Source organism: Calliphora vicina, chromosome 1 (assembly GCF_958450345.1).
Source record: "Calliphora vicina chromosome 1, idCalVici1.1, whole genome shotgun sequence".
Taxonomy (NCBI): domain Eukaryota; kingdom Metazoa; phylum Arthropoda; class Insecta; order Diptera; family Calliphoridae; genus Calliphora; species Calliphora vicina.
In genome coordinates this window covers 162193967-162338145 of record NC_088780.1, presented here as the reverse complement: position 1 = coordinate 162338145, position 144179 = coordinate 162193967, and the positions used below count along the sequence as shown (strand labels likewise).

Sequence of the window (144179 nt, the reverse complement as noted above, 5' to 3'; positions counted from 1 at the left end):
TGTTTATAGGGAAGCTGAAATAATGTTTCCAGCTAAAATTATATAGCTGGGAAACATCCTATTGACTTTAATTAGATATTTTTATGGCATAACCTCAATTTTCACACACCCTTTGCCGAAATTATATTAAAACACTAGCGGATACCCAGCGTGTGCTACAATGCTAAAAATTCTTTATTAATAGAGGGGTTTTATAATAAACATTTGTATTAATGTATATAAAATATATTTTTGTAAAAAAAGTACCAAAAAGGGGGATTAATTTTACTCCTTATACGTTCAAATTTCAAAAAAGTGACAAAATTCATTTGATTTTTTTTTTAGAATTTAAATTTAATTTTATGAATATGGGATAGAATAAAGTACTAAAACTTGGGTTTCACCCGTTTTATTCCCTTAAAAGTACAAAAATCAAAAAGTACCACATTTTTTTTTTTGCATAAATTTAGATTAAGTTCGACTTTTAGTGCTAGCTTTATTAGTTCCGGAGATATATAGATGCTGATTTTACCAGGATTTACCCATTTTTACCCCCTTAAAATTCGAATTTCAAAAATCCCTTTTTAGTGGATTTTAATAGCTATATCAATCGCATTCCACTAAGCGACCAATAGCCTCTTAAAGCAATGGACCTAAGCTTTCTTTTGAGCAAAAAAAATTCAAAAAAGTTTTTGATTTCGAAGAAAAATGTAAATTTTTTTTTATTTTTTTTAATTTTTTTTAAAGTATTGAAGAAATAGCTACAGGTAATAAGTTACATGGATGAGGAAAAACACCTGCTTGGTCAACATTTTAAAGAACCTTCGTTCAAATTTCATCCCGATCGGAAGGCATCGATTTCAAAAATTGATTCACTTGACATGAAATTTCCCATTTAATAAAGCCAATTCGGTGCTTTTATCGACTGCTTGTAATGAAAGTGCTGATTGTTTGGTGAATAGGGATGTCCGACGCTCGTTCATAAGCCCAGAACCGTTGAATCGGAATTTTCTCGTTTTTGGAGTAATTTACAAGGACTTACACGGTTCATAACTCTGTCCAAACGTAGATCTCAATTGCTGCTATCGTTCGGAATGGGTGACTTGAGAATACTTACTGGATTATTCAACGGACACTGTAGTTTTTTTGGTATCACCAAATTATTTTGGGTAATGTTGAGAATGAACAGTGTAGGTTTTGTGAACTTCATGCTGAAACCTCTCAACATATTCAATGCTTTCCTGGTCCCGGGGGATATAATTAATCTCTCATCAAATAGAATTATTGGCTATTTGATGAAACTTTAAGGTTATACAAAAGATCCTATGGGTCGCAGTGCTAATAATAAAATGTTTGGTATATTTTTATACCCTTCACCATGAGTTACAAGTGTCATTCAGTTTGTAATTTCTAAATTTTTCATTTGCGACCCCACAAAGTATATATATTCTGGATAGTTATAGATAGCGAAGTCGATATAGCCATGTCCGTCTATATCGGGAATTCATCCGGCTCGATTGCTATTTAAAATCAACACAATCGGCTATAAGGAAAAAACCAGGACAAACCTCGATTTTTTTCCTATTTCTGGATTACTATTTCATTAATATAGACAATATGGATATCCAATAATATATATTTATGACCTTTGCAACGACGTATATAAGGCCAAAGTATGTCAGACTTATAATTGGTCAAAATCGGGTAAAATATTTTTTACCCCGAAATTATTTTTCACCAAAAACTAAATTTTATAAATATTTTTTATAACATTTTCCCTACTTCATCGATTTTGCTAATTTTCAATACCAAGCAACTTTGAAGAATGACAAAGATTTTGAAAAACAAATTGTTTATATCAGTGTGGTAACTTGCATGGGAGCGTGTTTTCCACACACATGCAGTAAGACATAGGTAGATTGAACTAGAATTTAAAAAGGACCCATAATATTTATAAGCTCAATAAAGATCCATTGGATTTATGATGAATATTTCTAGGGATTACATAAGGGCTGCAGGAATTGAATTAGAGTATTTAATTATTGGAACAAACTTTTTTAAAGAGCCCCCCTAATACCCCTAGGACTCAGAGTGAGTTTACTGCTGCAATAAAAATTGCCATGCACATATGTATGTTTGTATGTTTGTGTCCCATTTAGTTGTAATCCATTGAAATGTGTATGTCTGATCACGAGCATGCATTGTTTTATTATTATTTCAAGTTATTAAATTAAAAAGTTATCAAAAAGTAATATGGCTGCCAAACGGTTATTGTTATTTGCGAATTTCTATGTACATATCTACTATGTATTTACTCGTGCTAATATCCTTTTATTTTTATTTTCATTTTTTATATGTAAACTGCAGAAAAAACTTTACTATTTTTGTGAAAATAGTATTTTTGGTGAGCCAGAGTGCGAATGTGTCGAATTTGGTTGCCATTTATGTTTTGGTGGGTCAATTAAAATCATTTTTATTTGGCAGGTTTTTTTTTTTTTTTTGGCTATTGATAATGGTGAAAGAATTTACACAACATTTCTGGAAAATGTCAGGGGAATTTGTGTGGTTTTTAGTTTAATGTAAAAATAAAAATTGTTTATTTTGATATATTTTATTGTTTTTTAGAGATTTAAGAAATTTAAGAGCTTATTACAGCAAAACCTTGATCGATATCTTCGAATTAAAATACTGTTTAAATAACGAGCGTTTATTGAAAATTTAGATCAACACAAATTAAGTGTTCAACAATGTTGTCTGTCATATTGCCCTATTCCTCTAAGTTGAAAGAAAAATGTGGCGATGAAATTCGTATAAAAACGTTCCGTTAGATTCGAATGGTTGCTATGCAAATTTGTTTGACTTAGATATTAGAGAAACTGTCAGAAATACGATAAGAGATTTATTTATTATTTCAAAATAAATTTTCATGAGTATTTCTGAATCTGGGGGTATATATCTACTAATACTAACTTCCAGTTTCTCTAATATATAAAGAAAATTGAATCAAACAAATCAGCATAGAAATCATTCGAATCAAACTGTAGGATTATAAAAGAACTTAGAGCTAGAGGAATAACTAGAATCAGTTATGTAGATTCTTATTATGCAATAAAAAAATAATGGTGTATATTGTTTTATTGAGGGGACGATATATTAATCCAAATTGCCACTAAACACCCGTTATTTACACAAAAATCTATAACAATTTAATGACATTAAACTAAACTATTGTAATAAAAATGATTTTAATTTATAAATTTGTATTAAATATGTAATTAGTATGTATACAGCAAAATAATAAAACTAATTTCTCTTTAAATTAAAGTCAAAATTTGTATTGTTTTGTTTTGTTGCCCTCATAAATTTCATTATTTCAATATGTAACGGTATTTTTCCATGATTTTATTCTGCTTTTGTGTTTGTGTCATAAAACGCACGTTGCGTGTAATTTCTTTTGATATTAATCTCGGAAATTTAGTGGTATTTAAGGTTTTTTTAGACAATTTTAACCAACAATTAAAACAAAACAAAATAAATGAACTTCTATTTGTACGAGTACAGACAGTCAGATGGAAGGACGGACGAACAGACGGTGAACTAAACAGACATGTATGTTTTTTATTTAAAATATTTAATCTTTCGTTTTGCTATGTATTGTGCTTTTTTTGTACAAAACTATTTTAATAAAGTTCTTTTATTAAAATTAAAACACACTACAGAAACATATCATGCACTTGTTAAACAAATATAAAAAAAAATCAAACAGACATCTTCACAATTTTGTTTTATTTTTTAGTTTTGTTCAAGTATTAAGCGCAAAAACACATGAAACCAACAATTAAATTTTTAGTACAAAATGTTGGTTTGTACATGTTTGTTAGTGTATTTTGGCTTTTAGATGAAAGATCATACATGAATATGTATGAACATCATACAAGTACATTTATGCCATGACCCACCTGACCAAACCATAGACAACAGCGAAAAATTAAAAAAAAAAATAATTAAAATCGAGAATTTTTAAAAATATGTTTGTCAGAATCCCGAGTAATTCTTGATCATTTTTCAAAAATTAATCTTAGAAATTGTAAAAAAAAATTAAATAAGGAATATTTCGCTTTTGCTAATGATTGGTTTACGATTTTGTTCTCGAACTTTAAAGAATTATTTTGCCGGCACAAATTGAGCGTCAGTGGAATATTTTGTTATAAAATGGTCAGTTGGTTAGTATTCTGTTGTATGAACCTATCTGCACTACACTACATCTACTTTTTACTATTATTTTGATAGATATGTATCAAAAAACAACAAAATGTTTAGTATTTTATTTTTATATTTTTTTTTTACAGCATTTAAACAAAAACTATAATTAACATGCGTACTTCTCTGTTTTTTTTTTAGTTTTTAAACACATATACTACGAGATATTTAAATTTAGTATTTAATTCTAGACAAAGATGAGTGGGGAAGGAATGCCAGGGTTAAAAGTAAATAATTACTGTCAATAGGCTTTGAAATTTTTACTAAATTATTAATATAATTAAAAAATTTGTAGAGATAGTTTTTACTGTACTACCAATTTACGAAATAATTAAAGACTCTAACTTTTGTGCCCATAACTGAATTGAAATGGCCGAACTGTTGGCTTCCTTATGTAAAATTTTATCTACAACAAGGTGCTTCAAAAACACCCATCCAATAATCTTTTGATTTATATTTAAAATGAATCGACATAATACCTTTTTATGTTTAGTTGAACCTTTAAGTTGTTGATGCCATTGTTGATGACCATTTAGGTTAGTGGTTGTATTTGGTTGCGAAGTAGGAACAAGTTTTACCAAGGCGCTAGACGGCCACACTTGAGGTATGGATAGAGCCAACTATGATCATTATGGACCGATCCTCACAAAAATTGGTAGAAAGATTTAGGTTCATATAAAAGAACTTGTTAATAACCAATTTCATCGCGATTAGAGTGTCCAAAAAACCGGAAAATTTAAAAAAAAACAGTTTCCGGTTCACCCGAAAGAGTGTGTTTTTGAAAAAATCGGTTTCGATTATTGTCTTTTAAAGAAAACCGGTTAAACGGTTTCGGTTTTTGTCTTCAAAAACAAGTAAGAGTGCTATATTCGGCTATGCCGAATCTTATATACCCTTCACCTTTGTTGTGGATGCATTATTATTTTTTATAATTAGTATATAGGTATGTATGAACATTGCCCACTTTCAGCTTACAGCATCCTAAATTTATCAAGAACACAAAAAACAACGCCAAACGAAACAGAACACCAAAAGAAAAACAAAAACAAAATACGCAAGGCAATGAAACCAACACACATCCAAACATACGTTTAATTGTATAAAAAACAACAACAACGCCAAAAGAAACAAAACACAAAAGAAAAGAAAAACAAAATACGCAAAGCATGCACATCCAAACATACGATTTGTTGATTTTTTGTCAAAAAAACCAACACACAACCAAACAAACGTTTAGTTGTATAAAAAACAACAACAACGCCAAAAGAAACAAAACACAAAAAAAAAAACAAAATACGCAAAGCTTGCACATCCAAACATACGTTTTGTTGTTTTTTTGTCAAAGCATGCAATACATTGTGTTTTTTGATGAAATTTTCAGAGGTTGTCTCGGATTTTTGCTCATATCTCCGTTATTTATGGACGGATTTTGCTGATTTTAAATAGCAAAATTCTCGAAAGTATGTCTGACAGAATTGTTGAAGATTTGGATCCCGGAGATATCTGGGGCCTTCAGAAAATTGATTTCAACAGACAGACGGACAGACAGACAGACAGACGGACATGGCTTAATCGACTCCGCTATCTATAAGGATCCAGAATATATATACTTTATAGGGTCGGAAACGAAAAATGTAGAAATTACAAACGGAATGACAAACTTATATATACCCTTCTCACGATGCTGAAGGGTATAAAAACCGGAAATTTAGCATTTTTGAATTCTTCTGCTACAATTTTCTATAAAATAAATCAATATTTTTAAAAATGGCATCAATGTTTTTCAGGTTAACCGTCATACAAAAACCGGTTTGTCAAAAAACCGAAATCGGTGGAGTTTACAAAGATGAAAAAACCGGTTGACCGGTTTTCGGTTTTGGATACTCTAATTATCTAAATTATTATAAGACAATTATGAATGTTGAAAACATTTTCTGAGGTGGACCTTGTATGGGGACTACGGACAAATGTTGTCCGATTTTCGTCATACTTTACCGTATAATCTCAGAGCACTTAGAACTAATTTGTACAAACTTTTATCAGGATTGCCGTATAATCAACATATTTATGACTGCTCAAACAGTATTCAGGGGGGACATTTGCATGGGAGCTAGGTAAAATTATGGACTGATATTGTTTTCATTCAATATCAAACAAACAGATTATTTGTGGAACATTTCTGATAGCTAGCTCCTTTGGTTTGGACCCTATCGTGTTTTTAACAGACAGACGGACGGACGGACATAGCTAGATCCTATTAAAATCTTATGAGGATCCAGAATATATTTTATTTTTCAACATAGTCTCCTTTGAGCTGTATACATGTTGTCCTATGTTTTCCAATTTTGTTTATCCTTTCCAAAAAATTAAATTTGTCATGGTCATCAAAATAGGCATTTTTTGTGAGATGATTTCATCGTTGGAGTCAAATCTCTTTCCGCCCAGCTATTTATTCAGGTTTGGAAACAACAAATAGTCACACGGGTCCAAATCCGGAGAATATGGCGGATGAGTGATCAATTTGTAGCATAATTCTCGATATTTGAGATGTAAACTGCACATGTGTGATCATTGAAAATTGAAAAAAAAACTGAGCCATGGCTTCCACAATCGCTCGCAATTTCAATCTCCTAACAGCCAACACCATATCGTGATTTTTTTCAATTGTTTCGGTTGTAGAGACCTCAACTGGACGTCCAGTATGTGCTGCACCTTCCGTGCTTGTACGGCCTCAACGAAATTTTTACCATTGATATTGATGGTCTAATGTTCCCATAGGATTTGAGTGATGATTTTTGTTCCATTTTCTCCTCTAATTACAAGGTAGTCTGCTATCAATGGCAGACAAACTAAATGACGCAGCTTGTTCAAATTTTGACAGATGCCTGTTGTCAGGAGCAATGTTGCCCTTTCAGTTACGAGGCGGGTGATTCAAAAAAGTCACGGACTTATTGACTTATTTTGATTTGTTACAAACGTTATGACAATATCAATATACCCGCCATTTTTTTTCGATGGTGGATATAAAAACTGTGTTCTCTACTTAATTTAATTCTTACGTATATTTGGTGTACCCTTTAAAAACTTCAAGTAAAACTTTCTACAAATTCAAAATATTTAAAATTATTGTGAAAAATGGAAAAAATTATACCAAAATTTAATTGAATTTCGTAAACAAGTATTTATATATCAGATTATATTGGGTGTGTTACTTAAAAATGCGGGATGTATTGAAATGTTTCTCTTTTATGTTGAAACCTTTGTACAGTTTAAATTTATTCAAAGTAGTCTGACGGGTAATGGCCTGGACTATTAATCGGGTGCCGCAAAACTTCCCAACCACTTCATTCTAAATACGTTTTAACAGGTATTGCAACATGTGGCCGAGCGTTGGCTCCGTCCTTTCTCCTACTCTATTTCTTATCTTTATAAACGACCTTCTGCTTCAAACTTCCAACCCTATCTACTCTTTTGCAGATGACAGCTACATTTGCCATTCATAAGCATTCAAGCAACCAAGCCTGTCGGTTCATCTTTTGAGACCAAGAACGAATTAAGCCAAATTTGGATACTCTGTTCTGCGTGAAGCGTACCCCAGAGAGAGCGTTCTGCATCGATCGAAACAAATAGTATTCATTCTTAATTGTTTTTGTGATGGTTTGGCCAGATTTCAGCAGCTCATAATATATAGAACCCTTTTGGTCCCACTATCCATATCCTTAGCGTCATGGATATTTGGCTTTGGTGTCGATTCGGCTGGTTGGCCGGGATTCAAATACGATATCTTATGCTTCGCGTGATTGTAATGGATCCATTTTTCATCGCAAGTAATGATTCGGTGCAAAAATTATTTTCAGACATTCAAAATCGTCTTTTAAGGTCTCTCAGCTTGAATTCGTATGGTATCCAATTTCGCTGCTTTTGTATGAATCCTGCTGCTTGCAAACGTTTCCAAATTGCTAGTTGAGTAGCTGTAGCTCCCTATGATTTTGCAAGCTCTTGTTCAGTTTTACAACAATCTTTATGAACTTTTTGGCTGGTCTGGGCGATCTATGTCTTCCGTGTTAAAATCACCACTTCTGGAACAGCAAAAACCATCTTTTCCACATTGAAACAGATGGAACATATTAACCATAAGCTTTACTGATCAATCCGTGTGCTTCAGCGGCACTTTTTTTCAAATTAAAGAAATAAAACAAAACTTTCCGCAGATGACCCTTTGTTGGCACAAAATTCGACATTTTCGAAACGAAAAAGAACTTTGTTATTTACCCTATAATATTTAATAACTACGTGAGAGTAAATTACAGATTTATTCCCTTCAGAATGACAAAAGATATGCCATCAAAAGTAAATCATGTATTTTTCAATAAGTTTAGAAAAATATCAAGACAAAAGTTGTCTCTCATTTTGGTCCATAACTCTAGTTCAACTCTACCGACTTAGCCCATTTTCAATACCAAACATTTCTGGTTAACAAAGAATATTTGAGAAAAAGTCCTATTGTGAAGGCCCAACCATGTCTGCAACGTCTTAGAATTTTATAGGAACGCAAAAATTTTTTGGCTCCCTTAAGTATTTGCTCATATACAAATGTTTCCGGTTTTCCGTATGACTTTGAGTTTAGCTTAATTTTTTCCATTTCTTTCTATAAGTTTTTCCAGTGGGTAACTTACCCAGGTCAATAGACATACATACATAAGTTTGTTTGAATTTTTTTTTAATTTTTGCGTTTTAGATTATTAAACATGTTTTAATAGTTGAGTTGATAATAGTAGTTAGAAGTTGACATATAAATATCTAGTTTTACACTAGAAATGAAACGATGATGATTCAAAACTCTGGGAGCTCTCTAGCAGAGAGGCAAACAATTGTAAAACAATTATCTAAGTGCTTTTTTGTAGAGTGGTATTTTTCTTTTAATCAAGGCGCCTGAACATGACGACAAACAACAGACAAACCAACATGTGGATAATAAATGCTCATATGTAGCTGTTTTAATATTATTTTAGTTTTGTATTCGCTTTATAAAAGTTATTTTTATTTTAATACAAAGGTAATAATAGCAGCAATTATTTGAATAATACAGCATATAATTGAGATGTTATTTTAAATGTTTAAACATTTTAATACAGCTATAAATTCAACTAACTATAGTAGATGTTGTACATGTCAGTTACAACAAATGTAATATTGAAATAAAATAAAATAAAATTTCCATTGAATAAGAATAAGAAAAATATTAAAATAAATAAAAAGATTTGAGAATTGATGCCATTGTATGTATGTATGAGTTTTGTATTCTAATTCCTTTGTATTTGACTGGTAGAAAGAAACAAGAAAATGTATTTTTTTGAATTAATTTCTTAAAAATTATTCTTTTTAAACACATTTTGACAATATTGATCAGTAATATCGATAAACGAAACAAATTCAAACAAACCTACAAATAAATAAATATAAAAGAGCTAAACGGCACGAACGAACGAACGAACATCTTTAAATTGTTCACAAGAACTTTACATACAGATACTCACAGATACATACAGACACAAACGCTTACACAGATTCAGGCATTTACATTTCTTTTGTGATACTTTTGCTTGTTTTTTTAAGGCAACCACCAAAATCTAATCAAGATTGTAAATTTCTATGTATGTAAGAGAGTGAGTGTAAATATCATATACATTTACACACCTATTGACATGTACATATTTACTATGTATTATATCTATACATTTATACTCTTAGTACTTTTATTTTATTCATACTCTCCTCTCTCTTTTATATGTATGATGATGATGATGATGATGATGATTTAAATCTTGATTGTCCTGATACGCGTTATTTTTTTTTCATGCATGTACTTATGTCCTCGTATCCTAGTATATTTGTCAGTATGTGTCTGTCTGTCTATATTTATATTCATCCTGCAAATACTATTCGTGAACATCTGCTTTTGTCAACATTTATTTAAAGAGCTGTATAGTTTTCTTTTGTTTTCTGCAAAAACTAAACAAAAAAATTTGTTAAAAATCATCATTGAAAAGTGTTTGTCCAAATAAATAACAATGCCAGGGGCATAGGCATTTTGAAAAATTTGTCACGAGTGTCATGATTCATATTTGATTTTGTCAGCTTTTTTTGCAACAATAACACAAAATAGAAATATCCTGCTTATATTCCAATTGGATTTTCTATTTAAATTTTGTTTAAACACCCGGCTACAGCCGCATGATATTTGTTTGCTTTAAGGAAGAAGTGTGGAAAGTGTAGCACGTTTATTTCAAAGAAGCCCAAAACAAGGTCATGTAAAGTTACACTTTTTTCAAATAAATATTTGCAGTTTGAAAATAAAAGAGAAGTCGTTTTAAAATTCTTTAAAGAAAATGTACAATAATTGCCACAATTTAAAACAAATTAAGCTTTTTTCAGTATAAAACTGATTTCACCTACTGGCTAGAGTTCCTAATCGCAAAAATTTTTTATAAATTCTTAGGAAATTTTGGATAATTTCTTTATAAAGTGACCTCTTAAAGACATGGTACTAAGGAGTGAGATCGAAAAAATCTTAACATACATAAATGTTAATAAAAAAGAAAGCACTAAACCTACAGTTTTGATTGAAATTATTAAAACAATTTACAAAAAATATTAAGTTTTTATAGAGCCTTCTGTCACTTTGTTCGAATACGTAGTTCATCTTTAAAAATCTAACACACTTTTTGAACCCTTTTTTTGTTCTCTTCAATTCCAATTGCCAAGATCATTTTAGGAATTTTTTTTTTGTTTTTGGATCCTAAATTTTTCTTCAACATTTCCTCGAGCATCAGCAACATAAAACAAGTAAGAAAGTATGGTCGGACAAGCCCGACCATATAATACCCTACACTAAGTAAAAGAGCAAAAACATTTTTCTTTTAAAATTTCAATAATTTATATTTTTGAATGATTTTCGGAAGTGGGCCTTATATGGGGGCTATGACCAATTATGGACCGATCACCATGAAATTAGGTCGTGTGATTTTTGTTTATATGAAAGTTAATTATGTTGAATTTTGGCAGTATACCAAAATTTTTAAGCGATTTATGCACGTTAAAGTGATTTTCGGAAGCGGGTCTATATGGGAGCTATGACTAATTATGGACCGATCGTAACAAAATTTGGTGACATGAATTTTGTGTATATAAAACTTATTTGGAGCGGAATTTGTGGAGATACATATATAAATTAAACATTTGTGACCGATAAAGTCCAATTTCGGAAGGACATTTGTATGGGGGCTAGGTGAAGTAATGCACCGATTTCAGCCAGTTTCAATATGCTTGGTCCTTAAGCCGAAAAAATAATATGTACCAAATTTCATCGAAATGTCTTCAAAAATGCGACCTGTACTCTGCGCACAAGGTTTACATGGGCAGCCAGCCGACCAGACGGATGGACGGACGGACGGACATCGTTTAATCGACTAAGAAAGTGATTCTAAGTCGATCGGTATACTTTAAGGTGGGTGTTATACTAATATTTTTGGGCGTTACAAACATCTGCACAAACGCATTATACCCTACCCACTATGGTGGTGTAGGGTATAAATATTGACCCAGAAGCTGTGAAAAATTTTCCATACGTACGTTTCGTCATCCATTATGCAGCAGGTATATTTTTTGTATAAAATTTGACTTAAATTTCCGTACTCTATCTTTGGCCTCTAAATTTTTAGCAGAGTTCCTGTTATGAACTTTCTGAGCCTTGTATGTTTTTAAACCTTGGCTTTAACTTTTCGTACTAAATATTCCGAGTACTGAGCTAACCGGACTGCATTCCTACCGGATGTGTTGGGAGCTCTTTTGAAAAAGGTTTCTATATATTGAATACAGAAACATCATGTGGACCATTCTTTCTGATTGTTTGACCAACTTTTTGTGGGACCAAGTTGGGTTTTGTTGTAAATATTTAATAATTTTAGTACGTTAAAAGTTTTTATGAAAAACATGTTTTCTTCTATCTCAGTCCTTATTTCTGCGCAGATAAAACAGATTCGTTATGATTTATTACCAAACGAATGAGTCGATTATGTTCATAGATATGTTCGATACTAAAGGATCTTTCAATAGGGACTTCCCAACTTTCACAGTTATTGGCGGGCATATTGTTGAAGCTACAACTATCGATTTAGCTGTCAAACATGATATTCAAATGGCGTTCTGTTCAGGCGACGTTCCGCATGCTTCGCCCATTTTATGCAATGAGGCCCATTTCTGGATGAATGGTTAAGTTAACAAACTAAATTGTTGAATTTGTGACGATACCAATCCACATGAGGTCCTAGAGCGTCCAATACATGAGATCCTAGAGCGAAAAAGTCATTGTTTGATGTGGATTTTGGGCACAGAGCACATTGGTCGATCCTATAGGTCAAAAATAAAAAAACAAAGTGAAAAGTTTGTCACCAAATGTGTCATCACTATTTCTTATAAAAACAAGGTTTTAATATTTATAGCTGTTTTTGGTTTATTCCAACTATACTCTCCAAGAATAGCTTCAAAAGTGAGAACATGTTGACAGTTGGTTTTTGCAGAGTGAAAGAGTGGAAAATTAAGCGCAACTTTAAATTAATTAAAACCATATAAAAAAATGTTTTTTTTTTAAATAAATCAAAATGAATATTGAATTGGAAGATATTAACTTAATTTTAAGATAATTACAATGTCTAGCTTCTTGTGTATTTTTTATAAAATTAATTTGCCCAGTGTCATTTTTAGTATTCGTTCGTCCATATATTTCAATTTCAACTAGAGTTTTAGTTGTGTTCCCCCCTGAAGTCTCCAATGGGATTTTTTCTGGTTTATTAGTTAATATTCCAAGATTCTAAAATTGGAAGTTTCAGCTGCATCCTTCTGCATCTCTTTGATTTATATCTCATACACCAAAGCGGCCTCGTTAAGAATTGTGTTTGTTTTTTCTTTTCCACGGACATTTAATATTTTTACTTTATGAATTTGGTCCTTATTATAAATTGTTTTTGCAATAGTCACATCTTATAATTGCAAACTTTCGCGATCACATATTTTTGATATTTGGTGCTTAGAAAAAGCTCGAAAAGTGAAGGATGTCATGAAAAACTATATTAAAAATGAGAGCTACACATTTGAAGAAAGTCATTTAGAAACACGCTTAAATTATAATTGGAAAAAAATTTAAAAATTTTGTCAAAAATGCAATCGTATAAAAACAAAAGTTCAAAATACATTTTCTGATTGGCTTGCCTAAAAGGAGTCGGTAAGGGGGTGGTTATGAGTCATCAACCACTCCCATTTTATCATTAAATAGTTCTGACATATTTATAAAGCCGTGACCGAAATTACAAGTTGATACCTACACTGGAAGTATTTTTGGCCGCCGACTCCATACAGCACCGACCACTGTGCAGTGGCGCCATTTGAGTTTTTTCGTTGCAAAAATCATAACTTTTGAGCCAAATAAGATAATCCAAAAATTTAAAAGGCATATGATAGATAATTGATCAGCCTATGAAATTAGTATTTCAAAAGAGTTTTACCCATTTTAGTAAATAAAATATTTTTGTAAAATTTTTTAATTTTTATGTTTCTTTTTATGATTTATAATTATTCCAGAAAAAAATAATTTTTTTTTCCATTTTTTGTAAAATATTCCAAAATTTTTTTTTTTAAATTTATTTTTAAATTTATTATGTTACGCACAAACCGTAAAAGAAGGTATATCTAATGGTATTTCACGGTTATATTCCATAAATTCCCAAAAAAATTCATGAAACTCATTTTTGGAACCATGTCTTTTTTCAAAATTTTACCTCTAGCAAAAAATGGGGCAAGGAGGGACAGCTGGAAATGTTTGCATTTGGTAAAGGAATAATCAAAGAACTTATTTTGAGAATATGGCAAATATAAAAAATTATAGTTTTTTTCTATTTTCCATCAAAGTTGAGAAATATTGAAAAAATGGATAGTGGGTAAATATCGATTAACCTGGACAAATACAAAACAAACAGACCTATATTTGTTTATTCTTTTCTTAATAAATAGATGTATCTATAAAATCAAAAAGAATGACGATACGTTACCTATCATACCATACCATACTTACCTAAAAATGGTATGTTTTTATGAACACTGAAAATCAGTTACATTTGAGGGGCTATATCTTTTGAACCAAAAATCTGATTGTAATAATAGTGGCATATTTGAAATCGTTGGACAGTTTCCTGTAAAATAGGTTTATTCAATATTTATTAGGGGCACGCAAAATTTGCCACTGAGCAACGTTGGCTAGGCCATCAGCGTGAACGGCGAGCGCTATAGGTAGATGATTTTAGCCTGAATTGTATGATATGGATACCAAAGACATGCGATTTCAACATGCCACACAGCTCATGACACATTGTACATTCTGCAGAAGCGATTTGAGGGCATTGTCATCTCACGTGAACGTGAATTGATAACAGGATCATGTGATTTAATCCTTTATACCCGGATAAAATGAATTATTTTAGTGGTTAAACATTTCAACTGGTTTTCTATTCAATGTCAAATGAAAAGTTTACAATGTGTGACATTAACATGCAATTGTCTTTAAAAAAATCTTCAAAAAAAACTAAATTCAAATGACTCTTTTATAATATTTCTCTACTTATTTCAACCACAAACACTGATTTCCTTAATACGATTGTCATTGGAGACGACACAAAAATAATAAAAAAAAAACATATTTTCTGTTTTAATAACTCAACTCAAAGGTCCTGTTTCAAGATGCCCACAACAAAAACAAAAAAAGAGATTATAAAAAACACAAAACCATGACAAAAAATAATAAAACATGCTAACAAACGAGAGAGAGACAGAAATAAAAAAAAAACTTGAAACCCGCAAAAATCCTTTACAAAAAAATTATGAATAAAAGTGTCAACACAAGAACAACAAAACAAAAGGACAAAGTACAAAAACAAAAAATAACTTAACAAATGGTCGTTGCCATTCTTAAACAGAACAACAACTACATCAACAGCTCGAAAATGACATCAATAGAGCAGTGGAGAAGCAACAAAAAAACGTGAAACGCCAAAAATATTCATTTTTTTTTTGTACATTTGCGATTTTGAACACACAAAAAAAATTTAACGGAAGAATTGCCCAGAACCGAACGGCCGGACGGACGGAAGGAAGGAAGAAATGTTTCACACATACAAAACAGAAACTGAAAGCCAGAAAAATACAAAAACATACGGAGAAAAAACTAACAAAAAAATAATACAATAAAAACGAAACTAGAAAAAAAGTTTTATTCAACAAGGATGCGCAAAAACAAATAAACGAACGAACCATGTTGCAGGACTTTTTGTACAGAGGTTCCTTTTTTAAGTGGGTAGTGCGATAATTGCAAGGGAAGTTTAAAAAATATTTACATTAATTTTAATTCATAATCTGAATTTGGACTCTTCACAACCGAATTTATTTCTAGTATTCGAATTTGAACTAAATTCGGGTTTCAACAAAACATTTCGTCTCTTATAGTTATAAGTTTTTGTTATTTTTATTATCTTCGGACTCTTGACTCTTGGCATGAGTGGTAAAGTTTTGTAATTTTTTCATTGCGACACCATTAAGTTTAGATAGCGGAGTCTGTATGTTGAAATCAACATTTCGAAGGCCCCTAATAACTTCTATACAGGATTGATACATCAATAATATATCCGCTGTAGTCCAAATTAGGTTGCTATTTTAAATCGAGAAAATTGGTCCAAATATGGCGGAGATATTAGTAAAATATTAACATATTTTTTCAAAAAGGTACTTTCAGAAAAATACCATTTCAGAAAAGTACTTTAATAACAATACTGTTTCAAAATAGTATTTTTTAAACAGCTTAATAAATTCCATTTTCAAAGTAAAACATTTGTGATAAATCAATCCACTGAAGTCCAACTTTTGTTACGTTTTTCACAAAAATTTTATTTCAAAAGGTACCTTTAGAAAAATATCCTTTCAAAAAGTACTTTAATAAAAAATATGCTTTTCAAATAGTATTTTCTAAAGAGCCAAATAAATAGTCCCTTTTCTATTTTGGAAAGTACCATTTTCAAATTAGTACTTTTATAATATTATTCAAATTAGTATTTCTCTAATAAAGTATTGGGTAAATGACTTAAAAATTCGATCTGCAAGGTCTGCACTATAAAGCGTGTGAGGTAAAACAATCCAACCACTTCATTCTAAATAGTTTTAACAGCTATTGCATAATGTGTCCAAGTGTTGTCATTATTGAATATTTTTCGGCCAATGCTCGCTTCACATGAATCAGTTGTGTTTAGTACAGGTTCCCTGTGATGGTCTGGTCAGATTTCAGCAGCTCATAATAGATAGAACACTTTTGCTACCACCATATACAGGGCATTACCTTAGCGCCCTGTATATTTGGCTTTGATATCAATTCGGCTGGTTGGCCGGGCTTCACATACGATCTCTTATGCTTCGGGTTATCGTAATGGATCCATTTTTCATTGCAAGTAATGAATCTGTGCAAAAATGATTTCCTTTTATAGCGTTGAAACATCATTCCGCACATACAAAATAGTCTTTCAAAGTCTCTTAGCTTCAGTTCGTATGGTACCCAATTTCCCCGCTTTTGGATGAATCCTGCTACTTGCAAACGTTTTGAACTTGCTGATTGCGTAGCTCTCAATGATTTTGAATGATCTTGTTGAGTTTGACAACATAACGGACCAGGGTGATATTTGTCTTCATAAGCTTTGGAGAGCAATTGGTTTGCTTAAGCCGCACTTTTTTTCAAATTTAAGAAGTAAAGCAAAACTTTTTGCTGGAACAAAATTCAACATTTTCGAAGAAAAAAAGATTTGTACCCCTCAATATGACAAGTAAAGTTATTAAAAACATAAGCCGAGTTCAAATGATACGCCATCTATTGCAAATCCAGCATTTTTAAGTCAGACATCCAATACAATTTTGAAATTAGTATTTTTCTAATAAAATACCCTTTTTACACTCTGTTTTTTTTACACTTTTTCAAAACAAAAACAAGAAAAATAATCAAAAAAAAGTTATATTTTTGTTGGGGAATTTTGTTCATGTTTTTGTTGTGTAAAAGTGTAAAAAATCAGAGTTTAATTTTCCATTTTTTTTAAAATGAATAACCATAGGGTAACATAGAGACGAGACGTAATTGTCAAAAACCTAACTCTTGCAATAACAAAATACATGTAAGTCAATGTATTTTGTTTTTGTATCATATGCATAAACCGTTTTTAAATTTGTCAAAGATTTATAAAAACAATTTTGAATGGAAAATTTGTTTTATAAACCTTGGATAAACTTAAAAATTGTTTATGCATATGGGAGTTATTGTTTTTCTAAATTAGTGCTTTTAATTTAATTTGAAATACCTATAGTTTTTTTAAATTTTTATTTTTCTAATGAATAGTGCATTTCCAATATCAAAAAATCCTTTAATAAATGCATAATAAATCCTTACAAACTTGTACTCAAATTATTTCACAATAAAATTACAACTGTTAAGTGTCTTCCAACCATAGAGAAAATATACATAGAGCGGAAACTAGTAAAAAACTCAAACAAAAAAAATAACACATACGAGTGTTGTTTTTATTATTACATAGTTTTTATTACTAATACATTCTCAAAACTTTAGGTTTTTGACAACTGAGTTAGGTCGATCTATGTGTATTTATCTATATTTAAAACTATCAAATTGTATTGTCTCTTTAACTTGTTTGTCCTTGTAACTATGTATTGAATTGTTTTTAATTTATGTTTGCAGCAAAAACTCATTACTCATAAAAAAGTATGTACTACGATATTTATTTCTAAAAATATAATATTATTCCATAAAATGTAGCAATATTATTAAGCAAACTTGTCCTCAAAATAATTGTCTTTTTGACTTGAGACCATTTCCGTTCCAAAAATATGGAATTTTGAAAATTAAAAAATAATAATTTCACAAAAATAACTTTTAAACCAGCCACAGAGCGATTTTTTAAATTTTCTTCACAGAGTAAACAGATTCGTGATAGCAACCGAATTTGTTGGCAATCAAATCATTCGGTTGCACACATAGAATTTTTCGGTTCTACCAACAGAAAGTAAGTTGATAAAGAAGAATTTCGGTTGAAGCAACCAAACATTTGTTACCTTTTCCAAAACTTTGTACCCACAACTGTAAAATTCGGTCACTAAAGTAGAATCATTCGATTGGCAACAAATTCGGTTGCTAACACGAATCTGTTTTCTCTGTGTTGTTATTTATTGACTCATACTTTTTGGATATTCACTGTAACCTAAATTATAAAAAAAATTGTTATTGCCAATGCAACATCCAACAAAAAGTATTCATCTGCCGAAGAAGCCAATTGGAAAATAACACAACTTATTTTCACAAAATAACTTATTTTCCCTAAAAACTCAAATATTTATTATTATGTATTTATGAAAAGAATATTAAGCAAAAATTAACATTTTTTAGTACCGTTTTCTCAAAAAAATATTATCTTTTTTCCCAACGAAAAACTGTAGATTAAAGAAATTTGGTTTTCTCAATGTCTCATTTGCTTCTATTCTGTCGCAAAGCTAGCCCGATTTTATCTGCCAATTATTTATTTATCGTACAGATAAATTCAATCAGCTGACTGCTGTTCATAGTTTTTATGTGTTTGTGTTTTTGTAAACAAAATTAAATACCTAGATTTTATAAAAAAAAAGTTTAATAGTGGAATTAACATTAACATTTTGATGGAGGATGAACTCGAAGAACATGAGTTACAAGTGAATGCTGAAAGAGTTTATCATGCCAGGCAGGATAGGATATTGAATGTTTCAAAAGATTCCGGCTGTCGATGGCCACATTAAACAGCTGATTTATGTAAACATGGTTTCACTTGAAGGCAACTTTCACATCTATTTTGAGAGGTATTGCCATCAGAAAATAATGTTTTTTGTCGGTATATTGAGAAAACCAAAATTGTTAACGGACAGTTAAATTTATGTTGACATTTAGTAACAGGCAGTTTGTCGATACATTGAGAAAACCAAAATTGTTAACGGACAGTTAAATTTATGTTGACATTTAGTAACAGGCAGTTTGTCGATACATTGAGAAAACGGGCCTTAGTGTTTTTTGGAAATCTTTTAATCCAGTTTCGAATTCTGATTTAAATAATGTTATTTCTTTGTACATACTTAGATGTATCTGCAACAAAACTCTTTTTTATTATAAACACTTGTAATTTAGCTAATTAATTTATTATTATCCTTAATCTTTTTCCCAAACTTATCAAACAAACCACCTAATTGCAAAAATATAACACCAACACAAAAAACACACACACTCACTCACACACAAATAAAACTTATAATGGCGTCGGTCGAAATGCTTTTTTGACCATTTCCGTTAGAATTGTGTTTTTGTTTTTAAGCTTTTTCTATTTACGTTTTTTTTTGTTTGTTTTGCATTACAACAATGATAATGGTGGAGGAGACACCAACAAAAAAGGAAGATGGCATACAAAATGTTGAACAACAACGAAAATAAATGAAAAAAACAAGCATAGAAAACACGCAATGTTGTTTTTAAGAAAATAAATTTTCAAATTATTTTTGTGCAGTTTCTCTACTTGTAGTTTTAACCATGAAATTTCTAACAAGAGAATATTTTGGGTTTTATTTTTTGTTTTTAAAAAATAAATAATAAAAAAGTTTATTTTAAAACCAAAGTGTTGGTGTGTAGATTTACATAAACATGCACATATGCTACTGATATTTTGCTTCCGCAATTCGATTTTTTTTCTTTGCTTTTTTGCATTTGCTTGATTTCAACAACAATTCTGTGGCGTGGTGTTTGTAGTAGTATGTTGTAGTAGAAATCAATATGAAAATATAATTTATTTATACAGCCCTCTCATTCACTCCTTTTGTTTATGTCGTTAAAATAACAACCATACTTTGCTAAGTAAAAGGAGCGTACATGTACATATTCCTTTTAGTTGGGTTGGATGTGTGTTGTTTGCTGCTGCCAGAGAATGTGTATTTGTTGTTTGTATGAACAAAAATCTAGACAAATCTGCAATTGTTAAAACCATAAATAAACCGCATAATCACAAACGGAACGATCGATGATTGTTGTCACTTTTTGACAGCAAACGTACGAGTAGCCAGCCAACAATAACAACAAAAACACACAGTCTAGGGTAGACGACTTGTTTTTGTTTTCATAACATTTCAAATCTCTTGTAACAAGAGAGGCCATACTTAACAAAATCCATGAATATCTACCAACAAACTGAATAATAAAATGTTTTCTAAAAGAAAACAGTTGTTTTATTATTAAAAAAAAGAGAGTTTTATTGGGAGAAAAATGTTTGGCAAAAGAGCGTAACAATTATGCAGGCGTGCATTAAATGAAATTGTACTTGTGTTTGTTGTTTTTGCTGTGATAAAATATGCAAGTAAGCTGTCCGTCCATCCGTCCGTCTGTCTGCCTGTCACTGTTAAACAATGCAATTTTTCATTGAGTTGTGTGTGGGTTTTTGTGCCAAGGTGTGAATGAATACAGACAATTATGATAAGAAAGAGATGGATATAGATTAAGATAAAATGCATTCAATAGTGAGACTCAGCAACAACAACAACAAAAGAGATTTTATAACTAAGAGAGCTAAAGGCATTGCCAGCTTGAAATATTTTCAAATTAACCGGTTTTAAGAGATAACAAAATACGCCCTTAACATGTAACTCACATAAGAGTGAGAGGGCCAGCTAGTGGTAGTTCAAAACACAACTCTCTTTTCTTCATTAACAAAGATAGGGGGACAACCATTTTTGTGTGTGTTTTTCGTTTGAGCTCTTGTGCCCAACCAACCCTCTTGCAAGATTGTTTTTGTTTGTTTTGTTTTCTTGTTGTTGTAGTTGTTGTTTAAAGAGCATGTTAACAGATAACCTGAGCTTTTGTATGCGATTGCTGCAGAGATAGTGTATCATGTTATCTCTTTTTTTCACTGCTTGATGGCCATTTATGCAGTATGTGTATGTTGTTGTTTTTTTTGTTTGAGGTGTTTTCATGTTATCAATCGTTATGAATTTAGTTGGTCTGCGACCGTTGACGTGTTTACTTGCGTGAGTGTAGGTTTTTGCGTTTGTGTTTTGTTTTCTTGCTTTATTGCGTTAAACAAAGAATTCTTCCGCTGAAACAAACAAAAAAAAGCGTATGATTAATAATAACCGAGTAATAAACGGAGTAAAAAATAATCACAACATCTACTAGCGTTAGATAGATAACTAGTGATGATAAATACAAAAAATATTTAAATCATTGATTGTAATTGATCATAAATATAAATGTCTAAACACCAGACAAAAGTTATTTAACATAAATATTGCAAAAAATTTAAAAAAGCAGAAAATTATGCAAAAAAATTTAATAAAAATGAAAATAAATTGAAAATTGTAAAACAAAATTAAACAAAAAAAGTGAAGTGTTAAAAAAAATAATTTTATACAAATAAAAAACAACTGTAAGGAATTGTTTATTACTTTACTAAACAACAAAGAAATCAACTTAAATGATAAATCTAAAAAAGCTTTATTTAAACAAAAAACCAAGACCGGCAGTTGGATTTAAAGTGTTCTTAACAGCCACACAATTTGGCGACGGCAGCAGCAAAATACTTAATATTAAAAAACAATTTTTTTTAACATAAAAAATCTGTTGTTTTGTTAAAAACCACATATCTACACACACACAGTTCTATTTATTGTTTTTATCAATTATTAATTTCCCCAGAATTGAAAATTTTGTTATCATTTTAATGAAAATTGTCGCATTGAAATTTTGTTATCAATCAAAAACAGTTTTTTATTTTCAACCGTAACAACTTTAGATAACAGTTTGGAAATCTAAGAACAACAAAAGTCTTGTTAGTCAAATGCCTTTTGGTTTTTTTTTTTTAAAAAATTTTGTTTAAATATTTGGTAAGAATGTATGTAGAACCTGCATACATTCTTATAGTCTATTGATCAATATCTCTTTAACAGCAGTAGTTATCAACAAAATTTGTCTTAGTTATTTTTTTCAAAATATTTTTTTTTTGTTAAAGAAAGGTGTCAGTCAATATTTGATTTCCTTCCAAAAAAAAAAAGTAATAATATTTTTGTTATCTAGTTTATATTTTTGAGGTGCTACCTGTCATTTGATTTATTTGCTTGATATGAAGAATATTTGTTTGTGTGCTTGTGTTTGTTTTTCTAAAATAAACAAATAGTGTTATCGATAACGGTGGAATATTTGTCAATATTTCTTAAAATTATTAGTGATCAATTGAAGTTGAATAATAATATTTGTAATATAAATAAAGTTATTATAATTAGAACTTGGAATTTCACTGCAAAACCTGGATTTTAAATATTATACACAATTTCCCATTGGTGTCATTAAACCTTTTATCGATTATTTAATTAATGATCGAAAAAGGCGCAAATTCAATTGCCCCGGTCAACATTCAAATTTTAGTTTAAAATTTGAACAATTATATTTGCTCAAGTTATTAAAAGACTTACAACAACAGTTTAGTGATCAATGTTCCAACGAAAAATTAAAATTTTAATAGTTTTTATTTCAAATTTAATAAATTTCTGCAATTCATGCCTTAAACTTGCTTAAACCAAGTTTAGTTAAACTTAAGTTAAAGCTTATTTTCAAGTTTAAGTTAAATATTTTAGTAAGTTAATTTAAATAAACTAAAAATATAATAATTTCATTAAAAATAACTAATAAATTCAAACGATTTTAAAAGATTTACAAGTTTGATTACAGTAGTTTAAAATCAAATAAAATTAAAATTTTTTATAGGAGGGTTTCTGTTTTAATTTTAATAAATTTCTACAAATCATGCCTTAACCAATCTTAATTCATGTTTAATTAAACTTATGTTTAAGCTTGGTTTCAGTATTAACTTAAAAATTTAAGTAAATGATCATTTAAGTAAACTAATTCAAAATAATATTCAAATTTACTGTTTTCAAATCCTAACATTCCTAACCAATTTAGTTAAACTAAAGTTTAAGCGTATTTCCAGGTTCAATTGAAAGAATTCTGTTAACTTTCATTAAAATATACAAAAATTAGTATTATTTCTATAAAATAAACGAATGAATTCAAATTAATTTTTGAAAGATTCACAATATTTAGTTTAGTGATAAATTTTTCCTAAAAAATTTCAATTTGTATAGTTTTTGTTTTAATTTCAGCAAATTTCTACAATTCGTGCCTTAAACTTCCTTAAACCAGGTTTAGTTTAACTTAAGTTTAAGCTTAATTTCAGGCTTAACTTAATAAGTTTAGTATTGTATAGTATTTGTTTTAATTTTAATAAATTTCTACAATTAGAGCCTTAAACTTACTTAAACCAGGTTTAGTTAAACTTAAGTTTAGGCTTATTTTCAGGATTAATTTGAAAAATTTATTAAATTTTCATTTTATTAAACTAAAACTAGCTTAATTTCATACAAAATTAAATAAATTAACCTAAATATAGGAAAAACTTGGGAATACAAGTTAAATAAAATGGAAAACTTCATGGAAACCTCTACTTTTTGTTTTAAATTTTAATCGTTATATAAAAAAGAAACCGATATCCGGGTATTTTGTATAGTTTTCCTGAAGAAAGTTCTCAAAGGCTTAAATTTAAGCTGAGCTTTCAACAAAACCTTAATTAAATCCAACAAAAACGATTAGTTTTTAGTTACTAAGGCATCTTTTAAAACTTAAAGTACAAATTTTCTCAATCGCAATTATACACTACAATCGTTAACCCATAATAAATCTCTTTTCTCCATATAAAGCAATTTATTAATAACAACTTTGTGGAAACCGGCGCTTATTGCGACAGTTAAATTGAAATAAATTTATTTAAATTACAATTAAATCATTCATTGCATTTTAAAAAGAAAACAAATTTATACACAAAACGCCCACACATTATTTATTGGAACAAAAGACACCACAAACAGACAGGTCTACTTTATGAAGGTTGGTTTCTTTCTCTCTACCTTAACCATTCTTACAGTTAGCGCCAGGTTTAGTTATGAAAAAGAAAGTATGTATACAGAAAAACAAAACAAAATCTTTTGTCTGAAATTTGTAAAAGCAAAAAACAATAGAAAATCAATTGCATTTGAAAAATATAAAACAATACAAACACACTTTAAAAAGGTTTTCAAAAAATTGCAGTTTTTTTTTGTAAACTGTGTCTGGAGTTTTTCATTGTTGGCTTTAACTGTTTTATGGACTTTATAAAGAATTTTGTCACTTTGTTGTCTGGAAAACAATCATTAATCTTAATTTTTGGTTTTAAACTAGAATCTTAACTCCCTGTTAAAACCGCAAACTCATTATGTGACTAAAATAAAATAAATCCAATTTTTTTTGTAAGCTGTTCCCACTCAATAATAATAACCAAATTATTTTAATTAAATTTTAGTTTATTTTTAAAAATTTGTTAGTGGACTTTTAACTTAACAAAGTTCTTTGAAAAAGAGTTCAAAATGCTTTTTTTTTACTATTTTTTATAACGTTGACATTGTTTGTCATAAATCAAAAGTCCATAAAAATTTATAAACAGTTTCAAATGAAATTTAATATGACTGAAGTCTAAACTTTTGCTGCCGTTTAAAAAAAAATAAATGTGTGTTGTATTTAATTAGCAAATGAAATTGATAAGAGCTATTTTTTTCTATGAGTTTGTTATCTAGCCACCAAAATGTGTACAATATGTTGGAAATTTATTGAGAAAAATAACTACAGCTTGTTTTAAATTTAATTAAAAGCCAAGAAGTTTTTGGTTCAAATTAGATAAAAAATATATAAATAGTTGTTTTCCTATTAATTTTATTTAAAGTTAACTAAAACTTTATATTGCAGGTGTTAAACATTGTTAAGTCTAGTTTAGTTAAACTTGAGTTTAAAGTTATTTTAGGTATTAAACTTGTCTATAGTGTTAATCTATTTCAAGTAAATTATTTAAGACATTTATTAAACCAATATATTTTTCTTTTATATTAAAATTTCTATTTTATTTATTCTCGAATATTTTTATGAACATCCTTTAAAATATTACTTTACATGGATAATTTATGTAGTTTATGATTTATCTTTCCAAAATTTCTGGAAATAATGTCTTAAACTTGGTTTAATCAGGTTTAGTTAAACTTAAGTTTAAGCTTTTATTTAGGTTTAACTTAGTTTAAGTAACTCAAGTTATAAAAATTATAATTTTTCCATCTATCTCGATTAAATATGGTTTAGTTAAACTTAAGTTTATGTTTATATTTAGGCTTAACTGAAAAATTTTAGGAGATATTTATTTTCATGAAATATAATTAAATTGTAAAATTCAAATTTGTCCTTCTGTCTATTCTTTTTTTGTGAAATCATCTAAAATAAATTTTTTATAAAGTATTTAGTTTGAATTTCAAAAATTTCGACAAATACTGGCTTAAACTTTGTTAACCCGAGTTTAGTTAAACTTGAGTTTAAGCTTATAAACTATCAGAACTAACAAATTATTAAACCTATTCAATTTCTTAAACTAAAACTAAAATTGTTTCATTAAAATTGTTAATTTTTTTGATCGATTTTTTAAAATTTCTTTAAGTGTTTGCTTAAACATTTATCTACATATTTAAGCATGTGTGTGTGTTTATACGTGATAATGAATTTTAATCTATTTTACGTCATAAAAAGCCATCAAATTGCTGCTGCTGTATATGATGGCATTATTAAAAATTAATAAAAAACCCCAAATAAATACAAACAAACAAGAACATTTTAAAACCCATAATTAAAAACATTAATGCATTTAAGTTGATTTCCTATAGTTGGCCCCCCTCTTTAACAACTACTCTTGAACTTGTTTATGTTTTTTATTAAATATTTGTTTTTGTTTTCTTTACTTTTAGTTGAAAATGAACTCAGTGTCCCAGCGATAACAATTTAAAATCTATACAAAAAAACATAAAAAATTCTTAACCTTAAAAACCCTTGAACATTTTTGCTCAAAACATTTAGTTAACTTTTTTTAATTTGCCCGGGTTTGTTATAAAAAATTTTTCAAAATTATACTTGATATGGATATGACTTCAACGGCGGAAGCTGCTGCCCGCAGCTGGTATGATAATCCGCGCCTGGTAGGAGGTGGCTCACCACAAACCAATGGTTTGGGCGCCTCAGCTACCGGTCTGGGTCATCACGGTTTAGGTGGTGGTCTCGGATCAACGGCCGGTGGTAGCACTGGTTTAGGCGGTGGTGGCGGTGCCGGAGCTGGCAGTGGTTTAGGTTTAGATACCAGCGATATGGGAGCATTTTATGCTTTAGAAAGTAATGGTCATCATAGAAGATATTATCCCAGCTATCATCAACACAGTAAGTTTAAATTTTATAATTTTATTTTTATTTTATATAAAAAAATATCCTCTTTTAAGCTTAAGCTTTACAAAACATGGCTGTGTTATTGCTATATGTGTTTAAGTTGCTGTTAAACATGACGTACCATATTTATGTTTTTCTTTTTCATATTTTACTTACTTCCCTCTATTTATTTACTATTCATTCAATTGTCAAAATGGTGCGTGAGTGATTGACGGGGCGTCTGTATATATGAAAAGCAAAAAAGAACGAATAAAGAGAAAAAAAAACAACACAAAAAACCAATACCAATTCTAAACAATAGACCACAATAAGAAAACCAAACAAACATTGAAGCCAACCATTAATAAATAAAAAACAACCTCCTAACCACATTGTTAACGGATAATGAAATTGTTAAAACTGAAAAAAAGACAAAATCGAAGAAAAATTTATTTTGTATTTATGCCACCCTCATAATAATATTAATAATTCCTGTACTAGACATGAATAAATTTTTATGTATTACAACATTTTCTTTTTTTTTATACAATTATTTATTTAAGTAGGTGCTTAGGTTTAAATAGAAATAAAGTGAGTTTATTTCGAAATTTATTAAGGTTTTATAGATTTTTTGTATTTTAATTACTTAAACTTACTGGGAAATGGTTTAGTTAAACTCCTAACAATATATAATTAGCCTTTTATAGCACTGGAGATTTTATTTTGTGAAGGATTTGTTACTTAAACTTGGTTAAAGCAAGTTTAGTTAAACTTGAGTTTAAGAAGATATTGGTTTAAAAACCACAAAATATTCTTTGTTACCTTAAGAGCATTATATTTCGGACATAAAAAGTGTAAAATTGGTACTTTTTAAGGCTGTTACAAAGAAATTTCTTAAATTTTAGAAGTTTAGAAAATATTTTTTTAGATTTTTAAAAATGTAGCTTTGTTTCTCTCTTACATTTTAATGTTGCTTAACTTTTTTTTGCACAAACATCAATTTAAATTAAAAATTTACGCTCCCACGCCTCTAAAAAGAACAAAAACATTGAAATTTTTCAAAGAATCAAATAATCCCAACAGAATGTAAAATTTCTTTAACACAGTTAAAAAACCCAAAACAAACCGTTTTATTTCTTAAATTATTTTCAACTGTCATTTTCGACAGTTAACTCCCCATTGACACTAAAACGGTGCGGTTAAAATTGTTTTTTTTTTGGTAACATTTATTCACTTACCGTTTTATTTAATATTGTTTGAACCTTACAGCTTTTTTTGCATGAACAATCATCATCATCATGAGAGCATTGTCAAATATATAAACCACTGACAATGGTTTTTTGAAAACTACTCATTTCATTTCTGGTCTCTGTGCCAGCCAGGCCTTCTTTGAGCTGGTCTCGTTAAAATAAACCAAAAATTTATGCATCAGTGCAAAAATTGTATGCATTATATTTGTTTATATATTTTACCTTCATCCAAACTCAACTTTTATTTATATTTATGTATGAATGAATGAATACAAAAAATGACTGACTGTATGAATGAATGAATGTAAAGTATGTATAGTATATTGGTGTGATTGATCAAATATGTGTATGATATTTGTGATATTTCCATTCACTTAATGTGGTTTTTCTTACAAAAATGTTTAATTCATATAAGAGTTATAAGCCAAGAAATGCTGCCCAACAAAAAAAAAGATGAAAGAAAGCTATATTGAATTTCATTTCAAACCATTATTGTAATTTATTCCCCGGTCATTCATTCATGCGTGCCGGCAGCCGCCGCAGCAGCAGCAACAGCTTCAGTTTAAATTTATAAAAAAAAACATCAATATCTACATACAATATTGTTTGATGGTTTGTTTGTTTGACTGTTTGTCATATTATAAAACGATCATTCATTCAAATTTATTGGCGAAAAAACTACATGAAACCTGTAACGTATTTTGACTCTGTGAAAGACATACAGTCTAGTCAATCTTTTTTTTGTTCAACTTGTTTTCATCTCTTGTTAGGTTTTTTAAAAGATTTGTTTCTGATGTTCGTTTAAACAAATTAAGATTTTAAAATTCATTAGTCTGCAAATGTCATTTGATGACTGTGAGCTTGATTGAAAGCTTAACAAATGTCAAAAATTCAAATAACTTTTTAACAAACAAACAAAAAAATATTGTTAATCATCATACATACATATGAAACCAACTAAAGAGGTTTGCAACAAAATAATCTAGAGTCTGAGTTGCGGGTTTTCATACATACATATGTCAATTTTGTGAATATTATTTACATTTTTATTGATGATGTTGTTTAAATTGAACAAAATGAAATGATGAAGAGTAATATATGTATATGAAACTTAAAACTTGAATTCAATTAAATTATTGCACTTGTATGTTTTATGGCAAGTACATTTTAACATTTGAAATTGATTTTAAAACACAATGAACTAATATTTAAAAAAAAAATTATATAAAACTTGTTTATTTCTTTTAAATTAATATAAAAATAATGAAATTTTAACTTAAACTTTCGAAAACCAAGTTTAGTTAAACTCGAGTTTAGTGATAAAATTCAGGTTTAAACTGTTGAAAAACAGTAAACCAACTACAGTATGCATTCCAAATACTTTAAAACAAATATTGTAATATCTGAAAGCAAAGTCAAATTAAATCTATTTCATTGTTGTATTTATGCAAAATATTCTTTTAGATCAATTTAAATGATTTTCAATTTAACAATATTTGTCTTATATTCTTTTAACTAATAACTTTAAATGGTTTTTACAACTTAAACTCCTTAAACTTAAGTTTAGTTAAACTTGAGTTTAAGCTATAATCTGATAATTAAGTTATGGTAATTATTAATTAAGCTCTTTTAAATGTAAAGCAAATATAATTTTAGTTTAAACTTGAGTTTAAAATAAGTTTTTCCATGAAAACTGAATTTTTCTTGAATTTTCCAAACCACTTTTAATTAATTTTATTTTGTAAGAATCTTATCGCTCTAATTGTAACTGATCCATTCATTTATCTTTAGCTCATATAACAAAAATTTCATTTCGGTAACTATTTTTCATATTTCGCTACCCAGAATTTCTTGGTTAAAATTAATTTTGAAAATCAAATTTCTTAAAAGAACCAATCAATAATTTTTTTTTCGTACAAAACAATGACACAGTTTGTGTGCTTTAACTGACTGAATCATATTCATTTGAGAGAGAGATATACATACAATGATATAAATGACAAACAAATTGTCTGCTGTTTTGGCTTTAGACTGTTTGGTTAAATCAATGCCAACAGTAAAAAAAAGAGATAAATAAACAAACAAACAAACAAATGAACAACAAAATATTGCAACTACAATAAAACTAACAGCAATAATAACAACATTTGTGGCTGGCTGTTTGCTGCTGTTGCCTCATTTGTATTAATGTCTAGATACGGGAGTGTGTGTATTCATACATATGTATGTATTGTGTTGTATGAGAAACATCTAACGCAGCAAGTGGCCAAGGATGACAATGAATGCAAATGTGACAATGTTCATTAATTTCACCAAACCAGTGACATTGTTTGGAGGCCAATATGAAATACTACCACCAGCACTAGCACTAGCAGCAACAGCAGTTGCAGTTAAACATTGAATATGGCCAACAACTAATAAATGGCTACTTGGCTAAACAGTAAACTTGTGGTAGAGTTTTTCACAATAAAATTTTTAGAATTGATGTTTTTCTCCAATGGTTATGGAATCTGTTTTTCAATTGAAAATAACACCCGCGATTTGTTACAAGGCACGCAGACAGCAATTCTCCTGCTTCTACTCCTTTTATTGAGTTTGTTGCATTTCTTGGTGGCACCATGTATGCGTCGGAATATTTACATGTGTGTAAGTGATAAATTATAGGTGATTATGATGCAACATGCATTCGCATTTGGAATATTTTCCAACGTTTTCAGTCTATTTTTTGGCGTATCTACATCATAGTGATACCAAGTTAACATGGCTGTTAGTATTGGAAGCGTATGTTTATTGTTTAGTTTATTAGTATTACAAAGTGTTGGTGCTGGTGGTCAGCAATGGTGTGGCAACTACAAATTGCTTTAATTGCCAACAATGACACTGGCAATATGCGTTAGTAATGTTCAATTAAAACTGCATTAAAAACTGATTTTGTTTTTAGTTTTTAGGGAAATTGAAATAGTAAATGAAATCAAAGCTCGTGAAATCAACACAGTTTAATTTTTAAAATTAAAAAAAAAAAATTTTATGTGTAGCTCTTTTTCCAAATTTTCAGACTTGTCTAACTGCTTAACTAAATAATTTTGAAACAAAATTTATGTTTATTTTTATATATTTCATTTAGTTTATTATAAATTTAATGAAATTTTAGCTTAAACTCTTAAAAATCCAGTTTAGCTAAACTCGAGTTTAAGGCTTAAAGTAAAGTTTAACCAAACAATATAATATATTGAAATAAGAGTACAAAATTGTTAATATTAAAAATAAGTTTTAATAATATTTATAATGAATTTGTTAAAAAAAAAAACATTATCTTAATGTGATACCAGCATGATTTAATTTTACTCTGTGGCGCTTTACTTCGTTTGATCAAAATTAAGTCTCATATTTTTTTTGTAGTAAAATATTAATTAATCATTTCATTATCATAAAGAATTCATTGTTTTAACACTTTGTTTAAAAATAACTTTTTTTAAGGCAAAATTAAAAAAAAAAATAATATTTGTAGGGGGAGTTTTTTTGCTGTTAATTTTTCTTGCAAATTCCCTGTTGTACAAGTAATATGTACGGTTTGATTAAAATGTCTTGAAATCATGCAACATTAATTATGACCCAAATTCTTGGAAAAACTACAATAATAACGACAACCACAACACAAGTAGTAGTTGTTCATACATATGTATATAAAAATATTAATGCAAAAATCATACGATCTTAGATTCAATGTTTTACAGTGTTTTGTCATTGTTTGTTAATGTTACATTCAATTTAGGAAAATGAAACTGAACAAAAACGCTTAATTTGTAAAGTGGGCTTGTCTTTTTCAGTTGTATTTTTTTCCTTTTTTTCTTTTTTAGTTTTACTCTTATAATTGACAAATATGCCAACAACAGGCTTTTCTTGTAGCAAAAATAAAATAAAAAAAATCGCACTGCATAAACTCGTAAATATTCATTTATTTTATATAGAAGCGGTCATTCATATAGTTTTTTGTTTTTTTTTCCTCTTTCTTTTCTTGCTTTTAATGTCTTACTAGTTGCCACCACTTTATTTCATAATTTCTTTTGCAAATATCAGCTGAAAAAAACAAGAGAAACAAATAATTTTAATTCATCTTCAGATATGGTTGAATGCAAGCAAGCTGACTGACTGGCTTGTGCCGTCAGATGTTGTGATCTGTAGTTGATTATGATGATGCTGCTACGATGTTGCATGCTTCTGAGTATGACACAAAAAACCCCCCATATTGTTGTTGATAATTTTGCATATGCGTAGTAGTGTAGTGGAGTGTAGCACGACCGCCCGCTTTGGTTGTGTTCCAGCCTTTCAAATGTGAGTGCGATATTTTAATTAGTTGGGGCAAACATTTATTCCCCTCTGCCTAGAGCTGCTAATAATTCGCAAGTGGCGGCTTTTTGTTCTTTAGTTAAAAGTTAGCAAGTTGCAAGTTTATAGGCAACATACCACATTTGTCCATATTCTTTACATTTGAACACATTTAATATAATCAAACAGCTAAACGAGCAAAAACCAAATGCAAGTAGTATGTATTTATTCTGTTGGCGGCAATAAGTTGTTGTGCGGATACAATAATTCCATATGTTGTTGCTTTGTGTGTCCGTCTGTATGTATGGCCAACAACATCGTCATCATCGTCGTCTATGTTGTATGCACGAGTACGATCAGCGTTGACAGCTTTACTGCCACAGTCTTCTTGATTTGCTGCTTTGTGGCCGCAGTTGTGTTAAGCTGTCTGCGTAATTAAATGACATAATTATTTCAATTTCAAAATGCTGGCCACAGCATTTATTTCAAATACAAAAAACGTATTTTTGTATATAAAATGCTTAGATTTCTATACAAATCGGCTTGGCAATATGGCTTGAAAAGAAATAATAGTCTGACACATCGGGTCTTTTATACTGTGGCTAACTCACTAGCTGGCTGGCTGACTGACTGACTGACGGACTGGCTGCTTGTTTGTTGAGGTATTCCTTATGTTAACGTTTGTTGTGGCAAACACGTGATTTCATGTTGTTTGACATTTTATGTAATTAAAAGACTTAAAACAACTTAAAGGTTGAAAAGAACACAAATTCAAAGTTTCTCTCTCTGTTTGTCTGTCTGTCTGAACATTTGCAATTGTAGCTCGAAGTTTTTTTTTTTTGAGTACGTGATATTTTGTTTAATTCCTTTATTTTTTCAATGTTTTTCTCGTTGCTGTTGTTGTTTTCTTTGATGATGATCCATACACAACTATTTTGCATTCCATGCAAAAAACAAAACTTAAAACAACTGTATACTCTATACGTTTGGGAATCGCTTAACTTGACAATATAATACAGAAAAAAAAACTAAACTTTATTATACTGAAAGGTGTCTTGTCATCTTTTTAAGTTTTACCGCCAAACTGTGTGTGTGCGAAAGTGTAGTTTTTTTCTTCTTCTTTCAATTTACATTAAATGTTGTTATTGTCGTTTTTCGTACATAAAAAAACAATCATTGCGTTTCTATATAATTGTACAGTTTTTGAATTCTAATTACAAATTTTTAGCTTTTTTTTGTTTTGTTAGTAACTTTGTTTGAAAATGTTATTTGATTTCATTGAATTGTTTTCTGTTTGGCTTGATAAAGATCGTCAGGAAAAAGTGTGAAAATTTTCAAGATAATTCATTAATAATAAATAAGAAGTTAGATATTTGTTTAAAAGAAGAAATAAAAAAAGGAAGATAGTGGTAAAAATCCGTCGCTTTATTAAAGTTTATGTTTGTAGTTATTAAATAATTTTTTTTTTTAAATTTTTTTTGTTCTAATTTTATAATTAGCCCTTAAATAATCTTGTTTGTATGTTAAAATTGCTAAATTATTGTAATTTTGTTTAAAAAACGAGTTAAGTTTAGTTAAACTCTTGATAACCAAGTTTAGTTAAACTCGAGTTTAAGGCTTAAAGTAAAGTTTAAATAGCTTAAAAGTTGCAGTAAATTGAAAGTATTATTAAACAATAGTTTTAAATAATATTTCTTAAGGTGTTGTTTATATTCTTCATAAAAACTTAATAAAAACTAATTTTTTTTTAGAAAAAATATTTTTTTCCGGTTTTTTTAAAAAAACGTTTAACGCTTGCATTGCGTTTTCTGTTAAAACATTTCATAGCTTTTAAAATAGTAAATTTTTTAAAACAAAATTCTTACCAAACAAACTGTAACACAATTAAACACACTATGTCCTCCACACAGCATTCAGCTTCTTAAAACAAAACTCCCAAGAGGTAAAGTTGACTAAAACTCAAACAAACAAAAAAACGCATTTCAAAAAATCTTTGACAATTTTTATGACAGCTTTTTAATATTGTGATGATTAATAGCAGTTGTAGTTGGTCAGTCAGTGGCTGTTCCGTATGGAGCTGTAAAAATATGATGTGTTTTTGACAACACAACCCAGCCAACAAAACAAATGTCTTACAGCTAACCAACACATTTGTGGCAAGTTCAAAAAAAAAAAAAAAATTTCAAATAAATTAGGAATTTTTTCTGAAGACAAAAAAACTGAAAAAAATATCTCTCAAATTAAACGTTGTATTTGTAAGTTGATGTTATCAATTGTTGAAGAAGGAAAAAAAAACAACAACAACCAACATGCTGCTTTTTTATCCCTATCGCGTTTTTTATACTTTTTGGTTTAACTATTTCTACGAAATTTAACTAGTTATTGAATTCCTAAGAAGAAAAACCAACCAAAATGTAAGAATCGAGTCAAAAGATTCTTAGAAGACAGCAGCAGTAAGCTGCAGCATCCAAACAACAACTTGCAACAACAACCACAGCAAGTTAAAATAGATGAGGTGGAACAAGCTAGAAGTGGAAACAAAAATTACTTGATTTTTAGTTTTATTTTTGTATTTTTCATTTTATTGCCTTGGAATAAGAGTGGAGTTCCTTTTCGTGGCAACCACCAGCACCAACAGTAGTCAATTGAAACTAGTGTGTGGCAGACTGAATGTCTATGCTGTGGTGGCACACATGCAACAATCATGCACCCAACTACCAACCAACCAATGGCAATTGGATTTAACAGAAACTTACAGGAAAGAAACCAAAAAAGAAAAAAAAAACTACGAAATTATAAACATGCATGCCTCACGTTTGCATTTATGATGTGATGCTGCAACAGCAAATGTAAACAGGATTTTATTTACAGTCTGGCAAGAGGATCTTTGCAACAATATATAAATATGTGTGTATGTTAAACCTGACTCTTCTGGTCCCCTCTTAAGGCCTCTTTGTATTAACTAAATTATGCGTCTCTGTATTGTGGCATGTTTTAAACAATATGCTGCTGCCTGTTTGCCATCATATAGTGTGTCGCAGAAGCCGCCGCTTGAAACAGTGTAATAATTTCGTTGGCTGCTTTGTCAATTTCCAAAGCGTGGTGGACCCCCAACATGAACCTTTTCAACGGTACCAACAAACATACCTTTTTCCCATTTTTTTTGTTTGTTTTGGGGAGCTCGTAAAAATATGACTTTAACAAACAGCAGCTATTTAGCATAATTTTGTGTTTTGTGTATTTGAGGCTACGAAAAAAACAATGGTCAAAAATCAAATGATAAATTCAAAACTATTTAATATTGGAAAAATTATAAAACAACTCATCTTTTTGTATGTCCGGCCACAATGATGTTGCTCTTATGGCTGGCTACATGTTGAACAAACATTGTCAAGAAAAACATAAAAACACACACAGCTAAAATTTATGCATAACATGTTGCAGACACAAAAACGAACAACAGCAAAACAAACAAAAAATAAAAGAATCCCTTAACAAAATAATATGTGATCACACAAATTGCAAACGTAGATTTAAAACGTTTTCCTGCAAATAAACTTTAAACGCACAACTTACACACATTCGTTTACTTTTTAGCAACTCTTGTTGCCCCCTTAAGGGTCTTTATTGGCGCATATTTTTGATCAGTTTTTTGTGCGTTTTTGGTTAACAGAGGCACAAGAATGGCAAATTCTTTGTTATGATCTTTTGTGTGATTTTTGCAGTTTTATCGATTGTGATAAATGTCACAGCATTGCTTATTTATTTTATGACATGTGATATCCATACAAATGATGCCACCACCACCATACCAGACATCCAAACCAACCAAGCATGTGGTCCTTTTTTATTTGTAAGCCACTTTAGCAAACAAGACACAAAAACGAAGCATCTTCTTTTTGTTTGATTTGATTTTTTAAGAAAAATTTTCACGTAGGCGTCAGAGTTTGTCAGTTTGTGTTTGATTTGAAAATTTTTATGTTTTATGTTGTGTCTGCAGCGATGTCAAATGACCAAATTTGGTAATTTTGCAGGCGTTTACTTTTGCGCCACAAAACTTCATAACAATATTTCTTTAAAACTTATTTTCTTTTTTGCAAGTATTTGCCACAAAAATCATCAACATCATCTAAACTTGTCAACAGTTCATCAATTCCTTAAAGCAATTATGATGGTTTTTACCTTTTTGTCCCTCTTCAATGCTTCAAAAACAAACAAACAAAAAAAAAAAAAAACTTAACTCCACAGTAGCATTCCTTGAATTTATTGTAGTCTGTAAATGGTTTTATGTTTCAACACTTTTATCGAAGTGGCATATTTAACGCCATGAAAAATTGTACTGATTGTCACCATTGATAAAATAGTTTAAATTAAAGCGTGTGCTTTTGCGTTTTTATTATTTTTTTTACTTTTTCTTTTCTTAGTTGCTCGCAAAAGTTTTTAATGCAAAAAAAATTCTTTAAATTAAAAATCCTTATAAAGTAAACACAAATTCAAAACTGATGATTTCAGAAAAAAAAACAAATTACACAAAAATTTTATTAAATAAATAAGTTTTGCAAAAGATTTGCCAAAAATAGTAGTGTTTCTTAAGAAATTATTTTGATTAAATTGTAAACAAAAATAACTGTGTAATAATTATTAAATTCTTTTTTACACTTAGTATTTTAGTTAAAGTTTTTTTAAAATATTTTCAAAAAAGAAACAAAATTCAGGGGAATATTGTAATTATTGTAATTATTTGTAATTATTGCTTGTAATCATTTATGTGTTGCTTGATTATTATACTAACTTAATGTAAAGTAAATTTTTTAAACAAAAATAACAAATTAAAAAAAATATTTTTTTATATTTAAATTTTTTTGCGGCATTTTTTTAATTTGAACAATAAAAAAATTATTTTAACATGCAGAATCGTTTAATTTAACTCAAATTTATTTAAAAATTAAAAAATTTTGACCTAAACTCTCGATAACCAAGTTTAGTTAAACTCGAGTTTAAGTCTTAAAGTCAAGTTTAAGTATAAAAAATGGTAGAATTAAATGAGAGTAATATTTATTTAAAAATAAAACATTAAATAAATGCCATTTAGACTTTATTTAAAGCTTTAAAAGAGGTAGAGCTAAAATTGCTTAATGCTTTTTATAATTAATTAAATTGTAAATATTTTCCAGTTATATTAAAAAGCCTATATTTAAAGGAAAAACTTTACAACTTAATAAAAATGTAATAATGTCTTATTTATGTAATTTATTATATTACTTTGCTATTGTAGTTTTCTATTTTGAGGGACATTTACAAAACATTAACATTATAAATATAAATATATTATACATAATTATTACCTTGTTTAGTTTTGCTTAGGTGGTGTATTGTGCATTTAAAATTTTATAAATAAGTATTCGATTTTGTTGCTGTTTGCCACAATTCCATTTGTCATAATTGTCATATTTGTTAAGTGTTAAATGTCCAACACATATTCCAGACGTGTTGCGTTGCTGCTGCTGTTGTTGATGTCCACTAAGAAAACAATGCAAACTTCTCAATACTTTCTCACACCATGGCCAATTTGTATGCAAAGAGTAAATCATTTTATTATACATAATAATGATGATGATAAGAGGCAATGAATGTTGTTATGGCTGTCCGTCTGTCTGTCTGTCCCTGCATACATGTAGTAGATGGCCAATATTATAAATAAGTTAAAGAAAACCTACAACATTTTGCTACAAATGTTTTGTAGAATGAAAAAAAAATATTTAAAAAAAAACTAAACTAAACAAAATGGCGTTTTTCATGAGAAGTACTTAAACACACACAGATATTTTTTACACTCACTCTTATACGGTTTAGTTTTAAAAAAAAAACATACTTTTTTTTAAAAAAAAAGTTGATTTTATTTTTGTATTTTTCCTAAGAATATGTTGCACATGCAAGTGTGTATGTGAGGGTATTAAGTACTTGTATCTTAAACTTTAAGTCTGCTAAAATTCAGCGTAAAACCCACATGTTGGCAAAAAATAATCATTGTTTTTTTTTCTGCTGTTTTCCTTTATTTCTTTTAACCAAATGTTGTTGACATTTTAACGTTGCATGTAGTATTTGCCACAACGTACCTGTGTTTAACACTAAACTAAAAAAACTCTTGAAAAAAAAACTAAAAATCCAACCACGTAAAAAATTTACTCCAAGTCTTTTTTTCGCGTTTTTGTTTTTATTTTTCCTGGTCTATGAACAGATGCTGGAGTTGGTTTTAAATGTTGCCATGATTGTAATTCACACCATTTTAATGTTGCATATTCTGTAGTTTTCTGCTCTAGTCTTTAGGTCTACTTGTTTAAGTTGTTTAAAATTATATTGTATATGTGGAGCATTTAAACAGCAGCAGCAACAGCAGGGCCTGTAAAGGACTTCTGTGTAGCTGTAGCTGTTTGCTGGTGTTGAAAATTTATTCTTTTTAGCTTTAAGATTTAGATAAAATTCAATAAATAAATATATTTGCAACATCATTAGCATCATCAAGTTATCATAGTTGCTATATATTAAAACAATACACTAAAAACAACTTAGTTTATGGCTTAAATCTTGGCTAGAATTATTGATTACATTGTTTAGCCAGATTTCTTTAGTCTTTTGTTCTAATAGAATAGAAATGTTGTTTTAAATGACATATTTAACAATTGTTTTAAATGTTTAAAACTTTGTTTTTGCCTATATTAATCAATTTTCTTGGGATTTATTTTAGAAGTTTAACCCGAGTTTTAGCTATTCCATTCAGCTGCTAAACAGACTAAATAGAGTTAATTTTTTTTAAATCAGGTCTTGATTTGTTTAATTTTCTCTTTCAAATGATTTTATAGTTGAAAAACTATCTTAAATTTAGGTGTTTTGCTTAAGAAACCCCTCCTACTTTTTTTAAATAATTTCAGAAACAATTTTCATTTTATGCGTGAAATTTTTTCTCATTTTCTTGTTGTTTTAATTGTCAATTTATGTAAATTCGTTTAGTAAGTGTTCAAATCTTAAATATTTAAACATACTTGACACATCACGCTATTGCAACTGCCAACACAACGCAGCAACAATTGCAACATGCAATAGGCAACATTTTAACGTTGTTGTTTAATACATTTTCTGTTCTATTTGATTTCATAATTTAAACCAAACCACTAGCAAATTGAAGTAATAAAAATGACATAATAATTGTTTAAAAATTATAAAGAAAATGAATTAATTATAATAAAATTTAAATATTTCAAACGATTTTTTCCCAAAATTTAAATTCTTTATATTCTACATACTTTTAACATGTAGAATCGTTTTATTTAACAGAAAATTATTTAAAAATTAAAAAATTTTGACCTAAACTCTAGATAACCAAGTTTAGTTAAACTCGAGTTTAAGGCTTAAAGTCGAGTTTAAGTATAACAAATGTTAGGTTTCAATTAGAGTAAAATTTATTTAAAAATAAAACATGAAACAAATACCAGCAAGTCTTAATTTAATGCTTTAAAAGAGGTTGAGCTTAAATTGCTTAATGTTTTTTATAATTAATTAAATTGTTAATGTATTGCAGTTATATTAAAATTTAAATTTTGAACAAATTTTCTAAAATTTATTTTTATACATTTTAATTTGAAACTGTAATGGTATTTTTATGTTATTTTGTTTTTTTTTCCTATAAAAATAAGCATATGACCTTTGACCTGTACTCCTACTAAAGTACTTAGCAAAAGAAAACTAACAACTTCACACGCAAATATAAAAATAGAATAATTAAAATAAAACCTTAATTAAAACAACAACAAAAAAAGAAGATAATACTTTGTTAAAATTCTATAGAAAAGGTCCAAAAGTTCCTTAGCAACTTTTGCTCTGGCAGTATTAAAATACAACAAGAGCTGGCTGGTTGCATGTCTGTGCTGTGTTGTGTGGTGAATGAGCCAACAAAACCAAGAAGCCGTTATATGTCTGACTGTTTCAAATTTCAAATTGGGACAGGCTAAAAAGTAGTGCTTGGAGCAGGTGTCATTAACGGGGGGATTAATAACGCTTGCTGCGCTGTTGGCTTAATACAGTAGTAAAGGCAGTTGTAAACAGACGTTAGCGGCGGTTTTTTGTTTAAAAAATAAAACTGATCATAAAGTATAAACAGGCACGTGTCTAAAAGTCAACACAAAGTACAAATACAACTTGCATATTGTTATTGTTTTTATTATTTAAACAAAAAAAAGAAAGAATGAAAAAACCACTTGCAGCTTGCCGTTAGCTAAACCAAACATTCATCTCCCCTCCACTAAATAAAAGTGTAAAACAGGACCTTTTTATTAAAAACGAACCAGCAAAATGTATAAAGTAAGACTTAAGGATCAAATAGGGATCACCTACAACACTAAAGGAAAAATGAAAAGCAGGTGTATAAAACAACTTGGCGCTTACCTTTTACACACATTTTCAATATGCAACATTCAACAATGTTGTAAGAAATGATGAGTTATGCGTATAGGTATTTAATACTTGAGAGTGCAACAAATGCACTTGCCTCGAAAGAAAACAATAATAATAATAAGATGTGTGTCCTGTATCTAATGAGGCCTATAAAAGGTGTATTTCTTTATTTGGTTAAGAAGCCAGGAAAACTGTAATTTTTTTTGAGTAAGATTGATTGATTTCTTTATTTTAAATTCAGTTTCAGTTTTCCTTAATACTATTGTAATAATATACAGCTGTATCCGTTTTCTTTTAATTTCTTAATAAAATATTGATGAAATTTATTTAAAATATGTAAAAGATTAATATCTAATATTGAGCAGTTTGGGGTCAACAGCAATCTCTTAAATATCCTGCAATCCTTTCATTTTAGTTTCTAAAAGAGATTTTCTAGTTATGATTACTAATGTCAGCAATATGTTGAAATACTCAAACAAAGTGAGAAATTTAATTTTCCGAAAAGCCTTTATTACAAAAATATCCTTTTTTGTTTGTTTCTGCTGCAAACACTCTCTTAACTCATTTCACCACATCACACCCTTTTGTTAAGCTATTGAGTGTGTGTGAACAATTTTTATTTTTATTTTTTTCATTTTAGATTTTGTTGCATGTCTCTGTGTGTATTTGCTACCACTACCCTACCGTACTGTACTGTAATGCTTTTGAAATGTTATCAAGATTTTTCTCGCTTTTTGGTTGCAATTTGTGTCAATCTCTCTCATCACATCTAGGTTTTCTTTTTTTTTTTTTTTGTTATTCTGTTTTTGTTTCAATTTTCCTAAAATCTGTTTGTTACAATTCAAATAGAGATTTTTTGTAATTGATAAAATTGTGGATTTTAATTCCATTTCAATCCTTACAAAGATTTCTGTTTCTTTTTGTAGCTGGGATTTTTGTCACCCATTAAGAGATTCTCTCTATGAGATAAGTTTAGCTTTAGCATCTGCCTTTCAATAAACATTTTCATCATTTCTAGTAATTATTTCCATAAAATATTGCTCTAAAATCATTAGCAAATTAAAATGTACTCGCTTTTTTTTTTTCCTTGTCCAACTCTCCCTTAAGCAGGTGTTATTTATGTTTAAGTATGATAATTATCACACTGTTTTTCATTACTTTTCAATTTCCCACAATTTGGTTAATGTTTTCGTTTTGTAATTAATATTCAATTTCAATGTGTAGTCTATGTGTATTTCGTTTTTCTATTCTAATTCATTAAATTAAGAGTGACTGATGGTGTCACTTAAATGGAAGTGTTTTCCTGTTGAAGTTAAGTTAAAGCCAAGATTTTAAAATGTTCAAGTTAAATTTAAAGTTTTTTTTTTCTTTCATAAAAGGCGGCAATTAAAAGGCGCTTGGACAACTTGTTTCTTTGTATAGTTTTTTTTGTGCAAAACTAAAATGTCATTCCCAACCCAGTAAGAAATTGAATGTGGTAAAAGAAATCTCATAATTTTTAATTTTTATTTTCAAAATTTTTAGAAGTAATGTTCAGCATCATTTAAATGTTAAATTTTTTTTTAAAATTTAAAAACAAAATTCATATTTTTATCCAAAAAACAGCAGATTAAAATTAAATAAATATGCTTGGAAACTTTGTTTAGCCACATTTAAATTTAAAATTTGTTCTCCAATTTTGTTTGAAAATTTTGAAATTTTGTATTTTTTAAGAGCAGATTGAAAGTTAAACAAATATGCTTAAAAACTTTGTTTAGCCACATTTAAATTTTAAAATTTTTTCCAATTTTGTTTGAAAATTTTGAAAAAATAATTTATAAACCTGTCCGAAATCTCCTTTTTTATAGTCTTAAACAAATGTTTAGAAACTATGTTTAGCAACATTTAAGTTTTTAACTTTATGTATATATTAAATCACCTCAAACTTAAATTACTTCTTTTGTTTTATTTTATTAGTCATCATGTTTATAAGCTTTGTAATAATAAGCAACATTTACCAAATTTTATTAAAAACATTGTTTAGCTACATTTTAATTTTTAGATATATTTAAAAACTAGTTTATTCTGATTTCATTTTAAAAAATATTTATAGACATTGTTTAGCAACATTTTGAAATTTTTGTTTTATTTTTCAACATAACTTTTCAAAATGTTTAGATACTTTGTTTAGAAACATTGGAACTTTTAAATTTATTTTGAATTCCAAACTGTTGCTAATTCCAATTAATGAATTCCATCAAATAGTTTTTTTCTGTTTTGATCTTTAAAATGTTTATAAACTAAACAATATTTGAATTCTTAAATTTATTTTGACTTCCAAAAAGTTGCTAATACCATCTAATAAATCCCATTAAATAGCTTTTTTCCGTTTTGATCATTAAATTGTTTATAAACATTGTTTAGCAACATTTGAAAACAATAATAAAAATAGATGTTTTTGTTTTATTAAAACTTAAAATTTAAAAAATTAATATTCGTTTGTTAAACAAATAATTTAGCAACATGTTGCTGGCAACATTTTGTTCAAATTGTATTACTTGCTCTTAAAACATTTAAAATAAAGAATGTTTTGTATTTCTCAGATTGTTTTTTATAAACTTTGTTGCTTAACTGATATTGTACAATTTTTAGCTTTCTATTTAATGTAAATGTTTATAAACATTTCTATTCACCTTTCTCGTGTTTCCCTTTATTATTTTTAAATTGTATACTGGGTTTTATTTTGGCATTTGAATTGAATTGAATCTCAGTTGGTTAAATGACGTTGTCAGTTTTGAATAGTAAACACCGCAATATTGTATATAAGCCTTGGAACCGGCTAATGGCAGTTTGGATGGCGGTTGGCTGCTTCAACAATCTCCAAACAATAAGTGAGAGAGAGCGAGAGTGAAGGGCGGTCTATACACATGACTGTTGATTGTCGCTGTCAAACGCTTTTAAAACGCCAAACTTCAATGTTTTATACAAACTTGCTTAGAGAATTGTCAGAGTCTTTTGTTTTAACACAACACAAGACAAAGAAATCGAAAATAAATAAATATACAATAAAAAAAAACTACTCTCAATTCCATTTACCAGCAACAATTTATGACCAAAGCTAAGAGTTTAAAGGCATTTGGTAGCCGTCGTTTTAAGCTTATACGAGTTTAAACAAAATAGAGTAGAGATTTTTTGTTAACCTCCTTAATTGCTAAAGTACTTACTTACTTGCTTGCTTTACGGCGGCATTTTTACTTTGAACTGTCATTTCAAAACTTTGATTGTTTTAAACGTAAACTTTTATGGATTTTGGAATTTTTATTTAAAAAAATAGAATAAGGAAAAGGGTATGAATTGTTTATATGTGAGTTTTAAATTGATTTGAATTTTTTATTATGCAAATCTGTTTAATGTAGTATTTTAATTACCTAAGATTCCCATAACAAATTATTAGTTACATTTGTTTCCCTCTAATTAAGACTTTCAACACTATACCATCATCATCAGCACCACGCACTTTGAATTAAATTATAATGTGCAGATTTCTTGTAGATTTTATGGTTTATAAAAAGCAATTTGTTAATGCAAACCCCATAATTTTGAGAACTACTGACAATTGTAGCAATTCACATGAACCTCCTTTATGAACTTTTCTTACGGTTTATAGGCCTGAATTATTTTTGTTTTTTTTTTTGCTTACAAGTTGATTTGTTATATTTTACTGTTACCTTTTTTTTTTGCTCTTACCTCTAAATAGTCATCAATAATAATTTTCTTGCAATATTTTTTTCTCTCGATATTTTTGTTCAATCTGTATGATGATGATGATCATCGTCATCATCACCTGCAGCTACTTTAGCTGGAGTAGATAGCAGCAGTATAGCTATATGGGTAGTGTAGAGAAGAGTGTAGCAGCCTTAACACCACATACCACATACGTTTCCTCAACTCAATTTCTTTTATCCATTGGAATAAGTTCGAGTATCATTGGAGCTCTTACTAAGATGTTGCATAGTTTGTGGCCGCTGTTGTTGTTTCATTTCAGTCATATAGTATTAAGCTTTGTCGATGCATCATCATCATCATAATAATAATATCTATAATCAGCAACACGTACATATAATATTGTCTAAACCACTGTTATTAGTATAATCAAATGGGAATTATCTTTGCAGCCAGATCGAACTTGTTACTTATTGTGGTCTTGTGGTCGCTGAAACTGAAAACAGCAAAACAAAAAAAAAACTATAAAAAAAATAGCAGTAGTAATTTTAGTAGTATTAGTAGTAGTCATCGTCAGCCAACCATTCAGTCAGTCAGTTGATTTAAGCTTGATATTAATATTGCTTGGCTTGTGTTTTTATACAAATGTCCAGTTTGTCTTTTTCCATATATCCTTTTGTAACACTGATGTCGATATAGATTATCTTGGCTTTGTAAGCCACTGTTTATGGAGAATTGTTGGCTGGTCACAATTGTATGGTTTGCTTAACATGTGTCATAATCTAAAGTAATCCATCTTTTAGTCGATTTTTTTGTTGCAGTGGAGTGTTCCTCAACAATTGTTTCTGCTTACTTAAGGCTATTTTATAAAATTTATTTTAATTATTTTGTTTTTCAAATAAAACAATACTTAAAATAATGATAAAATATGTTAACATTTATAAAATATAAAAAAAACTTTAATATAAAAAAATTACATTGAAATTATATTAATAATTTAAAAAAATACAACCGAAAAATAATCAAAACTGCACCCATTAAAGTAATAAAACAGGTAGTGGTCGAGTTGAAAAGGACAAACATAGAAATATTTAAATATTTTAAGATTTTAGCAAGATGTTGCTAACAACATGTATAGACACATTGTTTATAAACATTTGTCTATATGAAGTACTGGTCACAAATGTATATAAACATTAAGCAGCAAATGTTTATAAACATTTTGTCATGAAATTTTTATGAAAATATTGTCTTGAAATGTTTATAAGCATTTTGACTGAAAATGTTTATAAACATTTTGACTTGAATTATTTATAAGCATTTTGACTTTATAAAAATTGTTCACACAAATTTGGCTTGAAATGCTTATAAACATTTTGTATGTAATGTGAATGTGATAAACATGTTAACTTGAAATGTTTATAAACATTTTTAATTTGAAATCTTTAACATTTGTTTATATACATATATACTGGTCACTTATGTATATAAACATTGTACCGCAAATGTCTATAAACATTATTGAATTAAAATGATTATAAACGTCTTATAATAAACATGTTAACTTAAAATGTTTATAAACATTTTGAATTGGAATGTTTATAAACATTTTAACTTTAAATGTTTATAAACATTTCAATTTAAAATTTTTAAAATTTGTTTTTATACTCATCACTAATGTATATAAACAAATGTTTATAAACATTTAACTTGAAATTTTTATAAACATTTAGACTTGAAAGTTTAAGAACATTTATGTTATAAATGCTAAAACATTTCAAAGGTTTATATACTTAAACACAGTCCTCTTTAGGCTGTGGCTCTCCTGTTTTACTCACTCACTTACTTACGGCAAACTTTAAATCCAAAGGGGGGAGTCATAAAATGTTTATAACTTTAATCCACATACAATTCATAACAACGAACGGTTTTGTGCATACAACAATGCATGTGATCATGCAAATCTTTTTAGAACAGCTGCTGCTGCTGTTGTTGCCTGCTTGTTTTACTAGCTGGGTCTTAATGCTTTTTGGTTAGCTGAAGCAGCCACTGCCACATAAAATTGTCTTGGTCTGGGATTTAAATAAAATAAAATTGTTGATGCTTTAAGCAGTTTTAATGCAGCGGGATTTAAATGCACATAAATCTCACTTGGTGTCCGCCAAATTATAGTTTTCAAAACATTAGCTTTTACACTTTGTATTACACACAAAACAAACCAACCAAAAAAACGCGAACGCCACACAAGGACACCAAAGCAAGGCAGCCAAACAGTTAAGGAGTACTCACTCGGCTAGTACTTACTCAGTAAAGTGCGGTAAACTCTATAGTGCTCTGTTGTGTTGTATAGTGTTTGTATTCGTGTTATGATCAATGTGTTATGATCATTTATATGATCATCGATCGATCGATAGCTGACTGCTGTATGATGATCGATCTTTTTTGTCTTGCAGGTTTAACAGAAAACAGAACAAAAGCAAAAAGGTTTTTTAAACGCGCGATTGTTTATGATACAAATTAAACAATTTATGACGACAACCAAAATGCCAGCACAAAAACCCAAAGAAAACTTATGTAATACACAGCTTTTGAAAATATGAAGAAAACAAAAAAAATTAAAACATAAAGCACTACCGCTTAAGTATAGAATTTGTGTATTTTTTAAAGCTTTAAGCGTTAAACAGTTGTGTTTAATCTGTGTGGCAGTAATTCAATTTTTTGCAGCAATTGTTTTATGCACCTAAATAAAGAAAACTAGTGCTCAGTTTGGGATTTTGTGCGTTCGTACGTACGTACGTTCGTTAGCTATAAATTTTAATTTCACACTCTGTATTTTGTTTTATGATCTTTCTCTACTGCATACTGCTGCAACTCCTTTAAACTAAAATCTCAGTTTATTCTTTGTTTTTATGTATTTATATAAAAAACTGATCATTTATTATAAATCGTTATCGCTTCTGGTCTCAATCGCATGCAGAAATATGTATGTTTAAACAATATTTGGCCTTCTTTTTTATATCTGTAGCTTTAATATAAATATTTTCTGCAATACAAAGACATTGTATTTGTAGTTGCAGTTGCTGTTGTTTTTGTAATTGATTTAATGCTGCATTATATCGCACCTTTTAAAAGATTTATTTACTCATCTTTTTTTTCTCTCGTTTTCTTCTTATTTTTTTTAGCCTCCCGTATGCCATCCTCACATACATCACCGCAAATGTGTCGGCCTCACTTTCATACGCCCCTGAGTTCATGGCTTACCAGCGAACATAAATCATTTGCACCCGCCAGCCCTTGGGGCAGTCCGTTTGCCTGTCCCCAGGAACCACAGGTCGATCATAAATTGAGTCAGGTGGGTCAATCACATCAGACAACAACGATGGGCCAGCATTCATTTCCATTCCCGCCCACACCGCCAAAGGATTCAACGCCCGACTCAGTACAAACCGGTCCCTCGGAATATCAGGTAAATTATTGAATTAAAAACGTCATAAAGCTTTTAAATTTATTAAAATTTATCTTTAAACTAATTTTATAACTTTAGGGAATTTAAATTTTTATTAATTCTTGTGGTATACTTGTATATTTAAATATATGTATTGTATTCTTAAACAGCTTCTTTAATGTTCTTTCAAAAAGCTTTTTGAAATCTCTTTTAATGCTTAAATTTGATCTTTTCTTTTAAAAATCTTCAAATTTTTAAGTTTGTTAAGAAAAGATTTAAAATTATGTATAATCTCTTGTTAAAAGTGGCTTATAAAAAGATTTTTATTAAGGAAGCTTTAAGAAAAGCTTAAAATTATTAAGTTTTTTAAGGAAAGCTTTAAAAATATAACTTCTTCTTGCAAATGTCTTATAAAAAGCTTTTTATTAAGGAGCTGTTATTTAAGTTTTATTTTGGTTTTATTTATATGTTGACCTTAAATGTTTATAACAATTTTTCTTGTTTTTTTATTCCAGGCTGTGGTAAATGCTTTTATGCATCAAGCTCAAGCGACGGGTTCCACCTCCCTGCCCGATACAAGCTGTGCCCTCGACATTAAGCCCACCATACAAAATGGCTCTACCTCCTCCTCACACAATGGCAGTGGCCAGTCCTCTGTGCCCAAACAAAGAGAAGGTACTAATCAAGCGTCAAATAATAATAACAATAATAACAACAACAACAGTAATAACAATAATAGTACAACAAATAGTAATAATACAAATAATCAACATAGTAATCAAACACACAACAGCAACAACAATAGTAATAACCAATCATCGACATCAGGTTCAAGATCCGCCAATAATTCAAATACACAAAATGTCCAATCTGCCGCCAACCAAAATAACAATACCTCCTCCCTACACAACAATTCCAACGCCCTACTGAACAGCTCAAGTGCGGCGGGCCTCTTCGATGGCAGCGGCCAAGCGCACTACGGCAATCTAAGCCAATCCAGCGGCTTAGGCCTGAGTAATGGTGTTGCTGGCAACACATCCGCCAACAGTTACGATGGCTCTTATGCCTCCTATGCGGCGCATCATCATGCGGCCGCCCAACATCAAGTGGCCGCCGCAGCAGCCGCTGGCATGTTTCAAAGTCCTTCGATGGCAGCGGCGGCTGCTGCCCGACATCATCATCACCATCATCATCATGGTCATCATTCGATGTCGGCGTCTAGTGTGGGTTCGTCGGGTGGTATGTCGAGTAGTGTGGGTGGTGGTGGTGGCGGCAGTCACGGCATGTCCGGCAGTTTAAGTGGTAATGGCAGTAATAACGGTTCCAATATTGATGTTAAACCGGCTCGTACTAAACCTCGGACTAGCGCTGGTAAGCAAGACAAAACTTTCATACAACAAAAGCAAAAAAATAACATACACACACACGTATTTGCATTTGAAGTCTAAAAAAAAAACAAATGTTTCAAAATGGTGTGGGTGAATAAAAGTTTTTTGTAAAACAATTTCATTATTTTTTACTAACAACACTTTATTAAATTAAGTTTATTTATATTATTTTGTTACTAATGTTTTGTTTGATTATTTTTAAAATTTTGTTTTCACATTTTTCAGTATTTTTTTAAATGCATTATTTTTCTCTATTTAAGAGTCTGAATTGTGTGAGATTTTTTTTTTTTTTTTGGTTTGTAACTGTGTTTGGGAATATTGCGTTTTGTATGTTTTGCCTTCATTATACTTGACATGTTCGCAGTTTATTTTATTATAATTTGCTTTTTTCTTACACACTTTTTTTGTGCCCTTAAGACTTCTCCAAAAGAAATGGTATATTTAAAATTATACAAAAGTTTGTTTGTTTCTTTAAGAATTATCAAGAGCTTGCTTTAGCCTTCAATAGATAAAGCACACTGTAGCTTATTGAAAATTCGTTGCCAGCCTTTTCCTTTTCTTTTTGTTTTATTCAAAAAAAGTACTTTACAAACCAAGTAGGTACTCGTGAAATATAAAAGTGTAAGCAAAAATCAACCTAAATATAAAAATATACAGCAATAACAACAAGCACTTGAACATGTTCAAAAACTTTTTGCAGTTGTTATTGTATGTTGTTGGTAGTTTAACAACAACACAAAAAGAAATAAAACAAAAAAAAAACTCCAACTCCAACTCCATGCATTGTTTAGCAAGTGATTATACGTTGTTGGCGTGTGAACTTGGAAGGCCTGCCTGCCTGCCAGCCAGCTAGCAAGTACATTGTAACTACTACGCAGTGACAATAAACCTTTTTTTACACGACATTATTAATATATAAATATATTGTATGGAGTAGAATATTTTGCATTCCGTTACTCCTTTTACCCTTAATCAAGTGAGGGAAAAAACACTACTCATCAAAATCGCATAATTGTGGGTTAGCTGAGTATGTCCGTCTGTGCCTCCGTGTGTCTGTCCTTCCCCATATTTGCCATTGTCATCATCATCTTTACATGGTTGCGTTTGTTAATTACATTTTCATTATAAATGTGACACAATAAGAGTGTGTATTATATAGTAGCTATATATAATTTTCAGTCCCTATTGTCAATCTCATAAAGTCAGTTACCCTAAATTTTTTTTTGTTTTGAGTTTTTTCTTTTAATATCCCTCTTACTTTGTTGTTGAGGTTGTGGTAATTTTTATTTTTCCTACAGCTTTCAAGTGTATGCAATTTTTTTTTTCTTGTTGTTGTTGTTTCATTTTTGGTTTATAACATTTGCAAGTTCCTCATTTGGTTTGGTGTTTTCTCTGTGTTAAGTTAAAAATACAGTCTGATAAATTTTAAGACAAAAAAAAATAAAGAAAAAAAATTATGTGTAGCTTTGGATGAAAAATGCGCGGAAGTGCCTTGTGCAGTTTGTTTTGTCGTTGCTGTAGATTGTGGCCACATATAACACCTGCTACAAGCCGGTTTTAAATATTCTATTTCTTTAGTTGCTTTATTGTCGATGTTGTTTCATTTCAGCATTAACTTACAAAACACAATTCTCATAAGTTTTATGGTTGTTGTTTCTTTGTTAAAAAAAAACTTTAGGTTTTAGGGAAACTTATTAGGCAGAGTTTAGGGAAATGAAAAATAGTTTAAATTTGTATAAAATGTTTTTAGTCAATGAAAAATTTCTGGAAAATCTTGTTACTTTCCTTATTAAACGCTGAAATATTTACATATTTATAAAATTTTTAGAAATCATTTCAGTTTAATATAAATTTTAAAATTTTGTATTCATTTAAAACAAATTCATTGCAGAATTACTTCAATTTAATCAATTGTTAAAAGAAATTAGAACAAACATTTTTTTTCAAAACTTTTTTTATAAATATTTCATCAAAAATAGACATTTTTTTAAATCTGAAATCTGTAAACAAACAGGCCTGTCACACATTTTGTTCGGAATTCCGTTCAGATTCCGTTTGATTTTGTCAATTCCCAAAATAATTTATAAATCTGAACTTCAAAATTTAATTTGGAAATGATTTGTATATTAACAAAAGCCAAGTTTTTGATAAAGAAATTATTTAGAAAATCAATAACAAAGAAATTCTGCAGAACTCTAATTTTTGTATGTCCATTTAAAACAGTATATCAAATATTATTGCAATCAGAAGAATAAAGGTTAAAAAATTATTTTTATCGAAATATTTCACATTTGCGCCCTATAAGAAAATTTTTAAAAAATAGTTAAAATAAAAATTTGATAAATTTTTCATAAGAACTAGATAAAATTTGTATTCAAGTCGGAATTTTTTTTAAAAAAATCTATAATTTTAATACAAATTTCCCCCAAAAATTTTTATTTTTTTTATTTTATACCTTTATTTAACATTATCCTTCACAGATATTTTTTTGAAATTTTCCAATTAAAAAATGCAAAAAATTTAAAAAAATCTTTTTCAAATTAAAAAATAAAAATCAAAATTTTTAATTTTGTTTTAATTTACCCAAATGTGTCCAAACTTTTTCAAGATTTAATTAGATCTTTTAAATTTGTCTTGAAAACCCTTAATTGACTTAAATTTAACTTAAAAGTTTATTTCTTTCCCTTGCTCTCTCGTTCTCTTAGATAATTTCTCTAGCAAGTTTGTTACTTAACTCTTTCGTTATTTAACTTTTTTACTTTATTAACAACCATGTTTATGTCTTAAATCTTTTGTTTTTATCTCTCAAATTTCCTTAAGTTTTGCTTAATTTCATTTACTTTCTTAAAAAATCTATTCAGTTTGTTGAAATTTTATGAAAATTTTCTTTAAAAACTATGAAAAGTAATAAAAAAGACAGCACATGAATTTAATTTAATTTAACTGTTTTGTCCTTGTAACCACAATTAAATGTTGTTGTGCACTGTATATTTATTTCTAAAGCATTTTAAACACACAATTTTTTTAAGTTTTAAACACAATTTGAACAATTTTTATTTTTTTGTTTTATTCTCCGGCATTATTTTGTTTTGAGGGCGTAAGAACACATGTTAGTTTGTGTGTCACAAAAAAAAGCTTTAAAACATATGTGATCTTTAGCTGTAGTTATTGTTGCAATTCTTGTTTGAACATTTATAAATGAAAAAAAAAAACACAATTGCTTTTTTTGCTACTACTGCAAACAATACAATTTTCTTTTAACTTTAAAATTGATTGGCTTTATTTGTTGTTTTCAACTTTAAGGCTCTTCCTGCTCATCTTTACAGTTGAGCTTGGTTTTTTTTTGTTGGTTGGTTTTGTGTGTCAGGTGAAAAGAACAAACTACAAAATCCTGCATCCTAAATCGTTAACAATAAGACATATCATTGTATAAATACCTCCTATGTTTAAAACCAAGCAGCCAGCCAGCCAGTCAGTCTGTATTTAATGTAACTTAAGCTTTATTTTGTGGCCTTACACACACTTCTTTATACAGTTTTGCGCGCTGTCATGAATGGAGTTTAAGTAATTGATATGGGTGAACAACGCTTTTTTTCGTCATCCAAAATTTAAGAAAAAAAAAATCTGTTAACCATTGTTTAAAATAAAAATTTTATGCCACTGTTAAACAAAAAATCTTAAACCCTGGTGGTTTGACAGTTAAAAACAGAAGTTTTTTTGTTGTTTTTGCTCTAAAGAGGACTTGAAAAACAAACAAAATCAATTTCTTTTTCAAAATGACTTTTTGTTTAAAGGCGCTTGCAATTATTTTACAAGAATTTTATAAAGAAATCTTAGCTTTTTAAAAAAGGTTTTTAAAGTTATTTTTATTATTTAATAATGAAGCATGTTTTTTTGGTTTTTTAACAAACAGTTTTTTTTTACTTAAAATTTTCTTTTCTTTTTTCTTTTAATTTTCCAACTAAACCATTTTTTAATTTCTATTAATCTCTATATATTTACTCACTCACATCAATGTGTCTGTTGTTTTGTCTTGTTCACCAGCTAAATCTAAAACTAAAAAAAAAAACTATAATAAAAAACCAAAAAATCTACTTACTTACTATTTTGTGTAACGTTTAACTTATATAAAAAAAAACTCATTTAATTACCATATAATAACTAACTAACTTGTCTTACACTATTAAAGCACTTGCTGTTCTTTACACTTATATACACTCACACACTATCAAACCTATTACCAAAAAAAAAAACCAACCAGTAAAATGTTCTTTATTCTTTGTTGTGTTTTTGTTTTTATTAACTCTGAATTAGCTGGAATATGTCACATCTTTTAAGACATTTTATAAATTGTTCAACAAACAATGTTACCTAAAGACGCCTTACACACAAAATACCAAAAATACACATAACAAATTTAAGATATTTTCTAGCTGGTTGCTGTAATTCCTAAAAAACAATGTCATACAGCGTTTAAGACTAGATCACTGCAGTGTGTAGACAGACACACGCAGCATCTTTACAACAACAACAACAAAAAATTAAGAAAAAAAACTATCAACAGCTACAACTATGAAAAAATGTGCATAAAATTCCTAGAAAACTAAATGTCTATAAAATAAAATAAAAAACAAAATATAACCTTAGCAAGACCTTACCCAAAGTCTTACATTTAAAACCTATAAGATTTTTTGTGTGTATTTTAACCAAAAACAAACAAAAAAAAACTATAAAGGAGATACTAACCTTTTTATTTTCTGTTACAGCAGACAGTTACTAAAAAAAACCTTAAAACTACAGTTAGATATAAACACTAAATCATAAAGATCTGACATACAGCAGAAGAAAAAAACCTGCTACACTATGTGAAACAAATAGATAGATAGACAGACAGACCTACAGAATCACACACTCACGTAATACTATGTCTGTCTGCAAACAGCCAGTTAGTTTTTTTATTTTTATTTTACTTGTTTCTTAACCATAATAATAATCATAAAAGAAACAAAGCTATAGAAACAATAAACCCACAAGTTGAGAACTGTCACCATATGTTTAAAATATATGATACATGGCCTTAAACACAACAACATTTTATGGTTATAAACCCGGCCTTAATACAATTATTAAGGATTTGAAGACAAAGAAATCAAGAACAAACTAAAACAAATTGAAATCACAACATCAGTTTTAATGATCATGAAATGTTTATGTTTATTTACTTATTTTTTTCCCAACCGAAAATCATTTGATAATAATTAAGGAAAATCAAACATAGATTTAAAATAATTAAAACATTTAAAGCTTTTTGTTTTTATAGTCAGCTTTTCATTTGGCCAGAAACGCTTTTGAACAAAAATAGCCTTTGTTGCTTTTTCACAGATATGTACTTTTGACATTTTTCATAGAAAGCTGTTATCAAATAAGCTTTTTTATTGAAATGCTTATAAAGAAGCTTTTTTTACAGAAAATCCTTTTCACAAAAGCAAGCTATTTTTACAAAAATGTATTATATAAAATAGCTTTTTATAAAATAGCTTTTACATAGGAAGCTTTTCTATACAAATAGGCGTTTTCATATAAATAGGGTTTTTCACAAAAAGCTTCTTACAATTAAGAATTTTTTACAAAAAGCTTTTTACAAATGCTTAGGTGTAGCATTTTCATAGAAAGCTTTTTACAAATAAGCACTTTCTTAGAAAGCTTTTCTTCAAATCCGAGTTTTTCATAAAAAGCTTTTTACAAATATACATTTTCGTAGAAAGCTTTTTACAAATAAGAACTTTTCACAAAAAAGCTTTTTACAAATAAGCATTTTAACAGAAAGCTTCTTTACAAATAAGCTTTTTATTATAAAGGTTTTAACAAATAAGCTTTTAGTTATAAAGCTTTTAACAAATTCAGTTTTTTGATAAAAAGCTTTTTAAATTTAACTATTTCATAGAAAGATTTTAACAAAACTTGTGCTTTTTAATGAAAGTCTGTTTGGTTAGAAAGCTTTTTATAGAAAGATTTTACGTCGTTTAGAAATTCCTGAATTTTATAAACTGAGAAACAATTTATCTATGTATGTTTTGTGAAAAAAAAGCTTTTTCTATCATAAGATTTATAATGAAAAAAAGCTTTTTTATAGAATTATGATTTTGTTTCGCATAAACTTTTAATTCTTTTTAAACTCTGTTTAATATCAAGTACCCCCAAAAAGGTCAAATGTTTCGAACCAACCAACCAACAAGCGTGCTTCAAAATTATACACATAAAAATTCCTGTAGATCACCAAGCATCATCACATACACTTAAGCAGCCAACTAAACAGACGCACTCACGTACATTAACGAGAAAAAAACCGAAAATATATGTTACAGGAGACACTACCAAACCAATGAACAAAAACAAAACAAACCAAAAAATAGGGCCTAAACCAAAAACTACAACAACTTACCGAGTATAAACATCATTAACGCACTGATTTATTAGCCGAGTCTCATTTCATACCAAGAAAGGAAAAAAAGAACAAAACTCGTGATTTTATAACCATACGACAGAAACTAAACGTACTGCTAGATAAAGGTTATAAACGAAATATTATTCCACAAAACTTATTTAAGAGATCTGGGTTTTATTAACTAAATGTAAAAATTTCTTGGGGTACACACTTTATTTAACTAACCTTAACAATTGTGTGCGTTTCATATAATTTTTGGTTTGTTTTTTTGTTTATTTTCTAAGGAATTTGATGGGTTTTTTTGTTTAAAAGGTTGGCTTAAGATTCATTTTATTGTCGTTGGTATGTTAACAACTTATAAAACAAATAATGTTTTTGTTGAGTTATAAAAAAAAATTGCTTAATTTAAGGGCCAAACTATAATTTTACATACAAACTTTTAAGGATGGTTTAAATTATTACTCAAAATTAATCAAATAAACATCAACACATGTTAAAATTTACAAAAGCCGAATTAAACAAATCATTAAAACAATTTTTATTTCTATATATGTATATAATAACAATAATTTGTTTAGTTGTTTTTGTTACAATTAACAACCCTCCAAAGAAATTATTAAATGCCACCGCCCGCCTTGGAAAACACGCTGTAATTTTTTTTATTTACTTTCTAAACTAAACATGAAAAAATCCTTATTAATTTTGTTGAAAGCTTTAGAAAAACACCTCCCTATACTGCTACAAACACATACACACAATTGTCATTTAATATTTTTTCATATGTATGTAAGTAAGTTTGTATGTGTATAAAATAAATATTAAAACAAAACCCCATGAATTGTTTAATACTTGTCAAAATGTCGTAAAAAGTACACTGAAATTAAAACTAAAGTGTACAACCAGGATTGTCACAATATCTCTTCAGTTCTGTTGAGTTCTACCCCTCCCTACCTCCTCCATCTTTAGTTTAATTGCTTCTCTTATGGTTTGTTTAGTTTTTAGTGATTTTTTTTTTATATGGTCAAAATCATAAAAGTTCAAATATATAAAAAAAAGTGGATACCACTGTTTTAATGGTCATTAGTCAGCAATGGATGTGTGGAAGGGGGGAATGTGTGTATGTCTTACAACATGTAGTAAAATCAAAATTATATACATATTATAGGGTTGTTGTAACAATAAAATAAACAAGTTTGAATTAAAAATGAAATTAATAATCAAGACAGTGAAGTAAACAAATTTAGCAAGAATTTTAAAAATTTTAAAAATTTGATAAAAATTAAATAATTATTAAAATACAATTAAATTATTTTTTTAATTTTTTGCTAACAATTTCAGCTTAATTTTTTTTTATCGAAAATATTTTAGTAAAATTTCCTTGATTTTCAAAAAATTTTAAAAATTAAAGTTTCTTACAAAATTTAAATATTTTTGAATTGTATGAAAGCTCAAAGCTTAAGCTTTCAAAAATAAAAAAGTTAGCTTTATTCTTCATAATTTTTTTAAATATTTTTTATTGTTAAATATTTTGTAAAATTTCATTGATTTTCTATGATTTTCAAACAATTTTAAAAATAAAAGTTTCTTACAAAATTCAAATATTTTTAAATTGTGTGAAAGCTGAAAGCTTAAGCTACAAAACAAAAAAAAATCAGCTTTATATGCTAATATTTAAAAAAAATTTTGTGTAGCTAAAATGTTTGTAAAATTTTCTTGATTTTCTCTGATTTTCTAAAATATTTTAAAATTACAATTTCTTACCAAATTGAAATATTTTTAAATTATATGACAGCTGAAGGCTAAAGCTAACAATAGTAACAAATTCAGCTTTGTAGCTTTAATCATTACTATTTTATAAAATATTTTTGTGTAGCAACAAATTTTGTAAAATTTCCATGATTTTCTGTGATTTTCAAAAAATCTTTAAAATTAAAGTTTCCAACAAAATTCAAATATTTCTAAATTGTATAAAAGCTGAAAGCTTAAGCTACCAAAGGTATCAAATTCAGCTTTATAACTTTAATCTTTAATATTTTAAAAAATATTTTTCTATAGCTACAAATTTTGTAAAATTTTCTCTGATTTTCTAAAATATTTCAAAATTACAGTTTCTTAACAAATTCAAATATTTTTTAATTATATGACAGCCGAAGGCTAAAGCTAACAAAAGTAACAAATTCAGCTTTGTAGCTTTAATCGTTAGTATTTAAAAAAATATTTTTGTGTATCAAAAAATTTTGTAAAATTTTCTTGATTTCTCGGAGTTTCTAAAATAATTCTAAATTACAATTTCTTACAAAATTCAAATATTGTTAAATTGTCTGAAAGCTGTAACCTTTAGCTACCAAAAGTAACAAATTCAGCTTTATAGCTTTAACCGTTAATATTTTTAAAAATATTTTTGTATAGAAGCAAATTTTTCAAAATTATAATTTCTTTAAAAATCTAATTCAAATTATATGAAATTTCAAGGCATGAGCTTTTTAATAACAAAATTGTATTAAAAACTATTTATAAATTGTAACAATTATGAGTTGGCCACTCACTAAAATAAAAATATAATATGTATTTTATTCCTTTTTAAAGACTCATTTTACAGCAATTTTTAGTTCATAAAACTAAAAATAATCTTTATTACTTTGTTGTTTTCATGTTCAAAACAAAAGTTTTAATTTATACACTTTGTAAAAGAAATTAATTTAAATTTATTTTAAATTTACATATAAAGTGTGTGTGTGTACAAATAAAATTTCCTTATTTTGTTGTTTTATGACATTTTTTAAATAAAAATTCTAAAGATTTGTTTTTTTCTGCCATTAAGGTTTTGCCTTGGTAATTTTTGTAAAAAAAAAAACACAAATATTAACAAGGGGAAGTAAAAGTTAAAAAATGCAACATTTTAGTTACAAAAACACATTTTTAATGCAGAGAAAAAAAACTGCAGCAAAATGAACCTGTTCTAAAATGCAAATGCAGGAGGGGGGTTTTGTATTTATTACACACACATTCATATACTACTTCTTAAAAACCAGGTTAAATGTTTAAAATGTTGTACAAACGTTTGTAGGTGCTCATTTGTTCTTTTGCTCTTAAGTACCTCAAAATAAAAAGAAACCACTAAGAATTTTTAAAGCCGGCCACCAAAAAAAAAAAATAATTCAAGAACTCAGGGAAGCGGAAATGATGTATACGACTGCCATGCACATTTTTATTATACAGCAGTTTTTTATTTTGTTTTTGTTTTGTACATTTTCAGCTTTTGTTCAAGTCATGTTTTTCGTATTCAAACTGTTAATGTCTTTTACATTTTAATTAAACATCAGGCCTAATGTAAAAACCAAAAAAAAAAAAATACGAAAACACCACCACAATATTATTTATTAAATTTGAAAATATTTTTTGAAATATTTCAATTGTATTTAGTTTTCTAAACTGTGCCTAATTTGCTGTAATGTTTATGTGTGTGTTTCTGTGTGGATAATTAAAAAATAATAATGAAAATGTTTAAAAATATAGTTATGACATTTAAATGCCCAGTGTTTTAAGTTACTAATTGTTTTTTTTTTCTTTGGAGGGGGAGAGGGGTTTCTATATAATTTAATGTAGAATTATTTTGAAAAATACTAACTAGCCCTCCATTTATATATTTTGCTTTAGTAATTTTCAATTTTCTTTATGCATTTTTACGCAACGCTAAGTTTTTCTATATAAATCTGGAAAAATAGATGAAGATAGGAAGGAATGTTTATGACAAAATAATTGTTTGGGTCAATAACATAAAAATGCCAACAAAACGTTTTAACAAATGAAAGTTTTAAACGACTTCAATTATGATAAACAAATATGTATTAAATATGTTTAAATAACATTTATTATAAGACTGTAATCAGTTAAAACTAAAAACACAGAATTTTAGTTGCCTTAACAAAATGTTTGTAATTTCAACTAAATTTTTTTTAAAATTAAATGAAATATTAAGATTTTAACTTAAGTTTTATAGTATTTAAAAGTGAATTGTTTTCATACTGATTCCTTAAAAGAAAACTTTTGTAACAGCAAACATCAGCAAGAGAACTTGCTTTTGAAATTTGTTTGCTTTTGCAAAAGTTTTGTATTAACAAATAAATTCTTATCTATAATTCTACTATTTGATTAAAATTGTAATATTTTCAGCTTACAATTTCCTATATTAACAATAATTTTCAATTATTTTATTTTTGTTTTATGTAAAAATTTATTTTTATTTTGTTTTTTTTTTCTCTTTCTTTACAGAAGGCCGTGAGTGTGTAAATTGTGGTGCCACCTCAACGCCTTTGTGGCGACGTGATGGTACCGGTCACTATTTGTGCAATGCCTGTGGTTTATATTACAAAATGAATGGTCAAAATCGACCACTAATTAAGCCAAAACGAAGACTGGTAAGTTTACATTAACAACCCTTATTTCTTTCTAATTTAAGGTAAATAACCCTCAAACACCAAACAAAAATAAGAGAAAAAATTACACTAAACAAAAAATGAGACATAAATTAAACACCTTGCCTCATAAATTTTAAGCTATCAAACAATTATAGAGAATTTTATTAAAAAATTTAATAAAAAATTTTAAAGTTTTTTCCAAAGTAGTGTCTCCAAACAGCCCATAAAAACCACAGCATGATGGTGCTCAAATGTCATAATATTTCCTAGAAATTATAAAATTTAAATTTTAAGACAATTGATTACAATAAAACCATAGAGACATTAATAAGATGATCATCAAGATAATGATGATTATGAGATTTTTTTTTTGTTTCGTGTATATTCCACACTTTTGATTTTGTGTTAAGCAAAAAAAAAGAAAACCAAGATGATATCTGGCTAGAGAAATATGTGTGTTCCTCATTTGTTTTAGTATGGTTTTGTATGTGGGAATTAATAAAAGTGGCGCCTGTTGACTATAAGACAATCCAATCTTCTACAGAACAACAACTGATTATCACATTTACAAATCATCAGTTTACAGATGAAGAATACAGCCAACAGTAGATACATTTTATATGATGATAACAGCTTCTTGTTAAACAAAACACAAAAAGAGAGCGAGTGCAGGGGAGACAATTCTGAAAATTCAACATCATCACCTCTTTAACAACCCACCAACCAACCATCTACTGATCTAATCATAAAAATCTTAATGTTTAGCTACACTCAAAACAAACTCTTAAGTTTTGGTCTATTAGTGGAGACTTGAGGGAAAGAGAGAAAAACAACAAAAAAATGTTTAAGATTTGTTTATGGTTAATTTTTTAAAAAAAAATTTTAACTGGATTGTGATGATCATGAATGATCATTAGCATAAATATACGTTTAATATAAAACTTTTGCTTCATTATCATGTTGCTTTAGGTTTACAAACTGGCTAACTGGCTGTTTGCCACCTTCACTCTTTAAATATTTTTTACTGCTTTACAAAAATATTCTGGGCATCTCATATTCACAGTTGTAGTCAAAATCAGCAAACAGACTCAGGCTCAGGGGCTCATCGAACGTACAACAACCAGCCAACAACGATCGATCGATCTTATATCATTCATACATTCACTCACTCACTCACTGTCTTTTTTGGGGTCGTTGTTGTTGTTGCTGCTGCTGCAGTTTTTCTTGCTGTTGTTTTTGGTAGGCTGCTATGGTGTGTATTTTGATACTTGGATCTTCATGTCTTTTATGAGGGAATTCCCAAGAAATTCACAGCTGGACATTGAAAGTTTGTTGACAATTTTTATGTTGAAGTCAGTTTGTTGAATATTTTGTTTTGTTTGTTTCTTAAACGAGAAATTAAATATAAAACCACTGATACTTGTACCCCCACAGCTAAAAGTGAAGCGTGTGTGACTGTTGAAAGTTGTTGGTGTTATTGACAAAATATGCAACAAATTAAAATTGAAATGATTCTTTTTTTTTTATTTATTTTTTGTATAAGAAGTATAGTTTAGTATATAAGTATTGGGTATATTGAATGCAAAAAATGTGTTTATTGACACTAACAATTTCCATAAGCCATTGTTGATCCTTTATTTGGGTTTTTGTTTAGCTTTTTTGTTATTTTTTGTTCAAGACCCTAGAGAGTTGATGTTTAAGTATATTAAACGCTTTAAATTTAAATACAATTCAATTGTTTATTGATATTGTCTGTGGGTTTGCAAAAAGAGACTTTTCTTCTTTTGTTTGTCTTACAGAGAGATTGATTCATGAATTGTCCATTGAGTGTTTGTGTTTAAGGTTCGGGGTGGTCAAATGTTGATAATTTAAAAAAAATTGTTTTTAAAAATTTTCTTTTAAAAAAGGCCTTTTTATCCTTTAAAAATAATAGTTTCAGCTTAATTTCTTTAATTATTGTTTGCTACCTTCTTTGTTAACATTTTCAAAAATAAATTTTCCTAAGAATTTTTAATATTTTGAAACATTAGCTTTCAAATAAATAAATTTCAGCTCATTTTCTTTTTATTCACTTATTTTATCCAGTTTTAAGTGAAATTTGCAAAATTTACTTTTAATGCCCGCCCTTTTTTTTTGCAAAAATAATATTCAATTTTGTGTAATTTAAAGTATTTTTTATTAATGTATAAATGCATTTAATTATTTATTAAAAACAATGTTATAAAATTATTGCTGAATCCTCCCCTCTTAGTTTGTGTTTTTTCCTTAACTCCCTCAAATACTTGAACGGTGTTTGTATAAATGCTGATGAAGTATTGTTTTTTCGTTTGTGTTGTTCATTTTGTTTTAAGGCTAAAACACATAAATTCTCAAAATGTTTTCATTGTTTTGTTTAAAGTAGTTTTTTTTTTCATTTGTTTTAAGTTTTAGTTTTGCATATCCCTTACAGTTTTTAATGTGAATGCCAAGTCTCTTTTTTTTGTATACTGCAGCAGCTGCTGGCTGTTCAATAATTGCGTTTAATTATAAAGTAGTAAAAAAACACAAAACGCTTATATATACAGCCTTACAAACAAAGCTTTAAGATAATGTTACTTACTTACAAAACAAAAACAAATCACAGAGCAGAATTTGTTACAAACGTCCGGCTATGAAATGAAACCAAAAAAATAAAAAAAAATATAAAACTTTATACAGACTGACAAATATACAAATAAATCCATAAACAATTGATTTTTATAGAGGTGAATGAATACAAAAACAAAACAAAAAAACAGTTTAAGTTCAAACATTTTACCTTGACTTACATAATTTGTTGTCAAGGAATATGCAGTTTATATCAAACGGTTTGTTTGTTTTGTAATGTTTTCATTAACAAACAATTAACAAAAAAACAGTAAATTTTTTCCAAGTAAATATGTTCTATTATACTACAAAAAGTACCTTAAAAAAAAGTACCTTTTTAAGAAGGTACCATTTCAATTTATACATTTTTAAAGCTAACTTTTTAAAAATCTTCCATTTAAAGAAAGTATATTTTGATAATGGAACATTTAAAAAAAAAATCAATTTTTAAAATGTACTTTTTTTAAAAAAATGTAGTAGTTTTAAAAGGTACCTTTTAATAATATAGTATATTTAAAAAGTACTTTTTTTTAAAAATAAAGTACATATTTTTAAAAAGTACCTTTTTAAATAAGGGTACTTTAGTATTTTTAAAAAGTACTTTTTTAAATAAGGGTACTTTAGTATTTTTAAAAAGTACTTTTTTAAAAATAAATATTTTTAAAAGGTACTTTTTTAAAAATAAAGTATTTTTAAAAGGTACTTTTTTAAAAATAAAGTATTTTTAAAAGGTACCTTTTTAAAAATAAAGTATTTTTAAAAGGTACTTTTTTAAAAATAAAGTATTTTTAAAAGGTACTTTTTTAAAAATAAAGTATTTTTAAAAGGTACTTTTTTAAAAATAAAGTATTTTTAAAAAGTACTTTTTTAAAAATAAAGTATTTTTAAACAGCACTTTTTTAAAAATAAAGTATTTTTTAAAAAGTACATTTTTAGAATTTGAGTTAAATACTTTTTTTTTGGAAAATTTGTACTGTATGAAAAAGTACTTTTTTACAAAACTATAATATTGTTAAAAGGTACTTTTATATATAGTATTTTTAAAAGGTACTTTTTAAAGAAATAGTATTTTTAAAAAGTACTTACTCCAATATAAGCTATTTTTAAAAACGACTTTTTTAAAACTAAAGTTTTTTAAGGGTACTTTTTTTAAAAAATAAAGTATTTTTAAAAAGTACTTTTTCAATAAAGTAGTATTTTTAAAGGATAATTTTTTAAAAATATAGTACTTTTAAAGATACATTACGAATTCACTATTTTAAAAGGTACTTTTGGGTAAAAGTACTTTTTTAAAATTTTTAAATTTTTGTCTTATTTATTGAAATAAGTAGTATTCATTAATGTTTTTATATTTTTTTTTAATTAAAAACAAATACTTAACAACAAGACATATTAATTTGTCATTAACATCAATTAAAATCGTGACTTATTACAAAACGTTTCTTATTTTTTCTTAAAAAAAACTTCAACACAACACAAAACAATCGTTGCAATACAACAAATATGAAAATTTATGTAAATTATGCTTAAAGTCATAATAATAATAATAAATTTTACACACTCGTTAATGGCCACACTACAAAATATATATATTTTGTTAACGTGATTATTTTCGTATTATTAAACACAGCCATTACAATTAGTTTCAATTTAAACCAGCTTATGGAAAAAAAATCTTAATTTTAACTAAATTCAAATCTAACATATGTTAGACTAGACTTAAAGCTTGTTTTAAATTAAAAACCCAAAAAATCAAGTTTTAGTTTAAACTTTAAAACTCGATAAAAGCTATTAAAGCGTGGGAAAAATGTTAAAGCAAAAACACAAGTTAAACAAAAAGAAATGAAAAAAAAACGCGTCAATATTCACAAATTCAAACAGGCTCGTAAATTGTATTTAAAATTTGTTATCGACAGTACATCATCTAAAACAAAGGAGACGATTTTTTTTGTTTTGTTTTTATTGTTGGTACCCTAGAACCAAAAACCCCAACAACAGCAACAACAATATTAAGTTTAAGTATGTGGGCTGTGACGCCAAAAATTAAACGAACCGAATTTAAAAGATGCATAAGAATCATAAACCAAGAACTTTGAAAGTTTCTTTTGTTTTTTTCATAAACTTGATTCATCTAAAAAGGGTTTCCCCACCCAGTTTAATATAAAACATATAAATCATTTTATTTTCATATCCAAAAAAAAACAGCAGCCAAACACTTTATTGCTGCAAAATGATTACAAATTTTTGCCACTAGCTTTAGCTGTTAGCTAAATGTGTTTTTATATAAAATAAAAAAAGAAAACTTTTCAAATCAATACCAAATCAAATATTGTATTATATATTTCATAACATAGGTTCAATGAACGGATGATCATCACATTTTTGGGGCGTTTTTGCGCCAGTTTCTTAATATATATTTTTTTAAATACAAAAAAACACAAAATATTAAAATATTTTTATATTAAGCCTTTTGGTAAAGTTACACAACAAAAAAAAAACCTAGATCTTGTTAAGACAACATTTCGTCAAAAAGCAACACTTTTTTTCCAGCATGACGTTGCTGATCAGCATGTTCAATAACAAGCTTAAACATTATGATTAAAAATGCACTCACTCTCTGCTTGGCCAAGGTATAACAAAAAAAAAACACAAAAACTAAACAATTTTCTGATCCTTAGGGTATGAGCATTAAGTTCCTTTTATTTATCAAACTACATGATGTTCACATACTTAGTTTCAATACCAAACAAAAAAACAAAAAAAAGATCAATTAAAATTTAACGATATCAAGTAATGAAAGATTGCAAGGAGAGGAAGTAGTCAGAACTTTGCAGGAGAAAGAGGATTTAACAACATATGGATGCTATACTTTGTTTAAGGCCTTTACGCAAAGAAGGGCGTGTCATGATACTAATGAAACTTTAAAGATCATAATTCGTAAGAGAATGTTAAACTAAAAGCGAACAACAATTGTATTTTTTTAAGGAAAAATAAACAACAGCAAAAATATTTTATATATTAAAGCAGTGGTCGGCAGGCACTCATATCTAGCATTTCACTCTCAATAGGTGCTCAGAGTATAACTTATAATTAATGAGAATAACATGGTATTATAAGCCTTAATCAATGTTCTCTTTATGCCGACCACTGCTTTAAAGACAGCTTAGTTTAAGATCAGAGAAAGAAAAGTTGCCCAATTGGGTAACAACGAACGAGAATTTTTTTGAAGGAAAAATAAACAACAGGCAAAATACATTAAAGCAGTGGTCGGCACTCATAGCCAGCAGGGTCCGAACATGTACACAAAATTCATACAATTTATCAAATAATCTACAAAATTTACATTCAGAGCTGGTCAGAGTACAACTGTGTATAAATACCATGTTATTGTAAACCATATTCCATGTTCTCTCTATGCAGTTCACTGCTTTAAAAACAGCTAAGTTTCAAATCAGGGAAAGCAAAGTTGATATGCCAAATTGTGTAAGAAAAAATAAACAACAGCCAAAATTCATTAAAGCAGTGATCGGCACTCATAGCCAGGAGAGAGCGAACATGATCAACTGAATTTTCTATCAAAGATTTTGTGTATAACTGAATTTTTGAAAATTATTTCATATATTTTTCAACCTGGCAAATTTCCTTGCCTTTCGCCTGGTATTTCAAGGTTACAAAATGGTTAATATTTTTAAAATTTTAAGAATGAAACTTAAACTCGGGCTAGTTCCTCAGTTACCCTATATTCAAGGCGCCACAAAAGTAAAAAAAATATTAACTCAACCATATTCATTTCTATTTAATTTATTCAAATTTTTTTGCCTTTTTATATACAAAAGAAAACTTAATTTAATAAATATTAAATTAAAACAAAATCTATAACATCCAGTCAAATAAAAAAAAAGAAAATATAAATAAATAAATAAATACGAAACGTTATGCCATGGCGATATATCACTGTCAACACAGTAAAAATGACAAAATGTCAAATATTGACAAGAGATTAATTGAAATGCAAGCAAAAATCCCTGGCAAATCAAATGCACAGACATTTATACATACATTTTTATTTATTTATTTTTTATATTATTTTTTTTGCATTTTACTTTTGCTTACAAGATGGCGTTTAAAGATAAATTATAAATAAATAACAAACGCACATATTAATTTATGAAAGAATTATAAAGCTAAAGACAAATGGCCAGCAATACTTTGCTGTTCGCTAATTTATGAATATAAAAACCCCACCAAAAAAAAATAAAAGAAAAACATAACTTTTTTTTCAAAATTTTTTCGAAAAATTATAAATTCACACCTCAAAAGATTTATTTATGTGCTGACAGCTGCCATAAAATGCTCTGTGTTTGCTCTCTCAGGCTAAACCAGACAAAAAATTTAAAAAGGAAACAAAAAATAAGAAGAAAACAAAAACCAAACACATTTACACTTGGACACTTAAACGTATGAGTAATTTATGATGTCAAGAGGTCATTTTAAAATGCTATATAATGGACATATAAATAAACATATGAAAAAAAATGTCTCTTCAATTTAGTTTTTTATTTAAAACAAATATCAGTAATAAAGTCCAAAATTTATTTTTAGCTTTCTTTTAGCTCTAAAATGATAACAAAATCCCAGAAAACTGATATAATCAATAAGATAAGAACCCTAAGCTTATCATTAAGCATGTTATTCACCACAAACTGTCATGATTTTTCAATGATATCAAAAAAATTATAAATTTATAACTGCAAAAACAAAAATTTAAACAAATTTTAATTAATTTTTTATTTTTTTTAAAGCTAAAACAAAAAGCCGTCGGCTAACTTGGTGGCTTTAAAACAACATTTATTATAATGAAATTTTGAAAAGATATTTTTAAATTATTAAAGTCAAATATTTACTCATACACAAGCCAATGCCCTTTTAAATCTAAGATAGTGCGCAGCTACACAAAAACAACAAACAAAATACAATATCTGAGTGTATGAGTGCGTTTACAGATACATAGATAGTACAAAGAGATATATATACATAAAAATTTACTATCTACAATAAAAAATCTAGCTCCATGATGTTTCAGTACGTGCTGGTATGTAGAGTTCGGAGGGGGTTTGTAAACACAGACTCTGAGCCAACAACCCCTTGCAAGCAACACACACAAAAAAAAACCCCAAAGCTTTGCACACAAACACACAGATTCAAACCCATACACTTTCAAAAAATAAAACCCAGAAAAAAAGGAAACCAAAGATATTTTTTTTTGTTTAAGTATGTAAGATGACTTTTTTTTCTAATTTCTTATCTCTGCAACAATTTTTTATAGATATTAGCGACAGTCAGTTTCTGTTTTTGTCTCTTCATATTCTTTTCATTTTACATTTGTATAAATTTCTTTTGGTTTTTTTGTAAAACATAGATGGAGCAGACATTTAGAGCGATAAAAATTATTCCACTTTTCTATATAGCACATTGATGCTGCTGCTGTTTGCTGCTGTATAAGTAGCCAAAAAATATATAACACAGATACATAATTTGAAAGCTCTGTTACATATACATTCTTACGTTACATTGTATTGATGGAGGGGGGGGGTTAGAACTTGCCTCATAAACTACCCTTAGCTGGGGTTGCTGGGTTATGTGTGAAAATGAGACAAATCTAGTATAAAGATTCTTTGAAAAAGAATTTTATAAATAAAATTTATGGGGTCTTTTTTGTATCAGCTTCCTTTACCTCCCCAAATGATAACAGCTTTTCTGCCCCCTTAACTTTTGCATTTTATTTTATTGTGTAGATTCTAAAGATGAGATTTTATTTTGTTCACCAGCAACAAAAAAAAATCAGTTAAATTATAAATGTGTGTGTGAGTATAATACAAGATAAATATTTATTTTATGGCTCATTTAAATAAAAAAATTTTGAAGGAATGTAGAAAAAAGGAATAAAGTTGAACAACATTTAAGAAAAAAGAAAAGTTATTTATTGTGTACCATATTTCAAACAAAAATTTTATTTATTTAAACATAAATTTCAAAAAATTAAAGCAACATTTTGTTAAATACAGAAAAAAAGCAGCTTTAAATAAATTTTATTTAAAGTTATTTTGCAACATGTTGCTAAACATTTTATAAATATCAATTTGATTGAGCAACATTTAAGAAAAGTTATTTATTATGTACGATATTTGAAAAATTAAATAAAAATTTCGTTAAATAAGGAAAAAATTGTCAGCAACATGTTGCTAAGAAATAACTTGAAGTTTCATGTATCAAGTAAATAATATTACTTAAAATAAATAAATAAATGTTTCATCTTGTTCCATTTTTCAACATGTTGCTAAACAAAAAAAAATCGAAATAATTAATTATAAAAATTTAATAATAACAAAAAGTTTTTGTAAAAATTAGAAACGAAAAAATATTTTTGTTACATTTTCTCAATGTTTAGAACATTTTCTAGCAAAATGTTGCCAGCAACATGTCTTCCACTTCTTGGAATTTAATTTATTTATCAAATATGCAAAAAGTATTAATTTTTATAAAGAAACCTACTTTGTGTTAGAGGAAACATGTTATTGGAAAGGTTTGTTTAGCAACATTATGTAGAATTTCATACAATTTTTAAAGATTGTTTGATTTATAAAGTATAAATACAACAAAATGATGTTAGTTGTTGTTGCCAGACATATATTAGTCTTTTTCCAAATGAACAAGCGGCAAAATTGCCAAAATTTAAAGCATAAAAACAATATATACATTTTAAACGCAACATGTTGCCAGTAACATTTATTTAGCCACATTTTTCCAAATTCCAAAAAAAATATTAATTAAAAGAAATCCAAAAAAATATATGCATTTTTAAAGCAACATGTTGCCAGCAACATTTTTTTTGGCAACATTTAAGTAACATTCAAAATTCACAAACATTTGTATAAAAACTTCCAAAATTTAAAGCACATAAAAACAATATATAAATTTTAAATGCAACATGTTACCAGCAACATTTGTCCTAGCAACATTGTTTTGAATTCAAAATCAAATTTGCAAAATATTGTGTTAATTAAATATACATCATGTTTTTGTTAAGGCAACATGTTGCCAGCAACATTAATTGGTATTTCAGCTTTAAATGACTTGAAATTTAAGCAGATTTAAAAGCTTTAACTTTAATTTTCAAGTCTAACTATATTTCTTACATTTGATGTATAAAATATAACTAAGAAACACTTGTGATCAACATTTAAAGCACAAGAAACAATATATACATTTTAAATGCAACATGATGTCAGCAACATTTGCTTAGCAACATTATTTTTAATTAGAAAAAAATTCTTAAACAAACTAGCAAAACAAGTTTGTTAATACAGTCTTTGTTCACGCAACATGTTGCCAGCAACATTTATGTGTAGTTTTTCTTTAAATGTCTTGTTCACGCAACATGTTGCCAGCAACATTTATGTGTAGTTTTTCTTTAAATGTCTTTAAATTTAAGAGTATTTAACGATTTTTCTTAATTTTTCAAGTTAGCAAAAGTTTTCAGAATAAATTAATTTGCAGTGCAACATTTTTCTCCTTATAAAAGATTTTGAATCACTGTAACAGTTTTTTAAAACATACTTTTCATTTAAAATAATTAACAGCGTTTTTTCAGCAACATGTTGCCAGCAACATTTGTTCGTTTGTCCTTTTTAAAGAGACTTTTTTTATTATTATTTTCAAATTCAAAACTTTTCTCTTCTTTATATCATTCCATTTTAAACAAAATCAATAAATTCTATACATTATACTTACTTACAAACTGTTATGCCAAAAGGGTAACTTTAATTGCTGAAACCTAAGTTCAGTTGAGTTGAGGCTCACTCACTCGCTGGGCAAATAAAACATTGACAAAATTGAAGGCGACAATATTAAAAAAAAAACATAAAACCAAACAGACATATAGACAGACAACAACAAAAAAGAATAAGCTTTAAAACCTCAACAACATGCAATTTCTATTTGAAAAGACTAATAGACACAAAACCCACAATATAAACGGACACAGAGTAAGAGACAGACTGGCCCATAAAACTGAGGCATAAAGTTATATGGAAGGCATGAAAATTGTCATTAATATTTGTCACTAAAATTGTAGGTCTATGAATACTGCAGAAAAAAAATGTCAAACTGAAACACATATACAAAATTTCAATGTCCATTTGGTTTAATGGTCAAATACACATATAGCAAGGACTTTTTTTTAAACTTTGCTTTATTGTTGCTAAACATTGTAGGGAAAAGAAAACTAGAACTTGTTTTAAATAAATGTCACTTAAACACGCTCGCTCACATATTTGCCAGGTGAATAAAAGCTCGGTGATTTTTTCTGAGCCAGAAAGTCCTGTATGTCCTTTCTACTTACTTGGTTTAAATTGTGTTTCTATTAATTTCCATTTATTGTCTGTTTGGGTGTGAAATTATAATAAAAACACTGTGGCTTAAGCTTACATAAAATGGAAAAAGGATTTCATTAAAGTTATGGGGGGGGGGGGGGTAAAGGGTTAAGGTTTTAATAGTTTCTTGTATTAATTTATTTAGTTGTGGATATTAAAGTTCATAAATTTTATTGAACATGTTGTAAAGCATTCAACATTTTTTGTGTTTTATTTCGTGTGGCAACAATTTGATTTTATGTTAATTTTATTTCATACCTTAAATTCGTGTAGGAATATATTTAGCAACAAATTTAATTAATTCATAAATTTCCAGTTAGAAGGGAGTTGCCAATTAATTTTTATGGACTTAACAGTTAAATCAAGAAAAGGGTTAAAAAATAACGAATTTGTATTTAAAACAAAAATGGATTTTAAGGCTTTCTAAGAAAAACTAGCTTTATTTAAATTAAGTTTTTTTGTATGTTTAAGCAAAAGAAATAAGATGTGTTTGTGTAAATGGCAGTAGTAGACAGTTTTGTTTAACACAAGTATCAATTCATTAAAATGACAATTCCACAAAACTCCAAAACTGCCACATTTAAAAAAAACAAGCTGCTGACTGGCTGCAGTTGCCTTTTTCCACGAATTTACAAACACTCGTTTAGATTGTACGTGGTCAAGATGTTTTTCCTTTTATTTTGTTGAAAAGATTTCACGCATTTAGCCTGATGAGCCTTGGCTAATAAACCAAACTCCTTCTGACATTTCTTATAAGGAACTGAGGGCCTAAAGAACTCATGAACAAAAAAGGCATTTTAAGTAAAAGTACCTGTCTGTCTTACATTTAAAAAACAAACGTACTACACTATACAACTGTTAAAAACCAATGTCTGTCCTGTGTCTTCATGAGAGTACAACTAAAAACATGTTTTGATGTTGTGTGCTGGGATTTTTAAGGGCTTATTTTTTGTTGTTGTTCCTACCCTGATCATGATCATGTTTAATATTGGCCATGCTGTTAGCTGTTTTTACTCGATCAGGCGTTGATCATGTTTTACGTTGATTTTTAATTGATGTTTAGTTTGAGCTTAGGAACAGCATCAGCATCTCTGCTCACCTGTGCTTTAAACACAAAAACCAAACACATCTTGCTACATTTTTAGCCATACATTAACATACATTAAAAGCCAAAAAATAAACGATATTTGCTTGTTTTATACATTGAAGGTGTTAACGATCTTGTAACGATATTATTAAGTAAGAGCAACAAAAAAACTGAAAGGAAAACATTTTTTTAACACTTGCCATACATATTGACAAAAATCCTTTAGTATGGCTTAATATTTTGAATTTATTTCAACGCCCACAACACACACGCACTAAATATAGTTTTAGCCCGCAAACTAAAGTCTCAAAATCCTTTATGTTTAGTAATTATGTGACGACCTCGTTAAGTTAAAATGCAAACCAAATCACTACAACCAAATAAACAACATCACACAACATTTAAACTACAACATTCCCAGATTGAATCTGTAAACAAAAACAACGACTGATCGCTTGGCTCGATCCTCGTCTGAACGTAGCTGAGATTTGTTTTTTGGGAGTTTATTTATTTATTTTTTTTTTATAAATTTTTTGTGGTGGCTGGTGTCTCGCCTGGCTTTAGAGCGAGAGCTTAAACATGACAACATGCCTAACGTAAATAAATTAAGTTGTTAACATGACAATTCAACAAAACTGCCAGGGTACTGTGTTTTATAAACTCTCTCATATACAACTTGCCACATAATGTAGCAATTGGAGTATTGGAGCACTATACAGCAGCAGCAGTCTTTTTTATGGGTTTGTTGTTTTTTTTTATAAAGTGATACATATTGATTCACTGCAATAAACGAAAAGTGTTAAATATTTGTTGCTTGCAAGATTAAATGAAGTCAAAAGAAGTCAAAGAAGTTGTTTAAAACTGGTAAAAAAAAATATTTTATTTTATGTTTATTTTTGTTGTTGTGGCTAAAACAGGAAGAAATATAAATGAAGGTGTTGCAGCTTAAAATTTGAACTCAGAAAACAAAACCTTAACATTTTTAAAGAATTGTTTAAATATTTTCATTTAAACTACAAATTGTGGAAAAAACAAAAGATTTTATTTAGAATTCTTTATTTTAAGATCTCAAATTTTTACAATTAATTATATTTTTTTCTTTATTCTATGTATTAATTTGTTTATATTTCCCTTTACTTATTTTTAGACTCTGCAGTCGCTACAAAGTGCCGCCAAACGAGCGGGGACCTCGTGTGCCAACTGCAAAACCACAACTACAACCCTTTGGCGGCGTAATGCCAGCGGTGAACCAGTATGTAATGCCTGTGGTCTCTACTATAAATTGCATAATGTAAGTACCAACAAAAATTTCTTATAAAAAAAACCGAAAAAAAAGTTCACAAAATACATATAAAAATATGTTTAATTCAAACAAAATAAACTACTTATGCGCCCCCTGAAACAGCGACAGTTAATGTTAATAACTTCCGTTAAATCCTGCAGGAAACATTAACATGTTTATAATAATCCTGTTACATATGTAGCTTGGTGCTTGCTCAAAATTTATTACTGTGCTCAATAACCCACTGTGCATAAAAATGCTTGAGAATAATTTTAAGCCTGTTTGCGAGAGTAGCTGCAGTTTATTTGTTGTTGTAACTGATGATAGTTTAATGATATCACTATTTTATCATTTAAATCTCATTTTTGGTTGTATGCGAATCCTGGCTAAAGTGCTTAAGCGATTTCACACACCATTTACCACGTGCTGTCTAACGATGCTGCTGACTGCCTGCCTGCCTGCTCTCTTAAAGTATTCATAGATTTCCCACACTCTGTTTTATAAACTCAGTCTCTCTCTCTCTTTTTATACAAAAACAATAACAATGGCAACACAATGTAGGAAAAACATAAGTGAAAAGCCAAAAATTAGGTTTGATTTTTGCCAACTCATTCAAAGGCGAATTCACCCTTAAGGCAGGGATAGTTACATTTTTAAATAAAAAAAAAGTTTAAAAGTTTCGTTAAATTTATTAAATAAATCATTCAATATTGGATTTAAATCAGGATTTAAAGAGCAACATTTCTAAGTAAAATTAATATAGAAAAAGGATGTTTTAAATGTTTTTGGTGTAGAAAATAAAGTTTAGTTAAGTTTTAAAATGGTCCAAAATTTAAATTTGCTTTACAATTGAAAATATATTGTTTTATGTTAAATAAATATGGAAAAAAAATTAAAAGTTTATATGAAGGAAATGTCAATAGTGAAACTGTACTGACTTACTATTGACACAGTCACCAGTACTAGTGACTTATTATTCCCCAGAAAAAGCTATTTACTATAGACATTTAACATGTGCGTGTCATTGGAAGTCTACTACTGACGATAGTACAAGCTGACTAGGTACTTTTTTGGGACCATATGTAGACATTGGAACCAGAGACCCAGTAGTAATTCTAGTCTACACTTTTGTTACTTTTCTGAAGTAAATGTCGATAATGAAACTGCATATTTTATTAACATCTGACATTTTATTAAAAAAATAAAAAATAAAAAACAAAAAATTACGAATTCATAACAGTTGGAAGAGTCGTCTACCAATTCATGTTTTTATTTTTTTTCCATCAAAGACAAATATGTATAAAAATGTAGAAATGCTTCGTTGACAATGTCGCCAAATTATTCGACAAAACTGGTGACTTGGAGACACTTGACCCCTGGTTTCATTGAAGGAAGTTGTAGGCTCAATAATAACAAATTGTTTATGATTTAAATATTAGTTTATCTATCATATTTTAATGTAGCAAAAGTTGTTTTTAAATGTTTTAGGTTTTAGAAAATAAAGTTTCGTTAAGTTTTTTAAATTCTTAAAATCGCGAGTTAGTTTGAGGATTAAAAACAAACTTGACTTAATTAAATAAATATGCAAAAAATAAACGTTTACCCTCATTTTCTCAATCTCTGGTTATCGTTTTTCGTAACGATATACTTCCAATTAATATAATATTGTCAGTATATAACCAGATATTGAGAAAATCTAGCTTAGTCTTGCTAAAAATTAAAGTTTCCTTAAGTTTTTTTATTTGTCCAAACCAATTTTTTTCTGTAATTAAATAATAGTTTAGCTCTCCCTACATAATAGTAATTTATAACAAATTAGTCTAAAATTTATATTAAAACTGAATTTTTGCTTTATTATTTATTTGTTTACTTATTTTATTTTGATTATTTCTACTTTCCATCTCTGTGTTAATAGCAAATCACAGTTAAATGTTTGTCATTCTCTCTTTCTCACTCTCTCTTCATGTGTATGCTTTGAGTGTGAGAGCTTTGAGAGTGTGTGTGTACTCGTATTTAAGCGGAAGCTAAAGGAAAAGGAAATCAAATGCTTGCACGCGGTCTTATTTATATTCCCCTTGTTTTATTTCTGTTCATTTTTATTTTTCTTCCAACAAAATCTATTTATTCATTGCATGAATAAATGAATCTAGTTAATCAGTTTAAATCTGATTTAACATTTCTAACATCAGTTAACGCATCTTGTTTTCTTTTTTAACGAAAACAAAAACAAAAAAAAAACATTTTAACAGGGGGAGTTTTTGTAACACGGGGCGTTGGGCTACCACTACAATAGCGGGCGAGCAAACTCCCCAAAATAATGTTGGTCGTCTGATGATGGATTGTTGATTATTTTTTAAAGATGCTATTTACTGCGTAACTGACATCATCTATGACTATTGCTTGTTGGATGATTGTGCGTGTGGTACTTGAAAGATAAGCTTTCTAAATGATTTACCACCCTCTTTTGATAAAACGACACCAGTTTTGTCGTTTTAAACGGGTGGCTGTGAAAATGCGATAACATTTTTATTTTTTACATCATTTCATTTAAGTCTAATACAAAAGTGTTTAAACATTAATGTGATTTGAAGTTTTTTTTTTATTTTATTTTTGCTGTGGTTCTTTGAAAGATTTAGACAAGATAGAGAAACCTTAATAGAGGTTGTTTTAAGCAGGAGAGGGGGAAAACGAGTGTTAAGTGTGGTGGTTTTAAAGTGTTGTTTTGATTTTTGAAAATTAACTTGATTTAAAGCCGCACGGGGGGGTGTAGAAATTAACTCTTTGCTTTAATTTAATAAAGTAAAGGGAGCAGAAATAAAAATAGAGATTTTAAATTAACTAAATATAATAATTATAGGGGTAATTGAGGAGCTGCATAAAAGGTAATTTTTCGAATTTTTTTACAAATTGATTTTTTGGTAATTTTATAATATTTGGGTTGAAATCTAGAAAAAATCAATTTCCCAAAATTTTGAAATTTTCCAAGAAGTACCGTTTCTTCTGCGGCTCCTCAATTTTGATTAAATATTTAGTTTTATTTTAAATCCAGTTTTTTTTAAACATTTGTTTTAGTTAGCTGTTCTCCCCTTAAGCTAATTTTTTTTTTGTCCTTCCGTTGTTGTATTTCTTTTTTTTATTATTTTTTTTATTTCCTTTCCAGCAGCCCATTAAATATTCATTAATTCGTTTTCTTCTGTTTTTCTATTTTCTTAAGCGTTTTGTAATAAAAATGTCGTTGTTTACATTAAAAATAATATTTTAAACTTAATTATCTTGGTAAAAACTGAAAACTTTTAAAATTTATTTCCAGTTTTCTAGGTTTTTAGCAAAAAAAAAATAAATTTTTTTCTAACAAAAAAAGTTTAATTTTCTTGCTATGTTGCTTTAAATGTCTTTTTAAATAAGTGACAAAATATGCAGGCAATTTACATGTCACAGATTTTTAACAGAAAACTTTTTCTATATTTTTTTTTAAGATTTTAGAAAGAAAAACTTTAAGAAGTAATTACCTTTGAGAAACTAAAGAAAAAGCTTTAAGAAAATAAAAAGTTTAGAACAAATATTAAAATTTACAAAAATATTTATTTAAAATTAAAACTTTTGTAACTGAAAATAATTTGTTTCCTAAATTTTTTAAATTTTGTTTCATATTTCCAAAGAAAGTTTTTTTGTTTATTTAACAACTTTTTGCTGCCAACTACTGTTTTATCATTTATTTTGTATAAAATAAAATCTGTTGGAAAATAGTTTTGCAAATACAAAAAAAAAAGTCTAGTTAATTGACTGTTAAAAAGGCAATAAAACAAATAAACCAACAATATGAACACAACAAATAAAACTGAACTAAAATTGCCATTGATTCGTTGCACATTTTCTACATGTATCCATGTATATATGAGGAGTAGTCTGCACTTTATCTTAGATGAACTAACAACCAAAACAAAATGTTAAATGAAATATATGTAGCTATGAATGTACTTCAAACACATTGTAAAGCTGGCAATTCGTTAGAGCTACCGGCACTTTGGGTGGTTTAATTAAAAATACAGCAACAACTGCAACAAAATAAAAGCAAACGCACATTAACTATTCTGAAAATCAAGCAAGTTTCCATAGACTTTAGCTATAGATAACTAAATATAGGACACATATTCGAATACTACACATAAAGTTAGTTTTTTTAAAATTTATTTTAAAACAAAATTTTGCACTCGCGCCAATAATATTTTTGTTTTTTCTAATATTTATTTGCCAGATTGCATGTCAACACCAGCAAGTTTACCTCTTGCTGCTGTTTCTTTTAAATTCCCCTCTCCTTAGTACTCAAACTGTATTTCATATTCATAAAATGTTTTGTATTCAAATGCACCAAGTGCATTTACGCTTTTATTTTCTTGTCGTTTATTATAGTTTAACTCAAAAATGATTTCTGTTCGGTATTGGATAGTTTCCCATCTTGATAAGATGCCAATCAGAAAGCGAGCATTTCATATAAAATATATAGAGAAATGCAACAACAAATACTCATTGCAAGTCATACGGAATTTAAATAGTATCTTTTGTGTGGTGGGACGTTTTGCTATTGCCCCCAACATAACAAAAATATCACAAATTATCGTTTGGATTTAATCGTCCAAAAGTTTTAAAAATAAATTTATTTACAAAAATTTTAACATAATTGCTTTAAGGAAGCGATAAAGGGAAAGTGATAAAATGTCAAAATTAAAACAGATTTGCACAAAAGCGAAATTCATTAAAGTTTTAAGGCAAATGATCTCTTTTTTTTTTGTTTCAATAAGAATTTCATCTAGTCAATCAAATCTGTCACTCCTCTCTTTCAAACTAGCACAATAATGGCTGATGTTTCCGAGAGAAACAGAGAAAATAGTTTCGTGTATTGCCGAACGAATTATTCAGTTGTAGCAATCAAATTTTATGGTTGTAAATACTCAGTTTTAATATAAATAGAAACACTTTAATCGTAAATTCATTAATATTGTATGCAAATGATGTCTTTTACTTATTTGTATTAGAAACTTAGTCAAGAATCCAAACTCTCGTCCTCTCTTTCAAACCTGCACAATAACGGCTGATGTTTCCGAGGGAAACAGAGAAAATAGTTTCGTGTATTGCCGAACGAATGATTCAGTTGCAGCAATCAAATTTTATGGTTGTAAATACTCAGCTTTAATATAAATAGAAACAATTTTAACACTTTTACCGTATTCCATTTAAATTAAGTAAATTTCTGATAAAAATGTCCAAATTAAAACCGATTTGCTAAATGAAATTCATTAAAGCGTTATGCAAATGATCTCTTTTACTTATTTGTATTAGAAACTCAGTCATGAATCAAATCTGTCAGTTCTCTCTTACAAACTAACACAATAATGGCTGATGTTATCGAGAGAATCATATAAAACAGTTTCGTATATTACCGAACGAATGATTCGGTTGTAGCAAACAAATTTTATTAAATACCACAAACTGCCATGTGAGGGGCCTCAAATATTAGTTACTCTTTAAATGTATTTTAAACAGATATTTGTAAAGATCTTTAAATTCATTTAATAGTTTTGCAAAATCTTTATTTTTTTCATAAAATGTTTTTAAAATATATTTTTTATAGATTTTTTTATGATCTAATCATAAATAAAAAAGTGTCTTCTACTTACCTGCTCACAAATTGTCTGCAACATATAAAAATTAAATAAAAAACAATTAAATGTAATTCTTCTAAAAGAAAAACATGCATTAAAACACCTTGCAACACAGCGGGATAGAGTAGACTATGTCGCAATAAGATGGTATGGCGTCACCAAGACATGCAATATTGATAACAACAAAAGGACAAAAAGAACTAATCAAAATAGTTTTAATACAAAAATTACCTGTTATTCTGTTCACTTTCTTTTGTTTAACCTTATCTTAATACTCTTTAGTTTAGTACTGTATTTTGTATTTTCGTACACATCTCATGTCTAATTTGTTATCAACAATTAACATGTTTGTTTTTTATAAATGCCTTGATTGTGCCTCAAAATGTAGCATAAATATATGCCACCCAGTGTCATAACATTAGCATGAATTAAGATTCAATTTTATGTGAGTTTGTATGTAAGGCATAATTTTTTAGCTTTAAATGTATAAAATAAAAATACAGCAAAGCAACAAAATGTGTTTAAAATACACGAATCAGTAGCTGCATCCTCTTTCCTTATGGTTTTTATTTTTTTTGCTGCTTCGCTCAACTGCAAGTGCTTACTTTACTTGGTAGTGGAAGAAAGAGTGAGAGTCGCGTGTATGCTTATCAAAAATTAACTTGACAGCAGGCAGTTTTATAAACAGTTGGGGCAATGAAATGCTGCTTGTATTTTCAAAAAAAGTTTTTACTGTAGCAGGCCACAGTAAAAACTGAAATGAAATTATTACATATTAATGCAGCATGTTAAGGATGCGCTCGATTTAAGTTATGCATCATACATATATCTTTTTGACGGCTCTGTTCCTCAACTTGCCACTACTTACTGCTTGTTGTGTCAATATAATATATGAATTGTATTCATTCATAATTTTTGTATAAATTGTGTTCTGTTTTTTTTGTTTTTGTATAAAATATGCATTTATAATTTACATTTATATTAATGAGTTAAACATTTAAAAAATGTATGCATGAATTCCATAGTTTATGCCGTGACAATATTAGGGATATTCAAAACAATCAGCAAAATGAAGAGATTTATAAAGGTTTTTACTATAGAAAATAAAGCTTTCTTAAGGAGCTTTTAACGATTTTTTAAGAACTTGTAACACTATTTGGAAAAAGCTCTTCAAGAGCTTTAGAAATCAATTTTTCTTAATTCAAAAGCTTTGTTTAATCTTTATTAAAAAGTTTTTATATTCACATTTAATGAAAAGCTTTTTAATGAACTTTTACTTTTTTTGAAACAGCTTTTAAATTTTTCAAACTTCATTTTCTAAAAACTGTTTCGATTTCTTTTGATAATTACAGCTATTTAATTGTTGTTTTTAAAAAAATTTTTTCTATAAATCGTTATTAGAAAGATTTTAATCAATTTTTAATACAAACATTAATTTAATGTTCCAAATATGCAAATAAATAACTTTTACAACTATTTTTAGGCAAAGGAGCTTTTAAAGTTTTTAAAAAAAGCTTTTATTATATCTATTAAAAGTGCTTTTGGAATTAAGCTACATATAATTATATAATTTGTTAGAACTATTTTACAGAGCTTTTAATTAAATCTATATAAAAAGCTTTTATTAAGAAATGTTTATACAAAAAGGGTTTTGAAGTTATAAATATGTATTTAAATTGCTTTTGTAACTATTTTTATAAATCAACTTTTAATGTTGTTTGTTATAACAGTATTTAAAAGAACTTTTGAAAATATTTACTAAAAAGCTATTAATATTTTTAGTGCTTTTGCAGCTTTATTTTAAAAGCCATTTCTCTAAAGAAAATTAATATTATTGCTCTAAATGATTAAATTAAACGATTTGTAAACATTTAAGCCTTTTAAACAAGACTCAATTATCGATCATCACAATTATTTTCATTACTTTATTAAATTAAAATTTTCGACACATATCTATTCTTTCAATACTTCAATATGCACTCAATTGCCTAAAAGAATTATTTAAATTTAGTTTCTTACTGTCGAGAACACCCCTACAGATCATCAGCGTCATTATTATCGTCATCATAATAATTTATTTGGCCTTGGCTTTGTTGCATGCTTAGCATAACAAATTTTCCTCCTCCCTGTCTTGATATTTAACAAATTATCACATTATTCTTTATACAAAAATCTCTTAAATACTCTTACACTCAGTGGGATCCTCATTTTAATCTCATTTCAGCGATCTAATATTTTTAACGTTTTCTTTTTCATTCCGCTGACTGAATTAGAAATTGTGTACGTATTGTTGTATTGTTTGTCATTTCCTACAAACAAAAGTATCAATTACCAAATCAATTATAGGCCTTTCAAAAAAACTAGGGGGAATCCCGCTCGCTCTCAACAATTACAATGAAACAATTTGTTTTGTTTGTGTGTTAAAGAGGAAAATGATACAGTTTAAAAGTACGTATGCCGATAGTTTCGGCATGATGTTGATTTTAAGCAGAGATGTCCTTTTGCAACAATAGTTAAAGTTGCATGCAACTTATGCAACCCTCCCCTGGTAAAACCTACTATGTGTTTTTTTATTCATTTCAACGATTATTATTTGAATGTAGAGCTGCCGCCTTTTGTTTCCTGCCCATGTATTGTGTGTTGTGTTTACAATTTAACAATTGGCCCCGGTAAATCTCTTTGTTTGCCCAGAATTGTTTAAAGTGCTCACAGAGCGCTACTCTTGCTCTTTGCCTGTTTGGTTGTTTAGTTAAGTACTTAAGTGTTTTTTTTTTCGCAACAAAATCCAGCGCTCAATCATTTGTATTTTTTTTTCTTCTTTTTTTTGTTACAAATTCATTCATCAGCCAGTCTCAGTCCATCAGCCAGTCATTTTGTTTGCACTTAAACACTTTTTTCGTGAGTGTGTGTGTGTCTGCAAATAACGTGGTTTTGGTCTCTTAATGCATTTAGCTAAAGGTTTCCTTTACGCCCAGCTATGCTCACAATAATAAAAAAAACCCTGTGGTATGTAATACTAGTTTCAAATACTACTACTAGATATTTTAAATATGGAACTTTAGCCAGACATTTAGTCTCAAATCAACAACCAACTACCAACAACAACAACCGGGGTAACTTAATATTGTAATTGTGGCACAATGAAGCGCAATTCTAACAACTACAACAACAACCACGACATTTTATAAAAAAATTAAAAAAAAAAACAGAAATTCTAAAAGATTTTCCATAAATGATAAGCTACCCTTTTTTGTGGCATGAAAAAGTACGAGCGAGTACTAGCAAAACCATGCCAGCCATTAGGTACAAGTTGCTAGAAATTGTATACTTTACTCATGGTCTCTCATGGAGAGTATGAGTACTTTAACAAACAACAACAACTAAATAATTGTGCTTCAATGCAATTGTGAAAATACACTCGAAGATTTCATTTACAAAAGTTTGATTAAGGCAACCAAAATTCTTAAATTTCTCAGCTACAAAAAAATATTAAAACTAACGATATTTTATATATTACTTTAAGATTTTTAAACAATTTTCCATTTAGCAATAGGTTTTACAATTTCTGTTAATATCGGCCGGTTTAAAATTATTTAAATTTAATTTGATCTCAGATACATGCTATTGCTAACTGCAAACAACTTCAAATTCTTTTTGATAACAAAAATTCAAAATAAAAAATTTACTTTTTTTAGTCAGTCGACTTTTCTGACCAAAAATCGACTTATAGAAACCCAATTTGCTTTAATTAAGCTCCTAATCGGGAGCTCAATGTGATTTGTTGCCAATCGAATGATTAAATTTCCTCCCCAAAATGGTAAATTGTTAATACAACAAAGCAAAGAAAAGTGAAATTTAAAAGAGATTTTTAATGATTCAACACTTCCCCCTCCCCCAAATGGTTGAGCTGGATGCCCGCCTGATTATATCTATATATTCTTTCGATACTAGCAACAGAAAATCAGTTCATTCAGAAGAATTACAATTTAAATAACCGATTTTTTTTTCAGTCTCAAAAAAGTCGGCATTTTGAACTTACAACTTTTTTTTTACTTTTCAATAGTCGGCTTTTCGACTTCAGCTATTTATGAAAAGTTGACTTTTACTAGAATTATTGATGAGAAAAACATAGTTTTTAAAGTTTTTACAATAAGAATTATAAATAAAAAATCGATTAAACGACTTTTGTCAGTTAGTCGACGTTTCGACTTTTTTGGCATAGCGTTCGACTTTTTTCCATTGAAAAAAACTATTTCGGCCTTTCAACATTTTTATAGATCCCTAAATTTAGACTAAATCATTTTAATATCTATCAATTCAATTACCACTACCCAGCGGGAAAAAGATGCAGTAAAGAGGCCTTTCTAAAGGCCTTATTTTGCAGACAAAAGTATACATTTTACACAGCGTGTCATTGGGAGCCAAGACCTTGCATAATCGCTTCTGTTACATCGCTGATAGAAGGCCTACCTTTGAAGGCATATTAGAAGGTCCTGCGTTGAAGGTCTGCAAAGAGACCTTCCGCGTTATGCCTCACGGAATGTCTCTATGGGAGTATAATTGAAGGTCTGCTGAACCAAGTATTTAGGAAAAAATCACTGATGTAGTTTTATATATAAAAAACTACTTCACGCGAAATTCACAACATCAAATGTTATAAAATGCTAAATTTTTTAGAAGATTTTGTTCCTTCTTCCCTTCTATAAAGAGAGCAAAATACATTTTATCATAGAGAGACAACATATAGGAATAATTGCAAAACCAAACATGTTTGATTTCGCAATGCAGTTTTGAATGTTTTTAGAAGGAGAAGCAAAGCCTTTTTAGAATGACTTCTGAGAGTAAGCAGAGTGCAATGAGTATCGGATCTTATATAATGTGTAATCAGGTCTTTTAGAAGGCCTACAATGTGAAGACCTAGCAATTTTTCCCGCTGGGTACATAAACTCTTTGTCTGTGGGACAAAAACAGAAACAAATTTTATTTAAACCAGAAATATAAAATTTTTTAGTAAATTACCTTAATATTTAGAAAAAGTAATGACAATAATACCGCTTAAAATTTGTTTATAGACATTCTGATTTGAAAAAGTTCTCTTTCGAAACGAATCACACATTTTTTCACATTCAAATTAGTCAGACCTCTTCAATCATTTAATCAATATTGAATTTTACAGACTTATTTAAACTATTTTACTGGTTTTTCGCTTCATTAAGTATTAAAAAAATACCCGCTAATGAACAGATTTTTGTAATATTTCCCGAGAATGATAAAAGTTTCAAAAATTCGGATTCAAATATTTACATTAGTTAAACTATATTAAACATTTGGAAAACTTTTTTTTACTTAAAATTTTCTGTGAGTGTAAGTTTAAGTACATAAACCTACACATTCATCATTTAACATAACACAAACATACATACATACACTCATGCAACACAGGGACATTTTTATATGTAAAATATAAAACAAAAAAACCTGAGAATGTATGTAGTAAGTAAGTATGTATTTCAAATTTATAAATTAACCCAACCAACCAGCTGTAGTTATACAATATTTTTTTCTTCTTTCTGTTCAGTTGGTGCACCAAACCATTATTATCAACGCATTAAAATCATATAGAGTTTTTTTTCTGTTTTTGCAGTGGCTCTACATTTAAACTCGCACATACACAGCCATACTCATACATTTAAATCTCTTATCTGATCATGTAAAAAAAAAAATCGAAAAAAGAAAGAAGGAAAAAAAAGTAGTACGTTATAATGTAATGTTGCAAGCTTTTTCCGGTTCTCCTTACAAATGAATATACTTACTACATATGTATGATGAAGAGGCCCAGGCACACTAGATTTACATACTGAAAGCAAAACGAAAAAAACACATTTAAAACTCTATTTGAATTGTATGTCCAAATGCCTTTTAGCTGTAAGTTTGCTGGGTTCATACATATCCAAAGTTGTAAGTCTGCATTTGTTTGTATAAATGTGTTAGTGTTAAGTTGTATACGTTTCCTGTTTGGGTGCCTTACATCCTTTTTAAAACTTATTTACTTACTTACCATATAGGCCTGTGTAATATAAAAGCTAAAGGTCATAAGTAGACTGGTTTTTTTTCTAAATAATTGTTAAATGTCTTTTGGCTAATTTTTTTTGCAAATTTATTTTTAACATTTTCTTTTCTATTTTTTTGGTATATTTTTAGGTTAACCGGCCTCTTACCATGAAAAAAGAAGGTATACAAACCCGTAATCGTAAATTATCATCGAAATCGAAAAAGAAAAAGGGTTTGGGAGGAGGCTGTTTGCCCATGGGCGGCCATTTGGGCATGGGTGATTTCAAGCCCTTGGATCCTTCTAAGGGTTTTGGTGGCGGCTTTTCGGCTTCAATGGGTAGGTGTTTTTTTTTAAATAATCAAAATATAAACAAACAATTTAAATAAAATTTTTATTTTACTTTAAAATATTTTATAAATTAAATGCTTTTTATATAATTTTCATTAATTTCATTGTTTTATTTTTTTGTGTTTGCTTTTTTTTAGCTCAACATGGCCATCTTTCCAGTGGTTTACATCCAGCTCATGCGCATATGCATGGTGGCTGGTATACTGGCGGTATGGGAGCTTTGGGTGCCTCCAGCGGTTTACAGGGTGGCTTTTCAACGGCCGGCTCTTTAGGTGGCGGTGTTGTACCTCATTCTCAGCCTTACCATTTGGGTTTGGGTTCAATGGTAAGTTTAGCAAAGGATTTTTGTTTTTTTTAAAGAGAAGAAAAGCTTTTAATAGAAACAGTAAAGAGTAAGAGCAAAATTAAACTAAAACTTTTAGCTGCCATTTTATATTAGTTTTAACAAAAAGAGAATTTAAAGCAGTGTTAAGCTCTTTAAGAAAGAAAAAAGATGCCACATATTTTTAGACTTAAAAATGAGGAATTTTGTTTTTAATAATTTATGTGGCATTTTGAAGGGTATATATCTGTCATTTATTTTAACTTAATTATTGAATATTAAAGTGTAAACAACAATGTATTTTTTGCTTCGAAAATTTCGAATTTTGTACCAACAAAGCTTTATATGTGGGAAGTTTTGCTTTACTTCTTTAATTTGAAATAAAGAGCCTTAAAAGCACGCGGATTGCCCACCAAAGCTTTATGGTGAATGTTTTCTATCGCTTTCAATGTTTGAGAGATGGTTTGTGGGGTTCAGAAGTGGTGATTTTTAACACCGAAGACAAAGATAGCCCATGCCAGCCTAAAAAATTTGAAGACCTAGAATTGGAGGCATTACTAAATGAAAATTGTTCTCAAATTCAACAACAGATTTCATAATCATTGGAAGCTTCTCAATCAGCAATTTCAAAACGTTTGAAAGCAGTAGGATTCAACAAAAAACAGTGTACCATACGAATTGAAGCTGAGATCATTTTTGCCCGGAATCATTACTTGCGATGAAAATTTGATCCATTACAATAACATGAAGCGTAAGAGATCGTATGTAAAGCCCGGCCAAGCAGCCGAATCGACATCAACGCCAAATATCCATGGCGCTATGGTAATTCTCTGTATTTTGTTGAAGCAAAAGGGTTCCATATATTATGAGCTGCTGAAATCTGACTATCACAGGGAACCTGTACCGAATGTCACTGATTCAGAATATGCGACTTCTATTTGTTTCGATCGATGCAGAACGCTCTCTCTGGGATACGCTTCACTCCAGAACAGAGTATCCGAAATTGATTCCTTCTGGGCTTCATATGTTGCCTCAGAATCCATATGTTGCCAGAAAGAACTTAGATTTTAAAGAGAATATCTCTAGGAACTTCAAGAAATCCATATATAAATTAGACATTAGATTAGAAATTTGTGTAAATAGTTACATTTTCTTTTTATCAGGATTTTACTTTATTTAATTTTAAGTAAAATATTCATATTGTTCTTCGTCTTGATTTTATTTTAATTTAGCAAAATACATTTAAAGAAAATTAGAGTGAACCTGTGAGTTTCACTTTTTAACAATCTGTTATCATGTTTACTGTTAACTCTCTTTTATTTAAAGCTCTCTCTCTTAGTTGTTTATATAACAATTTTTTTTTCTAATTTTTCTCTTTTTTTAACTTGAAATTAATTAATTTTTCTTTGTTCTCTTTAAAGGGTACTTGGCGTACTGACTATACGTGATGGAGCGGTAATAATTTAAATAATAATTTATTTAATTGAAATTGCAACAACAACAAAAACCAGCAACAACAACAAAAACCCATTATATTAAATAACAACAACCAGAACTGCTACATAACAAAACGGTAAAGATAGAAATCTTTAAGAAACAAAAAAAAAGTTCCTAACAAAAGACGAAAAATTAAAACAGCAAAACCAAGTTTACAGCAAAATTAAAGGATCTTTGCAAAGAGACCCTTGAAATCAACTAGACGTCTTTACTAATGAGTTAAAACCACAACCATAAATGGCTACTGTTTCCAACCTTGATCAATTCAATCTAACAGCAAAAGAGAACACTGTAACTGTTAATGTTTATTTAAATGGCCATGTAATGATAAATCAATGACTTTATTTTGGTTGGCTTAACAAAGCCAGGCAGCTTAAGGGGATTTAAACTTTGCTTAGGCGCCACTTAATCCCAGCAGTAGCAGTTTAAGGTCTAACTATTTTAAATGTATTTGAAATAGTTTCTTTTTAGATTATTTTTAGGTAGTTCTTTCTTATTATTTTAATGTTATATTTTGAGGTCTTTTAGTTTCCTTATTTTTTCTTGTAAATTTTAATCCCTTTCAATGTCTGTCCCTTCCTAAACCTAAACCTAAAGCAACCAACAACCAAATTCCTAATAAATATTTAAATAAAATGTATTATTTTTTTATTATTATTATTGTAGTTTTAATCTTAATTATTGTATTATTTTAAGTATGTTATGTTAACATTGCGTGCAATTTATTAATTTATTATAAAACAAAACAAACATTAAATAAATTCACTCCTTTTTTATTAATTTTTTTTTTTAATTTCAATTATAAAGCTAAATTATGGAGTGTAATAAACAGAAATATAATGCCATACATACATTATTGTTAACAATTAACTGTTATGAATTGTTTTTAATAAATTCATAAATACAGCGCTAAAAAACAAATTAAAGTCAAATCACAAAACACACATTTAAAATCGTTGTAAAAAGAAAATTTTATGTAAATAGTAAATTATAGCAAACAAATCATTATAACAAAACAAAAAAAAAAACAATTTAACATAAAACACATAAACAACAATGTAAAGAAATTAACAAACTGTTTAAAGGCCCTTTTAAATAAACATAAATTACTGCTAGGTACGTTCACATCACTCAAATATTTTATTATATACAAGAAAACTCTAAATTGAGTAAATAGTTATTTAATTTAAATAATTAAATAAAGATTTATTACAATTTGTTGTTAAAATATTTGATATTAAACAAATATTTTAGCAGTGTGAACGTAGTTTAAATTAATAAAACTTTTAGGTAATATTTACCTTAGATTTTTCTTAATATGTTAAACTATTACTTTAAGTAATAAATGTTTATGTTTAGGGACTTGATGTATAATAAATTCTATTATTTTTTTATGTTTCATTTTATAAATGTTGAAAGAAAATTTCAAACACGTCCAAAATATTTTATAAATTTTATTTAGCAAAAATGCAAAAACAAGCAATTTGAAATTGCCAAAATTTAAAACAAATTTATAAACAAAAACATTAAATATTTAATTAGTTTAATTATAAAATCATAAAAACAAAAAGAAACAAAAAAAATCTTGTAAATTTTCTATGCATGGTGATACATTTTAAAAGTTTATATAAATAATTGTAAATATTTAAAACAAAAAACCTTTAATTTACTTTTATTTTAAATTATTTTTAAACCTAAACTTTTTAGTCTTATTTAAAACAAAAACCTAAACCTTGTTGTTAAAAATTCGTTTTTTATTATTAATTTAAAATAAAATTTAAAAAAAAAATCTTAAGTTTTATCCCTATTTTTCCTAAACGGAAATACCTGTATATAACCCTCTAAACTTTGTAATTGTTTTGCAAACAAAGAAAAACATCTAAATATATATTTAAACAAAAAAAAACTAATATTAGAATTTACTAGTACATACGATCGCTCTATTTTACTATCGTAATTGTTAATTATAATATAATTACTTTTAGTATTTTAAATGTAATTTGCCATATTTATAGTTCAGTATACATATATATATATATATATAAAAGAAACCCCCACAAAAACATTATTTAAAATAAACCCTTAAAATTATTAATATTAAAAACAAAATAAACATTCTAAAATAATATAAAAAATTGTATGTATTTAATTATAAAAAGGCAATCACATATTAAAAATAAAACCAGAATGAAAAAACAAATATTATTAAAGAAATGTTTAAAATAATAAAAAAAAAGTATTTAAGTTGAAATATTCAAAAGGAAAAGAAAAAAATAATAAAAGAAATAAATAAAAAATATAACAAACATAGTGTTTTTATTATTTCTAAAACCAGCATCATAAAGGGCCTTCTTTGCTAAGCTATTGTTTAAAAGGCAACGATACAATGATTTATTAAAGGAACGTGATCAAGCAAAACTAAAACATAGACAGCAAGTTGAACAAAATATTTACACAAGTCAACAGTAACAGCTTTATAAAAGGGATTTAAGATTTAAGAGAAGACACATTTCGGGGAAAATTATTGCATCTAAATCTGGGAACACTTAAAGTAGATGAATTGATCTTATTATACAATACACTTGATTATAATGGCGTAACTTCAATGTTTTTAGTGATTTAAAAATGCAATAGCCAATAGACGGCGTATCTTTCGAATGCGGTTTAATTTTTAATAACATATGTGTAATTTAAAAGGATACATATCTGTCATTTATTCTCATTTACATATTAAACATTATAGTGTAAACAACAAAATTTTTTTTGCTTCGAAAATGTGGAATTTTGTGCCAACAAAGCATCATATGCAGGAAGTTTTGCTTTACTTCTTTAATTTACACACCAAGGGCTCACCAAAGCTTACACTAGTTCTCCACGTAGCAATATTTATTGCCGAAATTGTGAAATTTGATTGCGTCCGTAAAATTTGCGATGTGTGGACCGCTATTTCGCAATGATTGCTCTACTGATTGCTTGAGCAATTGCTAAGCATTAAGTTGTCAGTTCAGTTGTCATTAATGTAAAATTTCTTCTTTCTATGTTTCGGGATGTTTAATGCATACACATCACTTTAAGTTTCAAAAGTAAAAAAAAAACAAAGAAAGAAAAACACAAAATATAAGCAAAATACACGTCAGTTTTTCATACAACTTCTCGCATTGAAAATTTTACCGAAGTTTTTGCTTGTGCTTAGCATTAAAAATTGCTACGTGCAGACCTAGGGTTATGGTGAATGTGTTCCATCGGTTTTTACATACAAGAGAATGGGTTCTTCCGTTCAGAAGTGGTGATATTTTCACGGCAGACAAAGATTGCCCAGACCCTCCAAAAATATTTGAAAACCAATAATTGGAGGCATTACTCCATGAAGATTGTTGTCAAACTCACAAGATCTTGCAAAATCATAGGGAGCTACTCAAGCCGTAATTTGAAAATGTTTGCGAGTACCTTGCTATCGAAGGTAAAATAATAGAGGTATTAGTTAAATTTGAACTATTTTTTTTCATGCTAAATTTTTGGGGTACTACAAAATAAAATTCTTAATAAATGCGAAATTAACCCTATTTCTGACTTTCTGATTGAATTTTCCATTTTTGTGTATTCAGGGACTCATAGTAAATTTTCACGGATAATATTTTTGCGGATCATTTTAACCCCTTAAATCCCTGTTTTAATGGTGTTTTTTGTTCTTTTTTAAAATAATGACTAAAAAGACCCATGCCTTGAGGATTTAGAGGGTTAATATATTCTACAAAAATATTCTCCGTAACATTTTACATAAATTTGCTGAACACATTTTATACCTAAAATGTAAGGATTACATGGTTTCTTATGCCGATTAACAATACGAATATGCCAGAGTTGGGAAACTTCAAACCCCCCCCCCCCCTCAAATGAAATTCAGATGTAAACTTTCAAAACGCCGATACACGTGTCTTGTTTTTTTGTCACCTCTATCAAATTTTACTGGTTGGACCTAGTAATTTTGGAAAAAAAATTATTTTATTGTATAGTGTAAGTTAAGGCCCTAAATATAACCCCTCAATATCTTATCAAACACTCAATAGGGCAGATGAGCAGCGAAAAATCATTGACGAGTAAGTAGTGCCCATAGGTTATAACAGCGGCCCCATTATCACCATTGACCTGTTTAGAAGTCTCGGTGAACACACCAGATCGATATGATCGTGCCACCAAGCTTGCTTCGATCACTAATGCCATTTAGGTACAAGGACTTTTCCAGAACCTAACTTTAAGGGTTACCGTTAGTTTGAGCAAATTGACGTTCCGAAAATTAAAATGTACTTGAAAGGGTTGAAAAAATACAAAATTATGTATGTTTAATTAACGGTTTAAGACCAGCGTCATAACACTTGATTTCGACTTGTATTTGAGAAAATATGTTTTTTTATACCCTACACCACCATCGTGAGGAGGGTATATTAGTCTAAAGTATACCGATCGACTTATAATCACTTTCTGAGTCGATTAAACGATGTCCGTCCGTCCGTCTGGTCGGCTGGCTGGCTGTCCATGTAAACCTTGCGCGCAGAGTACAGGTCGCAATTTTGAAGATATATTGATGAAATTTGGTACATATTATTTTTTCGTCTCAAGGACCAAGCCTATTGAAACTGACTGAAATCGGTCTATTATTTCACCTAGTCCCCATACAAATGTCCTCCCGAAATTGGACTTTATCGGTCATAAGTGTTTAATTTATATATGTATCTCCACAAGTTCCTCTCCAAATAAGTTTTATATACACAAAATTCATGTTACCAAATTTTGTTACGATCGGTCCATAATTAGTCATAGCTCCCATATAGACCCGCTTCCGAAAATCACTTTAACGTGCATAAATCACTTAAAATTGTTGGTATACACATAAAACTCAACATAGTTAACTTTAATATAGACATAAATCACACGACCTAATTTCATGGTGATCGGTCCATAATTGGTCATAGCCCCCATATAAGACCCACTTCCGAAAATCACTCAAAAATATAAATTATTGAAATTTTAAAAGAAAAAAGTTTTTGCTCTTTTACTTAGTGTAGGGTATTATATGGTCGGGCTTGACCGACCATACTTCCTTACTTGTTTTTTAATAGAGTCGACTGATATTAAAGTTTGCTTTAAATCATTTTGAGTTATTTTGAAGCACTATGGCCGATTCTTTCTCAGAGCGATTTTAAAATTATAATTCTCTATGTAGAAATATTTGTTTCTACCAAATTTGAGCGAAATATAAGATTTAACGTTCTTTTAATAAAACTAAAAAATATTGGGTATAATTTAAACTTTACAAAAGTTCCAATGATTAAATTAGAGTGACAGCCGATTTTTTTTTTAGATTTCAAAGAGTGCCGGGTGGAATATTGTGACACTAGGCCTAAAAGTTAAGTGCTGAAAATTTGAGTCAAATCGGACAACGATATATGCAAAATTTTACTATTTATATGGAATAAATAGGTGAAACTAGTTAACTTTTTAACTGTTTAACTGTTTGATTTTGCTAAAAAAAATCAAAAATTGTATATCTTGAGTTACAAAACATTTATTTTGCTATATATCCCACTCGCATCCCACTAAGCAACCAAATACACAGAAAGAATTATTGCTAAAATATTTTCTAACAATCGCCTGTCTGAAACTAATTTTATTTTCTATAAATATTTTTATAGATTCTATTAATATTTTTGTTTGACTTTTATTTTAATACAACACTTTGGATAAGACAACAACACAAGCAAGTAAATAGGTGTGTTTGCTATTTTCATGTGTATCTTACTCACATTTGGTAATTTCGTTTGCATGCGTGTTTTTAACATGAGTTGATATAATTCTCACTTGGTTAAAAATATTTTTTAAATAAGTAGTTTTGTTTTTGTCAAAGACTTTACAAAAATTGTATGATGTATGATAAACATCTAAAAACATTAAATACTGTTTTAGATGTTTATTTATTATTGTTTTCTTTACTTAGCTTTTTCTTTCTTAATTTGCTTATTTGTAATTTTTTTCCTATTTTTATTTCCTTTTTTTTCTGATATTATTATTTTTAAAAAAAAAATTGTATTGGTTCTATACCAATTTAGCTTAAAAATTATTTTTTGGACCAGACAAAAATTTTACTGTTTTAAACAAATTTTTGTTTGAAATTGTGTTGTAAATTCAAACAACTTTTTTATTAAATATGATACTTTTTTTAATTGAAAAAATATTGATTTTTTTTCAATTAAATTTTTACAAAATTTCTTGTTTGAATTTACAAACTTTGTGATAGGTCCTAATTCAAACAATATTTTGTCTGATTGAGCAAATTTCTTGATTGAATCAGAAATTTAATTCTTTCTGTGTAGGTCTTAAAAGAATAGACCCAAGCTTTCTTTTGAGCAAAAAAAAATAATAAAAAGGGCCCATTTTGAAAAAAGTCAAAAAAGTTTTTGATTTCGGAAAAAAAAATATTAAACATTTTTTATTTTTTTTTTAATATTTTTTTTCGAAAGATTGAAGAAATAGCTATGTAAACTATTTGGGACACATTTTGCTAAGAACAAATAGGTAATTTGGCTAAAATGTAAAATTTTGACTCCCTCTAACTCCGAGAGTCCTTGACCGTTCTTGTTGAAAAACCTTGGTTCAAATTTCATCCCGATCGGAAGACATCGATTTTAAAAATTGGTTCAATTGACATGAAATCCACCATCTATTATATGGTAAAGGTCAGATTGAGTAGTTTAAAAACTTAAATTTCAGTAAGAAATTTCCCTTGCATCAAGATTTCACTGTATTCCCCAAATAAAGCCAATGTGTGTGAATTTTTTTCATTAGACATAAATTTTTATTCAAATCATTCAAACTCAAAATAAAAGCCGAAAAATTATTTAATAATAACAACTCAATTTAAAACAAGTCTTATAAAAAAAAACAACAGAAAACTTTATTTGCCTAATAAATTTGAGGAATGCCCCTAAAATTACTAGTGAACATAATTGACCTTATGTAGCAATGAAACTTACAATTTTATTACAATGAAATGATGTAATTATTATTGAACAATACAACTCTATTCTTAACATGTTAAGTCTTTTTTTGTTGTTGTTTTGAACAATGACTCAGAACTTTTTTATTGTAAGAAATAAAGATAAAACAAGATTTTTTTAAATTGGTTAATTTCAATATCATAATAACAATAATAAAAGGTGTTACAAGTACAATATTTTGAACACAATAATTTACACTTTCAATAGAGATACATTTAAATGCATAAAGGGTGTTTTTAAAAGGCCGATAGAACAAAAATTTAATCCAAATTTTTCTTATTTGAAAAATCAATACATGGCATTAACATTTGAAAATAATCCATGGTGTAATGGAGTCTGTAGGGTCTGTTGTGTATTGGTCTCACGCCAATTTAGTTTTTAAACAAACCAAACAATTTTGGATAATATAATAGCGTAGTTCAAGTATCAATCTATTCCTGATGATTTTTCTGAGTATACTGATCAAAAATATAAAAAAGGGAGCGCAGTATGACAGTTCATTTGACAGTTAACCATTTCGTAAGTTCTATCGGGCTTAAAAAATCACCCTTTACACCACATATAATGTATGTTGCAAGTACATATTTTTAGTTGGAGTATAGAAATAACATTGAAATTTCTATTCATGTTAGTTGCAGTCTCAGTTTTTTTCTTAAATCTTTTGTTTTGCTGTTCATATTCAAAGTTTTCTTATGTGGTTTCAAATCATTTGAGTTTTCTTAAGTCTTTTGTTTTAGTTTAGAGTTCTTTAGTTGCTTTTATTTAAATATAAATATTAGACACAATGGGATTAAGGTGTAGTATGTATAACTAATTAAGTTATGTGTTTCCTTTTGTAAAGCAATAATTCAAATTGCAAAAAAGAACAGTTTTAGTATTTTGCCATATAAGTTTTTATAATAAAATCTGTTATAAAATATAATAATAAAAATTTATTATTTACTTATGTTTTATAAAGGGAAATTATTTAGTTAACACCGTTTTCTTTGAGGAATTGTTTTTTAGTCATTAAACTTGAAAAATCCATTTTAATTACACTGTTTAAAAGTATAAAAACAGTAATACACTCGCCAAATGAATTAGCGTATGTTAGGTTGAGACTTTGAACTTTGAATCTGAAGGAAAAAAATGAACCAAAACTCTGCTTTATCACGAAAATTTAAAGCGATTATCGTCACTCTGTTGTTAAGTCTCTATTGCATAACATTGTTGGCACTCGAAAAGACTCCTTTGTATAAAAAATAGATGTTTGTGAAAAAAAGTAGAAGTTTGTGAAAAAAAGAAAGTATGGTATTTTCATAGAGGTTTCAAGTATTTCATAAAAAAAAAAATAATTTTGATGAAAAAGTAGAAGTGATCACAGATCGATCTCGCACTATTTACAGATCTATTGAGATTTTTGAGAAAAAATATGTAGTGATCACCGATACTTTCTAAGGCATTTATTACAGAGATGAATAAATGTATAAAAGTGGAAGTCATCGCCAAAAAATATTGATCATATATTAAATTTATTTAACACTGGGTTATGAACACGGTAATAAAAATTGTGATCATATTTGTCTATTTTCCGTACAAGATATATATGTATATTAATTAAGAAAAATAGTACTGGTGAAAGCGTATTTTCTCTACAATTACGGTATTTGCAGAGTTGTAAACGAATCAATCGAATTTTAAATATAATTTTTTTTCTTCATTTAGAGATTTTGAATGCGAAATTTCTTTTGTGATATGTGATTGCAGAATGGGATTATCACAGATCGCTCATGAGAAAAATTTTAATGTAATGATTACAGTGTTAAAGACATTTCAAGTTTCTGTTGAGATTAAAAAGTAGAAGTGCCAATTATAATAAGAAATGTCATCTATTATGTTTAACATGATCATATTATGATTGAGGAGAAATCATGTTTGGACATAATGATATTATGGTTATGTAAGACTTAAAAATGCGGGATTTCTTAAAATGTATTGGCCATTGCTAGATATGTTCTTTTCATCTTTTGATGTCGAGAACGAATCAAGTCAATTTCGGATACCCTGTTCTAAGGTGAAGCGTATCCTTTAGAGAGAACGTTCTGTATCGATCGAAACAAATAGTAGACGGACGGGACAAGGTCTGGAATATAAGGCGGGTGAGGTAAAACTTCCCAAGCACTTCATTCTAAATAGTTTTTAACGAGTCTTGCGTGCAAGACATTGTAGACTTTCAATGAAAAAAAATATAATTTTTTGAAGTGATCGTAGAAGTGATCACCGATCGAGCACGTAATATTTGAAAAGCTATTGAAATGAAAACTTTCAACTAAATAATAAGGTATTTGGCAAAATAAGATCAAATTAAAAATCATCAGTATAGCACTAAATCAATGGTCGGCACTCGTTTCCACTAGCAAACGAGATCGACTAATTCATAAAAATCATCAACATGGAGATTATAACATAATTTACAAATGTGGCATGTTCTGCTTGTGCCGACCACTGCAGTGTTCTAAATTATTTTCTGTTTATTTTTAAGATACTCACAAATAGTAGTCAGTCAGTAGTCTATAATGCTAGTCCTAGGTTTTTATATGACAATTACAATCAAATACAGTTAATTAACTGTTAATGTTAAATTTTATTTTGCTCCCGGAAACCCCAAAAACGTAACATACATAATTAAAAATTATCTATCTTACACAAAACTAAAAACTTCCTTTTAGGAGCTAAACAAACAAAAAAATAGTTTTTCAAAATCAAACAGTTATTAGTTTGAAAAATCATGAATAAAGTTGCAGACAACAACACACTGCAACAGAAACAAACAACTTCTTGGATAATTTTTAAGATTTATCTACAATTCCATTTCAGCAACAACAATAAACTGTAGTTTAGTTTTTTTTGCATATTTTTCTCTTATTCAAATCATGTTGTTGCTGTTGTTTGGTTGTTGCAGCAGTTAGTTCTTGGCCAATATTATTTTGTATTGAAACTTAATACGCCACAAAGTCTCATGATTGTCCAATAACAACATTTACAATTGTACACGCAAATTATTTTTGGAGCGTAAGCATGATTACAGAAGAACAAAACGATTTTCATTCCTTTATTTGTGTTAAAAAGAATATTGTCGTACATAAAACCCATATTCAATTCACAATTAGGAAGTTTTTCTTTATTTTTTTTATATTTAAGAATTTGCACTGAGAGAAATTTTGTTAATTGGGAATAAACAAGTGGTTTTAACATGGTAAGTTATAAATGTGTATGATATAGAGACAAATCTAGACTCTGCCAAAAATTGCTAAAACTGTTGTTGAAAAAATTTCGACAACATTGAAACTATTATTAAAAATAGTATTATAATTTGATAGATTTGTTCCAACCCCTATTTGAATTCATAAGTACTTTTTTAGGACCTGTTAAATATGGAAATTATAGTAATTTTGTATGGAATTTATATCTAATTCAAACATCTCATTTTGCACAGTGTATAAGTTGACATTATTATTTTTTTTTGTTTTCATACAAATATTTGTATGTTTGTGGACTTCACATAGTCTCTACTGGTACTCTACCTACTCCTTATGAATGTTTGTTGGCTTATTTTAAGAAAACTTGCAACAGCATCACAAACTAAATAACAAAAAAACCAAAAAAATAAACTGCCAGATAAGTTTACCAAACAAGTGGCAGTTAAAATATGTATATGATGTCACGCATGTTTAGGATAATTTTTATGTTTTAACATTGTTGTTTTTGTTGTTGTTGAATTTTTGGTTCCCAGTTGTTTTCGACAGTAACAAATACAGAGACATTTAATAACCATAGATGGGCCAATAATGACGATGCTTATGACCATTTATTTTATATATATACACTTTTTTTGTTTATTGGAAATATATTTCTACTTATTGCAATATTTAAGTGTACGTAGAGACTAGGGATGCCAATCCCGAAAATCTCGGGATTTTTCGGGATCGGGGAGCCAGATTTTTTAATTTTAACTTATATACAAGCTTACTAATAAATTCGCGATGAATATGAACGATGAATCAAAATTTTTTGGAAATAAATCTGGCATTTCTAAATAAATAGGACGTGAGCGTAGCCAAGGAGTATCCGAGTTTAAATTATTAAAGTGGGCCCTACAAATGTTCCAGGGGCGGCGCTATGGGGGCTCAAAGTATAGTACCTTCAACATGTATAATTTAAAAACATGTGTATTTTGTTGTTTCAAAGAATTTTATATTTTTGGAAATCACGATGATTGGTCTCATAGTAATAGCATAGCATATGTACTAGGGTATACGAATTATTGGATTTTTCTCTTGTTCGAAAAAAACGAATAAGAGATTTTAACTTAACAGAATAACTCCCGAACAATCTACAAAACAAATGGCTAGCAAACCCTTTAGTTTCCGTTTTGGATCTATGCTTTAAAAAAGTTGAACTAGTTGGACATGATCCTGAATTCAAGTACAATATAAACGTATTAAGAACTTTTTTATGTCGTTCATTAATTCGGGTTTTAAATTGAGTAACAAATTCTTTAGTAAATTAATTACATATCACTATCAAGCATCAAGCTCTATCAACTTTGCCGAATCTTTGCTTAATAAAGTGGTCTTGGTGAATTACACAATAAAGGAAATCTGTCCAAAGTTTGATATCATTGTCAGTGAACGTGGCTAATTTTTTAAATACAGGCAGTGCATGATTGACACATTTACAAATACGCAAAAAGTTTATTACCATGTTAGACAAAGATGTCCAACGATGTTTAACATCATGTATAAGACGAACTCCTTGCTTGTGTTTATCATTCGATTTATTAAATATTTTGCAGCACTTAAGTACGCGGTTAATAACATCATTGTAATCATTATAAATGTCATCCTCAATATCACTTTCGACGACCGTTTCAAAATCACATTCTCCATCACATTCAACTCCACTTTTATTTTCATTGGTTCAAGTCCTAAGTTTTTAAAGATTTGTTTTAAGAATTGTAACTTCTTGCAGTAATATTTATATATTTATAGAAGGAGCTATCGGAACACTCATCTACAGTGATCGAAAGTCCTTTTGTCTTTAGGTATTTGTCGAATTTCAGAAACAATACAATTTTTGTGAATCATTATTACTTATTTAAATTTGAAATTATGAAAAATTTGAAGCAATTTAATAAATTTAAATATATAGTATGTACATTTATTCATTTTATTCGATTATTCTACATAAAATTGTTCGAATTATTCGTTATTCGAAAATGGCCATTTTTAAATTGTTCGAAAAATTATTCGTAAAAAATTATTCGATTAATCGAACGATCATTAGTCGAATGAATACCCTAATATGTACTCAATACAAAAGTTATAAAATTTTCAGTTTTGTTATAGATTTCTCACTGTTACAAAGTTCAGAATACGTGAATAAATATGAAATATCTTTTGTGTCAAATTTATTTTAATTCAATGCTTAGTTTTTGCTTTGTTATATATTTCCATAAACATATTAACGAAATAAATTTTTATTGTTGAATTTGATGTTTTTGACGTTTAACTAAAATGCCGAAGTCCCAAGATTTGCATTTCTAATCCCGGGATTTGTAAAACCCAGTCCCGTTTGGCATCCCTAGTAGTGGACACTGTATGGCAGAAAAGTTTTAAACATAAATTAAAATTGACTACTGGCAACAAGATTTAATTTTGTAGGTTTTTTTTGGGAAATAATGTGTCTTTCTAAGGAACAATACAAATATTGTAAACACATAAATAATAGGTCATACCAAATGATTATTATTTTATTAAAAATGTAAATGACTTAAAAATTCAAACAAAATTTTGGAATACAACAACAAAATCGATTTTGAAGGAAAGCTAAAACTGTCTTATTTTCCCAAAAAACGCAGAGAATTTACGTTTTTATTATGATGGCTTGTGCGGTTCAGAAGTGGTGATTTTGACATGGAAGACAAAGATCGCCCAGGCCAGTCAAAAATTACACCATGAAAATTGTTGTAGAACTTAACAAGAGCTTGCAAATCAATTTCAAATCGTTTGCAAACAGCAGAATTCATCCAAAAACTTGAAATATTTTAGGGAAAACTAGAAGTGATCTAAGATATAATGATGATCAAAGTATTTGCCGAGTTATAGAGGTTATAGTTTTAGAAACAGAATTTTGAGAAAAAATAGAAGTGATTAAAGAATAATTATTTTAAGTTTTAATTGAATTTCCATACAAAAAAATTCCGTGTTCCGATACAAAAAAAGATCACAGACATTTTTTTTGTTAAGCCAAATAATTAACAGAGTTATAAAGTTTTCAAGAGTCAAACTAGTTTTCATTTTAAAAAAAATCGATGAATAATGAAAATTAACACTGTTTCTAAATATTATAAGTTTGTTCACTTTTTCATAAAAAAACCGAATTATGAGTAAATATGAAAGTGATCACAGATTGAGCTTGATTTAGAGGTTTTAATTTTTGTCAAATTCTACATAAAAAAAATTATATTTTTGAGTGATCACAAAAAGCAGTATTAATAAAGATTAATTTCATCCGAAAAGTGAAGTGATCATTATTTACAATAATTTTTAAAACATATATATCAAAGATTGAGCTTATTTTCTTAAAAACTACAGTAATATCAGATTTATAATGGTTTTAACTTTAACCAAAAGAGATTTGTGAGTATAATTAGCAGTGATCACCGATCACAAAACGTAGTATTAACAATGTTTTAGGTGTTTAAAATAATTAAAAAAACAACGATTTTTAAGAAAAAGAAAAGTGTTTTCAGATTATGCTTATTTTTTCATAAAAACATTATTTACACAGTTATAGAAATTTTAAGTTAATCTGATTTTTCATTAATAAAAAATAGATTTTTGAGAAAAAATTACCACTTATTTTTTTAAACTTGGTTTCTACAGAGTTCAGAAGTTTTATTTTGAATCATATATTTTTTGCAGCTTCAAATATAATATTCTAGAATACACCTCAGTTTTATTTAGCCTTTCTGCAATATCAATCATACGTGAATAGGAAATTAATATAAAACCAAAGATTTATTATACAATATTAATGTGTTTATTTATATTAATCGCATATTAATACCTAAATGAGAATTTTTATAATTTATTTAAATAAATTATAGCATTTTATATAATAGGGAATGATTTTATGGTTGTAGATGTGTGTGGTCATTTGGAATTGTTGTCTTTTTTGGCCATTTCTTAATATGAATAGGCAGACATTCCTAAAAAACAAATCAATTGGTCATTATAATAGTATTTCTATTTATTTTTTTCAATATTCCAACTGCCACCATTTATGAGGTTTATTTTTGGATGTTAGTTTTGTGTCAATACACATCTTAATGGTTTCTCTTGAATTGGTAACAACAACAAAAACAACACGATATGTATAACAGCTACAACAAAAATTAACCAACCCTAAAAACAACAACACACATTCAACTACTACTACTACTGTGTGTATTAGTAGTTGAATACTAAGAATAAGAAGAGAGAAAAAAACACGCACTCATGCCAACCACAAATAAATTATTGAAAAACCATAAAAATAATAAAAATAACATTATAAAACAATAGAAAAACTACTCTCTACTCACTCACTCGTACCATCATGGCTTAATAAATGTAAAAAATATCAAAATTAAAATATACATACACTCAAACATACATACATATTCCTTCGTATCTATGTGTGTATAATAGGGTGGTCCTTATTATGTTGTTTTTTGATTTTCGATGCTCCTAATATAAGATACATACAATGTTGGCTACTATACCTAAAATATCCTTACAGCTCGACTACCGTTACCACTAAGCAATCGTTACTGAAATACATAATTGCAATTATTGTTACCGGTATAGTCGTAAACATCGTTGCCTTTAAATACCGTTACCGTTATTTCAATTTTTGAAATTAAAAATTTTTCGCAAGATACCCAAGTAATCATTCAAAATTGAAACCATTGAACTACAATCTCTCGCACTTTCAATATACGATCGGTCAACACCATATCGTGATTTGTTTCAATTGTTTTGGGTTTAGAGCAGTGGTGCGCGTTCATATTGTTCAGGTTACGAAGATTTTCGTTAATTTACTCGTACAAATACAAATATTTGATTCAGTTGCTTGACAACATTTCAACGAATAGATGCACACAAATTAAATTTCTCTATTTGCCTATGAATGGTGTAGAGACCTCAACTGGGCGACCAGATCTTCCGCATCTGTACGGTCACAACGAAATTCAGTAAACCTCTTTTTTAACCATTGAAATTGATGGTGTCAAGTTCCCATAGTAGTTATCAAGCTTAACTTTTATTTGAGTGATGGTTGTTTCAGCAAAAGATAATGCTTAATGAGCAAACGAAATTCACTTTTTTCGACTTTCTCTTTAAGTCACGAGGTAGTCTGCTATCAATGCCTGTCAAACACAAACTAAATGACGCAGCTGGTTAAAATTTTGACCGGAGTCAACTGACAGATGCCTGTTGACAAGAGCAGAGCTATTTTTCAATATAAATTTATTCAAAGTTCTGGCAACATAAGGATTCCAAGCCAAAAGCACTATAAAGAAAAAAAAGTAAAATTTATTATATTCTGTTCTTTTTTATATTAAAACTTTTCGGTCTTCTCGCCTGAATAAAGCCAATATACTCTGTTCCTGAAGTGAACTGTTACAAAGTGAAGCGTATCCCAGAGAGTGCAAATAGTAGTCGGATGGGGCAAGGTCTGAACTATAAAGCGGTGAGTTAAAAATTCCAAACCACTTCATTCAAAATACATTTTAACATGTATTGAAACATCGTTGTCATGATGGAATATTACGGTTTCAAGTCTGGTTGTTTTTATGCCAGTGCTCGCTTCAAAACAAACAGTTGCATTCGGTACAGGTTCCCTGTGATGGTCTGGTCAGATTTCAGTAGCTCATAATGGATAGGATCCTTTTGCTCCCACCAAATACAGAGCCTTACCTTAACGCCATGGATATTTGGCTTTGGCGTCGATTCGGCTGGTTGGCCGGGCTTCACATTCGATCTCCTACACTTCGGGATATCATAATGGATCCATTTTTCATCGCAAGTAATAATTCGGTGCAAAAATTATTTTCTTTTATAGCGTTCATGCAGCATTTCAGACTTGCAAAATCGTCTCTCTGCTCGATTCGTATGGTACCCAATTTCCCCGCTTTTGTATAAATCTTGCTGCTCGCAAACGTTTTGCAAATGCTGTTTGAGTAGCTCCCAATGATTTTGCAAGCTCTTGTTGAGTTTTACAACAATCTTCATGGAGTAATGCCTCAGATTCTTGGTCTTTAAACTTGTTTTGGCTGGCCAGGGTGGTATTTGTCTTCGGTGTCAAAATCACCACTTCTGAAACCCATGGAACACATTTACCATAAGCTTTGGTGAGCAATCGGTGTGCTCACCAAAGCTTAGGGTTCGTATTGCGGACGGGTGGTAAATTTAGGGGTGTTTGGGACAGCGTTTCTTTTAACTATTTTTGACAGGAGTCAACTGACAAATGCCTGTTGACAGGAGCAGTATTAACCGGGAAATTCAAAAAGTAGCGGACTTATTGACCCACCATCTTAAAATCTGGGACCTTATTAAAACCCAATATAGAGTTTACAAAGAATGACGTTGGGGGATGGACTTTCCTCAAATATTCTTTTTTGATCAGAAATGTTTGGTATTGAAAATGGGTAAAATCGCGCAAGTAAACCCAGAGTTTAAATCAAAATTAGCATCGACCTCCAAAAAACGTGTATATTTTTCAGAATCATGATAGTAATTATGGTCCGATCCTCACAAAAGTTAGTAAAAAGATTTATGTAGGTTATAAGACAATTAAGAATGTTCAAATAATTTTCTGAGGGGGACCTTGTATGACTGCACAAACAGTATTCCCGGAGTACATTTGTATGAGGGCTAGGTGAAATCATAAAAAACAAAGCTTATCAACAGAGAGTATTCTGCCATTTCAACCAGTTGGCTCTGTATGTTTTCAGGCAGATAGACAAACAACCGGTCGTCGGACGGACGGACATAGCTAGATCGTCTTAGAATCTTATGAGGACCCAGAATGTATATGCTAATGTGGTTCTGCGATAAATATTTTGATCAAAAAATATGGTGGGTATAAAATTATAAAAACAAAAAAAAAATTATAAAAATTGTAAAAACTGATAATTTCAAATAGATCCTTATGCCAAATCATAATCAACCCTCACTTAGTTTTTATTCAAATCGAAACCCTTTTTTAATTTTTTAAATGATCAAAACTTCATTTTGTCGGAGCAAAACGAGGTTGGCAGCATTCAGAACCGAAAAAGAGCAAAATAAGTCCCCATCCATACTGTGCAAAACATTTCAGTTTGATGATGAAAGGGAAAAGAGGAATGGAAAATGGTACTCTGTTTCATGTAGATGAAGTATTCGTTCTGTACAGAAATGTCAAAAACTGAAAAGCAAAAACTTAACTGTGTGGACACGAATGCAGTTTCAAAAGAGAATTTAAAAATGTTTTGCAGCAAATGTTAAATAGTGTGGACCGGGACTAAGGGCCGCCTTAATGAACAACAAATAAAACCATGTTAAATCAAGTATATGCATTTAGTAAATACGTATGTATGTATATCTATACAATACCTCTATGTATATTTATTCAAAATAACAAAATATAATTGGTTCAAATAGATGTCTAATGGATAACATGCAGTAACTTAAACAAATTCATTCGTTTACTAAAAGTAACAAGAAAATATATTTACATTTATAAAGGATCTAGCAAAAAATAATAAAAGTACAACTGACAACATGCTGACATTTCACCAACATTTTTCAAAACACATACCATTAGGTTCTTCATGGAGGATGAAATATAACAACCATGACTGGTTAATCACTCGTACAACAGTTATAAAAATATTTTATAAATTTAGAAATTTTAAAGATTTTGTATGAATTTATACCTTTATCTCAAGCTTCAGGTTGGCAACTGCTAATATAAATTCATGTACATAGTATACCCTGCATATGTGTCTTTAAATATCAGCCTTTAGTACAACAACAAGAAAAACAATTTCTATAAATGTATTCAAATTTGAATAATGATTAAATCTACATACAAACATTCAAATATTTATGAAAATATGAAAATGTACAAAGATTTAATAAATAAATATGCATGTATGGTCAATGGATAAAGTAGGAGTTTGAACACAAATATTAATATAGTAATACATATAGACTTAAGTATTGTATATTTCTAGTCATGCAACATATGAATGATCCTATCAACATTTATATCCACATATCTATCCACTACACTACATACTACAAACATGGATTTTTATTAAAAATAAAAGAATTAATACACAACAAAAAAAATGAAAAACTACATACGATTTCTTTAATGTATGTATTGAATAAATGCAAGTGAAGTGTGTATAACATCAGATAATTTACAATCTTTGATTATTTTACACTAATTAGTTAACGGTGTATGGTAAGATGAAGTCAATATCAGTTATTAAAAAGAATGAATTCTTAAAAATAATTCCTATTATAAGGAACTTTATAAATCAAGAAATGATATTTGCACAAGTCAAGTTTGAGTGTCTGTAATTCTCATTCGGTCTATAGTTTTAAAAGTGAATGACAATAAATTCGACATCGTTAGATCATAAATATGATTACGTTAGATCATAATATGATTAATTTGGGTCATATAATGGTTGTTGAATCATAATATGATTACTTCAGAATGACAACACTCGACAACATATACTACATGCTATTACCTGTTAAAAACTATTTAAGAATAAAGTGGTTGGGAAGTTTTGCTTCTGCTGCTTTATAGTCCAGATGTTGCCCCGTCCGACTACTACGCAGAGAAAAAATATAGTTGTGTATGTTTATTGTAACCATTTCAATATTTTTACAAGTTTTTTAACAATATTATAGTCGCACTAACTATTTATACGATTGTGGTAACCATAATATGGTTAACTTACGATTGATATGATTGTATTAATCATATGTATGTATGGTTACAGTCAAAGAATAACAAGAAGGGAAGCCTCTCAATTTTTCTACAACAACAACTTCTCTCTCTTCTCACATACAAGTAGTATGCAGTGTTGTCACTTCATGTGTAATTACACATATTGTGTGTAATTTTAACTTGGATGTGTAGCCCATGTGTAATTGAGTGAATGTGTAATTCATGTGTAATTTTAAATTCCAATTATATCCAAAATATATTATGTCTTTTATCTATATTTTGGATTTTAATTGAATGAATGACTTATGGATTGTTCAGATTTCAAAACCGACTGAACTCTATTTTAGTTGATAAATACAAATCCAGTATCTCTAAATGTATTCATATTTATTATATTGTACTCGCTTGTTACTCAGTATAATGGAATTATATGTACTAGGAAATCCCGGTGGCCGAAATTCCAATAACAATTTGTAATAACCAAAATCGAAAATTTGTATTTTTATAATTTTAAATTGTTTATAGAATAAGGGTAAAGGTATTTACAGATAACGGTATAAACTATTATATCGGTAATTGCAGTTATTTCGGGGTAACGTTAGCCAATCTTAAGAAAAAAACAAGAACGTAGGAATTTGTGTGAGAAAAATTTATTTACAAATTGTTTCCAGTTATTTTTTATACCCGTAAGAACCGTTTTGAGTTTATGCTATTGTCTGTGTGGTTTCTGGTTTGTGTTTTAAATAATAAACAATAAAATTGACTTACTATTTTGGAAGCTTTATTTCAAATTTATAACTACAAATTTTAAAAATATATAAAATATTTATCTTTGAAACTGAAAACTGATTTCAAAGCACTTAATATAAATTAGAAATAAATTAAAATGGACATGATTAATAATTGTTAAAGGCGTATTTGGGATTGACATATTTGACTGATCTCAAGAATTTATTAAATTAGAAAAGTCCACTAAAAAATCCAATTCCTGGATAAATTAAAATCACCGCAAGTGAAAATTGTCCATTGACAATAAAGTGATCGTATTTGGTCCAAACATCACAGAGTTCACTGTGACAAACCTTTTATATTCATGACAATTTAGACAATTTCTCCTATTGAAATCACGAAAATTTATTTACATGTGTAATTTTTTCTCGTATGTGTAATTTTGGCATGAGGCATGTGTAGTTTATAATTGTCTTGGTGGCAACACTGGTAGTATGTGAATTCAACACACTTGAGAGAGAGATTTAACTTCAAAACTTTTTGCAATTCTAACACGCTCTTTCACAAACACATAAGCGGAGTTCACTATTAAGTGCGAATAGTCTAGCATCATTGCAAATGTAAAATTTTACCGTAATCCAATAACAAAATACACACAAAAACCTTTACAATTTTGCATTTACACTTTCGCAAGACCATAAGCATCAAACACTGAACTCCGCTATAATATTCTTTTATTTTTTCTACACATTTAAACCATTAAAGTAACCGAAAAATGTATATTTTGCACAAACGGAAAATATTTTTTTTAATTTTTGGGAGTTGAAATTAAAACTGAAAAAAACACATTTGTAAAATTTGGTATTGAAAATTAATATGAAATTAAATTTTTGCAGAAATTATGGAATAAAAAGCAGAAAAATCAATTTTTAAAATCTTACCAGGCAGCGCTGCCAACTTTGACGATTTATCGTCATTTTGACGATTTTTAAGTCAAATTTATTAAAATGACGATTGACGATTTTTCATTTTTCCCGCGAACAAAAATGACGATTTTTTAAAAGCAAAACATATGGTAACCTTTTTTCCTAAAATTAAAATATTGTAAGTCTCCTTTTGCAATGTACAAATTGAAAGGCAGACAGCGTCCAATTTTATATTGAACTGGTTTCACAAATTTTAAAACGTTTTGATTTTGGCGATAAACTTTTAGAAGGATTAAACTCCTTCTAAAATTATTCAATTTTACAATTGGCCAATATTATTCCAAATTTATTAAATGGAAAAGAACTTGATAATGAGGTTCGAGAATTACGTAATATGAAATTCACCGAACTCTAAACATTGGGAAAATATTTCTATTTTAAAGAGTCAATAATGCAAAGCCTTCCCAATTTTAACACAATTTGTTTGGAGTTTAATGACACTACCACATTCGTCGGCCAACGTTGAAAGAATTTTTAATATTGTAAATTTAAATAAAACAAAAATCAGAAATGCTTTGGATTCTTCAACATTACAAGGAATATTGTTTTCAAAAGATTATCTTAAGTTAAATAATTCTCAGTGTTTTAATATAGCAATTAAAAATGACTTATTAAACAAATGTCAAACAGAAATGTACCAGAGTAAAGTCACATAATACCAAAATTAAATTAATTATTTTTTTTATTAAATAATAACTTTATTTACATGTAAATAAAATAAAAATATTTAAAAAGTTAATAAAAAAATGTTTGTTGGTATTTTTAACGTATTTTTGTCTTGACGATTTCTTGACGATATTTTTCTTTTTTCAAAAATTTACGATTTCTCCAAAAAAAAGTTGGCAGCACTGTTTCCAGGTTTTTAAATTTAATTGTAATAAAATTTTGTTATAATTTTGGTCGCTTTTTTACAACTATGTGTGTTTGAGGAGTGTGGTGAAAGTGGTTTGAAAACCAATACATACAAACAAAATGTTACCAATACATTCAAAGAGTTAGGTTTTTTTTTGACAGCGTTTCACTTCTTGTTATTATTCTTTGGTTACAGTAAACAATTATATCGTTCTGACAACCATTTTTAAGATGAAGGACTTACCATATTATGTTGCTCTTGGCCTATGAATATCATAATCTGATATCAACATATTATGGTATTATGATTCATCATAAATATGGTTGTAACAAACATACAATTGTTTACTGTAACCATATATATGATTGATACAATCATGTGGTAAACATAATCTACGTTCTGCGTGAATAGATCGCAGGAAACACATTTTACACCATTAATCTAATAATCTGAAACACTATTAATGATGAAAAAAAATTAAAACAAATCCCAGCCATTTAGAGTCGTATATATAAGCTCAGTTTCAATGTCCAAACTGTTTTTCCAAAGGATTTAAGTGACAATATTTCCCTTAGAATGACTGTCATTAGTATTTGACTCTTATCATATTTTTGCTTCCCTACATGACTTGCTTACATAAAGAAACTTGTTCGTAAAGATACCCACCCTTACACCATCACTCGTATGATTCTTAAAAGCTTCTTAGATATTAAGTGAAGAAGAATCAAATTAATTAGATGGCCACTAGAGTGTCCCGAAGAACTTATTTTTGGGAATCTATTGTATGAATGCCACTCAAACGATGCGTATTAATGTCCTCAATGAGTAGATGCTGTTTACAGCTGACACTAAAGTGTTCAAAGATTTCTGAGGAAAGTCGAATCGGAAAATTATTTCCATTAGTATGTAAAAGTTACTTTTTCTACTTTTTTATTGTCGCAATAATTTTTTTTTTTGGAAATTAAGTGTATTCAATTAATCAATATTTTTTCTCAGTTAATAGTCCTTTAATGTAGATTAAAATATTTCCTTTTTTTATTTCAATACAATTTTTGCAAACAAAATGTTCTTCGACAAAATTTGGGCATATTTTTTCGTAGTTAAGAAATCTTTTTTTTTAAAAAAGCTTATTATATTATTATTATAAAATGTTATTATTTTAAAAATAAAGTAAACTCATATTTATTAAACGATTTTAGGTCAATAATTGAATCCAGTAATTTCGATATATTTAAAGAACTACTACCAGAATATAAAGATTTTTTAATTTCTTTTATTGAAGAACTAATATTGATATTTATTATGAGTTAATTTATATTTGCATCTTGATATTGACATCATTTGTTTATATATTGTACAAAAATACAAACATTTACACACTATTTGCATTTCAGTATTATAATATATGTATATTGTAGTTAGTTAAACAGAAACAATGAGGGGGAAAAAAAACTAATTAATTAATTAAAAATTAATGCACATTGATCTATTTGAAGTGTGTATCGAATGTAAAAATCTTAAACAACATCAACTCAAATTACTTTCAAACAATATTTGTCATTACATAGAAACAAACACACACTAAGAAATACAAATGTTCCTATTCGAAAATAGTGGTTTTATAATCAATAGCTCTGTATCGTAACGTATTCGATAGGTTACTTTCATTCATTGTTGTATGTACGAGGTATTAATCTTAATGGTGAGTATTTGTACAAATGCTTGTAATTATACTAATTGCCTAATTTTGTAATTGCAGTTAATTTATTACAAAACACCACTCGCATGATTCCAATCAAATAAAGAGAGAAAGAGATAGAGACTAGAGTTTAGTATTAAACATGATACACTATATACCACGTATGTAGTTTATAACTTTGAATAGGAACAACAATTAAAACCACTGAGCTGGCGATTTGGAAATTTGATTAGAAATTAAATACAAATTTGTAACAAATGGAGTTTAAATGAAAAATATCAATTTGAAGTAAATGAGAGTGTTACATACAGTTGATTATTAGTAAATTTTGTAAATGCCCTACGATATACATAGGTATATTTAAAATTTACTAAAAATATTAGTAAAATTTTAAAATATGTAGTGCATCTAAGCAGAAAAACTAGTCATCAAGCGCTGAAAATAAAGAGTGATTTTCTGTAAATGCTAGATTCTCCTTCGAATAATTAAAGAGAAAATATATTTTTTATTCGAATAAATAGCATTAGAATAAGAAATTATTCGATCAATAACACAGTAATACAAAAGTGAACGAAAAAAAATATGCAGGGGTTCTCATGCTTGTTGGAGTCCATAGATTACGGAAATACTTAAAGTCCGCATGTGGAATAAGCTTCTTCCTGAAGTCTTTCTCTCTCACTTTCAAACTAGGAAATTTAAATCAAATGTCCACAAACACTACTCCCTGTATCCTGCCTCCCATAACCTATTTTCCTAGTTACAAAACAAAGCTTTGCCTGATTAGGGGCATGTCAAAATCTGTTGAAAAATTGCTGAGTTACGGCAGTTTTAACTCATGATGCTCCCAGAGAATGCTAAATACTGTCAGATACGATTTTTTTAGATAGAACTAGCAAGCATTTGTATGAAAAAGCCTAAGAAGCCTACAATGTTAATACAATTATTTGTTTAGCTTTTATTTTGTAAGATTTGTACAATATAAATGTATTCAAATTATTGACCATTGTTGGTATCACCTTTTCCCATCTTTCCGACAACATATGGATGCCGTGTCAAAAGAACTGCTCATCTTTTGAAGTCAAGAAGAAATCAAGCCAATTTGGAATACAGGGTTTTGAAATAAAGTATCCCAGAGAGAGTGTTCTGCATCGATCGAAACAAATAGTAATCTTACGAGGCGGGTGAGGCAAAACTTCCCAACCACTTCATTCTAAATACTTTTTAACAGGTATTGCAACATGTGGCCTAACATTGTCTTAATGGAATATTACGGTTTCATGTCTGGCCGCATATACAGGGTGTTTTTCGGCCAATGCTGGCTTCAAACGAATCAGTTACGTTCGTTTCCCTGTGATGGCCTGGCCAGATTTCAGCAGCTCATAATAGATATGACCCTTTTAGTCCCACAAAATGCAGACAATTACCTTAGTGCCATGGATATTTGTCTTTGGTATCGATTCGGCTGGTTGGCCGGGCTTCATATACGATCTCTTACTCTTCGGGTTATGGTAATGGATTAATTTTTCATCAAGATTCAATCATTCATTATTTGGTGCACAAATTATTGTCATTTCAAACATACAAAATCGTCTTTCTAGGTCTCTCAGCTTCAATTCGTATGGTACCTAATTTCCCTGCTTGCAAACGTTTTGAAATTGCTGATTGAGTAGCTCCCAATGATTTTGCAAGCTGTTGTTGAGTTTGTCCACAATCCTCATTCTTGGTCTTCAAACTTTTTTGGCTGGCCTGGGCGTACATTTGTCTTTCGTGTGAAAATCACCACTTCTGAACCGCCAAAGTGGTGGTTGAAACCGATGAAACTCATTCACGGCAATTTCTTTTCAAACTAAAAAAGTAAAGCTAAACTTCTCGCATAAACTTTGTTGTTTCCACTATAATGTTCAATAACAAAGTGAGAATTAATGATGGCTAAAAACCTGATCATTGTACGAAGTTTAGCTAAAGAATAACGTGACCGGTTAGAGTCGAGAGTCTTTAAGCTTTGAATTACTGTATTACTTATATTTTTACGATGTTTGGCTGAAATTGGGTGGGATCGAAATGACCCCTGAATTATAGTAGTTAAAGTAAAGCTTGATATGAGTTATTTTTTTACATAAAAGATATAAAAATTATTGGTATCAGAACAGTGGGATGGTATCTCCCATACCAAATTAGTTAGTTATTTTCTAATATCAAGTGAACTGTAATTGAGGGATTCTCAATATTTTGCATATGTTATTTTCATACCATTGTACGTAGTTAGGTTATATCAGAAATCCATTCATATTTTTTTTTATTTTACTACGATAGGGGTAGAGAAGCGCCCCATGTTTTGGAAAGCTACTTTAGCGTTCTTTTTCACTAAAATGAGAAACAAGTATTTGGCTGCCTCACGATTAACTTAAAGCATGAAGAAAATGAAAGATGTATGTTTTTTGAAACTTCAACGACCATAACACATACATTTTCCAACCGATTTTCAAAAAGTCCGCTCTATTTGAAAGGTAAAACACAAATCTTTTAAATAAATAATCAATTTCAAAACAACAAACTTATGATTAGAAGTTGTAACTTTAAGAGCATCGTTATTTCACTACATTCGCTAATAAAAAAAAGTACTTAGTGAAGTGATCAAGAAATACTATAAGTATTTCCGTAATCTATGGACTCCACTAAAATATAATTGCTATATGAGAACCCCTGCTTATTTTTGGTGTAGCATGGTATAATTGTTTATTAATTTTGGATTGTCTGCAGATATACCTAGAGCCTCCGGCGGGAATCGAACCCGCAACCCTCAAATAAATAGTCAAGCACACTATCGTTTAGACTATCCGGCTACTACAACAAGTTATTTTTATACAAATCAATGTCTAAATAAAGAATATTTAAATAGATTTAACCCAATTTTTTGTTTCAATTAAAAACTAATCAGCTCTTCAGTTCATAATTAGACAGATTTTAGTAAATTAATAAATTGCACAATATTTATGTTCTATTTAAAAGCAATACAATGTTAATTATTTTCTGTCATAATTAAAAGCTTGTTTTTTTATATATAATATTAATGTCATTATTGTTGAAACAATGTCAGAATAGCAAAATTAATATGGAACTCATATCCGTTTCCGTTGTAATTGATGTTTCTTTAAATTGTTGTAAAATAAAAAAAAAATAAAAAAAAAACAAGTGATAAGTACTTGGGCATTTTCAGGGCTGGGATTAATTTAAACTAAATTATTAAAAAACTAAATTTTTAAATTTTAATAGAGGTCCTTCACATGATCTTCCAAATTTAATTCCATTTCTTCTAAAATCCTTAAGCACGGAATCCCAAATGGAACACAGTTTTACATACCCAATGTGACAAAATCCTAACTTTCCCTCTTTTGATTTTTTTTGTATGATTTTTGGGATTTATTTAAATTTTTTGTTTAACATTATTAATATATAATTTATCTATAAGTAACTAGAGAAGTTTTAAGTAATTCATGTACTATTTCTGTTTTGATTCAGTTCAAGTTTTCATTTTTCAAAAACTAGAGATTTTTGTACTTAATACTGCTATAAAAATCAAATCAATTAATAACTCCCATTTTCAAACATTGAAAAATATTTATGTCAAATGATATTTTTAAAAAAAAATTCCCCTTTGCAACTTAATGTAATGGTAAATTATAACAAAAAAAATATTAATAATAATAGTTATAATAAAAATAAACATAACAATAACAATTGTACTAGCATTTCATTTCAAAATTTTTACAATAATTATTTGCACGAAATTTGACATGTTTACGTCGCAATTGTCATTGGAAAGACATCACCTAGAGTCCCATACATTGTTTTCCACATTAGTGGCGGCAATTATTGTTGTTCGATTGTTCTATTCAGTGATTTTATTTTATTAATTATTTGACAAAATATTGCATGTCAATTTTAATGTATCAGCCACCAACCAGTAAGTAACCTTAATGATCCGCCAGACTTTATTGTAGGTGAAAACAAAAGGTTATTTTTTTGGAAAATATAATAAAACAAATTAAATTTCAGTAGTTTTAAGTGCACTTTCTCTGGGGTAATTATAAATATTAAATTGACTTTTTTATAGATAGATATACATTGGAAATAAGCCACTTCCCCTTTTATTCTACAAAATCAATTTTAAAGTTTCAGGAAATTTACCAACCAAATATAAATTAGTTTGAGAAAGATTTGCCAAAAATAGTAGTGTTTCTTAAGAAATTATTTTGATTAAATTGTAAACACAAATATATGTATGTGTAATAATTATTAAATTCTTTTTTAAACTTATCATTTTATTTAAAGTTTTTTTTTATATTTTCAAAAAATAAACAAAGTTCAAGGAAATATTGAAGTAATTATTGTTGTAATTACTTATATGTTCCTTGACTATTATTCAAACTTAATATAATGCAGATTTTTTAAACAAAAATAACAAATTAAAAAAAGATTTTTTATATTAAAATTTTTTTGAGGCAATTTTTTTAATTTGAACAATAAAAAAAATATTTTAACCTGTAGAATCGTTTATTTTTATAGAAATTTATATAAAAATTAAAAAAATTTGACCTAAACTCTTGATAACCAAGTTTAGTTAAACTCGAGTTTAAGGCTTAAAGTCAAGTTTAAGTATAAAAAATATTAGGTTTGAATTAGAGTAACATTTATTTAAAAATAAAATATTAAAAAAATTAGCAACAAGTCTTAATTTAAAGCTTTAAAGATTCTAATTCTAATAATATTACAAAAGGAATTTAATGAAATGCAAATCGAAAATTGTGAAATACAATTGGAAATGAATGGAAATGAATAATTTCTGTATCGGTTCCCTACTCTTTAGGGAATAAATAGTGACATATAAATAAGTTTGAGAAAAAGATTTGCTAAAAATAGTAGTGTTTCTTAAGAATCTATATTGTAATAATTATTAAATTCTAAATTTCATTTTGTTAAAGTTTTTTTAAACAAAGTTCCAGGAAATGCTGAAGTAATTATTGCTTGTAATCACTTTAGTCATTTATTTAATTTTAACAACAAAAAAGTTATTTTAACATGTAGAATCGTTTTATTTAACAAAAATTTATTTAAAAATTAAAAAATTTTGACCTAAACTCCCGATAACCAAGTTTAGTTAAACTCGAGTTTAAGGCTTAAAGTCAAGTTTAAGTATAACAAATGTTAGAATTAAATTAGAGTAATATTTATTTTAAAATAAAACATACAAAAAAGTAACAACAAGTCTTAATTTAAAGATTTAAAATATCTAATTGTACTTCAGAAATTACCAGTTCTCTTTCAGAAATTTCTAATAATATCCATGTTCACTAATCTGCTGATAACGCAATTTAGCTGAGTATTGTTTTTTTATTTCTAAAGCTTCAACTAATAAGTCACTAATCACAGTGGGGTATATGAAGATGAACACCACATAATTATCTTTACATAAAAAATGTATTAAATTAATGAAAAATCCCAATTTCTCATTTACTACAAATTGTATTAATATGTTTGTATACAAATTAACCAAATTTCTTTAAGCATTAAATAATAATCATTTTTCAATTTGCTCTAAAATACTAATTTTCATAATTTAATCATAAATATGTAGATATCTAGATAGTATTTTGTATTTGTTGTTGTTTTTTTTCAATTTACTAAAATTGAATTGATTAGCGATTGTTGGCCAGCATATTGTTGTTAAGGTGCACAACGGCAGCAGCAACAAAAACATTAGTAATAATTATAATAATGTATTATAATTTTACATATGTATGTATGCAACAAAAAGCAATTATAAATAAATTCAACAATTTGTAATTAAATTAATTAATAAACTTGAAAACATAAACAACACACACGAATGTATGTATGTATATAATGCAAATAATACACATACTTAGGTATATAAATATGTATAATAGAATTGTTTGTGTATTTGTTGTACACATAGATACAAACATAAACACACATTTAGTTAAAACAATTGGCAATTTAATTTCATTAAAAATAAATTCTAATTATAACGATGAGTTTGTCTATTTCAGTTGTTGTTATCAACTGCAAACAATCAGTAGAAGCCAAAATGTTGTTGCTTTTGTTAATATTATTGCTGTTTCTGCTGCTTCTGTTGTTGTTGCAGCTACTACAATTGCTGTTATTATTGTTGTGGTTGTTGTCACCAAACAAATTGCAATAATAAACTAAATACATAGATACTTACATACATGCACATGCAATTGTACATATGTTTTTACATATTTACAGCTTATATTATAAGGTGAGCGTCAAAATGATAAGGTCACATACTTCTTGTTCTTTGTATCCAAAATATTGGTGTACACGTTAGCCGAGCTGACCATCAACTGTCAAAATTTCTGTTTATATTTGATAACATACCTAGAAATATAATGCAAATTTTGAAACAGCCCACCAAAAATTTTTTAAATTTTGGTAATGTCAACATAAATTATTTTGTAATGAGCGGTCCTTACCCAGCACATTATTTAATTTAGTAGGGTAGGCACTTTATTTTTATACGGGTGACAATGAGCTTTTGCATTTAGCACAGCTATCTAGTGTGTTTAACTGAAAAACGAGACATTAGTGGATGAAGAAGTTGTTCACCTCTGGCCTTCAATAACAATGTTTGAATGTTTTATTTTAGGATAAACTCAACAAACACTTTGTGTCCTTATAATTTTGACGGTTATCTTATGTATGAATATGCATGTGTGCTTAAATGTATTATTAAAATACTTAAATATTATATTAAACAGGTGAGTATTTTTTTTAAATTCTTCAAAAAAAAATATTAAAATTTATTGTAAAAACAATGCCAATTTGTTAAATGTTAATTGTGATTCTTGATATTTTTTTCATGAGTTTTGCAGTATTCAAATGACAAATAACAGTTCATTAAACATAAGAAAATCCTAAAAATATCTAAAAAATCTAGGCAACAATTATTATCATAAATGGTTTGTAAAGTCACTTATCATAATTAACCGATTTCAGACAGTTCCAATAGGCGTCGTCCTTGTGCCGAAAAAATGCATATTCCACAAGGTTTACATGGACATTCGCTAGCCAAACGGACATCGTTTAATCGAATCAGAACGCGAATCCCAAAGGTTAATAATATCCAAGAAGAAATGGCAACATCTTCAATATATGAAATCTTTAGCTTTTGAGTAATTCATTAATATATAGTTTTTATATACATCATCAAAAAAGATGGGGGTATGTATATTGAATTTGTTACGCCGTTTGTAAAACATCAAAATATTTGTCGCAGTCCCACATTAGTATAAGATTCTAAGACGATCTAGGTTTGATTAGTATTCAAAATGGGCAATATCTTTCTATGATTTCTTCTAGTCTCCATTCAAATGTCCCCCCGGACATTTGGAAAGACTCTTGGACTCTCATATAAGGCAGAGACTAGTGGGCACAACACGACCCTACCTTAATTGTCGCACTACAAGAAGTCGTATGAGTTATATAGATATTCATCGAATTTAAACAATATTCAAAGGCAGCCTTCATGGACATAGACGGTGCTTTCAATAACGTAACTACTCTTGCAATTCAACCAGCTCTTATTAACCTAGATGTTGAAGAGTAGAGTTTCGTGTTTGGTTTTCAAAATCGAAACCATGGTTTTTCAAGGCTGAAAACCGACAATTATTCTTCGGTTTTTACATTTAATCTATTTTCAGTAGAAAAATTAAAAATTTAGAAATGAAAAACAAACATTTTCATTCTAAGATTCATCCAAGTATTTCCTGACAATTAAAATTCAAATGACTGTTTATTTATTTAATTTAAAAAAAAGAATGCAAAGTGTTTTTAACAAAGAACTGCCACCCCAAATAGAAGAAATAAATAGTACTATTAAGACTCCCTTTGTGAATTCTACCTCATTCGTAACGTATTATTAGAATTATAAAAGTACCATAGAGACCCACATTTTGTATTCCCACTCAGCATCAAGAATGTCTAATTTAATATATCTGGGCCCAAGATGCAAAAGAAATGTACCACTAAAGTCACCTTTTGCGAATTCTAACTCATTCAGAATCATGTGTGTTTAATTTTAAGGTTTATTATTATAAAACTAGTTGAACTAATGTTAGTTCTTCAAGTTTCTCCAACCCACATACACCTGCCTGTTCTTATTTATTTGCAAATAAAATATTTAAATTTGTACTGCATACTTTAGGGAGCCTTTTTATTACAGTTGACTGGACTCAAAAAAAATTCGGAGTTTTATCCGGAATTTTGGAATTTTTTTCCTTACAAACAATCTCCTGAAAATTTCGAATCGAATAAAAAAAAAATCAGCCATTTCGCTCCAGCCGTTATTATTTCTTTACTGAGAAGCATATTAGCCAACTTTAATGTATATAAGCTAACTATGTACTTAATTTAATATATTAAAAAAGTACCATTAAAAGAAAATGTACCAATTTACCTTATCCTACTGAAGAGCCGTCAAGTTTGATTTTTAAATTTGTTAGCTTTTCCCATATTGTTTCTATAACACTTGATATTTAATGAATTATCACAAAACCGACCTAAATCGATCGGTTTTCAATTTTTTAAAACCGAAACCGAGGTTTTGAAATTCATCGTTTTTTTTGGAAACTCTAGTCTGGACTATAAAGCGAGTGAGGCAAAATATCCCAACCACTTCATTCTAAATACTTTTTAACAGATATTGTAACATGTGGCCGAGCGCATATTCGGCCAATGCTCGCTTCAAACGAATCAGTTGCGTTCGGTAGAGTTTCCCTGTGATAGTCTGCCCAGATTTCAGTAGCTCATAATTTGGTCCCACCAAATATAGAGTATTACCTTAGAGCCATAGATATTTGGCTTTGGTTTTAACAAATTTAAAACCGGTCGGTTTCGGTTTTATTTCGGTTTTGAGATAATTTGCTAAATATTAAGTGTTATAGAAACAAAATCAGTTGATAATATAGTAAATGCTATACAAATTTAAAATTCAAACTTGACAGGTGTTCAAGAGGATAAAGAAAAATTGTTAATTTTTTTTAGAGATATTGGATGAATCATCAGAATCTAAAATCCTTTTACAAAAAGTTTGTTTTTCATTTCCAATTTTTCTACTGTAAATAGTTTAAAAGTAAAAACCGAAGAATTATTGTCGGTTTCGGTTTTAGGCCTTGAAAAACCGCGGTTTCGGTTAAAACCGAACACGAAACTCTAGTCCAGACCGTGCATCGACCAGAATGCTATCTCTGGGATACACTTCAATTTGGAAAAAAGTATCCGAAATTGGCTAGAATCGTTCTTGACCTAAAAAGATGAGCAGTTCTTTTGGTTCGGAATCCATATGTTGCCAGAAGGATGGCAAAAATAAAAGTTACAAATTTGAAAAAATTCCGCATTTTTAATTCATACACCCAATACTATGATTGGAATAGCGAAACTCACCGGGTTAAGTTAGTCTATTATAATTATAATATTTATTTTATTTTTCAAATTTAAATTTCATTCTAATTTGGTTATTTTTCGTTTGTTTGTAGATTGTTATTGTTGGTTGACTCCCAAAAACAGTCAAAAGTAACTACGGGATATTACATGGAAAATGCTATTGATGCTAAATGTATAAAACAGTAAACCGCATTCAACAACAACTGCAACAATAGCAGCAGCAATTGTAGCAAGAGCTACATCAACAACAACAGCAGCAGCAATAATAAGAATATTGTAATTTCATTTCAACAAATTATCTACAACAAAACTGAGAACAAGTAACTCTGTTAAATTTTTTTTGCAATTTTTGGGAACTTTTTTTCCGTTGTATCTTACAAAAACTCGTAGTTGTTGTTGTGTTTAAAGCGAGATACTACGAATACGTAGTCAGCCAGCGAGCGAGCGAGTATAATACAACGAATGTAAAACATAATCGAGCATGTTGATCTTATAAATTGTTTACAACTGCCAACAATGAAAACCCTTTCAATAGATTTTTTCTGTTGCAGGTTTCTTTTTCAGTTGTTGTTGCTGTTTTTTATTTTTGTTCATACGGCAGCCAACAACAATAATTTCATAAAAAAAAATAAGCAAGAAAAAAAAACTATAGTCATGACTTATGGCAATATGCAGAATTACTTTAAACTACGAAAGTTTTTAATTTAATATATCCAAGCAACAGCAACAACAAACTACGAACCAACTTGAAAACTACTACATACAACTACCAAACATACACCACCAGCAATATCTGCAACAACAGCAACAACAATAACAACAACTAAGTTGCATTCGTTTGAATTTGGAATTCTGCGAATTTGCAGCATGATAAACATGCAACAAGAGTGAAGAAGACTGACTGTAAAACAACACACACCACAGAACTTTTTATAGACAAAATACAAATAAAACTAAGAAAAAGATGAAGATGCAGACCATACTGAAAATAATGCCAGATGTGATTATATTGATGTTGTGGATGGATGGAAGCAGCAACGATTCTACATTGTTGTTCTTGTTGCTGTTATTGCAGTTGCTCCTCGTTGCTTTCAGATTGTTAACAGCAATTGGATACTGAGATCAGGGTTAACAATGGATTGGAAATTGTTTTGATCATAACAACGAAATATTTTAATTTTTATTATTGTTAGTAACGCTTTTTTGTTTGTTTTTTGTATGGGAAGTTTGAATTAAATGCTTTTAACTAGAGACAAAAATTGCGGAATTTAGATTTTTGTTTTGAAATTATAAAAAAAATATTGCCAGGCATTGAATCTTACCCGTTCGAAATTTGTGAAAACTTGATACTCAGGTTCTTAATGGTAGTACAAAATTTGAAGTCTTTTATCGAAGTTCATCGCTCAATTTTAATTGTTTGTACAAACTTTCCTAAAAATACTGTTACGTTTTAACCTTTTCAAAACTTTGGTTTATTTTCTTTAAATAAACCGTATACTTTTGATTGCAAATAAAAGCCGTTTAGTAGATTGAAAATTGTAACAACTCTTTATTTATTTAAATACACTTTATAATGTACACGAATTCACTTGAAAAATAATCACAACCATGCAACCATGGCCAGTATTTATAACACTGTCATCTGCACTCTAGATTGTTCCTTAACTGTCAAAGCTCGTATATTCGAAGTCTAGAGCTTTCGAATACACACGCCATCTCTGGTGCACTTTCTACAATGTTCTTTAACTGTCAAAACTCGAATATACGAATTCGAATATACGAGTCGCAGCAAACATTCAGCGTTGCCATACTTACGATCAATGATCAACTCAAAACTTTTATTTAATGTTAATAATGAGCACAGATATGTTACAGTTTGAGAGGCACTGCTATTTGAAAGCATTATGCAACTTTAAATAAGCCGTTAAAATCGTTATATTTGAATTCAAGTACAATTTCGTAACAATACCTATCTTTTAAACATATGAAATATTGTCCTTGAATAAATGATATGTAAGGAATGTATGTAACACCAGAACAACAACCAACAAAAATTGTGGTTTACCCCACTTTTGCACTGATGGCATAGAAGTTTGTCATTACGTTTGTAATATCCACATTTTTCATTTGCGACACCATAAAATATATAATATACAGTAATTTTGACATACCTGCACAATCAACTTTGCACGATATTTTGTGCAGGTAAGTTAAAAATGAAGTAAACCTCAATGCACTTACCTGCTCATTGATGCTGGTAAGTGCATTTACAGTTTACTGCCCAAAAAAGCAGCTAACGGCAAATAATTTTCACGAAGCTTTGTGATTTTTCCGTCTAAAAATAACGTCAACTTGATATTTTAGCTACTTTTAAAATTATTAAGAAGTGTACAATATATTTTTTCATTCAAAATCGTATTTTTCTTATTTGTTTTGATTTAATTTTGTATTAGGCAGCTAAATTAAATTTTTTTCATGAAAACCAGTTATAGCTTCCAAGAGTATTATGCACTTATCTTAAATGTGCAGGTATGAACAATGCACTTAAATTAACGAATTTATATGGAGTTTGGTAAATAAATATACAAAACACAAGTTTTGTGCACTTATATGCAAAATGCTCTTAAGTGAAAGGCAGGTAAGTCAAAACTACTGTATTATGGATCGTTGTCGATATAGCTTTGACCGACTATCCGTCTGAATGTTCAAATCAATTTTCAGAAGCCATTAAATAACTAACATACATACATACATGACTGATACATCAATATATTCGCTATAGTCTATCATAGATTGTTATTTAAAATCGAGAAAATCGACTGGGATGAAAACAAAATGTATTAAAAAAATTTGTTTAATATTAATGGAATTTCTTCAAGTTTTAATTAACATCTTTACTTAATTTTTGATTTAATAAGCTAAACATTGCCAAATCAAAATTAAAAAAATTTAATAATTTGTTCTAGGCGGGAATTTCCGATTTCCCGGGAAATGAAAAAGTGCGGGAAAAGAATAACTCTAGTCACAGTACAACTGGGGTTTTTAATTTCCCGACCTTTTTTGATTCCCGAGAATCGTGAAATTTTTTTCTACATTCCCGGCTATTCTCGAAACATATGTATAATGATACTGTAAATTAGGAATATTATAGCCAAATTTCATATAAAAACTTAGTGTCATAATTATTAAATATCAGAGCTTCGAATTAATTAATAAAATTTGAGCTAAATTCACTAAATTCTTAATCCGTAATTAAAGAATGTCAACCTTTCATTCCATAAATCCATTCATAATATTGCATTTTTTAGATTCATTCCAAAGCCTTTGTTTAAACTGAATTAATTTTAAAGTTAATTAATTACCAGAATTTATTCAAACTTTGAATGATTAAATTTTCGTTAAATCAAATCATTTACAAAATTAATTGAAACAATTGTCTTAAGCCTTTTTGGACTAGATTTGAATTGAAGAAAAATTTAATCATTTAATAAATTTTTGAAGCTATTTTGTTATGGATTTGAAGAAGAAATTTAAAGAAATTAGAGTGATTCAATAAGAAATAAATTATGTAAATAATGAAATCACTTTTTAAATTTTCATACAAAAAACCCCAAATAAATAATAAGCGGTCTATTATTGCCGAGATATAAGCAAAAAACTATAAAAAACTTTTTACTGTTTTTTGGTGAAAAAAATAGTGTTCTAACTTGTTTTCTATGTATTTTCATCAGTTTTTAATTCCCGGGATTCCCGACTAAAAATCCCGGGAATCGGGTAGTGAAAAATTGGCAAAATTCCCGTGAAATTTATACCGGGAATTCCTGGGATAAAAACCCTAGGCACAATACAACGTTATGTAAAGTATTGATAAAATTTCAAACAAATAATTTAATGATTCCCACAATGGACTACCATTTGATCTCTTGTATATATTAATATTTGTAAAGTTATGTGAAATTAAAATTATTTTATTAATGAGTTAAATTAATACCTTTTTCTTATTTTACTTCTGACAATTCTGCTCCATTTCATTCTGACAATTCTGCTCCAAGATTGAAATAAGTATTAGAAACAAGAACGAATTTAAGAATATCTTTTGTAGTTTTTGTAATAGAGCGTATTAAAAAATAGTGGTGAAATAGATACTACTCCTAATGGATCGCAATAATGAAAAAGTTGCTTAGAATGCTGGCAACTCTTGTATGCTTAAGCCCAAAAATATCTTTTATACAAAGAATTACTTGTACAATGAATTAGATTAGGCAGCAAAGTAGTCAAACTAACAAACAAACACACTGAAAACTTATAGAATCAAGAAAGAATTTCCAGCAAATCGTGTTGTATTCTAACTTGTACGAGTACGACTACGAGTATTATATCCTGACCATCTTTTTTCTTTTTTGGTTGTTTGTCAGCCTTTTCTCTGTTCTGTTCTGTGATGTTGCTGTTGTTAGTATCATAACGATTTCTTATTTTAGCAGAAATTGGGCACGGTTTAGTTAAACACAAGAGAGCAGCAGCAACAGAACAACTAGCAACAGCAACATTAATATCATAACTATCGAATGAATGTTTGTAACTACTTAAATGCCACAAACGTACGTACGTACGTTCGTATAAAGCAAATTTATAAAAAAGGAGAAGAAAAATAAATAACTTTGTAGAAGTAGACACAGCAACTGAATCAGACAGACAAAGAGTCAGACAGCAAACAATCGAACAGACCCCAAGCAGTCTACTCCGGTCGAAAGAAATGTAACCTGGGTAATACTCTAAAACTAAACAACAAAAAAACTATTCTTCTGCCGATGTTGCAGTTTAATAATAAATATAAATACAGCAACAGCAACAATTGTACAAACATACTCGTACATTTAAATACCAACTCATATTTATTTTGTTTTATTTATTATGAAGAAAGTTCAGAAATGAATCAAAGACACACACATACTCAATGCGATCGATCGATGTTTGGAATGATCGTTAAGATGATTTCTGTTGTGCAGCCAGCCGCCCTACTGTGGCAACAAATGTTGCATACATTCCTAAAAAGACAACTAACATGAAATCATATCATCATCTACAGAAGCAGCAGCAGCATCAACCAAAAGACAAACTAAATGAAACATTGAGATTTAAACCACCAACCAAACCAGCCAATTGGCATCAACCATTAAATCTTTCTACAACATTGTTGTTACCCAAAACACTAACTACTATTTTGAACTTTTGCAACAACCGTCGCATTTTGTGTTTTTGTTAAGATTTTTTGTCAGGTTAACAGGTTAAGTTTGATCCTGACTGAACTTTTTTTTCTTTTGTTTCGTTTTTTCTGTAGCTTTAGGTACTTTTCTTTGCTTTACTTACTGGCTTGTTTTGTGGTTCGATACCTGTGGGGACTTCGTGTGAAATTCCAAACATTTTAGTTTGTTGGCCTCTACTTAGAGAGGAACAGAGCAGAGCAGTGCAGTGCAGTGCGAGCAGTGAGTGGTTGCTGCTATTGTTTTATAAGCATGTTAACGCATTTATTGCATGTCAATTGTTAACATATTTTCCACTGCAGAGTGTTTGTATTTTAGTTGAGAAATTTTTGAAATATTTTGACAAGTTTCGAATTTGGCCAAAAACAAAAAAAGAAACAAAGTTGTAGAAATAATAAATTATGTGCAAAATATTTGTAGATTATGTACAATATTCATCTTTATATAGCCAGGAGGAAAGAGAAAGGTACTCTTTGGCGAATTTATTATATTAAGACTTTGGAAAATGTATTTTTCTTTTTTTATACCTTTAGGATATAGGTTATGGATGAATGAAGAGCGAGTAGTGTTTGTGAACATTCAATTTGAACTTTCCTACATTAAAAGTGTTAGTTTAAAAACTTCATCTGGACATTTTTTCCACATACGCACAGTATGCCGGAAAATCCAAATTTCCCGCTAGTTAATCGATTACTAATGAAGGAGTTCTTGGTATGAGATGTGAATTACCTAAAAATTTTCGGGTATCGGGGTGAAGTTCTCACATTTTAACGCAACACATTCCTTTTTAGTATCGATCGAAAAGTAAACTAGGATTGTCATTCGAATAAAAATTATACGAATAATCGAAGAAAAAAATTATTTTTATTCGAATGAATAAATTCTTTCAATTTAGAATAAAAAATTATTCCAACAATAATTGTCAAATAATCGAATAAATTTATTTTCAAGCTAAAATTTCAACAAAAAAAGTATTATATATATTAGAGTTTTGTTTTCGGTTTTAACTAGAGTTTTTTTTTCTTGCACTTTTTAATTTCCCGGGAAATCGGGTTAAATTTTGAAATTTCCTGGGATTCCAGGAATTCACGCTTAGAACAAATTATTCAATTTTAAGAATATAGACTTCCTTAAAAAGCTTTGGTTTTAAAATGTAATTGGACACAAATAAAAGAATGCAATAAAAATTTAATATAAAGAGATAAACGGACTCGATTTCTAATTTTGTTTATATACAAACCTGTCACCATTTGTCATTTGTATCGGAATGGCTTCAATTTCCATTTGATTTTATTCTACCTTCGTTAGATTCCAATTAATTCTGTTAATTCGCAAAAAATTAATATTTTATTTTTATACCCTTTATTCTGGATTGTTATAGATAGCGAAGTCGATATAGCCATGTCCGTCTGTCCATCTGTATGTTGAAATCAACTTTCCGTAGTCCCCAAATAACTTACATACATGATCCTATATCAATATATCGGGAATTCATCCGTCTTGGTTGCTATTTAAAATCAACAAAGTGGGCCAACAAATGGCTGAGATATAAGGAAAAAACCGGGAAAACCTAGATTTTTGCCCTATATTTGATCAATATCTGGATTACTAAGTCATTAATATAGACAATATGGATATCTAATGATAGATATTTCAAATACCATACAAGTCCGACGATGTATATAAGGCTATAGTAAGTTGGGCCTACAATGGGTCAAAATCGGTAAAAATATAGTTTAACCCGAATTTGTTTTTCACCAAAAAATTTTTTTTGTTATAAATAATTTTTCCAAAAAAATTTTTTTTAAAAAATTAAAAAAAAATTTAAAAAAAAAAATTAAATAAAAATTTGGAAAAAAAAAATTTTTTTTAAATTGAAAAACAATTTAAATAAAAAAAATATTTTTTTTTAAATTAATTAAATAATTGGTGTAAATAAATAAAAATAAAGCAAAGATTAATTAAAATTTGAAGAAAACACAATAATATTAGCAAAATTCAATTTTATTCCAAAAGTTTTAGTTTTACTCTTTGTTAAAACTAAATATTAAAATAATTCCACTTTTGATCGAAATAGTATTCTGGGACAGCCCTGAACATTCAAGAGTTTTTAGTATAATTTGAATAATGAACATGTTATTGGTCTATTTGGGTTAAATCTGTTTTGTTGTTTGTTTTGGAGCTCTAAGCATCTTTTAAAGAAAGTCATGTCCAAAAAACATCAGATAAATCTAAGGAAAATAATTCCCGCACAATTTCCCGGTATTGAAAATTTTACGGAATTTTACGGAATTTACCGAACTTTTTGAACTATTTTCAGTAGAAAAAGTTAATAGTTTAAACGAAAAACAAACCAAAATATCATGTTTATAAACATTTCTATCAGTAGAAACTTTTACTTATCAACAATTGCTGAATTCACAAAACCCCTTGTATCATTGTATCGAGTGTTGGAAATTTTCATACAAAAATTAAATACACTTATACACTTTTATTTTGTATGTTTTTAAAAAGTTGTATTGGTTTACAGCTATAAATTTCTCTGAGCACACATAGTACCGGTATATGTGAGAGAGTAATTTGAAAAAATGAGAGTCGGTCTACTTGTTATACATACTACGCTTTCAAAAACATTCATACAATCTACAATGGGTGTTCACTAGGGTATTCAATCGATTAACCGTTAATCGGTTAACCGATTAATTTTGGACGGTTAACTGTTCGAATAATTTGAAATTGCCGATTTTCAAATAACAAATAAACCGATTAATTTGTGTCGATTAACCGATTAACCGAAATTCCTTTTTTAAACTATTTTTTTGTATTTATTTTATTATTCATTAAATTAAAATTAGATATTTTGTGAACATCCAATAAACATTATTAGTGAGTATGTATAACAACTGACATATTTAATTTACTCTTTTTTGAAATGAGTCTTTTATCATAAGTAAACGAAACTCTTAAATTAATCAAAATCTAAAACAATCCAAAAAGGAATATTCTTTATCATGCTTTTGATTTCTACAACATATACAATCAGCGAGAGAGTTTTTTCCAAGAAAAGTTTTATTAAATCTAAAGAAAAGAATCGTTTAAATTATATTCTTTTTATAAAAATTATTTCAGAAGATCTCATTAAAACCCTACAAAAAAGTTCAAAAAAAGACGTTTCGAGAAAATCGTCTTTGAATATTTTATGACATCTTACTATTTCTTAAATACATTTTCAACAAATCATGCGATTTCAGAAATATAAATAGTAGATGTTAATATCTTTCTAATCTGTATTTCACGCAAATTTTTACTTATCAAATATACGAGAAAATATTAATTTTAATTTTAGTGTATACAACAAAAAAACACTCACACAAAAAATAATTGACTTTTTTGAAAACTGATAAACTGTATGAAATATTATAGAACAGGGCATACAAAAGTATTACTCAGTTCAAAAAACACGGATTTTGAGTTATGACGTTGTTGCAGCAAATAGGCGATATGTTTACAAAAATTATCTCAAATATCTTATTTGCTGTTTTTTATGTTTTTGTACACAAAATTCGTTGTTGTATTTTGAATTTAAAATGAAAATAAAAATTATTCGGTTAATCGAATAATTTTAAATTAACCGATTATTAACCGAATAAATCTAAACCTCGATTAATTATTTGCTCGATTAACCGATTAAACTAGAAACCCGATTAATTGAATACTCTAGTGTTCACAAACTAATAAACAAAAATTGTATTTAATACAAGATACACGATACAAATTGTTGTGAATTCAGCAAATGTTGATAAAACGCTGTTATTAACATGGTTTATAAGTATGACAACATTAACTGAATCGTTTATTTTAAAAACCAGTCAAGTAACAAAAAGTTCAAAATTCAGTTATTGGGCGATTACTGTTTTGTAAAGGTAAATACATCGTATAATGCAAAAAAAAAATAAATACTGCCCCTATTATGGCAAAGCAAAGCCGAGAAATCCATGTTTAGTGCAGAAAGAAGACAAGTAACAGCGCTTGACTGGTTTTATAATATGTAATACTAGGCCTTTATATATTTTTTTTTTTCATAAATATTAAAGGTTTCAATAAATGTGAAATAAATAAAAGATTTACAAGCTCTAAAACACTAAACTACATTACTTGCTATGAATAATGTATCCATTAAGATAACCCGAAGAGTAAGAAATCATATATGATGGCCGGCCAACCAGCCGAATCGACACCAAAGCTAAATATCCATGGTGCTAAGGTAATTCTCTGTATTTGGTGGGAACAAAAGGGTCCTATCTATTATGAGCTGCTGAAATCTGGCCAGATCATCACATGGAACCTGTACTGAACGGAGAATTTGTCGAAAAACATCCAGAATATGTGACCGAACATAAAACCGTAATATTCCATCATGACAACGCTCGGCCACATGTTGCAATACCTGCTAAAAAGTATTTAGAATGAAGTGCTTGGGAAGTTTTGCCTCACCCGCCTTATAGTCCAGGGGACGAATTACCGCTTTCGATATCAAGTAAAACTGATCATAATTTTATTATTTGAGATTATGGCATTCGATATCGGGTAGGAAATTTAGTACATTTTATTATAATTTCGATATCGAAATGATTTTACGATACGATAGCTCATTCGATATCGAATGCGGTAATTCGGCCCCAGACCCTTCCCCGTCCGACTACTATTTGTTTCGATTATTCCAGAACGCTCTCTCGGGAAGAGAGTATCCAATATTGACTCAAAAGATGAGCAGTTCTTATGGCTCGGAATCCATATGTTGCCAGAAAGATGGGAAAAGGTCATAGCTAACAATGGCCAATACTTTGAATAAATTTAGATTTTACAAATGATTTAAAATAAAAGCTAAAAATTTAAAAAAAAAATACCGCAATTTTGCAATCGCAAGCACAACTTTTTTAAAAGTTGAAAATTTTGCATAAAACTTAATAAATCTTAATAGCTTGGTTAGGTTATGTCAGGATCCTGATCAACCATTTGGGGGGTGTGTAAATAAATAAAATTGTATTTTACATTTTCTTTATTTCCTTTCTGAAACAATTGTATCCAAATTATTTCCAATTGCTGCAAATATCTGACGATAAAATATCATATGCACTAAGGGAAAAAACGTGCTAAAATCAAGATTTTACGTCCAAAATCAAAGCATTTCAATCTTAATAGTCTGTTAAATGTGAAAATTCTTAATTCAAGAATAAAATCTTATTTTTTACGATTGCTTATTTTAACATCGTATTTACGATTGTGTTCTTATTTACAATCTTCAATTAAGAATACAGTTTGTAAAATTTAAGAATGTAATCTTAACGAAGTTCTTGATTTGAGATCGGTTTTAAGAACATAGTCTTGTTAAAAATTTAAGATTGTATTCTTAAATTGTTAAGAATTTAATCTTAACAATTAATATTAAACAAATTGAATTAGAATGTCGAAATATGCAAATGTATTATATTTGTATTTATATTTAATGTATTATTATATTTACATATTTATGTATTTAAAAAAAACCCAATTATATTATAATACATACTTAAAATTATATCAACTTTGGCCTTACATATGTTCTTCCATTATTGATTGGATATAAATGAAAACGAAGACTAACAAAATCAGAAATTTTAATAATATAAATTTTACTAAGTAAAGAACGAACTTCATAGGATTGGAAGTGTTTATCGAACTCTTTTAAGAATTGCGTTGCAAATAACATAAACTTCTTCGTTTTGAATTAACGAAATTGATCTTTTCCTGGGTACATAATTTGAAAGTCAATTTTAATCTGAAATTTGTAAGGGAAAATAACTTAATCTGAAAGTAGCAATCGAAAACAACTTTCTCACCAATTCCGGCACTCTTGAATGACTTATTTTTGGCCACCTTCGTAGTAACTCAATACTTCCTATTTTTGCCAAATCTTACTGGAGCACACTGTATGTGAGTTTCCATTTATGACAAACTTCCTCCCAATCAGCGCTATCTCTGCTCAAGTATAGTTTATAAGCAGCTGCAACTGATTCGTCAATTTCAGAACTTTGCATTTGATTTGTTGATCCCATTTCAGCAATTTCTTCTTAATCCAAACGAGATGAGCTTGTATCTAGGCTATTGTTGTTGAATGATGCAGCTTTAATAATAATTTTGTAATAAAATCTATAACGAAATTACCTTAAGTTCATTCTCAGTGGGAAAAACTTCGCAAATATCGGCCAAGTATCAAAGTGTATCCTTTCTTACGGCGTTCTGCTCAGATGATATTGTCCATCAGCCAGCGTCAAGAAATCTTCACTGACAGATATACTTATAAGAACTAGTTCGTCTGAGTTCTGATTTTCTATTATTAATTAAATATTTTGTTCACTTTTTTAAACACGTCTACTTCGATCAGCGTTTTGCAATTTATAACACAACAAGCTTTCATTATTGTCAAATTTCTAAAAAATCAAGAATTCAATCTAAACTTTGAGAATATGTTCTTAAATTCAAAAATACAATCTTAAAATTTAGATTATGTTCTTGATTTTTAGAATTCGTTCTAGAAATCAAGAAATTATTTTTAATTTTGAGAACGTAAATCTTACTGACCATAATTTAAGATTAAAACTTGAAAAATCTCTCCATTCAAGAATTTTTTTCTTAAATTTAGATCGTCATATTTCTCTTAGTGTACCCTTTAATAATTTCGAAACTGGCAACGGCCTTGATTCAATCGACTAAAAACAATCAGAACTATAGGACCAAATAACCGTTTTATACGCGAGTTTATTTCAATAGCAAGAAACTTCATTTTCACTTTCATTACTTTGTAAGTTATAAAGAAAACACCTTTTTTATTATAATATAAATAAGAAAAACTGAAAATATTTCCTTTGAAATCATCATTAATCATAACACAGTACAACACATGATTTTGGGACTCAATTCTGACAATTGCACGTGAAAGTAGCCCCAAAAATAAGAACTTCTGCATCATTAGTTTTGTCAAGTTGGCTGCCGTATTAATTTAATGGCCATACGAATTTTTTTTCCTCAAGGTGGATTTTTTTCACTTTTTCTATATTTTAGCACGGTTATATCTCGTATACCGTACGGAATATCTCTTTTGTGGCTGAAGCAAAGTTGTAGATATTGAATAGTAGAAAAAAAGTACGGAACATACCTACCCGAAAAAGATGCATATAGTGCCTTAAAAATCGCCAAAATGCCCATTTTTAAATTTTTTAACCAATTTTTCACCTTTTTTGCTCAATAACTGGATTACAAATCCAATTATGGACCGATCACCATGAAATTAGGTCGTGTGATTTGTGTCTATATGAAAGTTATTTATCATGAATTTTGTATGTATACCATAATTTTTCACAGATTTATGCACTTTAAAGTGATTTTCGGAAGCGTGTCTTATATGTGAGCTATGATTAATTATGGACCGATCATAAACAAATTTGGTACATATAATTTGTTCGGCCCAATAACAAAGACTGTTGAAATTGGCTGAAATCGGTTCATTATTTCACCTAGCCCCCATACAAATGTCTTCCCGAAATTGGACTTTATCGGTCATAAATGTTTAATTTATATATGTATATACACAAATTTCGCTCCAAATAAGTTTTATATATACAAAATTCATATCAAAAAATTTTATTATGATCGGTCCATAATTATTCTTAGCTCCCATATAAGACCCGCTTCCGAAAATCACTTTAAAGTGAATAAATCTGTTAAAAATTATGATATACATACAAAATTCATGATAAATAACTTTTATGTAGACACAAATCACACGACCTAATTTCATGGTGATCAGTCCATAATTGGATTTGTAATCCAGTTATTGAGCAAAAAAGGTGAAAAATTGGTAAAAAATTTAAAAAAAATGGCCATTTTTGCGATTTTTAAGGCACTGGATGCCCCTTTTTCGTGTAGGTATGTTCCGTACTTTTTTTCTACTATTCAATATCTACAACTTTGCTTCAGCCACAAAAGAGATATTCCGTACGGTATACGAGATATAACCGTGCTAAAATATAGAAAAAGTGAAAAAAATCCACCTTGAGGAAAAAAATTCGTATGGCCATTAAATTAATACGGCAGCCAACTTGACAAAACTAATGATGCAGAAGTTCTTATTTTTGGGGATACTTTCACGTGCAATTGTCAGAATTGAGTCCCATAGAAATGAACTGAAAAATGTTGTACTGTGTAATCCAACCGAATGCATTCCGGATGCCCGCAAACAGTAGAAAAAACAGCAAAAACATTTTGTAATTTTTTAGTTTATTCATTTTTTCATTTTATTTTGAATATTTTCTTGGGTATTTCTTTACACAATGTGACACGAATCAACATAATTACACGTTTTAGTTGCACTCTGGCTACAAATACATAATTGATGACAAATGCAATGCAACACAACACAACGCGTTGCAACATCAGCTGAGCAAACGACTATGACGAAATATTTGTCCACTAGCGGTTATAAAAAGGCAACAAAAAAGAATATTCAAACCAAAAAAAAGGCGGTAATTTTTTTTACAAAATTTAGTTTTGGCCAAAATGTAAGTGGAGGAGGATATTTGATAACCTAAAGGTATTTATACTCAACATTAATAGTGCAGCAGCAATTTGGTGCAACAAAGACTGCAAAACTATGTTGTAGTTTTTCATTACTTTAAACACCCGAAAATAAAAATTACAGAAAAGACAATAATTGACCAGATATAGAAAGAAGTGTATAGAAACAAAAAGTACTTTGCTATTCGTTACTAAATATTTAATGTACCATACAAGGAATAGCTAAAGCTGAATTGCAGAGTTTGAATACCTTTGAAATACAGTAAACTGCTGCACTACTGCACCGTGGTGGTTGCAATTGCACATATTTTTCATTTCACATTGCATTTTTTCGGTTGTGTGTCGTCGCGTCGCGTCGCTTTAGCCATTAAGTTCTCTAGTAAAATGTTGACGCGATGAGTACGCCGCGGAGTAGTACCTTGGCGTTGATATGTACATACGTTTATTGTACATATGCATTATGTTTGTACATACATACATATGTATAGTTGTTGTATATTGCAGCAATTAAAAGGCCGAACTTAACCATGTGTAAAGATTTCGATAAGCGCCTTATTTTTAGTTTCTGTTTTTTACAAAGTAAGAATCTAAATAAATATACAATATGAATTATACTCGTACTTACAATTAGTACGTACCTTTTGTAAAAAAAAGAAACAACATACAAACCTACACTTATAATTATTGTAGACAAAAATACTTTGAATGTAACTACACTCACTCACTCCTAAGTACTTACATACATGCTGCATGTTTTCACAAAATGTTTTCCCAAAAATAAAGGCCAAAAATTGTCTCATTTGCGTTTATTTTTTCATGTTTTAGTTTTGCTCAATTAAAATCTAACTACAGAAATTTATAATTTATTCAATTTGTAAGTAATACGAGTGTGGCTGATTTTTGACGTGTCTCTAGGAGCATTCATTCGAGTAATGATCGTTCGATTATTAATCGAATAATTTCTTACGAATAATTATTCGAATAATTTAAAAATTCGAATAAATCGAATAAATATACATATTGTTACGTTTTAACCTTTTCAAAACGTTGGTTTATTTCCTTTAAATAAACCGGATACTTTTGATTGCAAATGAAAGCCGTTTAGTAGTTTAAAAATTGTAACAACTCTTTATTTATTTAAAATGTACAGCAACTGCATTAAATAGTCACTCAATATTTCTTTATACACGTTTATAAATTCGCAGAAATACAGGAACACTTTAAGGCACTCGAATTCACTTGAAAAACAAAGCACTCAGTTGATGTTTGTTCGAAAAGCGTCTCTGATAAACTCACTGACGACTGCAACCTCTGCCACTATTTATAACTGCACTACGTACTGCATTACCATCTAGAAAGCTCTATTTCTACAATGTTCTTTAACTGAATATTCGAATTCGAATATACGGTCGCAGCAAACAGCGTTGCCATACTTACGATCAATGGTCAACTGAAAGCTTTTATTCAATGTTAATAATGCCCACAGATATGTTAAAGTTTGGGCACTGCTATTTGAAAGCATTATGCAACTTTAAATCAGCCGTTAAAATCGTTATATTTGAATTCAAGTACAATTTCGAAACAATATATATTTAAATTTAATTAATTGCTTAACATTTTTCACAATTCCAAATTTAAATAAGTAATAATGACTTACAAAAATTATATTGTTGCTGAAATTCGACAAATAACTAAAGATAAAGGGAGTCTTTCGATCACTGTAGATGAGTGGTCCGATAGCTCCTTCTATAAATGTATATAAATATTACTGCAAGATGTTACAATTCTAAAAACAAGTCTTTCAAAATGTTTAATTTAGGACTATAGCCAATGAAAATAAAAGGTACGGAATAAAATATTTAAATGATTTTAGAATTGATTTCGAAACAGAAATTTTAGTTTCTAAACATAAACAAATGCTGACGAAATATTAGCAGAATCTCAACTAATAACCAAAATATTAACATAGATTAAAGTGGTGTTGAAAGTGATGGCGAATGTGATTTTGAAACGATCGTCGAAAGTGATATTGAGGATGACATTTATAATGATTACGTTGAAATAGACGAAGGCCATGATCTTAAAATATACATATATAAGTGATGTTATTAAACGCGTACGTAAACCTGTTGCAAAATATTTAACAAAACTAATGATAAACACAAAATATTGCAAACTTACGTTTTGTTGCATGTTTTCATACATGATGTTAATGCATGGAACACATTGAAGACAGCAGGCTACCAACTGCAATCTGTCAAAATTAGAATACACACGTTTATATGAAGACGATTCTTTTGACGACAGCACAGCTACACGATTGCTTTTGCCGCTGTAGCCGAATTAAACTAATTTCTATTTCTGTCAACTACTAAGCAGAAGTAGTTTTGCTAATATAATAAAAAATGTAATTCAAATGAGTGCTTAAAAAAATATATTTTTTTTACTTAATTAAGAGAAGTTTTTGATAACCATATTGATGTAAATTAATAACAGGTACATAATTAATTATAACCATATATATATGTATGTTTACTCAAAATAATTGTTTAAATCTTAATTACTTTGGAATTTTGTACGGTTATTTTTTATTAAAGTGGCACCACTGAATTATAAATCAGCTGTTTACTTTGTAGCTGTCGTCTTTAAAATAATTCAGTAGCTGCCACACGACTACAACTCCAGCCAGCAGAATTTGTGTTCGTGTAGTCGTGTAGCCTGCTGTCTTCAATGTGTTCAATGCATAAACATCGTTGGACATCTTTGTCTAACATGGTAATAAACGTTTTGCGTATTTATAAATGCGTCTACTTCAAATTAGCCACGTGCACTGAAAATGATATCAAATGAGAAAACTCGAATAATTTGAATACCCTAGTGTCTATAGATTGCTTCCAAATTTGAATTTTGACCGTTACTACTACAATTGTTATGGTTTTTAATAAAAACAATTACAGAAAATACTCGATAAACACCAAGGTTGGCTACCGTTATCGCTAAGCTACCGTTACTTCTTAAATTACCGTTCAGATCAACTACCGTTACCACTAAGCTACCATTGCCGAAATAGGTGGAATTACCGTTATATTCATTACAATAGATGGCGTATCTTTTGAACGCGGTTTTTGTTTTTAATAACTTATGTGGGATTTTGAAGGGTACATATCTGTCATTGCCACTTAGCTATTTAACATTATAGGGTAAACAACAACGTTTTTTTCCTTCAAAAATGTCCAATTTTGTACCAACACAGCGTCATATGCTGGAAGTTTTGCTTTACTTTTTTAATTTGAAAAAAGTGCCAATGAAGCACACCGATTGCTGTTGAATGTGATCCATCGGTTTCAACGTGCGAGAGATTTGTGCGGTTCAGAAGTGGTGATTTTGACACGGAAGACAAAGATCGCCCAGGCCAGCCAAAAAAGTTTGAAGAAAAAGAATTGGATGCATTACTCCATGAAGATTGTTGTAAAACTCAACAAGAGCTTGTAAAATCATTGGGAGCTACTCAAGCAGTAATTTCAAAACGTTATCGAGCAAAAGGATTCATTCAAAACCAGGGAAATTGGGTACCAGACGAATTAAAGCTGAAACTTTGATAAAATAAAATAATTTTTTTCACCTAATCATTACCTGCGATGAAAAATGTATCCATTACGTTAACCCGAAGCGTAAGAGTTCGTATGTAAAGCCCGGCCAACCAATCGAATAGGCACCAAAGTCAAATATCCATGGCGCTAAGGTAATTCTCTGTATTTGGTGGGAGCAAAAGAGTCATATCTATTATGAGCCTCGAAATATGACCTGTACCGAACGCAACTGATTCTTTTAAAGCGAACATTGGCCGAAAAACTTCCAGAATTTGCAGCCAGACATGAAACCGTAATACCTGTTAAAAATAATTTAAAATGAAGTGGTTGGGAAGTTCAGCCCGTTCCCTCTCCGACTACTATTTGTTTTGATTGATGCAGAACGTTCACTTTGGAACAGAGTATCCGATATTAACATGATTCATTCTTGGCCTCAAAAGATGAGCAGTTCTTTAGGTTCGTAATCCATATGTTAGCAGAAAGATGGCAAAAGGTCATAGCTAACAATGGCGAATACTTTGAATAAATTTATATTGTACAAATGTTTCATAATAAGAGCTGAAAAATCCCGTATATTTACTTTACTTACAGTAAGTAAGAAAGTGTCCTGCTTCGATTGAAACAAATAGTAGTCGGACGGGCAAGTTTTGGACTATTAGGAGGGTGAGGAACAACTTCCCAACCACTTCATTCTAAATTGTTTTTAAAAAGTATTGCAACATGTATCCGAGTCTTGTCATGATGAAATATTACAGATTCATGTCCTAACGATTTTCAACCAATGCTCGCTTCAACCGAATCAGTTGTGTTCGGTACAGGTTTCCTATGATATTCTTGCCATATTTCAGCAGCTCAGAAATTGGTTCCACCAAATACAGAGCATTGCCTTAGAGTTGTGTATATTTGGCCTTGATGTCGATTCGTCTGGTTGGCTATTCTTCACATACGATCTCTTACGCTTCGAATTATCGTAATGCATCCATTTTTCGTCGCATGTTATGATTCAGTGCAAAAATGATTTTCTTTTAGAGCGCTGAACAAGCATTTCACAAAACACAAAATCGTCATTCAAGGTCCCTCAGCTTCAATTCGTATGGTACCCAATTTCCCTGATTTTTGATGAATCCTGCTGCTTGCAAACATTTTGAAATTGCTGATTGAGTAGCTCCCAATTATTTTTGCAAGCTCTTGTTGAGTTTGATAACAATCTTCTGGGAGTAATGCTTCCAATTCTTCCCAATGTTTTATAAGCTCTTGTTGAGTTTGTCAACAATCGTCAGTTTTTGGATGGCCTGGGCAATTTTTGTCTTCCGTGTAGAAAACACAACTTCGGAACCGAACAAACTATCTCTCGCACGTTGAAACTGATGGAATACATTCACCATAAACTTTGATGAGCAATCGGATTACTTCAGCGTTACTATTTTTTTCAAATTAAAGAAGTAATGCAAAACTTCCCGCATATGACGCTTTGTTGACACAACATTATTTCATTTTCTAATATTTAATAACTAAGTGAGAATAAATTACAGATATGTACTCTTCAAAATGACATATAAAGTATTAAAAAGAAAAAAATGCGTTCATCTATTGTCAATCCCGCATTTTCAAGTCATACTCCCAATATTTCGTTCGCATCTTAAACATATTATGAAACTTAATATATAATAGTTATTTGTAAGTTTTAATAGTTGTACTTAATACAATCACCCTAACTGTAAAATAAATTTTAAAGTTAATTTTTTTTAAAGTCGACTTAATTTTAAAATAGAACTTTTGTTTTTTTCGTACCATAGCAAATATTACCCCCTGGCTATACCTGATAAATTTTTATTATGATAAACTTCAAAATGGTTTTCAAGATAGAAAATTATTAGGTATAGTCTCCATTTATTAGTATTATTGCTTCGTTATGACAAAATTGTTAATGCTTTTGCTCAGACAACTTTGTCTTGACAACAAACGTCATTAATTGTTATGATAAATATTTGTCAAGTATAGACAGGGGATTATAAAAAAAGCTTTCAAAACTTTTTGCAACACATACATTCAAATAAATAAAAACAAGTAAGGAAGTATGGTCGGTCAAGCCCGACTACACTAAGTAAAAGAGCAGAAACATTTTTCTTTTACAATTTCAATAATTTATATTTTTGAGTGATTTTCGGAAGTGGGCCTTATATGGGGGCTATGACCAATTATGGACCGATCACCATGAAATTAGGTCGTGTGATTTATGTCTATATTAAAGTTAAGTGTGTTGAATTTTGTGTGTTTACCAAAATTTTTAAGCGATTTATGCACGTTAAAGTGATTTTCGGAAGCGGGTCTATATGGGAGCTATGACTAATTATGTACCGATCGTAACAAAATTTGGTAACATAAATTTTGTGTATATAAAACTTATTTGGAGCGGAATTTGTGGAGATACATATATAAATTAAACATTTATGACCGATAAAGTCCAATTTCGGGAGGACATTTGTATGGGGGCTAGGTGAAATAGTAGACCGATTTCAGCCAGTTTCAATAGGCTTGGTCCTCGAGCCGAAAACATAATATGTACCAAATTGCATCGAAATATCTTCAAAATTGCGACCTGTACTCTGCGCACATCGTTTAATCGACTCAGAAAGTGATTCTAAGTCGATCGGTATACTTTAAGGTGGATGTTAGACTAATATTTTTGGGCGTTACAAACATCTGCAAAAAAGTAAAAAACAACATTTTAAATTATATTTGAAATTTGTTTTAGAGTACGAAATTTAAAATAATAGTCTACTTTATGGACTTAAAATCGACTTTAAGGCATTTTTAGGTAGGCTGAATATGTTAGCCAATTTATCATTTTAAAGTTGTTTAACAACTAATTATGTGTCGGTGAATCATACTCAAATTTATAATTGTGTTTAATATAAAAATGTTTACAGTGACTACAATATTGTTGAAATTATATTAAAATAACAATTATATATGTACGAAAACAATATATTGTTACAAGGAACACAGTATAGTTGCGGTAACTATGCCAAACCTGGTTTTATCTCTGCATGTATGTTCATACATATTTTTTGGAATTTTCTCTTGTAGCAAAATGTATGACATGGTAATCTGCAAAGAACAACACACTACCTATGACAAATTGGAGTACAATTATTTCTGATGCTATTTTCAGCACTTCCAAATAGTAAATTTTACTTTTTTGCTAAATTGGATGTTGTGTTTTTGGTTTGAAACTAAAACCAATCAAATCAAACAATTTCCATTCAAATAACAAATTTTTCATTTATTAATACCTAGATTTAAAAAGGCAGCTAGCTCTTCACATTTCCCTCCTTTCTAAATGCGCTTAAATAGTGTTGATTTTTTAGACAGATGAGCAATTTTTTTCAATTGCTAAATACTCTACACATTTGGATTGTTAACAAATAAATACTCGTACTCACTGCATACGATCAATTACTTTTGTTGCATTTACAATAAGAAAAACATAAACGTAGAAATATAGTTTTAATTCCAGAAATTTTGTCATGTGTAAGTAATCGGCCACATAAATCTTAAATGCAATCGCATTAAGCCGCATTAACAATCCTACAAATACAAACAATCAACCAATTGAAATAACATTTGATTTCATTCTCTATTTCTTCTTTGATGACCGCAAAACTGAATCGTAACTGAAATTGCAAACTAAAAAATTTTACGCTTGAAGTGCGCAAGCGCAAACTGTTGGATTGGTTGCTCTATTGTGTGTAATTGATCCGTTTTTAAGCTGATTTGTTTTATTTGTGGTTGGGCAATTGTATATATAACTAAAGTATCTAGTGGATATTTTCTATAATATATACAAAAAAAGAAACTGAAATAGTATTATATAAGTGAACTAACATATAAGCTATAGATTTCAAATGAAATATTTTTGATTTACTTACCCATGTTTAGGTTTTTTTTGTTAGCGTATCTATTTTGGGTTGTTATAATTTGTTTGGCTCTTTGTCAGCGATTGTAGACATGAATTATTAAATCTAAAGCAAAGAAAAAATAATATGATTAAAATTTGAGGCAAATTTTAGAAATTTTAACGCCATCTGTGGTGTACTTTCTACAATGTTCTTTAACTGAATATTCGAATTCGAATATACGGTCGCAGCAAACAGCGTTGCCAACTTACGATCAATCTTCAACTGAAAGCTTTTATTCAATGTTAATAACGCCCACTGATATGTTAAAGTTTGCTATTACAACACTGCTATTTGAAAGCATTATACTACTTTTAAATCAGCCGTTAAAATCGTTATATTTGAATGCAATTACAATTTCGTAACAATATAACAAATTTCAAATAACAAATAAAACCTTTTCAATCATCGATACCTAAATTATTTCCAAAATCCTTTTAAACAAATATACCATCTCTTTTGCAACAATAATCCTTAATAAATAATTTTGTGTTAATAATAAATTCGTTTCGTAACTTATTGACAATCAATTCCATAATCCCTTAACTACTGCACGTGAAAGAAGTAAAAATTTATTTCTGCAACTTTCAATTTGCCATAAAATCATTTATCCCTTAAGACAGGATAAAAAAATAGAAATATCTATACAATGGACAAATATCATTGCAAATATTGTATTTTTTATGTTTGAACTTCAACCCTTTTTCTATACGTTACACACGGGCAAAGGGTCATCGTAAATGAAAAAAAAAACTATAAAAAAATTATCTACTCTAAACACTCAACAACAGTTGTAGTGAAGTTTTGTCTCTGGTGTTACACATGACATTTTTTTCGATTCTCAATTATTTCATGCTTTTGGTCAAATTTGTTTTATTTAAGCTTCAAAGTCCAAAAAAAGGAGCAGAAAAATGTTGAAACAAATCTAAATGAAGGAGTTGTTAATGCAGTTAAATTGTAGATGGATAAAAGCAAAAAAAAGGTATAAATAGTAAATAAAATATGGATTATCAAAGAAAAAAGGAGAAATATTTATAGCCATATAAGTAGCGGCAGGAGAAAGTGGAGAGATTGCTGAGCCCTGCTGATTTTTTTTTATATAATTTTAATCAGCTTAATATTTAAGTAACTCCATTTTTTTTGAGAATATGGTTGCCTTTTCCTGCCCATTTCCGAAAAAACTTGTAAGTTAGTAGTCGTTAAACCTATCCCAGCAGTTCCCGAGCTAGTGATTTTACCTATCATTTAGGGTGACTTTAAAATGTGAATATCCTAAGCAGGAGTCAATTGACCGTTTTGGATTATAAAAAAACTTTCCGATATCTGATCCAAAGTAGTCAACGCAGTGGATTCTCATACCGGTTACATAGAGTCATTTACCATACTATCTTCTAGGGTATTCAATTAATCGGGATTCTGGTTTAATCGGTTAATCGAGCAAATAATTAATCGAGGTTTAGATTTATTCGGTTAATAATCGGTTAATTTAAAATTATTCGATTAACCGAATAATTTCTATTTTAATTTTAAATTGAAAATACAACAACGAATTTTGTGTACAAAAACATAAAAAACGGCAAATAAGGTATTTGAGATCATTTTTGTGAACATATCGCCTATTTGCTGCAACAACGTCATAACTCAAAATCCGTGTTTTTTGAACTGAGTAATACAAAATTATCAGTTTTCAAAAAAGTCAATTATTTTTTGTATGAGAGTATTTTTATGTTGTAAACATCAAAATTAAAATTCATGTTTTCTTGTACATATATTTGATGAGAACAAATTTGTTTAAAATTTATTTAAGAAATAGTAAAATGTCATAAAACATTCAAAGGCGTTGTTGAGCTGAAAAGCTGGGTGAAGGGGGAAAAGGCTGGATAATTGGAAGAGATGTTCAAAGTCTCTGAGCCGAAACAAAATCGTTTAGATTTTGTACTCAGAATAATTTAAAAAACAATATGAAACGAAAAGGAAGGAATAAAACAAATGAATTAGGAATTTTCTAATTGCTTATTAAATTATTTGGAAGGTGGATTCTTACCATAAGGAACAATAGGATTAGGGTAGCGAACTGAACAGGTTAGAGGTAGAATTGAATCTCTCTCAAAAAGAAGTATTTACGACTCTACGATTAATTTAGTACTTAATGACAATTGGAAGTATACTGCAACATATAACATTCTGCATTTATATATATTGTGGGAAAATAGGAATTGCAGGGAAGTGGGGAAAATCGCTAAGTGTTGTTTTTGGCGTAAACAGGCGTTTTTATCGAAACAACTTTTTTTATTCCGTTTGTAATTTCTATATTTTTCATTTCCGACCCTATAAAGTATATATATATTCTGGATCCTTATAGATAGCGGAGTCGATTAAGCCATGTCCGTCTGTCTGTCTGTTGAAATCAATTTTCTGAAGACCCCAGATATCCCCAGATATCTTCAATAATTCTGCCAGACATGCTTTCGAGAATTTTGC

General features: G+C 28.8%; 1 protein-coding gene across 2 annotated transcripts; it reads left to right on the top strand.

The window, feature by feature from the left end:
* The first annotated feature begins 26288 nt into the window (after positions 1-26288).
* Positions 26289-87442, top strand: grn (grain). Of its 2 annotated transcripts, none has more exons than XM_065516458.1 (8): positions 26289-26722; positions 47616-47899; positions 48394-48553; positions 59984-60129; positions 73421-73564; positions 85417-85603; positions 85753-85940; positions 87359-87442. In XM_065516458.1, the coding sequence occupies exons 1-8, from the start codon at positions 26428-26430 to the stop codon at positions 87383-87385; spliced, it is 1431 nt and encodes a 476-aa protein (XP_065372530.1). In that variant the 5' UTR covers positions 26289-26427; the 3' UTR covers positions 87386-87442. The 2 variants fall into 2 exon arrangements, with proteins under 2 accessions (XP_065372530.1, XP_065372529.1); XM_065516457.1 differs by having other exon boundaries at positions 48394-49249.
* The last annotated feature ends 56737 nt before the right edge of the window (positions 87443-144179 follow it).

Coding starts and splice junctions, on each gene's coding strand:
- grn (XM_065516457.1), top strand. CDS start 26,428: ATGGATATGACTTCAACGGCGGAAGCTGCTGCCCGCAGCTGGTATGAT. Junction 26,723..47,615: donor TCCCAGCTATCATCAACACA/GTAAGTTTAAAT, acceptor TATTTTTTTTAG/CCTCCCGTATGCCATCCTCA. Junction 49,250..59,983: donor TAAACCTCGGACTAGCGCTG/GTAAGCAAGACA, acceptor CTTTCTTTACAG/AAGGCCGTGAGTGTGTAAAT.